Consider the following 109,315-nt stretch of genomic DNA (forward strand, 5'->3'; position numbering starts at 1 on the left):
TTGATTTTGATGATGGCATCCCCTATTGAAAATGCGAAATTTGGTTTCTCCTTACTTGCCCCTCCAGAAGTAAGTTTTCTGCCTATAACTTAGTCAAAAATGGTCCAAATATAGATTGCCATACCTCATTGAGTTTGTTTTCTAATACTTGAGAAAACTGCATTCACAATTCAAAATGCAAAAATGTTGCCATTTCAAGCAAATTTGGATGAAGCTAGACCTATTAAGCTACTACTTCAACGTGGTATGACATTCCATATTTAAACTTGCTAGCTGCACACATTGTTTTTAATTAACTTATCACTTTACAGTACACTTAAATTACTCCATCAAAAGAAAACATTTGAAACTCCAAATTAAAACACACTTGTCTACTAATTACCGTAGAGACCCTTTCTTTTTGGACAAACTATGCCGCTATGGCGCTATGCCTGGCCCTGATGATATTCGTTCTGTCACTGCGTTGACTTTGCATATTCCACATTTGGTCAGTCAACTCAAAAAGTGGTAGAGGTAGGGGTAGGTGCAGGTTCAGCGTCAGTGGCAGTGCGACGAAGTAATGCCACACACCATGGCACACACACGTGCCTGACCGAAAATACAAAACCCCAAATGAAATTACGAGCACGAGCACGAGCAAGAGCATGGGCAAAGAGAGCTTCGGCGTGGATGTGATTATGCAACCACATCACAAGCGTCCAACGATGTTGGCTAGTAGATTCAATTTCGAAATTTTCGAACGAAAATCCACATCCACGCCATATGTACGCCAGGTCATTCAGTGCAGGCGATGATTATAACCATTACCCTTGCCCAGTTGGCTTAATGGGAGGTTATTGATTTGGCCAATGATGCGATACGTGTGTTAATTGGGTCCAGGACTTGGGTCACAGGGCAATATTGGCCTCGTCCTTCATTGAATGTGCTTCCAAAGACGACAAACCACAATCGCATTGAAGTTAATTGAGCCGCCACAGAGAGCTTAAAGGCTTAGAGAAGTAAAGGTGTCTGGTCACATAGGGCTGAGCTGGTCTGCTCCTCAACTACCACCACCAGTCGACCAGACCGACCTTGACCAGATTTCGATTGTGTTTGGGGATTTTATTTAATTTTATTTTCTTTTTTAACGGTGAAGGCAACTGTGGCCAGCAAATGAAGGCGGATTTGCGCAATGCACACACAAACCACACACACGCCCTTTTTGCCCCAAAATTATACAATTGTCGGCGGTGGGGGGCGGACAGACCGTCCGTTTACTTAACGGATTCCAACTGGAACGGGTTTCGAATTGTATATTAATTATGCTGTTTATCTGGCTAAATTTCGAAACGCTGCGTTGAGTATTGGTTTTATTTTTTTGGATTTTTTTTTGGGAGAAGTTTCGCGAGCAGCGCGTACATCTGACCTTCGAACGAGCGAAATTGTCGGCAAACCCAACAGTATTTCTGTTATATGATGTACTTACTTACTTTACTTTACTTCACTTGCCCATTATTTGATCGTCGTCTTTAACCCATGAATTCCGAGTGCGCTTGTCACTTGAAAAATTTCGGTGAAAGTTTTTTAAGCCTACATGAAATCGGCCTACAAGTATTCGGCCAGATGCTCAGCTACCTGAAAGGTGTGGCAATCTCACAGCTCATTGCATAAAGGTTCGAAGAAAAAAAAAAAAGTCAGAAAGAAAGATGTTCAGATGGTAGGGGAAAATGTGTTGAGGCCCAGAATCCCAAATATAACGACACCTGGCGGTAGGAAGGAGAAGCTACGAAGATGCAGCCAAGATCAGAACCAGTAGAACGCAGTCAGTATTTGAATATGATACAAGGGAGTTAGAGATCACTTTCATTGGGAAAAAGTTATATATTTAAAACTAAAAGTATATACAAACTTACCCGATTATGCTGATCAAGAATATATATGTCCCATAGATTCAGTGTGTTGATAACTTCTAAAAAAGACAAAACAAAATTAGTCAAAAGATTAAATTTTCTTAAGTTTATCTTTAGAATAACTTACTAATTGGCCATTAATTTAGTGACTAAACCAATAGTTTATCTATATATATATATATAAATTCCTTTAAATACCTTAAATCTCTAGATTTTAAGTCCCTCGCTCATCTCATTTAAAGCCCAATTTCTGCTCTGGCAAAAGCACTTCCAAGATTTACGACGAATAAAAGCCACAAATTTCCATTCAGCCGAAACCAGAAGCCCTGCAAATCAATAATAGAATAGGCATTATTCTTTCATCTCAATTCAAATTGTTTGTTTAAGTAACAATATTTTGTTGGCCCACAAAAAGGTAAAAGAAATTTAAATGCAAAATAAATATTAAATGAAAGTAATTTTTGGCCAGAGAGCGATTTACACCTGCAAAGCAGAGCCCCTTAAGATAACAAAAGGATTTCAAGTGCAGGGATTTGATAAATGTCTGGTTTAAGATTTTACCAAAATCATTTTTACGCATTTTCAGCTTTGCTTTTGTTCAACAGTGCGTATGAGTGATGTTGATGTAGGGCTAATCTTTTGCTTACCTAAACTTGCAGTTTCCTTTCTTACGCAAAAAGAAAACCCCTTTTCTGAGAAAGTGCCAGACCAGCAATTAAAACCACACTTCATTTCCACATCAGTATCACAAATTAATCAAGCACTGGCTCAGGTCCTTAGGTGTCAACTTGGTGGTCCTCCTTTGGTCTGTCCTGGCCTGGCCAGGTCACTTGGGGTAAAAATGTCTGCAATAGAAATTTAATTAAATTGCCGACCACAGACAGACAGATAGAGACAGTGAGAGCCGTTGTGTGCACCGAGGGACCGAGTGCACATGTCGATTTAATCCGATTAGAAGGAGCAAACACAACAATCTGGGTGGATTCAATTGCTTGGCTTAGCCTGGCCAAAAGGAGCAACTTTCGATTTGAGCCGGTGATTACTTACTTATTTAGCCATCTTGACTGCCAACTGGCTAGCCACTTCATTAGAGGTTAAGCAGCCAAGGATTTTAGATTTTTGTGTCTGCAAAAAGACAAGAGAAAAGGAAATTAATTTCATATATGCAGGTTTCTTAGTTTTGCCTTTAACAATCTTAAAAAGTATTTGTTTTCTCTTTAAAAATTCTCTAAAACTGGAAACTAAAGATATTTCCTTGCACGTTTTCTTTTCAAGTGCAGGGAATGCGTATTTCCATCTTCTATGACGCACATTCCCATTAAAAAAAAAAGCACAAAAACCCTGACCAGATAATGGCGATGGTGACGCCTGATAGACTATTGAGAGCACTGACGATTGCATCTGGCTGTTCCCTATCATCGCAGGTGGGGTAACTCTAACCCGGGGCCAAGAAGGCACCTGACAAAAGTGCACACCCATGTGCTACATGCTACTTGCCGACTCCAAAACAAAAGGTTTCCAAGTTCAAAGCTAAAAATACAACTGGACTGAGCCCCATGACCACGACGAGTGCAATCAGACACTTTGTATGTGCTGGACTCAGCAGTTTTTCCCTTTACTTCCCGCTTGCTAGTCAGTGACTAAGGGCCTATTTTCCAGAAAGTGATTGCAACTGCGTCATCCTAGGGCTTTTCACTACATGACTCATGACTCATTTCAGTTCATTCGTAGAACTGATGGTTACTCTTTTTGAAGGGGGGAGGGACAAGGAACAGCTTGGGGATGTGTCCAATATTCCCCAATTCCCAGTACACCGGCAACCAATAAGGCACGAAAAAGCAAACAACAAGCCAGGTCCAAAAGCTCATTTGCATGGCTGTAAAACCAAATAGGTCAATGGACATGAAAACAAGAGTAACCTTGAATGCCGAAAAATCAGAATATCACAAAACTACAAAACTATCAGAACCCAAAACGTAAACACGAGATATGGTATATATATATATGTAGACATGGGTAACCCGTTCCTCCACCATCATCATCATCATCATCATTGTGAACCACGCGGTTTCTGTTCTGTTTTGGTCTCCTAGCTCTTCTTTTTTTTACAACCCAATACGAGAGGTTTCAATGGAGATCTAGTTCTAAGCAGATCCATTCAAAGAATCTGGCGAAAAAACCCAACGGGCATTTCAGTCATCTTTCTTGCCATTTTGGCGGGCTCGGCAGATGGTCATTCTGGCAGGCTAGAACTACCACCACCTGCCCGCCTGCTCGTAATCCGGAAATCTACGAACGGGCTTTCTCATTCACAGGTGCTTTAAAAATATTAAAAAAAAAAAAAAATAATCAAAATATATATACAAATCTTGTTTACTAATAACGATCGGTTGGGAAACAGGAATGCTGCCGCCGTTGAAATTGGATTGTCATTTGTTTTGGCAAAAAATTAAAATTGAACAAAAAGAAGATAATAAATGAAGAATTCGCATTATATATTCTCGATTCGATTAGACTATATATACAGATACACCCCGTCATTATCCGATCGCTGCCTTTGATGATCTTTCGGGGTGTTATTCGGTTCCATTTACGCAAATCGTTAGGAATCTGCCGGCCTGGCTTACAAATTCTGCGGAATATATAAATTTATGCGCGAGGAGGCTGCTGCGTGTTGTCAGGAGGAGGTGGTGGTGCCAGACCAAAGGTGCTTGAACCCACATAGCCAGGGTTCACAGTTCCAGGCACCACCACCGCCGCCGCCGACATATAGCCACCAAACTACCACCACCACGAGAACCCCACTCCACCCAAAAGTCAGCCCGTTATGGCGCAATAGCCAGAACCACGGCAAGAATGCTAAACAAACCGCTTGAGATTGAGACTGAGATTGGGCATTGACGTGTTGCCAACTCTGGTCACCGCCTCATGCTCATGCTTAAGCTCAAGCTCTAAGCTCAAGCTGTAGCACTAGCTTGTAGATCTATAGAGGTATAGCTCAAAACACAAGCCATAGCAATCCGAACCGATGATGCCTGGTCCGGCTCCGTTTGGAGGTGTCAGCGTCCGCGCTCAAGGCCGTGCGTCTATGGCATGGAGTGGCGCATCGCTTGTCATTATATAATCGGCGGCAGTTCATTTGGTAATTATATTGAGTCTTTTCGGGTCGAAAAGCGCGGGAATGCGCGACGAACCCGTTTGATAATTACGCGAGGCTGGGCGGCAGGGCCAACACCACCCCCAACCACAAAAGTTCATTGCCACCCATTGACACGCGCCCTTAGAATCTCAAATTGTTTGTGATTGAATGGGGCTTTAGTTGAGAGGGAAATATACCTGAAGGTTTGTCTATAGGGGCTGTGTATAGATTCATTAATACTGTCAGTTTGTTTAGGATTCTTTTAGATTTCTTGGGATCCTGTATTAGTATATGACTCATAAATAGGATGATAATCCTTTCATAGAGGAATTTATAGATTTTCCATGACTACATTACAAATTTGTTTATATTCTTTATGTTCTTAACAAATAGTTAATATATAAAAGTTATCCCAGAACACTCCAGTCAGTACTTTCTTCATGACTTTCATCAGAGGATAACTTAACCCTTTCCTTTTCGTAACATAATAATTATATCATCTCCCATCTTAAAGTTTAAAGATCTGCAAACACTATATCTTTGGTTGCTTGTCTTCCCCCCAGAAGAACTACATTTTCATTTGCATTTCAGCCCTGGGTCAATATTTACCAAAAGAGGCTAAAACTACGCCTTCTTAACCCTTAAAAGTAGATAAAGACAGCTAGAACTTTCTCCCATAAGCACCTTCACTTTCTTCACAGGGCCCCCTTGACATTTCTAGAGAAGACAAGGTCCCCATCTACCACATACCTCAAGATCCAAGGCCGTAGTGCTGAGGGCTGTGAACGGACGGCTGCCCCGTGAGTGATGAGTCAGCCTGGCGGGGAATAACAACAGGTTGGATGATGACGTCTAAAGCCCAGTCAAATACGAAATAACCAAGTTAACCCCCCCCGCCCCATCTCCCACAGCCACTGAGAAACTGGCCCTTCTACCGCCTTCTAGCGATCGTAATGTCGCAGTTTTTGTTTACGGTTTTAGCCGGGCCCTTAAAGCCGATCAACAACAACTAGCTAGCAGTTTAATGAACCTCATATTCTGTGCATATTTACGAGCGGACAGCTCTGTTTGGTTCCCTATTTTTGTTTGTTGTTTTTCATATATATATATATTTATATTTCTTTTTATTTATTTTCTGACCGCGAATTAAAGACGACGCAGTGGATCCCACCCCCACCACCAGAAATTTTAGTTGCATAATGCAGCGCAAACAGTTTATTGTATTTTTAAACCCGGCCCAGACGGGTTCAATGAATTGCTGGCATTTTCACACGTCTTCCTAGCTTGTTTAAAAAATATTAACAAAAAAAAAAAAAAAAAAAAAAGGAAACAAATTTAAAACCAGACCTATGGAAAAGTGCCAAGGCAGCAGGAGAGGATTCTGATGATGTTGCATTTATATATTTTTTAATGGTTCTTTCACGCCCGGCATGAATGACTTGACTTACGTAAAACAACAAGTTTGGAGTGTACTACAGTCCCATCCAGACATCGGATTTGTTTTGGCCAACAAATGTGGAAAGGGTGTCCGATTTCGCTTAACTTTTGTCTTGGGTGACAGCTTGGGAAGTGGTAATACAAGATGGGCTTTACTTTTCACTAAACCAAGGGATATGATATAGAATCATATTTTATGAGGTTATTAACTTCAGTTTTACAGTTAGTCATGGTACGTACTAGTAAAATATGACTGCTTTCGCGAAACGACAAACTCCTACTGTACGAATTCCTCTTTTCCCTTATCCTCGCTCATCCGTCAGCGAGATAGATATGTGTATGCATTCGATCTCTAATGCTAATGCATATGAGAAAAAGGGATAACAATAGAAAGTTTACAGTTAGCTTGGGCTATTCTATTCTCTTTTGCTTTACATTGGGCATCGTCCTGCGCTACATGGAGAATAGTGGGTCTTATAGGTATTTGAACGACCTAACACAAAATATATATATTTAAATAGGATTAATTAAATTAATACTTGTTTCCCATATTAACCCCTTAAATGCAAGGATACACCTATAGAGTAATAACCTCTGCATAATAACACCTTATCTGCTGATAATTGGTATTATATAGTACGTGATTTCCAGCGATTGTATAATCGCTGGTGTAGCGCACCTGACCACCACATACCAGCACGAAGCTCTTCACATTTTCGTTTGTTGTTTTTATTTTTTTTGTCCGCTCGCTGAATTGCCGTGAAATTCTCAAGACGTCTCGAGTGTCGGCGTTTTTTTTTTTTTTTTTTTTTTAGAATTCTGCTTTTGCCCAGAGACTTTTGCGAATGGTGGTGAATGGGGGAACTAATGAATGCTCAAGGCCACAAGGATGAGCTGGTTGGCTCAAGGGGGGGAAAAGGGGTAGGTGGAGGGGAGTTGCTATGAGAGTAAGGGGTGGTGAACATTTATAATATGTAGATTTCCGATACCGATCGGACTGATTTATTTTTGTTATTGTCGCCGATTTCATAATATTCCACTCGATTCCCGTTCATGTCCAGATCTTCGTTGTCATGAGGTGCTAAGGTGCTAAGGTGCTGCGACGCTGAGGTGCTCTGCTCTGTTCCCCGCCTTTTATTTCTTGTATTTATTTTGTATTTTTCTCTGTTTAATTCTTTGTTGTTTATGATTTTGGTGCTTTACCAGGAATTCGAGTCGCTTTTCAAGTTCAAGAGCACCACGATGACGAGGTGGCTGCTACTTAGCATATTTCGCATATAGTTACATTTTTTTTTCTTCTGCTTTTCTGGCCATTAGGATGGTCTTTTGCGCAGAACTTTCGGGAAGCAAATTACAAACAAAAAAATGTATTTATAAAAAATTGTTTACACTTGTCATTTCGATGGGCAAATTCCACAGGTCAAGGCCTTCACAACTACTGCGTCTTTTAGTTAGGGTAAAAGCCAACAAGGATGCCGCCTGGCGGCTCTCCCTGGGCAACGCTTTAATGGCTTTCATCTGGCATTTGGAAAACTAAACTGAGCTTGAATGAATTTGGCTAACAAAAGAGCCATTAAAGTGGAAAAAATGTGCATGCACATATGTTGTTTATATTGTTTATGGTTTTTGTTTGTGTTTTATTGTTATTTTTTTTTTGTTTTGCAGGTCGATAAGCTGCTTTCGTTTGGGTAATCATGAATAACCTATTCTGCCAATTAAACATAAACTTCTCTTCTGCAATTTGTGGTTTATTTTTTAGTTTTCATATTTATCGGCGTTTTTGCTTCTTCTCTTTGGCCATTTTCCACGAATTTAATAATTACATTTTCCTTCTTGTTTGTTTTTAAATATCTGTTTTTAATTTAGTGTCTATTTTAATTTATTATTTTTAATGGAAGCGTTGGAAGAGAATATGGAATATAATTTATTATATTTAACGAGAATAATAATGAGAACATTTTGTATAAGAAAAATATTAAATAAATATAATTTAATGGTTATTCTGTCAAAGTTTGTGATTTAAGTTTCTTTATGATGGTATTTAGTTTGTTTTATTTTTTAAAGTTGGTAGATTTATGGTTATCAAAAGTATTTATATAGAAAAAAACACTTTTAATGTTTCCATATGAATACCTATAATGCCTTTACTCTTATTAAGCCAACGAAAAGCCTTCTAAAAATCTAAACAAAAACTCTAAGATCAAGGAAATATTTATCAATCCTCATAAAAATGAAACCTTTTTAATGACCATGTGATTTGTTTTTAATTTAATGATATAACAACTCTTTAAAATAACAAAATTTTCTCTGCCTAATGCAGATGAGTTCTTAAGGAGTCCAAATTCTAAAGTCATTAACCCTCTACTATCCCATATTTATCACTCTTTTATGATTAATCACTATTTTTATAGCAGATATAGTACTTCTGCCCTACACCTATGAAACGCACTGTATATGCAAACAGCGCACATGCCAAAAACAAATGGTAAACAAAATAACTATCAATCGATGATTCTCTGGCCATTGCACGTATTTTTTGGTTGGCCAAATTAAAAGGCGTGCAAAATGCTGTTCATTCAGTCCCAAAAAAAAAAACCTCTTCCCCCTTCACTCCTCTCCAGCCGCGTCCAGTCCATTTGATACCATCCCCATGACAAGCTGCCTCTGTGGTAGTTAATTCCGAGTGTGTTCTGTATTTCAGCTTCTTTTTTTTTATTTTTTGGCGGTGGCAAATTTGTTATTTATTGCGTTTTGTGTTTAAGTATAGAATGGTGCTTTGTTCGGTTTCCCAAGGTCATGCCGCGCATTAAAGCAGCAGCAGCGGCAGCAGCGGCAGAGCATTAGAAACAAATTCTAAATATTGCATCACGAGGAAAGGAGCTGGCTAAGATCGAAGATGGGATACCCTTTAAGGGTTAAAGGGGAGATAATACGAAATCCATGCCAAGGAGCTGATTGAGATCGAACATGGGATACCCTTTAGGGGTTAAAGTTACTTAAATGATTATATATTTTCATATATAGCTTATATGGAGAGTAACTAAGGGAAAGTAAACAGAAAACAAGGCCAAGAAGCTGTCTAGGAAGCGATGAAGAGATATCCTCTAAGAGTTTCAGTAACATGATACTGCAGTCCCGTATCTATACCTTACATAGAGCGAGATTAAGGGAAGCTAACCCAAAATCCAGACCAAGGAGAAGTTTAGGAACCTCCTAACATGATTCTATACTCCCCATACATACCCTATATATACAGTCCTAAAAGAAGATAATACGCATTTGAAATACATTAATGGAACTGCGTTGGCAATCTCTACTTGCGCATTAATTCAATGTTTCCACATATGCGCTGTGTGAAATCGCAAGAAATCATGTTATATATACTATATAAACTATATATATATATAGAGAGAGAATGGGAGATATGACAATGCTGGGTGGCGAAAACACGTTATCAATTCAGTAGAGACTATCGCAATGATCGTCCCACAATTACTCATCTAACAGTTGGTCTCTTCTTTGCATTCATAAACTGGGAATCACCAGGTGATTCCTGGAAGCGAAAAAAAGAATCCAACGGAAGCAGCTATCTTACTTAACCCTCCCTCTACCATAACCAATAACCAGATCTTCACATTCCTTCTTGGAGCCCTGTCTACAGATTTCCTGATTTGATGCATACCATGGCTATGACTCATCCCTGTCGGCATCCTTGAAGGGGCCCTTCGTGACTGTACGCTTAGAGTTGGGATTCTGTTGGGATTCTGTTGCCAAGTTGCCAGATCGGATCGCATCGCGACTAGTATAGTAGTCACTGTTGGCCAAGTCATTAGCCTTTGGGCAGCAGTTCCTGGAAACTTCTGCGCACACTTCCCAGCTCCCAACGCCAATGACCGCGCTCAAGGCCATTTGGAGAGTGAGGGATGTGGTTGGATGGATGGATGGAGGGATGGCTGGCTGGCTGACTGGCTGGAGATATCTGTAAAACAGTTTTCCTGTTCTCGTTTTTCATTTCTCTACTTCGTTGATCCTGAACTGCTGAACTGCTGCTGCTGGACGACAGGTCCTGATCTTTCAGTCATTGACCTTTGCCTTTTTCTGGGTCTCTCAAGTGGTTTGTTTCAATGACATTTCCTAGGCGGTAGTAGTAGTAGTAGAGAATCTGACCTGAGTTATCCTAAACTGCAGCTGGTAGTTTCCAGCTCTCGAGTTCAATGACTACTACAGTGTACCTGCCCTTTGGGTTTAAAAAAAGGGATCTACTGTACAATGGAACTAAGTGATATATGATATATGATATGATTCCCTGACTTCTCCGCTCGTGTTAACCTTGATATTTGCATCTTAACATTTGGCATTTTGCGTTTGCGTTCTGCGGGGATGGCTCGTGCCGTCTTGGGAGTCTAAAATGGAAACCAAATCGTATCGCCTGACAACACAAAGCTAAAACGATTCAAGATCCCACAGAATTCCCAGGTCATCTGTCCTCGGTTTATTCTAATGGCGATTTAACAGAGAAACCAGAGAAAAAAAAAACAGAAAACCAAAATTGAGCAGATGCAAATTAGTTCATTGGCCGCCGCCGATGGAGAGTTTAATATAAATTGTTTCAAGTTGAAAAAAGTAAAACCCGCTGCAATTTGCATAAATATTTTTTGTTAATTGTTTCTGGACCCAACCGGATCATAGCTTTTGGGCTAAGAAATTTAGGGCATCCTACTATAGAAGAGCCTTCACCAGTTCCAGCTAAGAAGAACTGGGTCAAAGGCAGCCAAATTTCTAGGGTTTTCCAAAATCAGCTGACCTTCCTTCAACAGCGACGACAACAACTTCTTGCTTAACTCCATGGAAATGCCATCGTTGGTCTCGCCCTCTCTCTCTCTCTCTGTTTGTCTGTTTTTTGGAAACAAATTCCAATGACAATCCAATTCGATCTCAATCCAATCTCAATCTCAATCACAACATTTTCATATGCATATGAATATTTCGAAATTTCTTGACTGTGCGTATTTTCCGTATTCGAGACGTCAGCCAAACCGAGGGTCGGACCTTGTCCTTAAGCCAAAAGAACCGGCATAACAGATAAATATTAAAAAAACACAAAAACTAAACAATAAAAAAACAAACAAACAAAAGTCAAACTTCTGCAGAATTCATTACAGATGCATCCATTTGAATTTGAATTTTGAATTCGATCGAAAATGAGCTTAGAGTTGTCTTATATCTTTATGTTGATATTTTAATATCCATTCTGAACTTGAAATCAGACTGCAAGCCAGCTTTTGACGTCACAGAGTTTTAAGTCCAGAAACCCGTTGTACAGCCTGTGGGAGTAGGAGATGGAGGAGGAGTAGGTGTATCCCACTCCCAATCTCTCACTCCCAATAATCCCAACTTGAAGACAAAATAAAGGCAATACTATTACTACTACTACGACTACTACTCTCGAGCCCCCAAAGAGACTTTAGATCGAAGATAACTGAAGCTGAAGGCTTCGCTATTGACCCAAAATGCAAATTTTGCATCGGATTTTCGGTCTTTCGATTCCGCTTGGAACGAGCGCTGCAGACCCATCCGCGGATGTGGTCTCCAGTGCAGCAGCTTCCGCTTTGCTATCGTCTCTGGGTTTACTTTTTATAAAGCCGCCTATTACCTATATATATATATATATCTGTTCAAATATGATTTCCATATTGTATGGCAGTAAATCTTAGTTGGGTTTGAATATATATTGGTATATACTATATCTTGCAAATAGCTATAGGTTAGGTGAATGCTTTCACAGATTTGTAATTTGATTTTAAATCAAATTTTGAAGTAAGGTAAGAGATATCTGTGAATATCAGTAAGAATAAGCTAAATATGAGCGATCTATGAGGAAGATCTGATCGAGTTTAGTAAGCCATTTCATTCATATACTCCTATATATAAAACAGAAATCTATCTACTAACTTCAAATTCTAAGCTTAAATATCTACAGATTATGTTAAAAGATGGTCTTAACTTTTAGGCCTTTTTGAAAGATCTAAGTAACTTTTTTATGGTCATTCTATAACTTGGTAACATATATCATAGTAACCATATATATATTATTTATTCTTAACAAACTGTTAGGCTTCCTAAGCCTTTCATGAAGGTATAGATTGATATGCTTTGTATTTAAAGGAGAAATTTGATCACAGAAAAGGTTTGTATTTCAGGAAGTAATGAATATTTAATACGAACCTACCTATATATGCTCTATATATGCCTTATTTTTTGTGATTTTTGGTTTAACTAGGACTCCAAAAACTGAAATGTGAATGAAGACAGTTATTAGAAATCTTAAGAGAAGTTCTTATTAAACTTCTTGACTTCATTTTATCCACCTTAAATACTCATAAATATTTGATTATTTCTAATAAATCCTCTAACTAGTTAATCAATAGAATTCTTCAAGATAAAACCCATTAAGAAACCCCCCAAAAGATATTCCTAAAACCCAACTTAAGAGAAAGAGAGAGTGAGAGTGTTGACGATCTCTTGAGTCCACCAACTCTATCTTTTCACTCAAGCCGCGTTGCTCCAACATGTTGTTGCCCGCCTTTGGTTCGATGTTCGATCACTGCTGTCGGTTCGATCCAACCGAGTGATAGTGGCTAAAGCCAGCCAGCCGACCGACTGAGGCTGCGCTGTTTGAACTGTTTGGCGCTGCTTCGTCTAGAGAGCTGTGTGACCCCCGCCACTCCACCTCCACCTTCTTTTTTCTTCTTCTTCTTATTTCTTATATAGATTCTCCAGCTAGAAGGGGGAGGTGGTAAAGTAGAGAGGGTCGGGAAGGGAAACGGGGGGGAGTATGTTAGCCCGATGAGCGGGCCCTCTGCCGGCGTCGAGCCAAAAGCCAAAAGCCAGAGCGTTGAGACCCCAAAAATGAACAGACGTCGTCGGGCAACGCTGTTGAGCTGTATAGAGCTGAGGTTCAAGCAGCTAAAAAACACAGAAGCTGAACCAAAAGCTGAAGCCAAAAGCTGAAGAGCTCCGCGGGGCCCGCTGAGAAGCCGAATCCGAAGCCGAGACCGAGCGCCGCGCGCTTCGATCGCCGTCGATCATTCGTTTGGCGCTCTGCTCGCTCGCTCACTCGCGCGCTCGAAGCGGGCTCGAGTTGTTATAAAAGTGGCAAGGACATACGGTCGAGCCATTAGTCGAAAACTATAAACGCTCGACGCGAAATCGTCTCCGGGTCTCCGTCACCGACCATCTCCGTCTCCGTAACCAAAAATAAAAATACAAATACAAAATAAAATATAAATTAAATAAAATAAAGAAAAAAAAACATACACACAGTTTTTTTTTCTCCAACGTTACGAGCGAATATTTATTTTTTTCGGTTACTTTTTTTTTGTTATTTTTTTTTTGGAGTCCTATTTAAGACAACCAAAAATTAAGAAAAAATCAAATCAAATCCAAATTGCAATCAACAAAAAAACACAAAAACAAAAACAAACCAAGGAATTGAATTTTTTTCAAGTGCCAGTCAAAAGCGTTTAAAAGCAAAAGTGACCAATGGCCGACAAGCAAAGCAGTAAATAACAGTCCCATCCACGCCGAAGGGATTTGAGCCACAAAAGGGCGAGAGAGAGAGCGAGCGAAAGAGAGAGAGAGAGAGAGCAAGCCATTATCATTTCAAAAAACCAAATTAAAATCCGGACGAGGAGATCCGTTAAGGAAAGAAGGAAGAAGTTAACCATGCTGGCCGACTCGTACCTGATCAAGTTTCTGCTGCGCCAACTGCAGGTGCAGCAGGATGGCGATGCCCAGCATCTGTTGATGGTCTTCCTTGGCCTTTTGGCCATAGTTACCCTCCTACAATGGCTATTAAGAAACTATCGTGAATTACGAAAACTACCGCCTGGTCCTTGGGGCCTACCCGTTATCGGTTATCTCCTGTTCATGGGCAATGAAAAGCACACACGTTTCATGGAACTGGCCAAGCAATATGGTTCCCTATTCTCCACTCGTCTGGGCAGCCAACTGACAGTCGTGATGAGCGACTACAAAATGATACGTGAATGTTTCCGCCGTGAGGAGTTCACCGGACGTCCGGACACTCCCTTCATGCAGACACTCAATGGTTATGGTAAGTTTAAACTTAAGTTATATCACTAAAACTAAACTAAAGGGGGCGGGGAGAAACTGATAAGGCTTACATATTATTAACCACAAATTAGTTTTTACTACTCTGTTTACTACTACGTACGATTAGTACGTGAAACCTGGAAATATTTCCCTTAAAAACCGCTGCGAAAGCGAAAAGTTATCAAGCCATTTGCCGGACCCAAGTCCAGATTGTATATATATATATGTTATATATATATACCTTTATAGTACCTGAGATGTAGTGAGATTGTAAGGAAGGATTGTAATTAAGTTTAAAGTAAAGAAATTCCACTCGAATTTCTTTTCGCTCTTTTTGATTTTCGATTTTATTTTGATTGGCTTTTGCTTGCACTTTACTATATAGTATATATATATATATATATATATATATATTCCATACTGAATGATAAGGCATTGCGGCACTTTTTTGCCCTGCCGCAAAATCACGTTTTTAAAGTTTTTTTTTTCATTTTGTTTTTTGTGCATTTTTTTGCTGGGATTTCTTTTCTGGTATTTCTTTTTGACGAAGTAGGGCAACCTACCTCAATTAAATCTTCAAATTGCGACATAAAAAATTAAAAATAAAGATAAGAGCAAGTTGTAAAAAATACTCACATATATCTAAAGTCACCTTTCCTTTTTTTTTTTTTTTATATAATTTCCAGGCATTATCAACAGCACGGGCAAGTTGTGGAAGGATCAGCGGCGCTTTCTGCACGACAAGCTCCGGCAGTTTGGCATGACCTACATGGGCAACGGCAAGCAGCAGATGCAGAAACGCATTATGGTAAGTTCAGCAATAATCTTGACCAGCAGCAGCAGCATCCTCTTACCTTTGGCATTTTCCAATTTAAAAAAAAAAAACAGACGGAAGTTCATGAGTTCATTGGTCATTTGCATGCCAGCGATGGTCAGCCCGTTGACATGTCTCCGGTCATCTCGGTGGCTGTTAGCAATGTCATCTGCAGCCTAATGATGTCCACACGGTTCAGCATCGATGATCCCAAGTTCCGACGTTTCAATTTCCTTATCGAAGAGGGCATGAGGTTGTTCGGCGAGATCCATACCGTTGACTATATCCCTACGATGCAGTGCTTCCCCAGCATTTCCACGGCCAAGAATAAGATTGCCCAAAATCGTGCCGAGATGCAACGTTTCTACCAGGACGTGATCGATGATCACAAGCGTAGCTTTGATCCCAGCAATATCCGTGATCTGGTTGACTTCTATCTGTGCGAGATTGAGAAGGCCAAGGCCGAGGGCACAGATGCTGAGCTTTTTGATGGCAAGAATCATGGTAAGTTGAGTTTCTTTTTATTCACAAAATCCTTTAAGCTTCAGTCCTTTTGGAACACCACTCTGACCTTCATTTTCTTTTCCATTTTTTCTTCACCTTTTTTCAGAGGAACAACTTGTCCAAGTAATCATCGATCTGTTCTCCGCTGGCATGGAAACCATCAAGACCACCCTGCTGTGGATCAACGTATTCATGCTGCGTAATCCCAAGGAGATGCGTCGCGTCCAGGACGAACTAGATCAGGTTGTGGGACGTCATCGTCTGCCCACCATTGAGGATCTGCAATATCTGCCCATTACCGAGTCCACCATTCTGGAGTCAATGCGTCGTTCCAGCATCGTTCCCTTGGCCACCACACACTCGCCTACAAGGTAAGCATTCATAGAGATTGAGATTAGTTAGTTTCCGAGATGAAAGGAGTGGAGGGGCTGTTGGGGATGTGGAGAGCTAGAGGAGAAGCTATCAGCAGATGGAGTGCTTACGCACTGGACGTTTAGAGATCTACGCAAATGCCGCGAGGTCCGTTCATTCACACCAGATCTCGGCGATTGCCATTCATTGTCGTGGCTTTCCATTCAGCTGGCTCGTGCTCCTCATCCTCCTCCTCCTCCTCCTCATGCAATCCCTCCACCTCCCATCAAGCTCAAACGAGACCTCACCAGTGCGTGGCCCACTTTTGTTTCTGTAACCAGATTAGTGGCAGTGCGCAGTGGGCCCAGCCCCTGCCGTTTGCTGATAATCGTTGATGCACCGATCACCGAACTAATCACAATTTCCCCTTCCTGTCTTCCCCTCTCTCTCTCTCGTTCTTTAGGGATGTGGAACTCAATGGTTATACCATACCAGCTGGCTCACATGTCATCCCGCTGATCAATAGCGTCCACATGGATCCCAATCTATGGGAGAAACCCGAGGAGTTCCGGCCATCGCGATTCATTGATACCGAGGGCAAGGTTCGCAAGCCCGAGTACTTCATCCCCTTCGGTGTGGGCAGACGGATGTGTCTGGGTGATGTGCTGGCGCGAATGGAGCTCTTCCTGTTCTTCGCCTCCTTCATGCACTGCTTCGACATTGCCCTGCCCGAGGGTCAGCCACTGCCCAGTCTTAAGGGCAATGTAGGTGCCACCATCACGCCGGAGTCCTTCAAGGTCTGCCTAAAGCGACGACCACTGGCGCCCACGGCCGCTGATCCTCATCACATGCGCAATGTTGGCGCCAACTGATGTGTGGATCCGAAGAGTTCCGAGCTCCAGAGCACGGTTTTGTTCCTAAACAAATGACAAAAAAAAAAAAAGAAAATCAAACAAAAAAAATTAAGATGAAGTCTAGAAGATGGCGAGAGGCCAACTAGATTCTTGGCCTCTTGCCGAGCTATCCATTTAGCCATAAGTTAGTAGTTATCCGCCCGTGGGAGGAGCAGTTCCTGATCCCTTGGATCGTGGACAAGGAGCAGAGCAGCCAAAAGCTGTGACCAAACCTACACAGAGGACTGCAACCAATTCTATTCTTTCACCCCCAAGAAGCTGTGTTCAACTAATTCTAATAAGCTGTTAGTTCATAAACTTAGTTAGTAGACAATGTTCTATATTCTAATTGCTAATGTTAAATGTTTTTTATTATTATTAATTAATCTTATTTGAATATTATTAGTATTAATTATAGGATATTGCTATGTGTAAAGCCAGCAGGCTGTTTAAGTCTAGTTAGCTAACGTTCTTGTTTATTCATAGTATTAGTGCTAGCTTAATGTCCAAACAACAAAAAACAAAACAAAAAACAAAACAAAACAACAAACAACAAAACAAACTGTGGTTTAGTCTTACAAGCACACATCAAAAAATAGGCAAACGATTCGAAAATAAAGAGAATAAATTGTGAAAAAAATAAAAGAAAAATTGAGTTAAATTATTTAAGATTCTTGCGTTGAAGGTTTCCATTTCCCCAAAGTTGTTAATTTCCCTTCAAATGTCTTGAAAGATATTTTGGAATCTTGGAAGAAAAGTGTGATAAAAACTATCCTAAACTCTTTTTTAGAAAGGCGGTTTAAATCAGCAATAAATCTACAAAATGTTCTAAGAAAGTTATTGCTAAAAAAAACGTTTTAAGTAGCTTAACATTCCTGTTAAGAATATATATAAGTTTCTGTCTCGAAAACTTACATAAAGTGACGAATTTCAAACGAAATTTTCTACGAAAGGTATTGCTAAAAGAAATTATTTAAGTTACTTAACATCTCTTTTAAGAATATATTAATTTCTATCTTGAGTTGAGTTGAGTTCAGTTTTTGAGTTGATTTGCTTATATAAAGTGAGGAATTTCTGAAGTAGTTTTTCATATCAAATGACTTGAAAGATTTAGTCTGAGAAACTTCAAAGAAAGATAAGATGGAAAGTATCCTAAACTCTTTTAAGAAGGCGGATGAAATCATTAATAAATCTACAAAATTGTCTAAAAAAAAGTATTGCTAAAAAACCTTTTTAAGTTCTTTAACATTCCTTTTAAGAATTAGTTTCTGTCTCCGAAAAATTATGTTAAAAAACCTTTTTAAGTTTAACATTCCTTTTGAAAATATATTAGTTTCTGTCTCCAAAACTTACATAAAGTGAGGGAGGAATTTCTCAAGTTGCATTTCATATCAAATGGCTTGAAAGATAGCCATAGTCATAGGTCATAGCTCTGGGAAACTCTCATAAACACTCTTTTAAGAAGGCGGATGAAAAATCATACAATAAATCTACAACATTTTCTAAGAAAGGTATTGCTTGAAAACATTTTAAGTTGTTTAAGATTCCTTTAAAAAATATATTTCTGACTCGAAAATAACGATTTTTAGTCAATTTTCTTACATTAAGTAAGAAAACTTACATTTTTAAAGGACAGCCACTACTAATTTATTAATCAAACCAAGAAAAAACTTAAACTTAAAATCCATACACACTTTTTGACAATCTAAAATAGAAGAAACAAAACATAAAAACAAATTTATTTATTAATAAAAGAAAGTTTCTCTAAAGAAAACATTCCCCAAACTCAAATTTAGAACACCAAAAAAACCTTTAAATAGGTTACCACTCACAAAGGGTTATAAAAATAATATTAATAATATAAAAGTTTAAGATAAAATATAATAAAAATAGAAAAAAAAATGTTGTTAAGAAGTGAAAATAAATCAAACTACTCCTGCACCACCGAACCCTTCGGTTCCCTGCGCTGCTCCACCACCGACAGCTTAGTAAATCGCAACTTATGATAACCCGGAGTCAGGGTAATGCCGCTCTCACCCTCCATGTCCACATCACAGTCCTCTGGCACCTCCAGGTGGAAACGCCTCAAGATACGCCCCGCAAACAGGGTGAGTATCATGCGAGCCATCTCATCGCCCGGGCACATCCGCATGCCCGATGAGAAGGGGAAGAACTGAGGCGGTGCCGAGTACGAACCATCGGGAGCCAAGAAACGTTCCGGGCGGAACTCCTCGGGTTCCGGGAAGGCCTCTGGATCCATGTGGATAGCCCACTGTAGAGAAACAATCATGGAACCTTCCTTGATGTGATAATCACCAATGGTGATGTTCTCCCTGCATCCATGAGGAATTCCCAGCGGGACTACGCTGCGAATACGCATTGTCTCGGAAATACAAGCCCGTAGATAGGCCAGTGGTTCCAGTTCCTCCAAACTGGGTGCAGGACGCAGTGGCAGGAGAAGTTCATGTAGACGACGCTGGCAGCTTTGTTCGCGTGCCAAGTAGAGCAGGAACCATCTCAGGGTAGCCAATGAGGTGTCCACTCCGGCACCAAAGAGATCGGCAAGCAGATGACGCAGTTGGTCATCACAGTAGAGCTGTGAATCCGGATCCCGGCTTATAAGGAAGTGCTCCAGAATGCAACGCGGTTCGTAATTTTCTTCAATTTCCTCCTCGCCTCTCCTCTGAGGAGTCTCCTCCTCCTTTTTCTGTCCAGACTCTTCCTCCTGCTGGACATTTTCCTTATTCGCATTCACCTCTTCTTCTGCCTCCTTCAGCTTCTCCAGTTCCTGCCGTTTTTTCTCCTCTCTCACCTTTTGACGTTCCAGAAATAGCCTTTCCTGCTCCCTCAGCCCCTTTTCACATTCCCTGGTGATGCGGTCATAAATGGCATGAGTCTTGGCCTTGCCCTCCATTAGGAAACGGATGTTGCGCTTATTGCTAGGCAGATGACGCAGCCAGGGCAGAAAGTTCACTACCCCAGAGACACCAATTAGCTTGACGCCCTCTTCCTGCAACTTCTGCAGGTACAGCCAGTCGGGATCATCTCGCTTGTAAGTAACCCCAAAGACCAAATCGTTGATTATATTGCCCAGAGTGTGATGGAGAGCTGGTAGGGGATTAACTTCTGATCCGGAGCTCTTTTTAGCCTCATCCTCGAAAAGCTGCGGGGGATTAAAGAAAGGATTAATACTGATCCTTGATTTTTACTTCTTACAAAGTTTAGCTTATTTTTTCCAGTGTTGGACCCGCCGATTAGTATACGAAAACTTCCAAGAGAAGTCTCCAAAATTAATGCAAAATTTATGCAAAATTCGTTCTTTTTTTTCATAGCTGACCTAAGCGAAAAAAAAAAAGTGGAAGTGAAGTCACTTACCCGCACGCACTCGTTGACTCCCCGGCCGATGCGCTGCTCCAGCTTGGAACGCAGTTTACCCGGTCGCCGGGTCATGCCCAAGTCCTTGAGCCATTCTATAGTCTGACGTCGTGTATATCGCCAGATGTCAATCTGGGCGCAGATGATTCCTGTCCAGAAAGTAAGTTAGTTAAAGGTAAACCAAACCCAAGGACTCAAAAAAAAAACTTACCAAAACCACCCATGATACCATGAGTAAGATATAGGGGAGCCCTTTCTGTCAGCACATCGCGACGAAAGTAATCTCTGACCACCTTGGTATCCGACAGTACCACTGTCCTTACACTGCCCATTTTCAGCTCAAAGATGTTACCATATCGCTTGGCCAGAGCCTGTAGAGATTTGTGCGGAGCACGTGAACTCAAAAATGGCAAATAGCCAAGGAAGGGCACACCCCAAGGTCCCGGCGGTGAGACACCCAATACATTATCATACTGATGCTCGCAAAGATAGAGGATCACCAGGACGAGTATGCCCGGTATTAGCAGACCAATGAAAGTCTGCACCGAGGGCATCCAACCGGTGTACTCAACAGCATCAACGATGGACGACTCCGCCGACATCACTTTCGATTTCCGTTTGCTCTCACTTTTTAATCTTTAACCAGTCGCTGTCTTTGCCCGTTGCCCGTTGCCCGGTTGCCCGTTTGCTGTCTCCTTGGTCTTCTCCTGTTGTTAGAGGTGTTCTTCTTCTTCTTCTTCTTTTTATTCTTCTTCTTCTTGTTCTTCTTCTTCAATACACGGACGTCCCGACGTCCAGTCACCAGCAGAGCTCTGCGATTACTGGAATTTCTTTAGAATTTGAAACGAGTCTCTCGGACAGAAATGCAAACAGGGCAACGGCGAGCTGTCAACGTGTGTCTACGTCAGCAACGGGAACGGAGGAAGAGCGACCGCCGAAGGCCGTCCAGACAATGGTAACACATCGTCAGTATCAATATGCTGCCGCCAGGCTTTCATTCGGTTTTGGTTTTGGGTTTGGGTTTGAGTTTCGGTCTGGGTTTGGGTATCCGAGTCTTGGAAAGAAGGAGAGTGCGAAAGTAAAATTTGAAAATGAAATCATTTACGTTTACGGGATATTTATCATATGCACATTCATTACACCCTCAAACTGCTGGACAAGATCGTATCTGTTAGCTACTATACTATATACCTTTTACGACAACTCGGATATACCTGCTATAACTGCAATGAAAGGGTATCTAGTTGGCCTGCTGGCCCATCCTTGAGTACCTAAAACTTCAACGAAACGGCAATTTCCATTTCTATTTCTGCCACATTTGCACTTTTCCTTAATTTCGTGTCTGCTGAATTGGTTTTCCATTTGGGTTTACCTAAGCCACAGGCAGTCAGCCAGCCAGCAAAAGGAGGTCTATGGATGGGATTTTTCCTACCACACAGAGAGAAATAAACACTATAGAAGATGATATAAACAGATTATAACTCCTATGAACATCAAACAAACGATTGTTTTCTGTGGAGAGAAGACAAGCAAGGAGATTCTTGCTGGGGATTTCCAGCGGTTGCCTGAACCGTCTGAGTCATGTGTCCGTAGTGCCAGCAAAAATTTCTGGAAAGGAATGGCAATGTGGAAAAAGGAAGTGGAAAGGGCTCGCGAGGCTGGACAAACAAGTTCAGGGCCAATGGCATGCGCTAAAATAGATCCGCCGGGCATTGACTTTTTGCATCGAATGCGGCCTGTTGGACAAAGGAGCACAGAGAGAGGAGCACATCAAGATCTACGATCAGTGGGTTTGCCGCTTAAGCTTTAGGCTTTAGCCTTTAACTTGAAATTTACCTGTACATTTTAATGACCCCCGCCAGTGGCTGAGTTCTGGCTGCGTGCAGCGGTCGCCGAACCTTTCCATTGTCCAGACGACACATGGGTCCGGTCCACATATATCCACTCGGTATAACCAACAACCAACAGGGCACAGGCACAGGCAGCGACAATGTTCTTGAGTGGCAGCAGACGGTTCAACAGACGCCAAGATCATTGGCCCTGTCGGGGCAACATCCTATGGCAAAGGGAAAGGACATGAACCCAAAGCCGAGCGGATGCTGCCTGTCAACGCGGCCTGAATTATTTTTAAACCCTTTCGACTTCGTCGTCGTCTTGGCTAAAATGTTGTGTTAAAACGAAGGGAAAAAAACGTAAAGTCTTTAAAGTCTGGAAGATCAGCAAAGGGACTGGGAATGGTTTTTGGTTTTTTTTTTATTTCTTAGGTGATCATCCAGACAAGGTTGGGGTCAGCTAACTTTGGCGCTGATTAAGTTGATTGAAAGAGAAATTAGATTTCTTGAGCTGTTAAGGAACTTAATAAGAGATTAAACTATGCAGAACTTAGTTAGAAACTTCTAAGAAGGATATACCTTTTGCTGATCTGATCTATCGTATGATATCTATAAATTTTCTAGCGACTAACATAGTATCTGAGTTAAAAAGGGTTTACCTTTAGAGGGATAAACTCTTAAAAAAGATTGATTGGCTCCTTCTACTAGCTAACTGCTGGCTGAGTAACCAAAACCAGGGATAATGACAGAACTTAGTTAGGTAGATTTATCTAAAAAGGATATACCTATTGCTGATTTGATCTATTGTATGATATCCTTATCTTTTCTAGTCCCCAACATAGTTTCTAACTTAAGTAAGGTTCACCTTTAGAGGGATAAACTTTCAGAGAAGATCCATCGCCTCTTTCTTTTAGCTTACTGCTAACTTAGTAACCAAAACCAAGGATCATGACAAAACTTATGGTAGTCAGATAGAAGTTTGTAAAAAGGATATACCTCCTCTATAACTTTTCTAATCCCCAACATACTATCTAACTTAAGTAAGGTTTACCTTTAGAGGGATAAACTCTTAGACAAGATCCATCTCCTCTAACTTCTACCTAACTTCTGGGTTAGTAACCCAACCAAGGATCATGACTTCTACGTACCAGAAGCTCTCTCTCTTCCAAGAACTGTCTGCTATGGATCATTAGATGACCACCTCAACCCAGAGATAATAAAGCACAACGCATTTCTACACACACACGCACACACTCATGCTGATATAATGCGTCTAATCAGCGCATTGCGCACGAAATTTTCGGAGTGTGCTGGAACTGGAACTGGAAATCGAAACGAATCGGGGGCACCTCATGGCACCCAGCTCACGTGGCGTATTCGCGTTCTCTTATCAAAAGAAAGAGGGGCACAACACACAGAGGCACCGGGTTTCGTCAAGCGTTTTTATTACAGTTGCAACAGCATATTGATAGTGGGTATGGGTATGGGTATGGGTATGGGTATGGGAATGGGAATGGGAATGGGGATTGGTTACCATCTCTTCCCGCCTTAAGCCCTTTGTCCCTTTCGTATGACCGCACATCCGAACAGTTTACTCTTTGCACATCCCAATGTATGTATTTTTTTCGACGCCACCCACCCGCAACTCTGCTGCTGCTGCTGCTACTGCTGCTGCCGCTTCAGTGCTGGCAAAAAATGTGTCAAGGTAGTTTGCATGCTTTATTTTTTAACCCAATTCCAATGTTTATACACTCATCCAATATATGAGTGTGTGTGTGTGTGTGTGTTTGCTTTTATTGTTGTTGTTGTTGTTGTTGCTGTTGCTGCTGGCTGATTCTATGCGACGAGGCACGCGCCGCGAATGGAATGGTAATTAAAGCTCTCCCAGCTCCAAAATGTGCTGTGTCCAATGGTTTTTTGGCCACATTAATGGAGCATCTAGCATTTAGTGGCAAAGTCCAAGGTTGAGCTTCGCTCTAGAAACCAGAACCATAAGCCAGGCCCCCCTTCGTCTGCTCTTTCATAGAGTTGGTCAGCATTTAGCTTCGAGTATAGCCACCTCAGCAATATAGGCTAGAGAATCATAGAGCCAGTGCATCTGACAGTCGTCGGCAGACATCATATAATAACCATAGCGGAATGCGCCGACGTTTCGGTTAAATCAAGGCGATCCCCGCGCCCGGCTAAGAAAGACACCCGAGTCAAGTCAGCTGTGGTCATTCGATCTATCTCTTTAGAGCGGTTAGCTGGTGCAGGGCATCTCCCAAAGAAACTGCCACTTCAGCAATTAGTGGCTTTGTTTTCTGTGATTTCTCTATGTGTGTGTGTGTGTTTTTGTTTCTACTTTTTGTGGCACTCGAAGTTTGCACTACGGACGTAGTATGTGATTGGCGTACAAAAATCGAATACGAATTTTACAGATACCTTGACATCTTTCATAGGCCAAGCCAGCGTTCGTTTAACCCATCCAATCGATGGCTATCGCTACAGCGACTACGTCGGCAGCCACCACCCAAAGAACGTGCCAGTAGATTCCAGTGACTACATTCTATCGGATCTTAGAACAGCCTCAGTTTGCCACTGCCACTGGCGTTGGCAATAAAATTAAAAGAATTTACATTCGGTCACATTTTCATTTCATTCTCGGTTTCAATGGCCGCAGTTTGCACACTTCTGATTCGGATTCTGATTCTGTTACTGATTCTGATTCTGATTAAGTTTCGAATCCGGACTTAGAACCAGAGGGGGCAGCCAGAACCAGAGCTTGAAGCCGGACCAGATATTAGTCCACCAATTAAAAGCTGACCAGATAAATAATTCCTGCCATAAATAATTATTCATTGAAGGGGGTTTAATGGTTACATTTTAATTACACAAAGAAAAAATGTGTTTTCCTTCTCGGAGATTTTAAGAATTTTAACTATGATGGTCTTGTTTATGATATTTACTTTACTGATTTTTGATATTGTAAGCTTTTTTGGGTTTAAAAACAATGTTAAGTTAAGATTAAAACTGTAATTTGAAGTTGGAATAACTTGAAGTTGCGCTTTTGGGACATTAGCAAGTCTTAGAGTCAGTTTAAGAGTGTTTTTACCCCAAGAGACTAGTGGATTGATATCCGTTTTCTGTACTATATCTAAGATATATATCCTAAGTTTATTAAATCATAATCATTTAGGGCTAATTATCCTTTTTAGGGCTAGTATCTATGTTGATTCTTCATTAACAGAGAGCATATCAATAGTAAATAGTAAGATATTTGTAGGATTTAAGTTTGCACTTTTTCTGTGTTGGCTTAACAAGACTAAAGCTTCATCATTATTTCTTACAAAATACTTAAATATTTTTATTAAATCTTAAAAACAAATGTTTGAGTATAAAGTTAAATAAAGTATCTTAATAAACGATTATGTTCTGAATAAGCAATCTGTTAAAGGTTTCTTAAAGAGCGACTTCCCTGTATGTTGATTTCTAAGAAAGATCTTTTCACTATGAAAGTTGGAACTTTATGACTCTGGACTTGACTATCTACAAAAACTAAGTAAAAAGTATCAACTTTGTTCATTGTAATCTATCTAGACCACCAGCTCTTGCTAAATTAATGATTAAACTTAAACCAAAATGCCCTTCTAAAGACCAAAAACAAGAAGTTCTTCTTTCACCCTTTGTATCTCAAAAGTAAAGAGCATCTAGAATTCGTTTTCATAAAGAAAAACCATCTTCTAGCTATAGCAAAAAATTAGCATATTACTTATGAGAAGCAAAGTTCTGTTCTTGTCTGTCCGATCTGAGCCGATCCAATCGAATCGGATCCAAGCCGATCCAAACCAAGCCAAGCCGCCAAGCCAAGTCGAGCTGCAGCAGTAAGAGTGACTGCAGCAGTTCAATGGCTTTTGAGCCATTTTGAGGTCAATGCACCGGAGCTGGGCTGATGGTGGTGGCAGAGTAGAGTACAACGCCAGCAGTGGGCTGCTGGGGTGGCGGCGGGTGGCCAAAGATCGGACCGATACAGCCCGAAAAAACCTTGCGCATGAACGGATCCATGGACATGGACACAGAGCAAACTCACCCGAGTTGTCCAGTTTCAGCCTGTCTGGCGGGGAAGCTGGCGGATATGTGATAGTATATCTGTATCTGTATCTGTATCTGTATCTGTAAATGTATCTGTATATGTATCTGTATCTGTATCTTTAATTGCATTTATATCTTGAACTGCATTTGTATGTCTGTATGGAAAAATAAAATGGATTTCGAATGTAAAGTGGTTGCCACTAGTTAGTACTGCTGCTGGTTGACAAATTGCCGCCTCAACTTGTTCTGACATTTTTATTCGGCCTGCTGCTGCTGCTGCCAGTGCTACTGCCTAGCTCTATCAATGTGGCAACATTCTAATTAAGCTGCGCGCCACACATTGTTTCGACACCTGCCCGCCCAGCACACAAGCAGTAGCAGCAGCAACAACAACAAACAACAACAACAACAGCAAACGCTTGCACGTGCCACTCACAAACACACAAATACAGATAGCCTGGCGAACCGACGAACGACTTTAATGAAGTCATCGTGGAAAATAGCTGGGGGGGGGTATTCTTTTTGGCCGCGTGCCGGGGAAGCATTGCCGATGATCTTGGCCAGCAGTGACAGAAAGTTGTCCTTCGTGTCTTGAGTTCGTTTTAAAGGTACTTGGCAGGAAGATGGTCATTACTTAAAGGTTTAACTTTAAAAGATCTTAAGTTTATCTTGAAATTACTTTAATGATTAATCAGAAAAAGTTTCAAAAACTATGTTTTTCGATGGGTAATTCAGGCTTTTGAACTTCAAATCATAGAAAAACTTCGAATCCTAACAAATCCCTACAAAATCTTGCCAATTTTAATGATAGAAAACGAATTTCTTTCCCATCTTCAACTTAAACTCAATCCCTTGCCAAATTCATCTTCCCCCAAATAGAGCCAAACCCTCTGTCATCACCCCAAGGAGCCAATCCAAGCCAGAGTCAGACCTATGTATGTAGAGCAGCAACAGTGTTTTATGGTAATTCCAAGGTTCTGCATCGGCGGGGTCAACGAATCGCCGCAGCCACACTGAAGCTGAAACTAAAACTAAAACTAAAACTAAAACTAAAACTCAAAACTAAAGCCAAGTTCCAATTCCAATTTCAAATCCAATACCAAAGCTGCTTAATCGCTCATAACCAGCTAACTAATCCGCTAATCATCGCATATATTAGTGACTGAAACTAAAGAAAGAAAACGTTGTGAATAGCAAACAGAAATCAATATATATATAGATATATATCCAATGAAGACAAAGAAAAATGCTGGCTTGTATTCATTTCGTTTTTAGATTTCGATTTCAATTTCAATTTCCTATTGAAAGCGTTCGTTGATCTCGGCAAAAGCTAACCAGATCTGAGCTTTAAATCGAACTCCGATTTTTTGAGGCATTTTTGATCATTGCTGAGTACAAAAATCAGCCAAGGTTAGAGCTATATATAATCTTTATGGTTGGCTTAGGGCCATAGGGCTACTGCTGCAGCTTCCTTAAGACAGAGAGACCAAGAGATCTGGCTATAAGATCTTAGTCCAACGCCAGTGATTACGCACACTCGAATCGTTCGAATAATAATATGATAATTTCATTTGGGCCTTGGACTAGGCATTGGATAATGCCAAAGCCACAGTGCCAGTGCCAGTTCCAAAGCCAGGATCGATAGCTAGCTAGCTAGCTAGCTTGCTTGATCGATCGATCAGCGATCAGCGATCACTATAGCTCACTTGACAAGCTCAATGAAACGCGGCGATCCATTCTGATTGTGCAACGCTCCATGGACTCTCATAGGCAGTGGATTTATAATCAGAGAGAGGGGGCGCTGCTGGTGTTGGGGCAAGGCAAGATTAACACATCTCATCTTGAACGCTTCCATTTCCATTTTCCATTTGCATGAATTGCGCTCTCTAGCAATTACAATGTCAGGCAATTGGCAATTGGCAATTGGCAATTGGCAATTCAATTACGGCGACAAATCTCAATGTAAATGCGACACTCGCTAACTAGCTAACATGTTAACTTGCTACCCTGTAACGAGGGTGGCTCGAGGCCATGAACTAGGGGGAAGCACCTCACCTGGTGCTGCATTATATAAACTGACAAGCCAAAAACATCCAAACGCCAAACGCCAAACAGAAAGACGGACGCAGCATGCTAATCCTCATCAGCATGCAATTGCGACTTGGACACCCCGCCATTCCATGCGCTGCATGCAAATGCATTTCGGGGCGGCCCAAAACTTGCCACAGGTCTAGCTCTCGAAACGGAACAGTTGAGGTTAGGAAAGTAAAGCTGTGAAAATTCTGAAAATTCTTCTTAAATCTTAAATCTTAAATCTTAAATCTAGAATCTTAAATCTTAAGTCTTAAATCTTAAATCTTAAATCTTAAATCTTAAATCTTAAATCTTAAATCTTAAATCTTAAATCTTAAATCTTAAATCTTAAATCTTAAATCTTAAATCTTAAATCTTAAATCTTAAATCTTAAATCTTAAATCTTAAATCTTAAATCTTAAATCTTAAATCTTAAATCTTAAATCTAAATCTTAAATCTTAAATCTTAAATCCTAAATCTTAAATCTTAAATCTTAAATCTTAAATCTTAAATCTTAAATCTTAAATCTTAAATCTTAAATCTTAAATCTTAAATCTTAAATCTTAAATCTTAAATCTTAAATCTTAAATCTTAAATCTTAAATCTTAAATCTTAAATCTTAAATCTTAAATCTTAAATCTTAAATCTTAAATCTTAAATCTTAAATCTTAAATCTTAAATCTTAAATCTTAAATCTTAAATCTTAAATCTTAAATCTTAAATCTTAAATCTTAAATCTTAAATCTTAAGTCTTAAATCTTAAATCTTAAATCTTAAATCTTAAATCTTAAATCTTAAATCTTAAATCTTAAATCTTAAATCTTAAATCTTAAATCTTAAATCTTAAATCTTAAATCTTAAATCTTAAATCTTAAATCTTAAATCTTAAATCTTAAATCTTAAATCTTAAATCTTAAATCTTAAATCTTAAATCTTAAATCTTAAATCTTAAATCTTAAATCTTAAATCTTAAATCTTAAATCTTAAATCTTAAATCTTAAATCTTAAATCTTAAATCTTAAATCTTAAATCTTAAATCTTAAATCTTAAATCATAAATCTTAAATCTTAAATAAACTTATTAATTCTTAGCTAATGAAAGTCAGCACTATTGCTGTGACCATGACTGTCTGCTTGGCACTACTTTTGGCTTAATGGGAAGCCCCAAAACACTCTAGACACGTGACTTTCCACAGGTGGCGGCAACTGCTAGCAAATGCTGACAATTACTGATGCCAAAAAGCTGACAGTTTAGATGAGAAATGGGTATTAAAGGCAGTTGAGATTGAAAATTTGAATATTAAGTTAAAGAAAAGTTTAAATTAATGATTAACTAATCAGAAGTAAGAAATTCTGATATAAAGACACCATAAAGTTGATAAATTCGAAGTAATTAATAAGTAATTAATCAGAAGTAAGCACCTATCTGATGTAAAGACATTATAAATTTGATAAATACGAGCTTCTTTTACACGTAAAATCTACTAAAGTTCATGAAATTTCTTCAATTCCAAAATTCGAAAACCAAAAATTGTATTAAAAAATCTTAAAATAAACATTCTTAACAAAATTTTATATAATTCTTAGTTTTCTTTAGAAATACTCCTTAGTTTTGATATAAGAAAATTATGTTAAAGATCGCAATTTAAGGTATTAAACCTTAGGAATGCCTAAACTTTCAGCTGCATTCCAAACTGACTTTGTCAAGAATTGAACATTTTCATTAATACTTCTTAAAAACATTGATTAAAATTGCAGTTTTCTTTAAGTAAATCGTAAGATAATAATATTTACAACATTTTAAAGATATTTCATGAACTTAAAATCATACAAATTAATGACTTATCCTCTTACAACTCCAAACATCTAAATCGAAATTAAAGATATTTAACCTAAGCCATGTCTAATCTTTCTGCTGCATTCCAGACTGACTTTGTTAAGTCAACGACTAACCATTCCACCTTATGGTGCTTAAAAATATTAAGTAATTAAGAGTAAAATTGATTAAATTATAGTTTTCGTAAGTAAAATGGTAAGATAATATTATCTTAAGCATGTTTAAGATATTTTCTCAACTTCAAATCCCACAAACTAATAACTTCCCTTCTTACAAACCCCAAATTCTACCAACAAGCCTAGCTAAACCCACAAAGTCTGCCCCTCTAAGGCTAACGAAAACCCATAAAAAAAAAAAGAACGAAAAAATCCGACTCAGTGGGTCACGCACTTAACTCCCCAAGGAAGGTGATAGTCTGATGCGGTAATTGATACATTTGGCAACCAGTTACACCCGCCGGGGGTCTTTTTTTTTTTTGGATCCTGCAACAATGTTGCACACGAAATGAATGCCCCCAGCATTTACGCCTCTGACCCCAACGGACATTGCCGCTGACCTGCGATAAAGATTTTTGTGCCTGGGATTGTGGCAGCCACTCCCGGTTTTCTCCTCGCTGCGTGGCGGCTTTTTTGAGGCCAAATTTAATTGCAACAACTGCAGCAGCAAGCAGCAGCGGCAACAGCAACTGCAGCGGGAACAGGAACCTCAACTGGTGGCTCGTGAAACTCAGAAAATTGGCAGCTGGCCAAGAGAGGAGGCAGTCACAGCAGCCACAGCAGCCGGAGCAGCTTCAATAATAAGTAATTGCCAAATTCTGTACCTCTTCGTGCTGTTTCTCTCATTATGGTTTTATTATTGCTTCATATCCGCAAAAGCGACTACTTTCGCAAGGGTAATTGACATGGATTGGGAGCAGACAGTGGTCCCAAGACCAGAGACTGGAGACTGGAAACTGGAGACCACAGTCCAGAGTCCAAAAGGGATACCCCAGTAGGTATGCTATATAGGTGCCACCATGGGGCATTGACAAATTGGTGAAATGCAATTAGCTTTTGTATTGTAATTACCCCATTAAGGTGGTGGGTTAATTACCGCCAGGACATCATCAGTGGCAAGTTCTTTGAATTCTCCTTTTTCTTCTTCTTCTTCTTCTTCTGGTGGTGCAGCAGCAGCAGTCGCAGCAGCAGCAGCAGCAGCAGCAACAGCAGCAGCAGCAGCTTAGCGACATGGTCAAATGACAAGTTGGTTCAGTGGGTCGTTCAACTGGTTGAGCTGCCGACTGCCGAGCGGCGGCGGCGGCGGCGACTCTGCGGCTGCTTTTTGTCGTTGGTCTGCTGGCGGTCGTTGACCGCTGGCCTACAACCGTAGGCTATTGCTATGGCTATATGGCTATATGGTTATATGGCTATATGGCTTTGCTTTTTGGTATTATGCCAGTTGTTGAGTACCGCAACAGTGGTCTCTCAGCGACACCCACACTCGCACTTGGTATCATTATGAAGAGTAGGTGAAAGAGGAGGCTTGGCCGGGCCAGTCAGCTTGTGCATTCTAATTGCCAAAGCATTGATTTAAACAACAACAACAACAAGAAAAGAGTCAGTCAATTAAGCCAATCTATTTTCCGGTCACTGTGTCATGCAATCCCAATATCCAATACCCATAAGCTAATAGCCCATTCCCCATTACCATTCCCCAAACCAAACACGCACTGCCAAATGGAGCCAAACACTCGCACTCAATGGCGAGATCAATGCACTCCGGCCAAGTGTTGACAGTGAGTCGGTTGCCTAATGCATTGCAAAAAGGTTAGAAACAACAACAAGTGGCTTACCTACATTCCCACTATGCTGTTGCTGTCTGAGTGCGAATTCCATACATAAAAAACAACAACAAAAACAAAAAACCAACACACATAGTATGTGTACAACCACCAAAACATACACCATATCGCACCACTTTGGCAGCAAGACGCCCGCCCCCACTGCTGCAGCGCGCGCGGGAGTTCATTGACTTTTGCGCAAACGCAAACGCACAAGCCTCCAATTCCCCTCGCATGCCACATTGGCCCCCTTCCTCCTCCCAATAAGATCTCCCTCCCCGCCCCTCTTTGAGATCACCCCTCTAAGATCTCCCTACCAATCAATGCAATGCACACTCGCGTAGGCCGTCAACTTGTCCAACAAGTTGGGTAGACGCGACAACACCGTCGCAGCAGCAGCAGCAGCAACAGCAGCAGCGGCAGCTACCAGCTAATGTTGTCGTCATCAGAGCCAGAGATCTCTGGGTATCCGCATCTCACTCTGGCCTCTTGGCCACCAGTTAGATGGCAGGATAACAGCGTCGCCGTCGTAGCCAACGCAGCAGCCGCCGCCGCTGTCGCCACCGCCGCTGCTGCAGTTGCCGCAGCCACCGCGTCGGCCATGCCAATGGCAGCGGCGTCACTGCGTCTCAGCCGCAACGGTCAATGACCGACCGACTAAAAAACAGCATTGCTAGCACCACACACACACACACACACACAGCAACAGCAGCAGCACACACCACAATACAACCAGCACACCACTCACATGCTGTGACTTCCGAGGCGAGTGCGCTTTTTGGCGGGGCCAAAATCCTTGCTTCAATGTCAAGGAAGTCGAAGCGCCGCGAAGGCGACTTCCTTGTGCCGAGGAGTGGGCCACGGGGCAGCGGAGGTAGGATCTCCCCCAATACCCATAACCTCCACTGCGGCAGCGGCGGCTGCTGTTGTTGCTGCTGCTGCTGCTGCTGCTTCTGCTACTCCTCCTTCTGCTGTCGAACTGAGCAGCATTTGAAATGTGCGACTACACGGAAAGAAAAGTGGGGCTTAGTCTTGTTATTTTACCTATTAAACTAACTTTTCTTTGATATGATCAAAGGTAATATAGGTATATAGCCAAGTTATATGATTATAGTATCTAAATAATATTTATTAGTTCAAAAATATAAAGAAAATAAAAGAAAGCAGTGGAAATCGAACTTTGGATCTCATTCTTCCAAGAACAATGTTTCGAGGAAGTTTTAAGGAAGTTTTTAAGGAAGTTTTTAAGGAAGTTTTTAAGTAAACTTCTAAGGAAGTTTTCATCTTTACTAAATAATATTATTCCCCCATTAGGAAAGTATAAAATATGTCAAAGTAAATACATAAATTAGATAAAATATATATCAATATTCCCTAATCAAACACTCTACTAAATGCTATGATTAGCTCACCAAAACATTAACAAAAACTATTTAAATTCCTTATCTATCTACAACTTTTCTTTCCGTGTACCTTTGTCTTCCAACGACGCTGACGTCGTCGTCAACGCTGGCGCTGCTGCTGACGAAGCCGGCAGCAGCGTTGACTTGTAAACAGAAAAGTTCGTAAACCTTTAAAAGTGAAAGTAAAATCGGACGTAGACCTACATATACCAATGCAAAAGGTACGACGGCAACAGCAAACATGTGCCAGTGTGTGTGTATGTGTGTGTGTGAGTGTTCCCAAGAAGCAGCTGCCAAACCAGAAAACATGGCAACACGCTGATACTCCAAGCTGGAGCTTCGGAATGGAGCTGGGAGTTGTTGGGAACTGGGAACTGGCAAGCTGGAAGAGGAAGGGAGACGGGGCCGCTGTTGTGTTGGCAACAGAACGAACGACGTTTCTTTCTCTCTCTCTTTCCTTCACTCTCCAAGAAGCGCTTTAGAATATTTTGCGTTCTCTTTGCTGGGCATGCAAACGAAAGACTTCAATGGCACGAACTTCGGTGGCAAATCGATTTAAGGCAGACCAAAAGAGTTAAGTCTTCTTGTTTGAGGGTTTGTGCTTGAGAAACTTAAAACTTAAATGACATTAACTTAAGGGAAATTTGATAGATATAGCCTAAAAACGAAAGACTTCAATGACACAAACTTGCCAAGAACAACCTACCAATCTAAAGTTAAAGTCTAGTTAATCCCTTCAATCTATACTCTTACAATAACCTGACTCTTTCTATTCAACTTCCCCTATGGCAAACGAAAGACTTCAATGGACACGAACTTGCTTTAGGCTTGGCTATAAAAATCCAAGGAAGTAAGTTGATTTAAGCAAGACTCTAACCCGAGACTTCCTCGTGTGACTGGCCAACCTTGGGCATCCCCTGCGCAAGTGCAGCCAGCAGCACGTGCTCTCAAGCAGCCGGCAGGCAGTCAAAACAAATGCGACGACGACCCCGGCTCGGGTAACTGGAACCCGCAGCAGCCGGCATTGAATGAACTCCTGCGGCGGCGGTGGCGGCGGCTGTATAAAACCGCATCCACATTCACAACTTCCTGTCGATACCGTTACGTATGAGCAGTCGAAAACAACAAAAACAACAACAACAACAGCAGCGGATTGCGCAAGCTAAAAAAAAAAACAAAAACAACCATTACCCACCCCAACAATAATGCGTTGGGATCAAAAGTCAATAAACTTTAAACGGATTTTTTTTAACATTTTTTTGTTTTGGCAACCATTGTTGTTTTTGTTACCTTAACAGTGGTTATTTCGGGCAACTTTCTCGACATCAGGCGCCACCCCCTTCGCCGAAAAACTTTCATCATCGATGCGGCGCAGCATCCCAAAAAAAAAAACCGAAAAAAAACACACAAAAAAACTTAAACTGTACAGTCAATAAACTCAAAAAATTGCGTTGACTTTTCGTGTTACATAATAAGCGGAGCCACCACGACGACGACACAGCTGATCTTGGCTGGCAGAGCTTCATCAGCGCCAAACGAAAAGTTTGTCAACCCCAAAAAGCGATCACAAAAAAAAAAAAACAGCCAAAACAAAACAAATCGAATACAAATCACTCGATTTTGTGGGTGGCATCATCATCAGCGGGTGGATTTTTTCTTGATTTTTAAAATCCCATTCCCATTCCGAAACAAAAACGAAAAGGTCGACGACGTTTCGCTCTCTCTCCCTCTTTCAAGTCACCGGAAGAAGAGCGTGCCAAAAATATCTAAGCGCCGTGCCCGAAATAGAAGCCACACTTGATTTTTGCCCCGTTCGTTGATCCGATACGTTTCGATCCAATCCGTTTTGATCTCCGGATCAGATCGGAGATGAATTCCGGTCCGGTCTGTGCGAGAGTTTACTCAACCAACGAACGAGCAAAACGAAACGAAAGAGAAGCCAATGAACGCGGCCAAAAAGCGGAAGCTTTTGGCTAGAACAGCTGACCGAACAGCTGACCCAAGGAGCTCGTTTATTATTGATTGGAAGTTGGAATGAAGGAAAGAAAGATAGAGAGAGAGAGAGAGAGAGAGAGACAGAGAGAGAAGGGGGGTTAGCAGCTATTTAGTGATAACCGCTCTAGGTTCCTGGTTGCATATTTGGCTTACTGAAAGCGGGGCCAACGGACAGTCAGCGGCGCAGCAATAAACTTCAAAAACTTTGCCGGTCAACGAACCCACCATCTGTATTCAAGCCAAGACAAACCCAGTTCGCTGTCGACTTCGACTTCGACTTCGACTTCGGCGTCAGAGCTGCTGCTGCTGCTGTTGCTGCTGTCTGTCTCTGCCCAAGTTAAAGTCGCTGCTTGTGTCTCCGTCTCTCCGTCGCAGTCGCAGTTAACGTCCAAGTTGGTTTTGCCAATCGAATCGCCATGGCCGAGGCTGCGGGAACTTCTAATCAGCTGCTCGGCTATAGAGCTCTCAGCTGGCAAGCAGCAACAACAATTAGAAAGCCACCTCAAGAGCCATCACCATTACCATCACCATCACCATTCAACGTCATCATCATCCGCCAACTCTCGCTTCTTCACTTTTTAGTGGGTCTCGGGGTTCGAGTTCGGAGTTTCCAGCCATACTACATATATTTACAGATACATTTACAGATACATTTACAGATACAGATACAGATACTTTGAATATGAAAGCATTTTGAATGCCCTCAGCTTTGGGTCATTGGAATTGGAGCATATGGAACATAGGACTGGAATATATCATATATATATATATATATATCAAGAGCTATAGCAGCAGAAGCAGCGACTGCGACTGCGACTGAGACAGCGACAGCTATAGCCTGCTGGTCATTGGCATAGAATCTCCCATCAGCTGGCCGACAAAAACGAAAGCTCTAAAGTTCAAAAACCCCAAAGAGCAGCCAAGATTCTTTTTTGTGGCACAATAAAGGTTGATGGCTGTAGATTTCTGATTGCCGGCCACTCCACTCCACTCCACTCCACTCCTCTCACTTGTGGAGGCATTTCACTTGGCGAGAGCGAGAAAGTTTCGGCCCGATCGGTTTCAGATTCGGAGTTGGAATTGGAATTGAAATTGATATTGGAATCTTAATCAATGACCAAGAAACTAGTACTTGGGGTCTTCAGTTAAGCGGAACTTAGCAAGATGCAGATCTTGGCACTCTCCTGGAGTCCTAGACAGGAAGTACTGTGGACCTTGGGGGGCTGGACAAAGGGGTTATCTCTGCCGGAATTTAGTTTTTTGGGGAACTTTCAAAATTACACACAGCTATGAGCGGGTGAGCGGGTGGTCTACGAGTCACTGACCGCTGTATCAAAAACTGCATAAGTTCTTTTGGATTTGGCACTATTTTATATAGATTTTTAGTATTATTTTTATGTTTTATAAGACTTAAAAGGCTTTTATAACCTCTTAGGGCTCTTAAGCTTTTATAAGCTCTTAAATTTTGGTCTAAACCGAAGACTAGCTGTGGTTTTCTTAGTTAGTACAGGAATTAGTTATACGAAGATTGTATTTCTATGGTTTAAGTCATAATCATAATATTCTTTCTAAATTTAAACTTCTTCCTCTCAATATTTCTACTTAACTTTATGAAAGTTCATGCAGCTCATGTTTACTTCCTCATTTAACATAACCCACTTTCCGATAATATCTTCATTATATGATTCAATTTCTAGCAAACCTTTTTCTATTTATATCTAAAATGCCTTATAAATATTGATAAAGCCACCCGAAACGTGTTTTACAAACTCAAAGCCAAGGGACAGTTTTACAAAGTTTGGGTACAAATGTACTCATAATAATAAGTTTTTTTTTAAGTAATTTTAAAACATATAGCAAAAGGTAGTTGGATTTGGATTATACTCCACATCCATGCTCCATTGCTTCCCTTTGCATATCACTCATACGCACCGCTGGCATAGTGGGACTTGTACTCAGATTCTGGTTGGGATCGGATACGTCAGCTATATATTCTGATTCTCATTGGTTGAATGGCGGTGGTGCAGCAGCAGCAGCTGCAGCAGCAGTCGCAGCAGCTTGCTTGACAAGAACTGCATTTCGCTTTACACCTCAACTGCAGCAGCAACAATGTACACATGGTAAACATACTACACATACTACACATACTACACACGCCATACACACACCATACACACACCATACACACACCATACACACATCATACACACACCATGCACACACCGCTCTATCTGTCCCTGTGTGTGTTTACCTGTTTTAAAAGACACTTTTTTAGTTTATTGAACTTTTGTGCACTTTGAGCACCTCGTCACCTCGCCACCGCTCCGCCCCACATTGTTCCGCCCCGTACCGCCACGCCATGCCACGCCCCGTCAACCAATGACTTCTTGCCGCCACTTCCCGCACCGCTCGATGCGTTGGCGGTACAAATCGAGCGATGAGCGAATAGGCTACACTGCTCCGCTCCAGCTTCTGGTCTGGTCCATTGGATTTGTGGGGGAGGGGGGCGGTTGTGTTGCGGATCAGGGGAGTATGGTATAGGAGCGGGTGGAATGGGGGGGAGCTCTCCACTATTGCGCATGCCTAGCCTCGTTCGCTGATCATTTTCATACCGCGATGGCCTTCAAAAAGATAATTCAAGCGCTTAATTTTTATCCACGCTCTTTGCAAAGTTTGTTCAACTTGCTGCGCTCCATTGGACGGGCTTCTCGGGGCTCTGAAAGCCAACTGGAAAAGGGATGGGTTATAGAATGGGTAAAGGGATGGGGTGAACTCTTGGCTGGCACTTCCTGCGAGGGTATAGGATGCCAATTTTCATCTTAAGATTAAGATTTAGTTAACTTTTGGCAAAGGGAATTTAAAGATCTTAAGTTTAAGGTAAATTTATGTGCATAAAAGTTATAGAAAGACTTAAATTCCTTCAATTAATGATAAGAAATTTTAAAAAATAATTATTACGAGTATAATTTCTGATAAGTAAGGTTAAAAGGCTAATAAAAAAACACAACCCAAAAGCTCCCAAATGCAGAATTCATATAAAACCTTCCCTTTGGCCATTCCAAAGAGCAGCGCCAAAAAAAAAAAAACTTCAAGCGATTATTTAATTTAATTTTAATTGGAGAAAGTGCAAAGCCCCCACAAAATACATAAAGGGAATAAAAATAAAAATCAAAATCAAATCATAAAAGCACACACGCACACGTACACACGCACACGCACACAGAAACTAAATTAAAGTCTGAAAAGGCTGAACAAAAATTAAAAACCCAGCCAAACCCAGCCAAACCAAAGCAAACAAAAAAAAAAAAAAACGACCAACAAAACTGCTTAATCACTTCAAATTACAAACCCATTCGATGACAAATTATGAATGTTGAGCTCTCCAAGCCCTGGCCCAAACTTAAACCTTAAAATCAAAAAAAAAAAGCCAAACCAAACAGCCAAAAAGCAAAGGCAAAGTCCATGACAACGGCAAACAACAGCAAACAATCGTTGAGAGCAACCAGTTTTGATTTAAAAACGAAAATAAATAAAATTAATGACCGCAATGGCAACGAAATGCAAATAAAATACAAAGCCAAAGCCAATCTTAAACTCAAACCCAAAAACCAAAAACCAAAGTCGAACAAAAATTTCTACTTATGCAAAGTAGAAATATTGCCTAAAGAGCCACCGGGGGCGACCCTAAAAGCATGTCACAATCTGTCCAAAATGTTTAACCAAACAACTCGATCATGGTATACCCTATAAACTACACTTTAACTTAGGATAAAACGCCATCTATATGATAAACCGATTAAAACATTAAGAAAAGGGTTTGAAGACCTCTTAGTAGACCTTCCTTTAAGACTTAACCAACTCACTAATCAGTCTTATATACCCTTTCTAAACCCTAAGTAGCAAGCACAGGCGCATTCAAGCGCCAGTTACATTAATTTTCGAATGATTTTTTCATCGATCTGTCTTCATTTTTTTTTGTGGTTTATTTTTTATAATTCATTTGGTAGGCATTTGTATTATGCAAAACACTGGAAAACACTGAATTTTAAATTCAAGCAACTATAATATCATTTTTTTCTTTTTTTTTAGATGCGGCCGTTGATCTGGGCCTCATCTCTATAACTGGGTCTAAAAGGCCCCCAGCTAGAGGGGGGGGGGTATTGGACGACATTGGACAATATGCGACTATCAAAATTAATTTCATGCGCATTGTGCATAAAAGGGCCAAGTCTTAATGATCGTTTGGTTGGTTTTGGATTTTGGCTTTTGGATTGGATCAACTTGGGCTTTACGTAAGGCCCTTGAACGTGCAGCGATCGTTAACTTTACAAAGCGGTGAAATTTTTCCTACTCTCCGTCATCATCGTTGGACGACCTGTGCGTGTGTGTTTCACTTTGTTTTATGTTGAATGTAACGACACTTGAGTTGGTGGTCTGTCTGCCTGTCTGCCTGGTCCGTTGGTCTGTAAAGTCACATAACCACTGGGAGTGACCTGGGATTGGAAATGGTTGCAGCATCATGTACCTACCCTGCCTGCCTACCAATGCCACATTCAAAACGCCGCTGCCCTTTAAAGTTAGGCGATCATATTCAGAGTTAATGCCCTTGCTAAATCAGTTTCGTCATTGGTCAGCTTTTTGTTTGGTTTATGGCATTGCCTGTTCCGGTGTCATCTTACCACAACGCCTTCTTCTTCTTCTTTTCCTTTTGGTCACGTGGAAGAGACATTGTATAAGCCACCTTATCAGGCGGCCAAAAGGCTTAGCTTAACACACAACTCTCAATCTCAATCTCAATCTCAATCTCAATCTCCACACCTCAAATATTTGCCTTCAACATTTTGACCGACTTTTCGGCCATCAAGATATAGATATATGTATATATATATAGAGAGGAATACAGATACAGAGAGGCAGGCACTTACTCCCGATAACAATCGCCGGCAAACATGGTCAGCAAACATGGAATTCCACAAGGGCGCCAGATGCACTCGACTTGCTTGGCCCATTCCCATACCCACTCCCACTGCCACTGCCCCACTGCTACTTCCACTCCCACAAATAATAAATAAATAAATAACGAGATGACACGACGGCTGGAGAAAGTCTCGTGCTCTGCGTAGAGCGATAATCACAGCGATGAGAATGAGAATGGTAATGATGAATGGCGCCCAACTGAGAACCTCACCAAGGGTTCAATAAACTGTGTCTGCCTGCCAGAGTTTGCCAAAAAAAAATATCCAAAAATCCAAAAAAAAAAAAAATATACAAAAATCCAAAAAACTTCAACGTCGACTGCGGCGCCATGTAGGCAACTTGCAACGTTTTTTTTTTTTGTGAAAGCCATGCAAAACCAGGCGAAAAAATCATAAAATAAAAATAAAGGCAGCCCCAAAAAACCAAACCAAACCGAACCGATCCAAAACCAAAGAGCTGGTAAGTGCGTTTGCATTGCACTGGGGGCCCCATATGACATCGTCCCAGTGCGAATGGTACGCCCCTTTCGCCATCAAACTGCCTGCCGCCTGGATCCCACCTCCCCCCCCTCTTGAAAATCCCAGGCACTCGCGCCGCTGCCACTGTCGACGTCCTCAGTTGACGTCCTCTGTCGACGTCTACGCGACTGCGTTCGTTGACTTAACGCACTACTAACTCAGTGCCACAGTCACCGACTTTTGAAATGTGTGTTGTAAACACAGGCAAGAGCCGCAGATACAGATACAGATACATTAACAGAGATACAGATACAGATACAGATACAGAGATACATGGGCACACGTAGAGGTACAGATACAGGTACCCCAGCTACGAGTGTGTGTTCATCATCATTTTTTTTTTTCACCATTATATTTATGCTAATGATCATATTCACGTTATTGCCTTCGTTTTGGCCCCATCTTCCTATACCTCCTTCTTCTCCTCTTTTTGGTTGCCACACCACGCTCTTTGCCACTCCAACTAACTGGCCGATCTAGATTGAAGTCCAGGATCTTTCCTGATCTATAGATTTGCCACTTTCGTTGCCATCAAAGTTAAAGTGCCACATGCGGATGCAGCAGCAGTATGCAAATCGCATACGGAAGAAGTGGCCGCCGCTGCTATGCCAGCTGCCAAATTGTTGGCATGGAAGTGAAAGCATCTCCGAAAGTTGTTAAATATGAATATGTGCAGAGACTTATGACGCGGTGTATCGATGTATTCGATCGAAGCCAAGAAGAAAGCTCATAGCTCTAGCCAGGCAGCTGTTCATCATCATTCTGTTTCCAAATCAGATTCACATACAGATGTCCTGAACGAAGAAAGATATCAAAACGAGATGGTTTTTGGCAGTTCCCGTGAGAGAGAGACTCTTGGCTAATGCCTTCTGAAGGTAGGTCATGATGCTGGGAGAAAAAAAAAAAAAAACAAAAACAATAACAAAAACGCACACACAAGGAAGAGAAATTTCGCAGTTCCCTCCTCTCAATCACGCTCTCTCTCTCTCTCTCTCTGTTTCTCTGTCTCTGGCTCACTCTCTTTTCTGTTGCTGCTGCTGCTACTACTGCTGACTGTTTGTGTTGGCCAAATAAAAGCTGGCAAACAGAAAATGTTCAATTAAATCAAACAGAAATGTCCCCACAGTAAATAGCCACGCCCCCACACCCGCATTAAAGGCGTTATGGCAAACAATTTGCCGCAGTTTTAGTGCAAATTGCTGGGAACTAAAAGCAAACACTGTCTGGATTTTTGCATTTCTCGCTGTGAGAAATTGTGAGAAGAAAGCAGGCAGTTTAGGCCTATACAAATCAGGCCCAAAACTGGCCAAAAAAAGATATATATATATATATATATGAAATGAAGGCCCCAAGAAGACGACAACGGTACATTTTTGGCCAAACAGCCGTAATACAACAGGCAAACAGACAATCGACAACGCAGCTCGACAACTTTTTAATTGCCCTCAAAAATATAAAAAAAAAAAAAAAAAAAAAAAAAACGAGGCACTTTTAGAGGGGGCAGCAGATCGTAGACGGGGTCTTCACGGCGGCGGCGGCAGCGGCAACACCAACAACCAACAACCAACAAGACATCTCTTCAGATAGGCCGTAAAAAATTTCTTTCTGCCTTTTCCATAGCGTTGCGGCTGCAGATTCTGCGCGCAGCAGCAAGCAGCAGTTCTTGTTTAATTTTAATGTTTCTTATTTCTTTTCACACTTTAGAAAGTTTGGTTATATATTTGCTTTTAGGCAGCTCAACAAGTTGCCCGGGGATCTTGGCTCGTCCCAATGAGGCTCTCTCTCTTTTTTTCAGCAAAAACAAAAAAAAACAACAACAGAGCTACTGACCCACCAAGCAAAAAGTGTCCTGAAAGTAAAAGTGAATCCCTAAGAGAAGGGAGAAGGTGATCTCTGCAAGCCAAGGTTTGTTTTCTTATGTTTTCTTTTTTAAGATTTTTAAACAAGGTACGCCATCTATATCTTATGATAGTCCAAAGTAAAGGCAGTGCAAAATGCAATCAAACAGAAACCCTCATCATCCTTCTACTTGGATTTGCACTTCAAAATAACTAAAAATCTTTAAAATATTTTAGTAATTAAAAAAACCCACTTAAACTGCATGCAAATTACTTAAATTTTCTTAATTTTTCAAGTAATTTTCAAAGCATTTCCAAATTTTTATACAAGTAGGTGAAATGTCATTGAACTCGCCACCGAAAAAAAAAACAACTAAAGCTAAAGCTAAAGGCGGAAAAGAGTTGAGAAAATCTGAAGGATTTATTACAGGATATATGTGCTGCTCTCTGCCACGGCCTCTGTCTCTGCCTCAGTTTACGTAGCAGTCTCTGCCGCTGCCGCTGCCGCTGCCGCAGTAACAGTCACAGCCAGCATCGGCAGCAACGTCGTGGCCCCGGTCGAGTTCAATGCACTTGATTTGGCATACATTTGGCATTCGGCTTGTTATCAGACATCAGACGCAACTGGCTGCAGTTGTAGTTGCAGTTGCCAGTTGTTCAGTTTGTTGAGTTGCCCCGTTGGAGCCGCGTCTTATCAACGCAGCGGCACGTTGCCGAATGGCTTGCTTCAATCGCGCGCCAAGTGATAACAGCATTGGATCGAGCCAGCGCGGCGGCTCAAACATGTTTGAGCGAAGTAGTGAGCAATGAAAACGCTCAAACCGCGGGCAGGAAAAGAGAAAATCAATGGTAAAGAGTTAATCGAAGAGAGAGCTGACAAGCTTAGGATCGGTGGCGTATGCGCAATGTGTGTGTGGTACATAAAAGTAACTCAAAGTGGCACAAACCCTGGCCTTAAGCCTCGCTCAGTTAGATAAGCTGCTGTATGGCCACTGCGATCCTGCGATTTCAATGGCAATATTCATTGTATGCGGCATGAGTGTGCCACATATTTGGGTGGGGGAAATTTGGAACAGGCGGATGTGGTGGCTCCTGCAATTTATGCATCATGCAAAGTTCATTAACATTTGATGTTGGCTACGGCATGGACTGAATGGTTAAATCGATACCGGTACGGTACACTCTACTCCAATGTTCTGCTTTCGCTGTGGCTTTAATGACTGATAGCTGCCCCTCGTTGGTGGTGCTGCACCCCTTCTCCTCCCTTGCTCAGAATCATCTCAAATTGCACATATTATAATTTCTCTGGGGAGTAGAAAGTTGGTAATCAATCAATTGCAAGATAACTTTCGCTCTGCTTGCAAATTGCTGCAACTTTTCTAGCAAGTTCGTTGCCTAAGTCTTTCGTCTCGCTTTGGGATCTCTTCGAAAAGTCTGGAGAAAACGATGGTACTCGATGGTGATAAGGGATGTGGAAGAGCTAGAACATTACTTAAGGGTGAAACATCACTTACTTGGCAGTCGAAACTAATATGTCCAAGCACCATTAGATAGAACTTATAGGCTTAATAGTAAGTAGTAATTAAAAATTAGAAATTCTTGAACTGGAAAAGGAGTAGGATTACTGCTTCTGAGAGTAATGGTTTTGGGAATACTACAAATTCAGGAAAATTAACTTATTCTACACTTTTCTTGATCAACTGCAGACATTTTTAGGAAGTTTTGCTAAAAAACCCCTAAAAAATATCAAAGCAGAACCATAATAGGTAAGCTTATTTCGACAACTTAATATTTTAAATATCTGAAGTTAAAATTAAACTTATTCAAGATTCTGAAGTAAAGAAGAACAATGAATGCAAGCAGATTTAGCAAAAGATTCCCCTTACATCTATGGAATGTATGTAGTTAAGCCAATGTAGGCTTATAATTTAATCTAACATTTCTTGTGTGGCAAATAGAGACTAATTCATGGCTACCTTCCATATACACCTTTAACCGAAAAAGTAGAATACAACATAAGAATAAAAACTCTTAAATGAAAGTAGCAAAGTTTGCAAGTTCTCATCTTGTTTTAAAAAATTCAACATCTTGAACCCACAGCGAAGTAAAGTAAAAATTACGACATAGACAGTTGATTGCCAGACACGTTGATTTCCAGCCCTTTAGGCCATGATTTAATAAAAATCAGGGAATTCCCCGAGTAACGGCCAGAGTCTCATTAATCAGGCTCCAATCTGGATGACCGAATATGGCCAACCGATACTTTCGCCCAATGCGTTTTGGGGCCGTTTGGTGGCCAACTAAACAAAAGCGATGCCAATGCGAAACACCACAAAATCCAAATCCAAATCCAATCTACGTAGTCAATTTCACCAATTAAACTAATGTCGAGTTGGCGATAGAAATTTCTTGGAAAAGTCTTACCACCAGTCGTCACCAGTCACTCTGCCAGTCGACCAAATTGTCGCTAACGCAAAATGGGAAGCGATGCGGTCGGAAAAGCATCACGAAAAGCTAGCCAAAAAGGCGGCATCAGCCCAAAAAAATGTGCAAAATGTGCAACGAAACGGGCCCGGCAAATGCCGAAACACACAGAAAAAAAAATACAAACTACAAATTGCAGGCAACAAAATACAAAACACAACACACAGAAACAAGGCAGTCAGCCGTTGGTTTTGTTGTTTTTTTTTCTTTTTTTGCCGGCTTTTAGTCGCGTTTTAGTGGCCTTTTAGTGGCTGCCACTACTGACACACTGACGCTGTTGCATGTTGTTGCTGCACATTTGTGGCCATGAACGTGAAAAATCAGCAAAGTGAAAAATAATTGATTCCGGAAGGAAACTGCCGCAACTGGTTTCAGGTTTGGGTTTGTTTTGGCAACTTGCTGTTGCCGTTGTGGGTTTCATTTTATTTTTTTCTTCATTTTTGTTTGTTGTTTGTGTTTGTTGCACTTTTGTTGGTGCCGTAACAGGGGAAGCTGTGAAGGAAAGCCAAGCCGCTTTTCCGACGAGTGAAATCCAAAACGCTGTACAGCTCTCACACATTTCTGGTCTATTAAACAGCAGATCGCCCCCTATAGGAGGTGTACCCTTTTGTTCCACTTGATTCGAATTGCCATTCAGCCAAACGAGATGACAGTTCTGTGTCAGCAGCAGCGGCCAAAAGGAAGTGGAGAAATCTGATCTCTGGAGAGGAATAGACTTAGACTTAAACTCCAAGCTACAAGCTCCAAGCTCCTAGCCTCTTGATGGCTCCGCAAACAAGGCCCGTTTCTGGGCCAGTGGCGCAGAAAGTGACTGCCGTTGGCCAAAAGTGAAAAAAACATCATCAACAACAACAATAGGCCAAGAACCAAACATCTAGAGCCAGCCAAGCAACCAACCAACCAAACAGGCAACTAGTCAACCATTCAACTATCTAACCACCCACCAAAAGACAGCGTTCTCAGCGCCATGCAGGAAGTCAATTACCGCCTGGAGCCAAAGACTTCGGTCTTTGCATCCATATATCTTTGCATCTGCGGCCCCGCTTGTCGCAAATTCACAATCTCTGCCCGCTAAACTTTCTCAATTTAAAATTGCATTTGAAACGATGCTGATGACGCGACTGTTAGTTTGCTATTTTGCTAGATGCACATAAAGAAATTTTACTATAGATTTCATATCAAAGAGGAAATGCGTTACTCAAAAACCTAACCTGCCATGCACTTTTAATTCTATATTAAAATCTACAATATCAATCTGTAAATCCCTATAATTCTTATAAAGCTGTTATTTTTTTAAATCATTTTTTTAAATAGGAAAAAATATATTTGAAATTCACTTACCTGAATTTCCCAATTTATTCCTCCTTCTTATAGGGATTTGTTGTTCTTCAAAGTCCCATTAAATTTCCTCTTCGAAAATGTCCCACCTGTTTGTATGTAAAAATATCCCTTCCAATTTACATGCGTACATACATATGTGTAAGCTGACGCGCACACATACATTTCCACTTGTTTAACGGAGCACCCTTTGCATTTTCGCACATAAACTAGAAAAGTTAGTGATTAAAGCAACATATACTTAAGAAAATTTAAATTACAAACCTTCGACCACATTTTACGCTTTGTGTTATATACTTTTAATACCTATTGATAGCTAAATCAGTATAAAAAAGCTATATGTAGACGCTCATATATTCAATTGCACGTGCCCAGCGGAGCGCCAGTTGTATTTTTGCATAAAAACATGCAATATTCACCATTAAAACAATATATATTGAAGAATACTCAAAACACAGTTCAGCGATCACATTTTATGTATTATTAGATCTATTTTTAAGAATTTTTAAAACTTTATAAGCTTAAACATTGCTTGCACTTCACTAAATAGTACAACTATTTATGAATGACAAATGGCAACGCTTGAGCGATATTCCCAAGTAGCAAACGGGAAAATGAGTATTTACGGTTAGAAATGCAAATTGTGCCTTTGTTTTGATTCTTCATTCTTTTAGTTATCTCTTCGTTATTGAAGAAGAAGAACTTTAGTTTTGCTTTTAAATTGTAATAGAACTAAAGCTGAAAATCGAAATATGAAATGTGATATTGCATAAATATTTCTCTGTGTGTATCTAGCGATTTCCCTCGAATTTTCCGCAGCCAAGCTGGAAGTCGTTGCCATTTGCCGCCGCCAGCCGTTGACCGAAAAAAGTGTGTCAAGTTTTCGACAAAGATCAAGTACATCGCAGATAGTACGTCAAATGTGTTTTGCTGTCGTTGCCCCTGATGTTGGAGTTGAATGTTGGGGATGTGGAGTCGTCTTGTGCTGGAATCGTCTTGTGCCCAGAGTTTTCTGCATCCGCTGCTACTTTTGCTGATGGCCAGGCATTTCCAGTTGCCATGACCAAAATGTTCTCAAAATCCATTGCAATGCGGCTTAGATTTTGGTGCAATTTCGTAGTGAAAGTGCAGCAGCACCAGCACCAGTCGTTCCACAACTAGTTAGAAAGAAATGTGCGGCACTCCATCGTTGGTAATTGCTTGAGCTGCACAAGAAAGCCGCTGTGGATCTAGATTGTGCCTCAAAGATTGGCCAAAATGACTGGTGGTGGGCCGATTTGGCTTAGCTTGGCTGAATAAATCGCATTCCCGCATCTTGACTTGACGAAATCGTGTTCTGGTGATCTTGTGGGTGCCACGGCGACCCACTTGGAACCAACTGCAATGACCCACTCAACTGACATCCGCAGATAAACCCAAACAAAATCCGGGTCTGGGTCAGAGAAAGGGAGAAGATGCCAAAGATATCAAGCTAGCGTTCACTTTTGCCAACACCGACAGATGCCAACTGTCATTGGCCATCATCAATCGATGGGGTCAAAGAAACTCCTGGCTTTCCACTGCGTTTCTGCCTGGTCTTTCTCTCTTTTATACCTCTCTATATACATATATACAACATATATGTGCGGACGTGAGATCGAGATTGAAATCAAGATCGGCTAAAGATAGGACACAAAATTAAAAAAACAATTCTGGACAGGAAGGTAATGGGGACTGGGAAGTAAGTGTGTGCTATTTTCATATGCGCACACCGTTGCCACTGATAACCCAATATCCCAGTTAAATTTGAAATCAAAAGCCGTAAATGCCGAGGCGGGGGAATTTGAATGCGCCGCCGAAAGAGAGAGCCAATAAGTCCGTTATGTTATGCATAAATCCGAAATCGTGGGCGGCGTGGGCGTCAGTCGCCCTCGGTCCGCCGTCCGCAGTCTCAGTCGTCGGCCGGCGGTACTTACTCGTACTTTCAATTGGAATTGCCCCGCCCCACTGGCCCATTACGCAGTTCCCGATATAAAAGCGTCAACGCGTCTTGGCCGGCGTTTCTTTTACCACAACAATGCCGAGAAGTGCGCTCATCGTTCCCAGTTTTATTTGTCTTTGGCTCGCCCTGGCCCTGGCCTTGGCCCAGGGCGCCACTTTGGAGGCGGGAAAGAAGGTGGAAACGGTGACGGAATCACTAGCCACAAGAAAGGTGCTTCTTCGTGGACGGCCTCCAGTGCCGCCCTCGCCGAGATGGGGCGCCAACATGCAAATGCTGCGCCGGCATAACAGTAGGTATCCAAAATGGATCTTCCATACACTTCACTTTGACTCTTGACCTAAGACTCACCAACTGACATCTGCAGGTCCCGCCTTCAACTTTTGGACAGAGGAGAGCGATACGAATATCTGGGAGCACTGCGGACTCTTCGAAGGCGACATCATGCTGCATCGGGAACTTTTAAGGAATGGATTGCTCAACGAACGTCTCACTTGGCCAGAAGCCTCCGTGCCCTTCTACATAGACCCTCAGGATTTCAGTGAGTATTAACCTTCAGCAAGCAAGAATTATAATCACTCCTAATCCGATCAGCCACCAACCAGACCATGGTGATACTGAAGGCCTTCAAGGAGTACCATGACCGCACTTGCATCCGCTTCCGGCCGTACGAGCAAGGCGACAAGCACTGGCTTCTCATCAAGGGCAACTACTCCGGCTGCTGGTCCAGCGTTGGCAGGCGTTCTGGTGGCCAAGTGCTTAACTTAAACACGCCCAAGTGCGTAACCCACGGGGTGGTAGTTCACGAACTTCTACATGCTCTTGGCTTTTATCATCAACAAAGCGCCACGGAGCGAGATGAGTATGTGAAGATCAACTGGGAGAACATCCTTGATGGGCATGCACATAACTTTAACAAGTACGCCCGTACCCATATCACCAACTTCGGCGTGGAGTATGACTACCAGAGCGTCATGCACTATAGCTCCCGGGCGTTTAGCAAGAACGGCAAGGCAACCATAGAGCCACTGGTGAGTTAACTATCTTTAACATGATAATGGTTTAAGATACAAAATCTGCTTAGTGGAACATTCATATATATTTTTGAGTATTTATACTTATCGTTAGGATTGGAATATTCATTCAATAATAATACTTGGCATTATTGGACATATTGCCTATTATAGGCGAGTTATAATCTAACACTTATTGTAACAAGAATATACTCTAAAAGTTATATATTATCGTGAGACACAAAGTATTCTACTAAACAAATATTGTATATTCAACAATATATATCCATCCAAGATGGCCATGAGCATTACAAAAAATACATAGTTAACTTATGATTAGTTCATCAAATAGTTAAATTCAACAATAATATAATCATTCCTGAAACAAACTAACAAGTAATGATTATTTGATTTGAGTTAATTAATATTTTGATTAAAATCAGTTTCAGGAATTTCTATATTTGTACATGGCCACATGACGTAGAACTAAGCTAGGACTATATATATATATGAGATAGAGCAGATTTTTATCTTATTTTAGTTTAGTTTTTAGCTTTATGGCAGACCATAATAGGATGACTTAAGATTCTTTCATAATTCTCCAAAGGGAAATGAGATTTTTCTGGGAAATGTATTTGTTTTTGATTTTTCCAACTTACCACTCATTCTTCTCCTCTGCTGCCAGGATCCGTACGCCTCGCTAGGCCAGAGACGCGGCCTCTCCGACAAGGATGTGTCCAAGTTAAACGAGATGTATGAACAGGACTGCAGCGAGGATTACCTACTCAATTTCGATCGCTTTGGGAACTACATCGACGAGCTGCTCGACTACTTTCAGGGCAACATTCAGGATCTGCTCGGATAGAGACGCCTGAGCCCAATAAAAGAAAGTGCCGGCTAGGTGACGAAAAAAGTGAAATGGCTAATCTCGTCGAGGGTCTGGGCAGCCTCCCCACGCAGGGCTGGGTAGGAATGGTGCTCCGACAGCTGCTGCAGTGCGAATCGTAGCTCTCCGTTCCAAATGCGCTGCACGCCGCGCAAACTGAAGCGGGCTAGTAAACGCAGTAGCTGGCAGGAACGTTGCCGCAACAAGTGGTGGCGACTCTGCAGGAGCGTTGCGAAGTTAAGTCGTGGATTGAAGACAATCCTCTCCACAAGCTCGGCGTTTTCGGGCAATTCACGAAGCATACAACCCATTAGTGCTAACATGCAGCCAGCCAGACGCACAGAGGCCGAGTCGGAGTCAGAGTGTCTGAAGTCTATGCAAGAATAGGATTGATTAAAAATGGTCAGAGCCAAGAAAAGAAGGCTTACCATGAGTGAGGAAGTTCAGGAATAGATCGTTTGCTGCCAGAATAGCAACTGCATCGCAGAACTGGGTGAGAAACTGTGGCTGCAGGTGTACCAGGTGACAGACCAGTTCGTAAAGACTGCAAGCTGTTTCCAGCTCCTCGACAGTAAGCTCGGGAATGCTTCGCAGCGTCCGGCTAAGCGAGCCAGCCGTAAGTGGCGCGGAGGCAGCAGAGTCCGAGAGCTGCTTGTGCGACAGAAGCAGCTTACAGGCGTACATGAGATTGGGCACCAGCTTAACGTCCACATAAACGTTTCGAATCAACTCCAGATCTCCTATCAGAACAGGATCCACCAGCACAAAGGGCAGCGACAGCAGCTGAGCCACACTCTTCAGCACTCGCGGAATGGCCTTGGAGTTGCGTAGCGGCGCCACTATAATGCTAACCAGGTTGTGCTGCTTCAGTGAGTCCAATTCGCCATCAAGTAGCTCCTGCACCGATCGATTTAGGAAGGCGAGCCACTCATCGTTCTCGATGGGCGGACTTTGGGACTCATCGCAACTGTCCCATCCTGGCAATAGGCAGGGCGGTGTGTTGCTGTTAAGAAAAAAATATATAGTAAGTATTAGGAAATTCAACGGATTCTGTGGCCACTCACTCGCTGCTGAGTTTCTCTTCGTTGGTGGAGTGCATTGAGTGCTTTAACTGCTGAGACTGTGGCTGCGGGGGCTGAGAGCTAGTGTGGGGAATCGGTTGAGTAGCAGGCTTCTTCTCTTGGGTAAGTTTCTCCTGGGTAAGTTTCTCCTGTGCAACCTTCTCCTGGGTAAGTTTCTCCTGTGCTTGATGATCTGTAGTCTTACGGTGAGCATCGGTGTCGACGCTTTGACCTAAACGTACTGAGAAGTTGTCCAGATTCTGGCTAAGCTTCCGTTTCTCGAGATCTTTGCTTCGTGACTGCCGCACGACGGGGACCACTTTCGGCTTGGCCACCACGCCCCGCAAAGAGGCCTGAAAGTCGAAGTTGTCGTTCATGTGATTAAGTATCATGTTGGAGTTGCCGCTGACGAAGCAAGTGTGCGAGTTGACCAGCGGTTGGTGGACCACCGGCATTGCCCGTATACCAGTCAAATCTCTAAAGGAAACGTCTGCAAACGGTACGACCACCCGTTGCATGTTATCCTCTACATCCGTTTCAAGATTCTCTACATCACTGGGAGCAATGGCGTTAATACTGTCACGTGAGGTGCTCAAGTTTTCCTGGGGCGCCTCGCCAAAGTTCAATGCGGCCAAGGCTTCGTCAAGATCACCAGCCTCCTGATTGGATGGCTTGACTGTCTTCACCTTGGCCGCGGGATTTGTGAAGGGCGACTCTTTGGCCGCCTCCGCCTGCAGTTCGGCGATGAAGATACGACCTTCGATGAAGGGGTGGCACAACAACTGAGTCCACGATATTCGCATGCCAGGATCTTTCTCGAGCAGACCCTGCAAAAAGGAACGACATTCGCTGGTCAGTGTGCTTGGCCACTTGACATCTTCGTGCTTGATCATCTTAACGAGATGCAGGATGGAGCTCGCACAGAATGGAGGCTGTCCGGCCATACTCTCGTAGGCAATGCAGCCCAGAGACCACATGTCCGCATGGTGATCGTACGGCTGTTCTGCCAGCAACTCCGGAGCCATGTATAGCGGTGTGCCTTTAATCGAGGTGAGCACGTGGGTGCCCAGGGTCATGTTACGGGCCAAACCGAAGTCGCAAAGCTTGGCGTGCATATTCTTGTCAAGAAGAACGTTCTGCGGCTTGAGATCCCGGTGCAGGATGCGGTTGGAGTGTAGATAGTACAAGGCAGATACCAGATGACCGGTCACCCGACGTGCCGGCTCCTCGCCCATGGCTCCATTATAGGAAAGGTAGCGATGTAAATCCATCAATGCGAACTCGGTGACCACAAAGAGATCTGTTTTCGACTCAAAGGATTCGATCATCTCGATGACGTGCGGATGCTTTAATCGGGCCTGGATGTCGCATTCCCTGCGCAAATTCTTTAGTTCTTTGGTAGCTCTTCCGCGCTGAAGATTTAAATAAAAAGATTCCGGTTTACTTGTTGCTTTTGCCATGATTTTTGCATTAGACCGCCAACCCACTCACCTTGGAGATCACTTTTATGGCCACCACCTTGCTGTCGTCCTTGCGTGTCGCCTTGTACACGCATCCGAAGGATCCCTGTCCTACCAGCGAGCTTACCGCGTAGCGGTTCATGTTTATTTTGAGTTTTATTGGATCAAACTTTAAATTCCTCTGCAGACGGCTGTATATATTTGACAGTAAGACCGTTAATAGCTTGGTCTAAAAATCACTTGCGATTTGCTGTTTAAATACTAAAATGGGTGAGTAAGATTTCACCACTTCCTTTGTTAGATTCTCCAAAAAGTGTGGGGAGTTTTTACATGCATTTTAAAAATACTTGCACATTACTTAAAAGCAAAAAATCAATAAATATCGTTACTACTTTCTTTTCTTGACATAATTGCATTAAAGTTTTTGGATTATAGTACCAACACAACATGACTAATATGGAGGGAAATTAATAAATACAAAAATTCCCCTCTGACCAGAATGTCCAAATGGGTTTTTCGTGAAAAGCAGGCGACGGTCTTACTGAACGGACACGGCCGAAAAACAGCTGATCGGTGTCTGTTTTTTATTGTGCAAAGGGAGCAATAATCGTTGTGAAATAAATAATGATTGCCATTCTGGACACAGCCAACCAGTGAGACGACACCCGCATATCGCAGCACGATGCGTGAGCCCAATCTGTACGTGATCCTTTCACATGCGCTAATCGGTGAGTGCCAATCAACCGGCAGCGGCAAATGACCCTGCCACGCCTCCTTCTGGGCAAATTTAAATTAATTGGAATTCCCCGAATTTCAATTGCCAATCCGAATCCAATTCCCAGGCTCTGGCTTCTTCTTCCTGTACGTGCAGCATGTGCGCGTGATCTTTGAGACTCGCACCAATATCCAGCAACTCAATCAGCTGGAACGGGAGGCACTTCTTCGGCGCGAGGATGCCCTTTACTATGCCTTCTACAAGCGGCTGGCCGACGGTCCTGACTTTTGGCACGGCTATGAGCAGCTGAAAAATGTCACGGACATCGAGTATCCGCATAGTGTCAATGTTCTGCAACGCTTCTATGTGCTGCCGGAGTTGGTCACGGCGTAAGTGGTTTTGAGTAGTCAACCCCCATAGTGTAGTTACTATTAATCTACCTCCTCCCAAACAGGTACTTCTATCACATAGTGCGTTCCGGCTTTAATCCCATGGTACAGCCCATGCAGTTCTATCTGGAATTTGTGTGGCTGATGGGCGGGGTGACACTGCTGGTCCTCTATCTCTATGGGACGCTGCTCAGCGAGAACGTTTTCGGAGGCATATATGGGGTTCTGTCGTACCTAATGTTCCATAGCTTCGTGGCCAAAATCTATGAGCGACCATTGGCGAGGGAGAACTTTGCCTTTCCGTTCATCTTCCTGCAGATGTTTTACCTGTGCATTTGCATCGGCAGGATCATACATCGACAGCGGCACACCTCTCGCTTGTTTATGGTAATTAACCAGTTTTGCGTAACAATAACCAGTTAGTAATTTAACTGTCTTTTAAAGATCTTCGCTATGTCGCTGTTCACCGCCTGCGCTCTGCTTTCCTGGCAGTTCTCCACCTTTATCTTCACCACTCAGATTCTGATCGTGATGACTTCCTGGAACATGAGCACTCTGCCCCAAGGGCTGGCCAACGCCTTTGCGCTAGACTACTCACTGTCGCACCTGCTGGGTCATGCTCTGGCGTTTGTGATGTCACACGGCAACAGTCAGCTGCTCCTCACTTGGCAGTTGAGCGTTTCGCTGTCACTATTTTTGATTACATTGGTGCGACAGCTGCGTCAGGTGCGCAGCCGGCGTCTGGGACACGCTCACGATCCGTTGCAGGGCGACTACTTCTCGCTGAAGTTTATTCTGCTGGCCCAGCTTTTCGCTAGCAGCATGCAAACCAAGTTATTTGAGCTGCTCAATCGGGCAGGAGTGGTCAGTGTGCCGGAGGGAGCTCAAACGCACTACTGCGAACTGTGGGCTCATTGGGCTCTGCAGGTCAATGTGGGTTTTGTGTCTCATCTCTCTGCCTGCAATCCGCTGTATGCGCGCATCGCCTGGTCGGAACTCTGGCAGCTGGTCAAGACGATGATCGTGAAACCGTACTGCATGTACGGCGTGGTCATGTTGGCCATGTTTTTCCGTCGCTGGCGCAAGAGCGGCGCCCCAGCCGCCGCTGTCAGCGAGGAGCAGCGTGAGCGAGCACGGAACTATGTGCTGGAGGACTTCCTCGAAGAGCATCGCGTTTCCATGGGCGACATGTCCAACAAGCAAACTGAGCAGCAATTGCAGAAGTGCTTCCGGCTGCTCGAAAGCTGCGATCACGACTACGAGCGCTACAAACGCGCCCAGGCCCGTCTGCGTAAGGAGCAGCCGCCTACCCGCGATGACTTTATGCAAGACATCCAGCGTTTGCGAGCGCAGATCCATCGCAACATTGACAAGCAGCGAAAGGAGAGGTCGCAGGGAACCAAAGAACCGGCCGGTGACGGGGCTAGCCCACTGACAGAGGAGGAAGATAAGCAAGCAGAATCGAAGGAGGAGGAACAGGAGCCTGTCAGCACCGAAGCCGAAGCCGAACCTGAGTCCACAGCAGATCCCACTGAAACTCTGCCGTCCAAGTCTCCCGACCAGGAGGCAGAAGAGGAGGAGCCTTCGGTCGCTTCCACCGGCTCCAGCTCTACTGGCCAAAAACGCAGGAAGCGAAGCTCCTCCAGACGCAGCTCTGTGGTGCCCACGGCCAACGCACAGATCCTCGACCTGCACTACGTCTACAGCTTTATGCAAATGCTAGTCTTCACCATCATCGGGCTCGCCGTTCGCAAACTCTTCTTCCTCAGCTTTACGCAGGGCTGCGTCATTGCGCCAACTATCTGCTCTAAAGTGTGGTATCATCGCCAGCGCAATATCTTCTGGTCGGTCTCGCTGGCCGTCTTCCTGCTCAGCATGTTCGATCCGGGCATGGTGGTAAGTTGAACTTTGCTCTGCTTTTTTGAGAAACCCTAAAATGATTGTGATTTCCTTTTTCTGTGAAGAACATTCGCGAGGAGTACTTCCCCACGCGCTACAGCCAAAGCGGCGATGACCTGGACAGCATGCTTGAGTGGATCAAGCTGAATACGGAACGGGATGCAGTGTTTGCCGGTCCCGTAGAGATCATTGGCACAGTGCATCTAACCACCAAACGACCCATTGTCAATCATGCGCACTTGGAGATGCGTCAAATGGCGTGAGTAGTCCGGATAAGAGCGAGATAGCTTATCACTTATTCCCCTACGCTATCCCTCTCTCTTTGGCGTTCATGTTGATTAATTTACGAAACCTTCCTCCTTTCCAGGGATCGTACTGAGCACGTGTACTCGGTGTATAGTCGCCAACAGTCGTCGGACATCTATAATCAGTGCGCCCAGCTAAAGATCCAGTACTTGATCATATCGCTCGATGAGTGCACCAACGAAGTGCGGTGAGTAGTAGCCCTTGAGACGGGCACTCTAGATAAATAATATGCAAGGGGAACTGGGTAGCTCTGACCTCCAAGTTTGCAAGTTATTTCCGATCTCTGATCATGAAGTCTTATCTTTTCATATTCTAGAGACGATTGTGATCTGCTGGCGATTTGGGATGACAAGCAGCCGGCGTACCAGAAATATCCACAATTCTGTCACGAGTTGCTACACAAGAACGTGCCGAGCTTCCTAAAAGTATACACGAACGATCATTACGGCATCATTAAGATGTTCTCGCAGAGCGTTCAGATCAACCTCAAGCACAACAAGATGCCCGAGATGTCCATATAGGAGTAGATGACATCGGAGGCGGAATATGGGGATGGGATGATATGGGGAAACGACTGTGTTGTGTTGTGTACGTAGCTATGTGAGCTGTGTGACTAGGGATTAGCGTTTTACGATGTCTTTGTATTATGATTACGTTTAGTATTGCCCACTCCTCGTTCCTCCTATCGCTCCCATTGTTCCCCTCGTTCCACCTGTAGAAGATATACATAGTAGAGATTGCAGATAGAAGGAGGCCTCTTCCGCTAGATAGTAAACTGGATGCATTTAGCAGCTTGACTTGTTTCTGTTCCGCTCCGCGCCGTTGCGTTCAGACCTCGTTTGGATCATTCCCCGCGCCCCTCGCATTCGAATAAGTTAATCTAGCTGTACGGACCGACTCTAAACTCTAAAATACTTTCGTTAAGTTTAAGCTAAGCTTTTTACATTTATGTAGTATATGACGTGTGGTTAGAGAAGTGGCTGGATGTGGATGATATGTTGATATGTACCCGGAATCCACGTTCCCAGACCCAAAAAAAAAGAAAGAATATACAGGCAAAGCGCATTTGCCAGGCAATAAGTGAAATAAAACTATGAAATTTAAATCAGTTGCTTGTGAATTTTCCCTGAATTATAATATATTTTTTTTAGGACTTTCTCTTATTTGGATTTTGAACTGTTTGATATTTTTCTTGTATCTTTTAAATTGTATTTGTTAATGTTGTACATTTTAAATTTGCAACGGTCTCAAGGTTTTGATCTGAAGTTAAAAATGTAAAACTGCCCCGGTTTGTGTCCCGACTTAATAAGTTTAATTCACTATTACATTCCCTCTGCTGTATTATATATAATACTTAAATGCATTAAATAACTAATCCTACACAACAACTAAAAAAAATGATACTTAACTTCAAAAATGCTAATTTTAAAACGATTGGTTACTTCGAAAATGTAAACGATAGGTTTTTCGAAATATTTAACTTCGAAATATTGTCTTTCAGTTGGTTTTGCCATCTGGTCACACTGTTTTAAAAATCTTAATTTTTTTGATAAAATCGAAAGTATTGTCCATTCTTGGCTAATTTCGCGGTCATATTCATCTCCATCATGCTTTACTTGGAGGACTACCTGGAGATGATCGAGCACCTGCCACAGGAGCTTCGCGACCGCTTCACAGAGATGCGTGAGCTAGATCTCGCAGTTCAAAGTAAGTGTGAACAAAAACAATTCATGTTTATGATTGTTTATGTTCCTCATTTATGTGTGTCATCTATGTGGTTATTATGTATGATGTTTAACAATTACATGGTTCATTCCATCCACAGATAACATGGACTCCCTGGATAAGAAAGCTCACCTGTTCTTCAAACAGTGCAAGCGCGACGAACTGCAGCACGAGTCAATGGACACAGAGTTTCACAGCTTGCGCGGCGAGTACTTTAAGGTGATGGAGGACGCCGACGAGAAGGTGGCCATTGCCACTCAAATCCACGAGCTGGTGGAGCGCTACCTGCGCCGTTTGGACAGTGAGCTCTTCAAGTTCAAGTGTGAACTAGAGGCTGACAACAACGGCATTACCGAAATCCTCGAACGCCGTTCATTAGAGCTGGATGGCAACTCAACGGCAGCCACCGCCCTTCTGCTAAGCATGAACCAGAAAGAAAACCGATACTACGGCGCCAGTTCGGCCAACAGTATGGTAAACAGTTCGGCAAGCCACGCTTCTGGAGCTGCCACAGGCCCTTCGTCTGCCATTGCCCTGGTAAGCGGAGCCGCTGGTTCTGGCAGTGCTCTCTCCAATATATCAACGGCTCAGCTAAGCTCCAACCAGCGTCATCGGAAGCTGGAAAAGCGACGTGAAACCATATGCACCGTTCCCGTCCAGGAGAAGCGCGCCAACCTTAATCACTCGCTTCCCGTGGTCGGCGCCGGCTCCACCACAGCTTCAGCGGCTTCCTCCTCATCGTCCACAGCTGCCGCTGCAGCCGCCGGTCTGGCCAGCGTCACATCTGGCCAATCCCAGACTTCCAATCATATAAGCAGTATCGCAGCAACACATCTCACATTGCCCGTGGCCGTAGGCGTTACAGGAGGCAATAGCAACCTGGCCAGCAGCTCTCTAACTACTGGAACGAGCTCACAGGTGCGCCAACTTCCCACGAATCTGGCACATAGCGTTTTGAGCAATTCAGGAGGAACTGTAGCTGCAACGGCGGCGGCTGGAGCATCCACGCCTGTGGTCACAGCCGGTACGGCCCACGGGCATGCCCACAGTGGCCATTCGACCAGCGGAGCCACAGTCACCTACAACCTGCAGCAGCTTGGTGGAGGGGCAGCTGCATCGAGTGCCATTGCAGCGGCAGCAAGTCAGGCAATCATGGCCACGCAGCAAATGCAGCAGGGCCGACGAACGGCCAGTCTCAAGGCTAGTTACGAGGCCATCCATGGAACGGCCGGAACTACGGCAGAGTTCTGGACACAGGCCGGTCAAAGTGGCCTGCAGCAGTCGACGGCCGGAACGGTGACTGTGGCTGCCGGTACAGCACTGGCCACTGGAGGGGCCACTGGAAGTAGCAGTGGCTCACACCACTCACATCATTCCCAGTCGCATCACAGCAACCATGGTCATGGACATGGCCATGGGCACGGACATCACCACAGCAGTAGCAGTCACAGTGGCGGTCACAGTAGCCACCATCAGGAGAAGAAGCAGAAGAAGAAGCTTACGACTACGCTGGCATTGCCTACAGTGCAGGCGACTGCTGGCTCTTCGTCCGGCAACTCGATTGGCTCAGCATCCTCTTCGTTGAGTGTAGAATCGGTGGGCAAGCTATCCACAACGGCGGCCATGGCAGCAGCAGCATCCGCAGGATCTACGACCTATATGTCTGTTGGCGGACAGTCTTTGCTTGCCATGACTACCGGTGGAGGCGGCAACTTAACGGAGAATGCCTCTGAAAGCGTCCCAGCCGGAATGATTGCCATGAACCTGCCAACTGCCACTGTGACGCCCGGTCTGACCATCGGCGAGAACGGACTCGTCGTTGAGCAGACCAACGAGGGCGAATGGTCATATGATCCAAACGAGCCGCGTTACTGCACCTGCAATCAGGTGTCCTACGGCGACATGGTGGCCTGCGACAACGACGCCTGTCCTTACGAATGGTTCCACTATCCTTGCGTTGGAATCACCCAACCGCCGAAGGGCAAGTGGTATTGTCCTAAGTGCACCGCATCCATGCGGCGTCGGGGCAATCGGAAGAACTGAGGCTGACTGCGCCTGCTGGCGCCCCTCTTCCGTGGCGGGGGCGGCGGCGTAGGCACTTGGTCGCGCCGCTAAAGGTGGATATAGACAGCAAGAAATTTAAGCAAAATTATGAATAAAGTTAAAGTTCATTTTTAGCTATGGTTTTTTATACATGGAATTATTATATTTTTAATATTATAGCTACTTCTAACGAATTTCCTAAATTTTTAATTGATAATAAATGCCATAAATTGTATTTCGAAATTCCCGCACTTGGTAAAACATCGGGAAAAATGCAAGTGCATTTCCCAAAACATCGCAACAAGAATTTTAGGCGATAGTGCATTACGAAAAATGACTATAAACCTCTGGTCACGCTAAAAAGAAGAAAAGAAAATTCCCAGCGTCATTTGTGCAGTAAAATTGGTAAACAATAAAACCATATAAACAGTGCGAGGAATAAAGGGAAGGCGACTTTAAAACCACATTTCGACCCAGATTGGTTTGAGAAACGGCCTCAAGATTGGCAAGATACGCAAGAGCAAGAAAATGAGCTATAACGAGAAATCGGAGGCCATCACCAAGGAGGAGTGGCTGCAGCGCCTGGAGCAGTTTCCCTTCAAGCAGGCGGATATGAATCGCCTAATCATGAACTATTTGGTCACAGGTGAGCATTATAGTGGCATCTAGCAACTAGAAATAAGAACTAATCCCAGGAACATCTTGTAATCTCCTTGTTTCCACAGAGGGCTTTAAGGAGGCAGCCGAGAAGTTCCAACACGAAGCGGATTTGGAACCCAGTGTAGAGTTGAGCAGTCTGGACGAGCGTATTCTCATCCGCGAAGCTGTACAGGCGGGCCGGATTGAGGAGGCCACCCAGCTGGTTAACCAGTTGCATCCAGAGCTGCTCGGCAGCGACCGCTATCTTTTTTTTCACCTACAGCAGTTGCAGCTCATCGAGTTGATCCGAGCGGGCAAGGTGGAGGAGGCCCTGGCCTTTGCCCAGAGCAAGCTGTCTGAATCTGGGGAAGAGGCCATGTTCGAGTTGGAGCGAACATTGGCGCTGCTTGCCTTTGAGAAGCCACAGGAAAGTCCTTTCGCCGACCTGTTGGAGCAGTCGTACCGCCAGAAGATCGCCAGCGAGCTCAATTCGGCTATCCTGCGTTGTGAGCACAGCGAGGATTCCACGCCCAAGATGATGTTCCTGCTCAAGCTGATCTTGTGGGCTCAGTCCAAGCTGGACAGCCGTTCAATCAGCTATCCCAAAATGAAGAACCTCGAGACGGCGCATCTGGAGCCCAAGTAGAGGGACAGGGCAGAGCGGCAGATGCACCGAGATCGCCCCCCCTTCGACTTCTTTTGCTAATGCTATTGCTATTATATCTCTTTTTAATAAGTATGTATGTATGTATGCTGGATGTACGCAGTGAATTATTAAATATAAGTAGCCGGAAAAGCCATCCGTTTGTTTTTTCCTTTTTCACCAGCCAAATATAAGATCCATGGCCCTGTCAACTAGCCCGGAACTTTTCTGTGGCATATCCTTTGTTGGCGATATAGTGTTTTCATTGCGGGCCAGCTTGTACGACTGCTGAACCAATGGCAAGACCGAAGAGTTTTTGGTTCCTTGAACCGGTTCGTCCACATTGGCCAGCCCGCTGTTGTTCTCCTTGTCGAGTACCGTGCGATCCGTGCAACGGGTCACTCCCACCATTACATTGCCGGCAAGTATCTTGTGATTGTAGTTAAGGGCCTTGTCGCTCTCGATACGCGAGGAGAAACGCACATGCATCCAATTGCCGTTCTGCGGGGCATGTATAACGTCAACAATGGTACCGCAGAGGGTGAAGTGCTGTAGCACCATGGAACTGGCTCCGGGCGAGAAGCCAAAGATGGTCACCCAAAAGTCGTTGCGGCTAGGGTTGCCCCTTGATGTTTCTGTGGTACCCAAAATTCCTGACGAGGCAGTATCTCCATGCGGCGAGTATAGGTTGCGCATCGAGGCATTGATGGCGTTGGGTGCAAACGAATCGTTGGCCTGATAACTGCTTTGGTAGCTTTGATTCGGCGACTGCATCTGTAGCATGCTGAAATGATTGCGCTGCGGTGTAGCGGGCTGTTCTCGTAGTGAATCAAAGAGTCCCTGGGTAGGCGGTCCGGCCTGATGGTGGATGTGAGCGTGGCTTGGAGTTGTTGTATTGGCGCCAGTCTGTGATATGTTGTGTCCACCTTGTGGTCCTCCTTGAGCACCGAACAAAGAACGATTGTTCAGTGCAGACCGATTGAATTCGTGCGGACTACTAGGTGAGGTAGCTAAGTATTCATATATGTAAATACATATATATAAATATAGTCCCTTAAAGATCCGGATAATGATACAAACTTACCAAAACTAACATTATAACGACCAGGTTTCGGAGATAGCGTGTTCTTGTGTGGCGTCAATCCTTGTGGATCGCCCAGGAGGAAAGGCGGCAAATATTGGCTTTGGTTTGAGCCAGGGCTATTAACCGGACTGCCTAGGGTCATTGGCTCCATTACGAATGCTTAGATTGGTTATAAATCCGGACTTTAAACTATAACTTGAAATTTAATCTGAACGCCACAGCTGTGTTTGTGTTACCAAATGAGACCAGACGTTGGGCGGGCAAGTACCCATAACTTCGCTTTGCTGCTGGGTATTTTTGCAGCCTACTCTGCAAGGTATGTTTCGAGTCTTACGGAACGGTCACTCTAGCGGCCACTTTGAACAACAACAGCACGCGTCGCGTCTCTTCGCCTTTCTCCTTTTTTTTTTATAATAAACTACACTACACTCCTGGCATTTTTTCGTGTCGCGCGTGATAAAATTGGCAATAAATAAAACATAGTGTGCGCGTAGTGTCAATTTGAAAATTTAAACAGAAAGTTAAACACCTTGCCTTACAACAACAACAAATACTAAAAAAGAGAAAGACGAATCCAAAGCCAGGACCTTCACAGTTGAATAAGGATCGTGTGCGAGAGGGACAGAGCGGGACTTGATCAACGGGATACAGGGTGACATGTGGAGTCCGACGCACTGCAGTGTAACGGGTGAGTGGGGGCGAAAAGCAGGGGACACCCGTTTTTGTATTTGTGTTTTTTACGGCGAATAAATCGCATTAAAACTTAAACTCGTTTGTCGTGCGTGTGTTTCTGTGTGTGTGTGTGTGTAATTGTGTTGTGCTTAAGGTTGCACTGTATTGGTGTGTGCTTAAAATATTGTCATGACGGATTTTGTTGCTGATTTTGTTGTAGACATACCTATTCGAAATTTCACTTTCTCCCCCGCGCGAGCTCTCTTTTCAGTCTACCAATAATACCGCTCTCTCTTTGTATTTGTGTTTTCCTGATTTCAGCAAATTGCCTTATTTTTATCAGACTCTTCTGGCTGATAAGATAATTCCCTTGCTTTAACATCACATTCTTAGTCATAGTTAGAAAATTGCTTATGTTTTCTACACCCATGTCTCTTTTTCGATCACTCCCCCTTTACCCCTTTGAATTCTTGCACATACAACCATGGTGGCGCTTGTTTTTGGGGGCCTTCTTGTTTACCTTTGCCCATTGTTTTCGTTGTTTTTGTTTTCTTCGTTTTCTTCAGGGCTGAATGTCAATGAGAACTCGCAAATTCCGATTCCAAAATCGTGACAAAAACACAAAGCGCGCTCATTCTGCTGTTCCCACTATGAACAATTATGAAAACAAATATTACAGACGAACTTTTATAGCGCTCTGTATATAGTTAATTGATGGTATCCACTGTAAATAGGTTTCTATATGTGTATATGTATTGGCTTAAATGTCTAAAATGAGTCACAATTTGTGGCTATAGCTTAAGCTTCATGGAATGTATGTACACAAATCAAGAAGATAAACACACGACTCGAAGCTTAAAAGATATAGATAGATTTAACTTCTTAACTTGATATGTGCTGTGCTATGGCATTCCCCTCCATCCACCACCTTGAACTTGCCCCGCTATCAGCTAGTACGTTCTTTATTTCCACTTTGCTCATTTATTTTGCATATTTGCACAGCGCACAATGTTTTATATTCCAACCAATTGCGATTAAAAAAGCCCAAAGCCGTTGACGTCACGGCGAATGAGCAAACAAATCATCGCCGTGATGGCTCTCCTAAATTCGCCGAGTTTCAACTTGTTTGTATTTTTGTGCACACACACATACTATATATACGTATAGAGATATATATATATTTATATATGTATAATACACCTGTCAATATTTGCCAATTTCTTGATGAGAATAAGATGAGCGCACGCTTTGTAAACAGCTGTTTTCGCTGCTGTTCTCAGTAGGCGGGCTGGGCTGTCTGTTCCCACTCCTTTTGGTAGGAAAAGGCATTCCCATACAGGGAGAATGTATAGGAATTTGATTTTAGAACTTATTGTAAAACAAAGAAAATGATTTTATTTATATTTTTCTAATATTTGGAAAAAACATAAAATTAAGGAACCTTAATCTTAATTTTACATACAATTTTTGACCTGAAGTCAAGCTGCCTTATTTTTCTCTGTGTACATTTTCTATTCCCCTATTAGATCACCCGACAACCACCTATATTTTCACCTTTCCATTAGTAGTTTGTTGTTAGGGGCAGCATTTAGTTTTGGTAAAGTTCCTTATCGACTGTGACTCCACCCTAAAGTTGGCCAATTGCGTGCCTTATTTTTAGCCGTAAATTCTTGGCGGCCACTCATTCACTCACTCACTCACTCGCTTAGTACGGACACACCTGAAAAATACCTGAAAATGAAAATTCCGCAGCGGGAAATTGTGCAATGAGCGGCTGGGCAGCCAAGCAGACCCAAACAAAAACAAACGGCTAATTTTCCTTTTCATTTCCATTTCGGTTTTTGGTTTTTGGTTTTGGCTTTATGTTTTGTTTGCTTTTGCAACGCATTTTAATGCGGTTGCAGTGAAAATCAGAGCGAGCCACCCCGCCCTTTTTATCAATAACGAAAGGTGGCGAGACAGTGAATACTTATTAAAAGGAATATTGGATTTACTTGTAAGATATCTGTAAGACAAGCTAACCACTTAGATTTTCATTTAGGGTAAAAACTTTTGGCTAAAAGATGTCTTGATAGATAGTGATTAGATAGGAAATCTATAGAGAGATATTTAACCTTGTAGAACCAGGATTTCTTCAGACAGACATATTAAAATCTACAGCTTAATCAAATCATCATTGATTATAGCATTATTGACATTAAGAATGATTCCAATTGACTCTATCTAATGCAGTTCCTAGCTTTTTTCCATTGAGTGCGATAAGAGCTAGACGAGGAGGAGGAGAAGGAGAAGGTGGTGCACCTTGATCACGTCACCGGGCAGCAGATGGCGTCTTGAGATTATGCCCACCTCTTCCGCAAAACCTCCTCGTAATGCCACCATCTACCTGGTGGGACCGTTTTAATGCGGCGCTGTCGATGCACTTATGCGAAACAGTTACGTTCCATTGCCCGACCCATTTAGCCAGAATAGAACCAAACAAACCGAACCGAAGCGGATCGGATGGGATGGTATGGTATGGTATGGTATGGCATGGTATGAGATCTGGAAAGAGAGGGAAGAATAGAAAACAGGTATCTGGCATTGGATTGTGAATCTCTAGCCGAAACTCTGATTGTGGTTCTCTTCGCATCGCAGTTCTGCAATTGATTATTTTCCTGTTCCAGTTCCAGTTCTTGGCCACTGGCCACATTCCAACTCCAGAGCTTCCCCCCCCAAAAAAAGAAAAGCCAATCCTCTTCTGAATATTCATGCTTGGGAATCGGGAATCGGGAAAACTCCCTTGCATTTATATATTCAAAACATGCCACGTTAAACAGAAGCCCTCACTGTTTCCCTTTGCTCTTTTCTGGCCAGAAATGCTAATTGCCTTTACATTTGGGAAAAGAAAAACTTTGTTTTCTGTGTTTTCTCAGTTTTCTGAGTTTTCTGTTTTCTGTTTTCCATTTCCATTTGAAAATCGCACGGCTTCGTGGGTTCAATGCTTGCAAGAAAGAAAGAAATTGTTTATGCATAACAATAAAATGATCCGCTGCAAGATGGTGGGATCCCATTGATAGACCGTTTACTTTGATCGCCGCCTTTGCACATTTTCGCATTTTCGCACGATCCGCTTACAACAACAACAACAATAACAACAACAGCTCACTCACTACTCACATTGCTTGTACGATGTTGCAGTTGCAACATTAATTGTTGTTAATGCTTTTCATCAAACGGTATCTGTGCTGTAATGCGAGGCCATAAAGTTGAGGATTGGCCCCCCAAGTTTTGGGGTTACCATATAGCACGTGCTGATCTCTGACTTTGTGACCCCTTGGGGTAATCCTTATAAACCTTTTGGTAGTCTTTCAATTGAGACATCTCACTTGTTTAAGATTAGCCACACAAGATCAGGCCAAAAAATTGAACCCAAAAAGAGTGTCTCTGGAGAAGAAGAATTGAAATGGAAATGGGAACGAGACAGTGGTTGGCAAGTGGCTCATTAGCATGCGTGGTTGGATGCCCATGCCCCAAAGGAGCATTGGCCTCGGGGAGCCAGTAGTGTGTACATGTATATCTGGCATTTGGCCACGCCCCCGCCGCGGCCCCCCTCTGTAAAAAAAAAAGAGTTCGAGACCAGAAAAAAGTGGAACATGAAAGTGCGTGCTGGGAATTTCACGTTTAAATTCTGCGCTAAAAGAAGACGCAGACGAGCTATGGCTCTTTTTTTTTTTTATGAGATTTGCTGCACTGAATCATGGGCCAGGGCTGGCGGGGATTGGGACGTCACCCCTTCAATTACATTACACACACACAGCACAGACACACAAACATAATCATTGCCCGGGTATAATCCGCGTGACTTGTACGATCTCTTTATACCATTTCACCCGTCCAAAAACGAAGTTTCTCTTCTTTGGGAAATGGGGAAATATGTGTGTTTGTGTGTGTGTGTGGAAATGGTCACCTGTGAGTAGCATCAATGCAATACATAGAAAACCAGAAAAGCAGCCGGAAAATCAAACAAACAAGCCAACAGCAAGCACACCGAGAAATGATTTCATTGAAATTAATTAACCCAAAAGTTGACCTCTCCTCTCCTCTACCTCTACCTCTACTCTTCTTCTTCTCTCAACACACACACACAGGCAGATATATACTTATAGAAGTCAGAAAGGTCAACAATATGCGATGGCAGATGTTTATTCTATTGTTTGGTCGTCTCTCTGGGGTCGCATAAAACAAAAACAAAAAAAAAAACAAAATAAAGGTGCAGTCCCCGCTTGTTTGTTTGTCTTTTTCTCCATGGAAGCTTTTAGCTATAATTGACTGTAAACTGAAGGGAAAAATCATGCGGGGATTAAATCATTCTATTGCCAGTTCTAGTTTTGATAGAGAAGGGTTAAATATTTCCAGATCTTATATAGCTGTAACCAAGTATCGACAGAGAAATTTCTCTTTTTTTTGGCATCGAAGCCAACCGTTATTTTCGGCCCGATTATTTGGGCCATGAGCAAAAAAAAAAAAAAAAACCGAACGACAGTTGACTCATGGAGTTGTTGTGAAGCTTGAAAAGGCATGACTAAGCCCAAGCAGACGATCCTTCCTTTAGTTTCTATTATGGTATATTATATAGATAATAGCTGATAGCTTTTGACGATATTAATTGAAAACGCACATTGATTCATCAGCAAAAACGAAAAAAAAAAACTCTCGATTACGGTGCCTTTCGCACGTGATTAAATCGAAATTGAAATGGTAAAAGTGCAAAAGTGTTTGGGGCTTCTGTTTTGGCAGTGATTTTATCGCCATCTCTCTACCAGATCCCAGCACTCGAGAGGAGGGGGGCACTTGGGTTGGTGCTCACATGCTGTGTTGATCCAAAGCCAAACGAAAATCAAATGCGCAACTACAGTGGGTAACAATTCGTATGAATTCTGATAGCATTTTTTGAAGTCATAGAAAGGTTAAAAATTGATTCCTAAAAGTCACTTTTGGTCCACTGTGCTGGCAGCGTCATTAGTTTCGAGAGAGGTGGCCATAAAAGCGGACCAACTTAACGGTTTCGTCCGTTGGTGGATAGCTTTTTGGTTTTTGATTTTGGTTGTGTTTTTGGCGCTGCTTGCCATGTTATTCTCTTACCATTTTGCCATTTAGCATTTGGCATTTCTATTTTTGGGGGGGAGCGCCCTCCCTCTTCCAAGCCAAAGCCATGCATACAGATAGACATCATCGCCATGCCGCCACGTTATGGAGAGCAAAAAAAGAGGGGGATTTGGCAGGGCATAGTCGTTGGAGTCCATCGATCTCTGAGCGGATTTGCATGAACCATCCAATCGCTGCACGAAATTGCCGGGCGGGTTATTGACAGCCATCCATCTTGCCAGCTATTAGCTATTCCTCAGCTATTAACTGAAGAGAAAAACAAAGCCAAGATCATGAAAAGCAGTTGGATTATCTATATATTAGCCCAAAGGCTTTGCTTTGCTCTGTCTTTGTCTTTAGCCTCAATTATAAGCCATGGCAGTAAAAATATCAAGAAAAAAAAAAAAAGAAGTGGAAAAACGAGAAAACACAGCAGAAGAAACAGCAAAAGATCCCAAATTGGCTTACAGGTCCGGGCATGCAGGCCAAATGGAAAGACGGGAAAAACTGTTAATGCGATAATAATTATGAGACGTCCGCCCACCCTGAAAAACAGGGAGGAAAAGCTTGCACTGCACCAACAGAAACCGAAAACGACACCCAAAATGATGCACAAATCTGCAGGCTATTGTTGTTGTTGTTTTTTTCCTTTTTTTTTTACCTTTCGCTTTTCCCGCTTTTCTTATAGTCAATTTTCACCGCCTTTCGTTGACACCGCTTTTCACTTTTTACTTTATTGTTTATGCCCGGTAATTGCTTCTTTTCCCCTACAACTTTTTTCTGTCCGTTTTTCTTTTCTTTTTTTTTCGACATTACGAAACGCTGGAGGGGATTGCGAAAACAGACTTTTGTGCAAGTGCACAATCACATTTGAATAATCGAAATGTGTGGCAACTGCTGCTGTTGTATCCACATGTGAGGTGGTGAACTGATCTGAGCAGTGGAATGACCTCCACCTCAAAAGGGGAAGACCAAAAATAGATGTCTCCGGGTTCTGTTCTGTTTTCCTCTGGCAATGACTTAATTTCGTCTTCATTTACATTTCGATTCCCATTTCCATTCCCATTTCCATTTCCGGCAGCTGTTCAGCCAAAAAGAAACAGCAGTGTGTGAACTGGAATCGGAGCCGGTGACGAGGTCTGTCTTTCCAAGGGAATAAAAAACCACAAAAATACAAACAGCAAACAAAAAATGCGAATCTAAGCCAGCGTGTTTGTCGCGCCCGCCATTCGCTCGAGTGAATCATTTTGCTAAATTTTTGTGGGTTCCGTCCAGCGGTTCCAAAAAGCAAATTTCGAGTTTCACTCGAGCGCCTCGTGACCTCGAGCGCCCGACTAGAGCATCCGGCAGATATGAAAGCCATCAAACACAAGCCAAACCACGCAAAACCGCACAGCCGCCAAGCCGCGATTCGCATCCCAAATCCCCAAATCCCAGCATTGTTTGCAATGCCTTGGGCCGACTCCTCCAGATACATTTATGCATGGCCTTCTCATCATCTCTCCATCAGCGAAATTTGTTTTTTTCTTTTTTCGAGATTGATAATGAGTCAAAAGTAAACTCTTAGTTCCTACGTTCCATTTGTCATACTTATTAAGAGTTAAACTTGTAAATATTTTGCTTAAAATTAATCATTAAAAAACATGGATGATATAGTCCGTAACCTAACAGAGTCTGTTACTCATTTCCTGATGTGGATAGCCAATGTTTTGGGGCTGTGATTCCAACCGCATGACATCGGTTAAAGATTAGAGCAGAGAAAATTCATCGAAGACCAAAATTTCTAATCTCTAATTGGAATTCCTTTACAATTACAGTGCAGCGAGCGCGAGGGCTGCTAACCAAAGGCAAGAATGGCACCAATAACTGCTTCGTCACCATTGCATTGGGCAAGGAGAAGTACCAGACGTCGGTCAAGGACAAGGCTGAGAATAGCGTCAATTGGAATGAAGAATGTGAACTGTAAGTCCTTGGAGTTCCATAAGTGATATATCCAATATAAAATTAATCTCTTTTCCTTTTTAGAAAAATCCCCGATCAAGGCAATCGCGCCGAGCTCACCTTGACCTGCCTGCACAGGAACAATCTGGGCATCGATGAGTTCCTCGGCCAGGCCTCGTTGCCCCTCAACGAGATGGACGTTTACGACCGGCCAAGGGCCAAGTGGTTTAAGCTGGAGAGCAAGCCCGGCAAGGAGAAGAAGAACAAGGAGCGTGGCGAGCTGGAAGTGCGTATCGCTTTTGTGGTCAAGTCCGGCTCGTTGACCGACCTTAGCAAGAAGGATAAGCACAAGTCTTCCATTGGCCAGCTGGCCAGTTCTGTGGGCGGCAGTTTGTTGTCCATTGGCAACGGCGAGAAGCGGCGTAGCATCAAGAAGTTAGCTGGTTCACTTAGCTCCAAGCTGCATATTCGCAGCAAAAAGAAGAACCAGGAGGGAGGAGCCGATGACAGCAGCTCCTTTGGTGGCTCATTTGCCAGCCTGGGTACGCCGAACAGCTCCAATGGCAGGGGTCAGAATGGCGGCAGTGGACGGCGACGTGGCGGTCAACGGGCAGGCGAGGCTGATCCCGGTGTGATCAGTGAAGATGAGGATGAGTTTGTCTTCGACAATCTCTCGCACAAGAGCTCGGGCAGCTCACTCAACATCCAACGTAGTGGCCTGCAGCCGCCGCCAGTCGGAACGCCCAACTTTGCGCCGCGCCATCCATCGCCCCTGCTGAGCAACGGACTGGGCGGCGCTGGAAGCGGCAGCGGGAAAGGTAAGCAAGCGGTTATGCCAGCAACGCTCGATGAGGATGCGCCCATCGATGCGGATATGGAACAGCTTGAGCTCGATTTCAGTGTCCGTGCCCATGCCCGCGCCAACGCCAGCGGAAATGCCAGCACCCTGCCGCCACCCTCGAAGCCGCCGCGCAATCCCTTGTCACAGGCGGACGAGCAGCCGGCTGCTGGAAGTCTGGAACGTGAGAAGCCCAAGGAGAAGCCAGCCGAGTTGGAGAACGAATGGGCTTCCAAGTTATATGGCGGTGGCAAGTATTTGGAAATCGGTAGCAGTGACTCCTTGAAACGTCGCAGCTGGGAGGATCGAGTGCCGCTCCCAGCCAGTGTAGAGGAGCCACCGCCAGTGCCCTCGCCCAGCTCATCGTCTAGCTCTAGCTCGGATAGCGATGATGATGATGATAATGATGAGCACCCACCGTATACAGCTCCACCACCTGTACCCGTCCTTGCTTCTAATCCCGTTCCAGCTGCTGCCGCTGTTGCTGCTGAACCAGTGGTGGCCAGCACATCCTCGCTCTTCTCCCCCGATGTTGAGCACCGCAACTTTGATACCTTTAATGCCAGCTTCGCTAAATTCGAGCAGCGCAACAGCACAGCCATCTTTGCAGATGAACCCGAGTTGGAAGATCTAACCGTGGAGCTAGAGAAGCCGGCACCCACGCCCACAGCACGCCCCAAGCCACAGCCACGTGTCACGTCCGATCTAAGGGCAGATGAGGAAAAGGCCAAGGAAGAGGCTGCGCGGCAACAGCGCGCCGAGGAGGATGCCCGCCTAGAGGCGGAGCTGCGTCTGAATGAGGAACGCCTGCGTGAAGAGGAGGCGGCTATGCAGCGAGAGTTGGAGGAGGAGAAGGAGCGCCAGAAGCAAATGCAGCTGGATGAACAGCAGCGACGCGAGGCCAAGCGCCGGGAAGAAGATCAAAGGCTTCTGAGCTTTGCCAAGCGACCAACTTCCCTTGAGGAGCCAGTCACTGAGAAGCAGGAGCTAAAACATGAAAGGGAGTTTGTTGTGACCAAGCGGGAGCAGGAGCAGGAGGTGGAAACGACAGAGCCCGAACACAACTTCCTAACTCCCGAGCAGTCGCCAAAGGAGTTCCAGACAAATGGCAGCGGCAGCGGAAATGGTGAACGCTGGGAGAAGCGGCTGGGCAAGTTCAAATATGGCAATAAGCGAGGTGAGATGATGAACCCGAGATCCGAACCAAAACCGAAACCGAAACCGAAACCAAATATCCAGGGCAACCAACCACAACCAAACTGAAATTCCTGACCTCTCCAACATAACTGGCGGCGGGCAGGGAGTTCGGCAAAAAAAAAAAAAACAAAAACGCTGGCGGATCGCGAAGGCCACACGAAACCGAACCAAGCTCTAACTTCCAGTCAACGCTGTCATCTGTCGCGTCATTCTTCTCCTTAGCGTTTCCAATGTCCCCCCTCATTGTTTCCTCATTTTTATTCCTTCACATTATACCCATCTGTATATCTGTATATCCTGTATGTTACCTCTTGGCTTGTTTTTTTTTTCTGTTGTTTTCGTTGTGTTTCTTCCATCCGCCAGTGAATTTGCATCCTTGAGCTTGAGCCAACTCAGCTCTTTTCCCCATCCGCTTGCCTTTTTGTTAGTCACCAAACTAATCAATGCCTTTTTCTATCTCAGATAAGTACAATAACGACAATGAGAGCAACTCGCCTAGTCCCAAGTCCACGGAGCGCATCATCATTGGTCACGAGAAGTCGGGATCGCATGCAGAGCGCCGGTCGGAAATATCCGCTCAGCTGGCCAAGAAGTACGAGGGCAAGTCCCGGGAGGTAAGTTTTCCACTGATATTTCTTATCTTTTCAAAATACTTATCTATCTGACATGACTAGGAACTAATGTTAATTGCCAATGGAATGGAGAATGAGGCCTTGCTGCAACGGCAGCGAGTTAAAGAGCTGGAGGACTATCTGGACAACCTGCTGCTGCGTGTGATGGAGACACATCCGAAGATCTTGCAGAATCCATATTCGCGTACCACGTCCGCCAAGAGGTACGCCAACTGGTCATTCTGGTCGCTGTCTAGAACCACGGCCACCCACTAATCAACTGCATGATTCTGACCTGCCGGTAGGATTGTTGATAGCCAATAGAGCCTCCCCCCAATCCTAACATGTGATCAAAATTCGGTGTCGTTCACGCTGGATGGGAAATGATTTTTAATATATTTTATATATATTAACTGTTATCTGTGTTTAGTCCTTAAAATTCGTCTTAAATATGAACAATCCTACTACGATGATCTGTATTGCGCTTCTCTATTAACCAACTCGTGTCTTTTGCCTACAAAATCCTCTCCACCCGCCCCCCATAAATAACTCACCACCCACACATGCCATTAACCTTTCATTGATGTGACCTCTTTTCGTTTTTTGTTCTTGTTTTTGTTTTGCCTTTGTTTTCTTCTTTTTTTTAACCGAATGCATTTTTGTGATTTCTCTTTATTTAGTTATAAAAATTACATCAATATGAATGACTTTCTAAAGTAAGTGCTGCGCATGCTGCAAGTTGCATTTAAGTAGACACTTAACCAACAAATCCCCAACAACAACAACAACAACAACTACTACAACAACATCACCAACAACAACACCACAACCCCCCCAATAAGAACAACCAACTGCAAGACAACGAGTAACAAAGAACGCAAAGGCGCAAGAACTTCGGCTTAAGGAACCATCGAAGGCGGGATCGAAGTAAGAAGAAGAAAAGTACCGATGATGACCCACTGACTTTTCACCCCATCTTCGCTGTCTTTTCGCCCCGCTCGCTTGCTCTGTCTCTGTTTAACAGCTTGCTCTCTATCTCTTTTCCTTTCGCTTGCCTGTTGTGTTGATGTTTTTCTTCCTTTTTAGAGCTTTAAGATTCCCCCACCTGCACCCACTCACCATCCACTCACTAGTACTTCTTTCTTTGGTTAAAAACTAATGTTCTTACTAAATGCCATTCGTTTTGTTTTACAGCGGTTAATAAGCCAAAAAAAACTGGTCATCGTTTAAGCCAACTGGTTCCCTAACAGCTGGAGGAGGAGATCGATGGAGCCGGTGCAGTTATGTTGTGTGAATGAAACGAAACACCAAACCAACCAAACACCACGTTGCCTTTGTCGTGAACAGCGAAATTCAAGTGCTTTCTAAATCGTAAATCCTAAGAAAAAGAGGGAAACGTAAACGTAGGCTTAAGGAGTGCAAAAATTTTAATTGATATTTTACGTAGCATTCGTTCTTCTTTGTCGTTTGCCGACCCCTTCCCTATTAAACCGAACTAAATTAATTGTACTATATATATATATACTACTACTACTACTATGTTATATCTGGCAATAACGCTGGATCATTGATTTGCCTTGATTCGAGTCCCTTTGTCGATTGATTGAAATTATCCAAAAGTATTTTGTTTATTCATTATTTTTTTTTTTTTGTATGTCAAATTTGTATTGTAATATTGAAAAGTTTTTGTAAAGTGCTGCATGGGAAGTGGCCTTAGTGGTTTAAGTCTTAAATTATTTATGTTAATAGCGGCTAAGCAAAATATGGGGGGAATGGGGGGACCTATGACCTATGTATGTCCCCTGCAAAAAAAAAAAAAACAAAAACAAACAAAAAAACACCACACACAGTTGATAAATATGTTGATACTACAATGATTTTACTTATTGATATACACGCAAACGGAATAAAAACATTTTTAACATTAATAACAGAAGAAGAGACTTGTTAATTACCTGTGATTAAGCCTGGTTTACGTTGTGGGTGTACGTAATGTCAGGTTTTAGTACTTCAATTTCGATTTCCCTCCAAAGAACGTAAAGTAAAAGAACAAAACGCCACCTGTGGATGATCTCAGCGATGTTCCTGTAAGCAGAGAAAGCAATGAGCTTTAGTTCATTTTTTCTGAGCAAACTTTACTTAATTTAACTTATTGAATCCACATTGCATTGGTGCTGTGTAAGTAGTTGCCAAAACTATAAATTATAGATTATGCCATAAATATAATTAAAAGAAATAGTAGAGTTTTTGCTACCTTAGAGTGTGCAAAATGCATATTTTACATATTTTACTTTTCTGTTTCCATTGAAATTTACATTGGCGTTACTTTTGACATTGAAAGTAACATTTTACACTACAGTTGACATTTCAGATCGCCGTTGAAGTTAAAATTAAAATTGGCATAGAAAAACATTAAAATTCAATTTTATTGGGAATAATCTCTTCTTAAGATGAAAATATCTTTCCAGCAAGCATCTCTTTTAAAATCTGAGAACAGGAAATAGTCTCTAAAAGCAGTTTAAAGCCCAGTTTAAGATTGGCATTGTCATTATTTATGGCAAAAAGTAAGTTCACGCGTAGGTACATCACGTAAAACATCGTTCACGCGTAGGTACATTGACACTCACGTAAACACTGCATACTTTCAGACAGCATAAAGAGACAGAGAGATAGAGAGAGCTGGATCGTGTATGTGGAATGTGGATCGACAACGTCATTGGAATCCCAAGAGAGCCGCTCCTAACTGTCGGCGTATAGAGGCAACGCCATGGCCGAGCGTCCTCAGTCTCTCACAGCCAGCGAATAGCTGCGCATCGTTGCGATCGGTCGCCAAAAAGAAAATCAAGCCGAGGAAAACGTATTTCCACTTGCCTGAACCATATTTTCCTGGCGTTGCTCGCGACGGCCGAAATACAGAATAAAAGTGCAGTGTATCTATCATCTCTCTCGTCGAATTCTCAGTTTCTGAGATCCGTACTCGATTCTCGTATATATTTTTTTTTCCAATTTCCAATCAATTTTTTTTTTCCTGTTGCGCGTTATTTGGCAGTGCGAAAAAGAAAGAAAGAAGTGCTAATTGTGCAATTGATTGACAAAACGATCGATCTTTAAATATCGTTGGCAGTGCGAGCGAGGATCACTATACTAGATCATTTCGATCCATTGAAAGTGCTCGCGTTTCTAACGAGCAAAACATGAAGTCTGCCGTCGCGAATTGAATGTGGCATAAATCTAAGGAAGGCAGGCAGTCAGCTAAAAAGAGCAGCAGACGCAGATCATCATCGCAGATCATCATCGCAAACAACAAACAAACGAGTGAAGAAGCGAAAAAGTGAGTGATTTATTTAGTATTGCAAAGTCACAGTTAGAGTTACAGTCACAGTTAGAGTCACAGTCAGAGTCAGAATCACAGTTAGGGTCACAGTCACAGTCAGAAGTCAGCAAGAAGCTCAGGTTATTATTTTGATTTATTTTTTATATTTTTAATTATTTTGCAATCTTAACCACGCCGGCAGCTCTGAAGCCCTGAAAGCAATGCCCACTTGCATGAGGAGATCTCTCATCTCCCGATCTACGGATCTTCTGGTTATGCTATATAATGCTATATATGTTATGTTATGCTTTATGGCTTATGGTTATGACTGTCTGTTCTGCTTCTGCTTTATGCTTTATGCTTTATGCTTTATGCTTCAGATTCTGTTTCTGTTTCTGTTTCGGAAGCGGCTGCGGCGGCGGCGGCGGCAATGATGATCTCCGGATTCATGGGGCAAGTTAAAGGGGAGGGGTTAGGCGCGGACACCGAGGCAGACACACCGAAATGGAATGGAATTGAATTAAATCAAATGATAAAAAATATAAATCGAGTGTAGAAACAGAGGCAGCCCTCTGTGCGGTGGCAGAAACAAAAAGACACGGAAAAAAAGAAGCGAAAAATCGGAATTGGATCCGCGCGAAAAAAAAAAAATAAAAAATGCCAGAAAAGTAGAGAGAAAAGCCGAATCTGAATCTGAAGCTAAATCCAAAACCAGAATCAGAATCAGAATCAGAATCAGAGAGAGAGGCAATCATAATCACAGAACCCCCCATACAGGGCGGACAACTGACGAGATGGATGGACAGATTGGCTGTGCCATTGGGGGGCTTACAACTACAACTACTACTCCGACATGTATACAGTTGCAGATACAGATACAGTAAGAGATACAGATACAGTTGCAAAAACAGATACAGATACAGATACAGAAACAGATTCAGATAGGGAATACAGCAACAGCAAACAGGAAGGAGGAGATGCAAAGGGTAAACCGGAGACAACGGCATCCGCACTTGTTGGTCTGCTCCTCGGGCTCTCTCTGCTGGCTCTCAGGCTTTGCCCTTTTACTAATATAAAATAGGGAAAAACAAACTCCCAACAATTCCAAATGTTGCTTACATAACAACATAAACCTAGGGTTATATACAAACAGATGCTACTGTACTTGTTAGGCCTATACCAGAAGATTGATTGCATTTTTCCAGTTTGCCGCTAGAGAAAACTCAAACTTTCCCTCTCTAGAATTCTAGATCTTAACTAGACTTTTTTTGCACTTTAAGTTTTGGGGCCTCACGCCAGATGTCATGTTCTTGTTGTTCCAGTTGCTATTTGTTTCTGGGCAGGAATAACATTCGCCAGGCCCGGCGCACACTTGAGTAAACACCAAAAGTGATTCACTGGCCATTTTCTGTTGATCCTAACCAGAGCACACCTGATGATGGGCGGTTGGCCAAGAACGGGGGACTATCTCCTAACTTTCGAATTTGAAATTCTACTTAAATTTACTACTCAAATGCCAAATGCCGCTTGATCGGGTTGCGTTCCCAGCTAGCAGAATCTGCTGATGATGCTGCTGCTGCTGTTGCTTCTCCTCCTCCTCTTCCAGCTCCTCCATCTCCTCCTCCATCAGCGTTGTTTTTTCATTAAATTCCCTGCTCGTTGCCCCATGAAAAGTGCTTAATGGTTTTGTCGCGTTTTGGAATTTACACAACAGAGAGAAAACAAAAATAAAAGCAAAAAAAAAAAAAAAAAAAAAAAAAAAAAAAAAAACGTTCAACCGCAGATTCAGAATCATAAAATTCGTGAGCGTTCAGCTGACAGTTTAATAAATGCCACTGCCTCTCGCTCTGGCGCATTCATCAGCTTCCATTTGCTGTTGCTGTTGTTGGTTGGATTGCTGAGGCTGCACAAGTGGGCGGGAGAGGTTGAGCATGGCTCTTCAGTTCCTCTTGTCCAGATTCTAGCAAGAATCAGAGTCAGTCGTTGGAATTCTTCATAAAATAAACAAAAATTTGAGACTCGCCAAACGGTAGAAAATCGTTTAACCAGCATTCTTTGGGATGATTCTTAGAGACTTGGAACTTCGAGTTTAATCAGTTTTTGTTAATGATTTGGGTTTTAGTCTTAGAAGAGGTCTAAATCTTTCTTTTTTTTAAGAGAATTCCACTTTTTCTAGCTCAAATTACTTTCTCAGAGCTCTTTGGGCAAATGCTATTGACAAGGCCCTTGTTCTCGTCTCCTATTCCCAGACTTATTTACACTTCACTTCAAATTTCAAATGGAAAATCACTTTTAACTTATATTTACACTATATCTTGTAAGCCAAACCTTCTTTATTTAAGTTTTAGTTGTTGAGAAACCCTTAGGTACCTCAGTAACCTTTCTCCTGTTTGCATATAACCCCCCCTCGACCTGTTTAAATATCATGTTCTAGTGACTTTTCCTAGAGAACCTCTAAACCATAGCAACCCAATCCTAACCAGGCCAAAACTAGAACCCTCTTCTTTGGCAGCGCCAAGATCATGACTTCACTTATTGCTGCCACATCTTAGCACGCTGCATGCTGCATGTTGCAAGCTGATTCCGTTTGATGTGCATTTTATTTTCAGGTCGCAAGTTAAAAATACGCCAATCCCTCTCTCTCTCTTTCTCTGCTGGTGCTTTATATTCTTTGGCAGCAACAACGGCCAGCTGCTGGCAGAGGGGAAAAGGGAAAGGCAAAGGGATGCGTGGAGACCATCATCTCCTCTTCCTCCTCAGGCAGGAGGCTCCTCTTCAGCCATCCTTCCTTTGGACATTTTGGTAATTGCATTGGAAATGCGGGACGGACTTGCCTGGTTGGCCATTCATTTGACCCATTTAGAAAGGCACCTTCTGGCTGCTCCCCACCGCCTTTTCTCCTTCTTCAGTTTCTCCGCCTTCTGGGGCAAGTCGCGCCTCAGCCTCAATTAGTGCAGCATGAGAGACAAGAAAAAAAAAAGAAAAAAGAAAAACGCAACATGATTTAAATTGCTGTCACTGTCAGTTGTCAGACAACGGCGACAACATCAGCAGCAGCAACAGCAGCAGCAGCAGCACCAGCACGAGCTACAAAAAAGAAACAACAGACAGACAGAAGACAGCAAAAGTATCTTCTAGATACATGGCTGCTGACATAATAATCTCCTCGCCCAAGACTACCTACCTACCTACCTACCCCTTTATTCTTCCGCCTCCAGTCTTGGCCAGAAGTCAGCCAGCCAGTCAGCCAGCCAGCCACATGGTCTAAAAATGAGCTGCTCTGGGAAGCCACTACCATTCGCCATCAGCAATTCCGCTGTCACTCAAACTGTCCGAGGACTGGCTGCTTGTCTTTAGCTTGCCGAGATCAGTGATCGCTTTTGGGTGCCGCAGCCATGATCCACATTCGGTTAAGCAATATGAAAAATAGTATATATATATATATATATTCTTGTATATGAACGATATACTCCTCCTTATGAATTCGCACAGAGAAACTATTCCATATGGTTAACAATTCAGAGCACGATCTCTGGCACTATTTATGGCTGGATGGGGATGGGAATGGTTATGGCTATGGCTTTGGCTTTGAAGGCAGACTGTCTCTTAGAATCACGATCACGATCACGATCACGATCAGAGTGGGTTGTGGGTGAAAGCATATCACTTCAAACCGGAACTATATTATATTTATGTTTTGGACAGGTTTTTTTTTTACCAACAACGAAGACATTGCATTGGGAAATAAAATCTAATCAGCCTAGGCAAACGAGCTTTTAATGAGGGGGAGTCTAAAGGAGGTGGAGGGCAGAGGAAGTGGCAATACCTTCTATGGTGTTTCCGATACAAAAATTCATTTGATAGCAGGCTTATAAGTATAGCCTGGAACCACTTGTCTCGCTGCTCATGCTAATGAGCTCTGGCACTGGCCTCATGTTCAAATTGTCAATTGATCGGCAATTCCAATTTTATCCGATCAATACGGCTAACTCAATCCATCCGCTTGAACCTAAACCCGAACCCGAACCGGCACCGACACCGGCACCCGCACCCAGCTATCTTTCTCCTGCTCTTTCTTCTGCTTGTTCCCCCTACTCTATGCTTGCATACCACCCTAACCCCACCCGCTGTTATGGTGACGGTGGCCATAATGGTTGATTTTAATTAAATATTTCTTCTTCCTGTTGTTGTTTCCCTCGTTCGCATTTGGTTTTGCTCTATGGCATGGCCATGGCGTAGGCCCCCCTGTCCCTGTCCCTGCCTCTGCCTCTGTCCCTGTCCCTGCCTCTGTCCCTGTCCCTGTCCCTGTCCCTGTCCCTGTCCCTGTCCCTGTCCCTGTCCCTGTCCCTGTCCCTGTCCCTGTCCCTGTCCCTGTCCCTGTCCCTGTCCCTGTCCCTGTCCCTGTCCCTGTCCCTGTCCCTGTCCCTGTCCCTGTCCCTGTCCCTGTCCCTGCCCCTGTCCCAGTCCCTCTCCCTGCCCCTGTCCCTATCCAATATTCCCCCTTCCTTCCCCTTTACCTTCCATCCATCCGCTTCCCGATTCCCGCTTCCCAGGGCGTGACAAGTGCACGACCCCACCACTCCCCCATCCCTCATGTATATACACCATCCAATCCCATCTAGAGCTGGTGAATGGGTTGTGATTGTGGCAAAGTCAGAGAAAAGGGAAGCCCAGATTTTCCAGGGAAAAACCTCGTAGCGTTGTTTTCTTCATTTCGGGATGAACCTAACCCTAGGTTAGGGATATTACTTCTTTGGTGAAACGGAAGTGGCCAGTGCCAGCTCTCTCTCTCTCTCTCTCTCTCTCTTTTTGGTTCCTTGACTTTCTTGCCTGCCACTTGACTTGGCTGTCGCGTTCGCGGCATAAATAATAATCGCTGTCTATAATAGTTTGTCGTTAATGCGGCAAAGGAATCGAATCGAATCTAAGGAGGAGGAGGAGGAGGAGGAACAGTCCAACTGGCAGCATAAACAAATAGTAGAGGAAGAGGAAGAGGATGAGGATGAGCATTGAACCCAAGCCGAAGCCAAAGCCGAAGCCGGTGCCGCTGTGGAAGGGCAAAGAGTAGATAGCACCCAGCACTCGCCATCATTAAAGTTGATTGCAAACTGTACGCATTTATGATCACCATATAAACCACATCAACGCTATGATCATGATGATGATAATGATCATGATGGTGATAATGATCATGATGATGATCGCCATCATCATGATGATGAGGGAGATGGCGTCGCATTATCAGCATACAGAAACATATTAGCATGCCTATGACCGTTGGCCGTTTATTAGTTTGCCGTTGCGCGAATTATTTTTATGTAGAAGATGGCTTCTGGTCTCCAGCTGGTTCCTAAGTGCCTACAATATCAATAAGCATCAGTAATAGTAGTAGTAATAGTAGTAGTAGTTTTTTTTTTTCCCAAGCAAAGTTTTTCCCATGGGAAAACTGTGCAGCTGCTTCCCATCAAAGTTCGCTCATAAAATAAATTCTCTTTCTTTTTTACTTGCAGATGATGCCGCCAAGACTGCCAGGCAGCAGCCATGGTTTAGCGATGGATAGAAGCAACAACAGTGGCCACCACTTAACGCATACGGCGGCAAACACAACGTTTCACAAGCGCCGACGAAGGCGACAACCAACCAGCCACAGTCACATCAGCCTAAGTCATGGCAGCTATTTGGCCCTGCTCTTGCTATCCACCACCTGCTCTTTGGTGGCCACCAGCACAACCATCACTTCTTCTTCATCCACCACCTCTGACACAGACACAGGCCTTGCGCCAACGGAACCTCCGACGGCCAGTCAAATGGCCATCTCCTCCAGTTCACCTTGCAACCCACAGCATTGGTGGGATTCGCAGCGAGATCGCTGTACTCCTTGCACTCGCTGCCAGGGCGAGATGATACCACTACGTCCCTGTCAGCTGCACACGGACACTATCTGTGGTTCCATCTACGATCTTAAGATCGATTGGGTTGTCCTGGCCAAGACCGAACCTAACTGGAAGGAGGTAAGTCTGGCTATCAAGAGGAAATTTAGCCAGAAATTAAAGTTAACTTCTTTCCCATAGCGCCGAAAGTCCTCGGAGTATGAGCACTTCGATCACAATGCTCCACTGCAGCATCTGACCCATGAGCAACTGCAGCAGCTGCACGAAGAGGCGGCCGCTGCCTGGGCTCTGGACTGGCAGACTGGTGTCCTCTATGTGGCGGTGCTCACCTGCCTGGTCTTCTTCTCGGTGGCAGCCTGCATCCTTATCCATCATATGCGCCAATGGCGCCGCATGGAACGTCGCCTAGATCAGGGTAAGTTAATGGGTTTAGATCTTTGTTAGCCTTAGCTTTAGGCCTAGTTTCCCAGTTTGACAAAGTGATTATTTTTCACACGCTCCCGGGCACATTTCACCTGCTAAAAAGCAGCTCTACAACGATCCCCCTGCCCTTTAGCCAAGGCTAATTTCGAATTCAGAGCTCGTTGCTTGGCCAAGGGCCCCAGCGACAGAGTCCCAAATCCCAGCCAGAAATCTTTGCCTGCTTGGCATGCTCAACGATTGGCTTTGGTAGGGTGGTGGTGGGGGAGGAAGAGGGAAAGGGCATACATATTTATAAGACAACGACGACGGGCCCAGAACACGACACTTTGATGTATGAAGGCCCGCCATTCCAGTCGACGTCCAGTCGAATCTCTTGGCGGCATCGCCGCTGCTATTGTTGCTGTTCCAGCGAAATTGTTGCACGATCAGCTGGCCAGCAAGCCAAGTCAAGTCGATCTGCAACACCAAAGCGTACATATTAACAAGCAACAAGGGAGCCAAGGTAGGACTGGACTTCGCCTGTGCCAAAGTAGAACGATATGTCCAAAAATCTTTTTGGCGCATGCGAGTCGCGATTTGCATGCCAAATGGCGAGGACAATTAGCAGGCAGTGTGGGTCTTTGCCATGTAGAACTTGACCGAAACATGTCCATGGTTTTGAAGGTACAGTTGCTCTTGGCAGTAGAAGGATCAGGGCAAAAAACCTGAAAGTCCAATGGGGAAAAAAGAGTTTCTATCGCACAGACGCTGGCCACATGTTGCCATCACATCCTAGTCTTTCATCCTCGTCTCCGTTGGAGCAACCCCTCCCACACACCCAGAGACCCAAAGATTTATGCCGTGTTTTGATATGGCTTCTTGTTGATCTCACCCGGAGATGTTGTTCTCCATTTAATCATAATTCAGGGCGTGTCGACACAACCACGTCGTCCCACGCTGCGGCGTGTCCAGCGTGGAAAATTTATGGATCTGCAGCTGTTTTGGCCGAATGTGGGTTGGGTGGGGGGCTTAGATTCGTAGTAGGCACTTGCAGTAGCAGCAGCAGGAAATGAATCTCGGAAGGGCAGGTAAAAATCTCAGGTCTACTCTTCCTCTTTCATACCCAACACGAACTACGATGAGTATCTTTCCCCCTTCCGTTCAAGGACAAGCGGATGTTTGTTGAAACATTTCCGCGGGCATGTGGAGAAATTCCAAAATCATGTCACACAAGCCATGGGGAAAAACATGTTTTCCATGACACAAACATAGAGGCACATACACACACACACACACACACGCACACCCATATACACACACAGCAGGCAGGAAACGAAGAAAATGCCTAGGGAAAAGTATGCATGTTTTCGGTGCAACAGAATTCGGTCGGTGATCATCGACAGATTTAAAATAAAGTGACAAGCGGAGGAAAAAAAAGGGGCAGAACGGGGCAGGGCAGGGCAGGGCAGGGCTGCACTTGAACCGGAGTTTCTCCCGCTAATGGTAATGTCGGCTCCCCCGTCCCCTCCCCCTTCCCAGCTTCCGCCTGCAGAAGGGATCTCTATAAATATATATATAAATACAGTTTAGAGTTTCCCCCCCTTTGGCCAAATGATTGAACGGCTACCAGCTGCTGTGTCTTACAAGCGGGAAACTGGGAAGGTGCAACTGCAACACTTTCCGTTCAAGCGCATCATTGACAATTGGGCATCCGCATCCTCCTCATCCGCTTTGGAAAAAGAAGGGAAGTCTTGGCACGCGCTTGCTGGAGAAGAAGGAGAAGGAATCTCACTCGTACCAGGCACAGGCGATAAATATTCGCGCAAGGCAACTGCCACAGAGAGCGTTGTTGTAGTGGCAGAGAAAAGAAAATGTTGCACATGTTTTGGTGGATGCCTTTCTGGATTTTGCTCTTGCATTTCCTTCTTTCTACATGTTTTTCGCACCACTGCAGCAGCAGCAGCAAGCAGCCCATTTCCATAAATAGAACGGAAGATCGCTGGTACATCTTACATTTTGAGAAAGAAAGAAAGGGCCTGGGAAATGGCTTTTTGCCATTTTTACCCATTCATCGATTTTTTTTTTTTTTTTTGGCCCAGTTTAGCGAGTCCAGCTGTGTCGATTCATAAAAACTTTCGCCTTGTTTATGGACTTTGTGTAGAGAGTTCATCATTATTTGCTTCCTGGACTTTGATTTTCCACGCTGCCCTCCGTTTATGTTCACTAATCTTTTCCGTGGAAAAGCAGCAGCAGCCGAAGTAGCAGCATCGTTAGCCGTGCCCCAAACAAAAACGCACCTCATTTGGCTGCCTCACATATGTATGACTCTATGTATGTGTGGCTAGAAAATAGGAGAAGAAAAAAAACAACCGAAAATCCAATTGAACTGCGCAAATTTGAAAATTGTTTTGGCCTCGCTTGGCTTTTCCGTTTTCCTTTTCCATTTTCCATTGCCGTTGTTTTCTTTTCTATTTTCCAAGAGATTTTATTGTTCGCGCTGCCGCTGGCCGATTTGTTTATAATAAAAGGCGTTGAACGATGGACCCAAAGGAAAAAAACAAGACGCACATCATCCACGGCCAGGCGGGCGGGCGCTACTCTTTTTCTTTTTCACTTGGGCAATGGGAACTTAATTTTCCATTTTCGTTTTTCCCCTACATCTACCTCTTTCCCGCCCGCCAAATGGCAGTTTATAAATAAATGATAAATTATCTACTGCTGGCCTCGTTCACTGGCCGATCGCCCGCCCGCCCACTGACTTTTCCACTGGCTAGCTGGCTAGCTGACTGCCTGCCTGGCTGTTGGAAAATCGCCTCTTGTTTACAATTTGCAATCCGGTTATGGCCATTGATTTCCTGTGTGGCACCTAATAAACATTTTAATTTAAGCATCGATCGAAGGCCCTCCTGTCCCGGGGGGTCAGCAAGAAAAAAACAGATCGGAAAAAGGGGTTTTCCACATGCAAATCTTTCACTCACTCACTTCTCTGTCTTTATCTACTTTGCCATTGCAGATGTGGAGGAGCTGTCAACCAAGCTGATGGCCAAGCTGGCGGAGGTTCAGAGCCTGGACGGTGGCACCTTCTTCATTGGCAATGCGGATGCCTTGCGTGGCCTGCCCTCCGCGGCAACGGCGACGCATGCATCAGCAGCAGCTGCAGCAGCGACACAGTCGGGTATCTTCCAGCCGCAACACGTGCTGCTGCCTGGTAAGTGTTGTCCTAGTTGGATAGATTCTGGCATCTCCTTTTGCTAGCTTCCCGACCGAGGTCAGCCACTTGAGTAGCTTGGCAGGAGGCGTTGCATGGCCATGAACTCTCAGCGGGAAAAGGCTAGCCTTAGGGGAACAAGAAGAGTAACTAATGGTTGGGTTTTTAAGGGATTTGCATAGCAGTCAGGGGATATAGCACATTGGATATATTATATAGCTATATATCTGTATATTCAGGGATGTAAAAGAAAGATTTTCTAGGTAAATTTCAAAAGAAGAAAAGTAATAGCTTTCAAATTTAACGATTAAAAGGCTTCTTAAACACGATTTGAGATGATCTTGTGAGGTTATACATTTGTATATATAGCATTCCATGATCTCTGATTTGAGATCTCTGATCTGTGATCTGTGATTTCTGATCTTTCTGAACTGTGATCTCTGATTTCTGACTTCTGATCTCTGATTTCTAATCTCTGATCTGTGATCTCTGATTTCTGATCTCTGATTTTTGATCTCTTAAGTGCGATCACTGATCTCTAATCTCTGATTCCTGATCCCCGATCTCTGATCTCTGATCTCTGATCTCTTATCTCTGATCTCTAAACTGCGATCACTGATCACTGATCTCTAATCTCTGATTCCTGATCCCCGATCTCTGAACTCTAATTTTTGATCTCTGATCTCTGCTCTCTGATCTCTGATCTCTGATCTCTGATCTCTGATCTCTGATCTCTGATCTCTGACTTGTAATTTCTGATTTCTGATTTCTGATTTCTGATCTCTGATCTCTGATCCCTGATCCCCAATCTCTGATCCCTTAACCAATCTAGTTACCACCATAAAGCTTCAGTTTCCTGACCCCAAAAACTTTCCTGGGGGTCTGCAAAACCCCAAAAAAAAAACAGAAAAACCGAAATGCAAATGAAAACGATATCGAAGAGGGTGACTGGAATTTAAATGATGGCTTGGCTGGCTGTCACTCGATTTCGACAGCCTGTGGTATCAACGCCTGTGGCCTGCCCAACTCATCCAATCTTGATCTTCTCATCTTCTTGCAGAGAAACGTGGCAACAAGCACCAAGAGCGACGGATCCTGAAGGCCCTGCAGCCCGGCAATGTCTACATTGAGGAGAGCAACGCGGGCCTGGGCATGGGTCTGGGGGGCATGCGGGGCTGCGCTGGTCCCAAGGGATGAACAAACACGCTAACAAGGCAAGGGGGACATACTTAAGGAGTGGCTAAGGAGTAAGCATGATCCGGAAAAGGAAGAGGAACCCCCCCTAGAACCGGATAGAGATGAACTTTTGTACAAACAGCCGCTTAAAGAGGGGGGACGAGAGAAAAGGGAAAACCGAAACTATTATTATTTTTTATATTATTAATCTTATTCTAATTATAACGAATATTTTTTTTTTTTGTCCTAATATTTAATGAAAATCGTTATGTTGACTTGTTTGTAATGCGGTGGACGTTCCCCGTTGTGTGGGGGAGGAGAAGGAGGAGGAGTCGTCGAAGTCCGAGCGATGCGGCAGAATGTTTTGTACATAGAAATGAGGCAGATGTGGCAGCCACCCACAAATATATATATATAAATATGATTAAAACGATTATGATTAACAAATTTCTACTTAATGTAAATATTAGGGCGATCGAGATCGACAAAACCCATGCGAAGCAAACGTAACGAGATAACGTAACGCAACGTAACGTAACGTAACACGAAACCAAGCAATATCGGCAACATATCAGCTACTATATATACCGCATATTGTTAATATCACCCTTAACTGATGATATATGGTTACCATATACCTATATCCTGATTACCCATTTCACCACCCCACCCCCCTTATATGTAACCAAGTTAAAAATATCAAAAATTAAAAAAAAAAAAACACACAAAAACGAAAGCATTTTCCGGCTAGCTGCTAACCGAGCTTAATCGAATTAACTGTAATTGTAACGATAATGATAAAGATATTACAGATATAACTACTTATTATAATGCTAATTAACGGATAACTATATAGTTAGGAAGAAATGTCTATGTCCTAAGTGCTATCAGTGTGCAAACAGCAATAAAAAGTTCTATGATTATACGAAATGCGATGCGTTTTAACTTTTACTTTTGATGGCTAAAAAGGGTTAAATTATATATAGATTAAGGTGTATATATATTATATTTTAAAGAAGTTTGATTGGTATGACTAAAGCTGATTGGATTTTAGGAAAGTAAAGGAGGTTAGCTGGGGAAAATCTTAGGATTTATGAACTAGAAATGGTCTCTTAATGAACTTTCAAGGTTAAATTCAGTTTTCAAAAACCAAAAAAGATTCAAAAGCAGTTTACAGATTGAAGAGGCCTAGATTTCCGATCTTAAGAAAGGAGGTTAGCTGGGGAATATCTTAGGATTTATGAACTAAAAATGTTCTCTTATCAAACTTTCAAGGTTAAGTTGAGTTTCAAAAGCAACAAAAAGAGATCCAAAAGTTTACAGATTGAAGAGGCTTGGTTTTTCGATCGCTTCTTGAGTAAACAGTTTTCCGATCTTAAGAAAGTAAAGGAGGTTAGCTGGTGAACATATTAGGATTTATGAACTAGAAACGATCTCTTATCAAACTTTCAAGTTAGTTGGGAAAAATCTTAGGATTTATGATCTAAAAATGTTCTCTTATCAAACTTTCAAGGTTAAGTTCAGTTTCAAAAGCAAAAAGAGATCCAAAAGCAGTTTACAGATTGAAGAGGCCTAGTTTTTCGATTGTCCCTTGAGTATATAGGTTTCCGATTTTAAGAAAGTAAAGGAGGTTAGCTGGATAAGAGCTGATGAGTTATGAACTGAAAATGATCTCTTACCAACCTTTCAAGGTTAAGTTCAGTTTTCAAAAACCAAAAACAACCCAAAAGCAGTTTACATATTAAAGAGCCCTAGTTTTTCGATCTTCTCTTGAATATATAGATAATATATATATATTCCCAATGATCTACCCAGCAAGTTCTTCACTGGCCCCAGCGTGTCTACAACAATCTCAGCATCGTCATAATGGATCTGTCGCCTTGGAGCCATCTACATCTCAGTATACAACGCAACACATGTAGGTTTATGCATAATTGCATGTCTATAGATGCCACAGATATATATATCAGAGAACGTCAAGGGTGTCTTTTTTCGGCACCCGAATCACACTCATACATTTCGAGTGTGTGTCGCACTCATGAACAACAAGAAAAGAGCACACACCCTGAGTGCACAGATCGCTTTGTGCGTTTAGGGTGTTTGCGTTTTTGACACCCGCTCAATTCTAGGCACATGAGTCTAATGCACAGACACCCTAAACACTCATAGCAAATGAAGCGAGTGTCTGAGACACCCATGATTTTTGGGAAAGTGAGTCGGGTGTCTTGAAAGTGAGTCGAGTGTCTCGAGATGAGTCGAGTGTCTCGAGATGAGTCGTGTGTCTTGAAATGATCTGTGTGTTTCGGGTGTCTTCAGCTGTATTGCATGAGCAGGTCATTGAGGGTTGGCCGAATAATTTTACATGAAAGGAAGGAAGGAAATCCCAATAATGGCCCTTAAAAAAGGCCAAATATTTTAGGATTTTCCATGTCAAGCCATCTACCTGTTATTCGCAGTGCAATTGACTTATGATCTGTATTCTCATACGAATCTGCAAAAAACGGGAATACATTTGCAGGTAGATTGGTTTGATAACAACACGGAAAATCCTAAAATATTGATGCAATGTACGTTTTTTTTTTTGGGTTTTTTAAGACTTTGTCATTAAATATTTGTAATGATTATAAACTCTTATTTTTTAATATTAGTTACTGAAGACGGCAATAATTTGTATTATTAGAAATATACTTTTCTAATATTAAATTATTGGGATTTCCTTCCTTCCTTTCATGTAAAATTATTCGGCCAACCCTCAATGACCTGCTCATGCAATACAGCTGAAGACACCCGAAACACACAGATCATTTCAAGACACACGACTCATCTCGAGACACTCGACTCATCTCGAGACACTCGACTCACTTTCAAGACACCCGACTCACTTTCCCAAAAATCATGGGTGTCTCAGACACTCGCTTCATTTGCTATGAGTGTTTAGGGTGTCTGTGCATTAGACTCATGTGCCTAAAATTGAGCGGGTGTCAAAAACGCAAACACTCATAACGCACAATCCGATTTGTGCACATTCAAAATGTGCTGTGCAAGACACTCACCCTTATTTTAGGGTGCCGATCACACTCTGAGTCCCGAAAAGGCACATATGATTCGAGTGCACTCATTGTATGGGTGTACCCTTGCCGTTCTCTGATATATATATAAATATATATCTGAGTAGGGAGGAGGAGTGGCAAATGGGAACGGCAAACGCTGAATGCTTGCCCAGGAAACGTCTTTCAGTGGAAATGAAAATGAAAATGGAAATAGGCAAAGCGGGCCTTCGCCTCTTGCCTCTTGCCTCATCCCCTTTATATTCTCTAGCATTTGGGTGCACTTTGTATTTGGCATTTGCATTTTTACAGAATTGTCTCCAAGTTAACATTGAAAATGGTCAGCGACAACAACAACAACAACAACAACAATGAGGAATGCCTTTGCATTTATTAATGTTGCTCGTTGTGCAGTTACACAATCCTAAACGATGTCTGGCTATAGTCGTACATATTATTATTGCTAATAATATTTTGTAAAATGAATTTTTGTATAGATGGCGACGGGCCGACTGCAAAACGCGCAGAAAATTTCCAATGGAAAGCTAAAGTGGATACCCCTTATACCCAACCCAACCAACCAACCATCCATCCATCCTATCCCATCCCGTATTGACCATTCCGCGCACGGAACACGAGAGTTTCTGATGGAAGATTGCCCGCCCGCCTAGCCATGGGCCTGATGGCCTGGCCAGCAGAAATTAATTAGCCGCGACGTGGCATAAATTAGCAGCCAGCCAGCCCAGGCAAAGCAAAAGAGTTCAGAGTCTAGTTTTTTTTTTTTTTTTTTTTTTTTTTTTGCTACGGAAAGAGAAATGCTAGCCCAGGGCTAGGGTCTAGTAGGTGGTATCCGCTTACATCTGCAACAGCTAGATGGCGCCTTTAGTTCCGATTTCACTTAGTAAGCTTCCCCCTGCTACCGGATCTTCCAGAACCAGCTGCCGCGGCACATGCCAAACTCATTTTGTAAAAATATTTTTAACATTCAGAAGAGGAGGTGGGCGAGATGCATTGTCGCAGCTGCTCGAGAGATGCACTTGAGTTGGATGAGTCGTAAAAAGCAACAAAAAGCGGAAGGAAGTGGGCATTAGATACTAGATCCCATAAAGTCATTCGATGTTTGGAAATTAATAGCCCATGGGGCCTACTCCAACCCCTGTGGCTGTTTTTGGGAGGGAGGAACGTGATTGCCAATTGCTCAATGAATCAAAAATAGCGCCACGAGTGCGGCACTTGAATGGAGAATGTTGAATATTGAATGGTTTAACGCTGAAGGGGATTAAGCTATTGAGCGATCGGGTGACCAGAGACTTCGAAGCACGGAACAGGGCAAGCTTTGGAATGCGCACGTCTCTGGGTTTTTGGAACTCAGCACTCAGCACTCAGCACTCGCCACTTGGCACTTGGCCATCGGGCAATGGCAATGGCAACCTGTCCAAATGCGGTCAACATGGCATTTGATACGCTTTGCCGGCCCATTTGGACTTCGATTTCGATTTGGATTTCATTTTGGCCATAGTGCTGCGGGGTGATTGTGCGATTTTTGGCCCGTTTCCGTTGGCCGAGAAACGAGCCAATCCACAGCGACGGAAATGCAAAATGGAAAAAATTGCAAAACGTTCGGGAAATAGCCGGGCAGGGGGCAAAGAAAGCATGCTGATGGGAAAAACAAACAAGCATATGCGGGAAAACCTAAGCGGAAAGTCAACAGGAAATGAGTTTTTTTTTTTTTTTTTTTTACGTTGGTTAATTTGCTGAATGGAAAATCCAGCCAAGATCTGCGCAACCAAAGCTGAGGAGGGGTCTGGAAATGGAGTATCTGTATCTGAGGAACTTTAAAAAGCATTCTAGCTATGGATTCTTCCTGGTTTGTGTATTGACTAAGCGAGTCCTGGCAATATTTGACCAACAGATGACGCCAGGTGTACTGGAATTGAGATGCTGTGGCAGCTTCCTCTCCCTCCCCCTCCAACCACTCTATTTTTTTTTCGAAAATAAGTTGTTTAAACAAAGGCATCCCCTGTCATGACCCGAATCACAGTAAGCCACTTTCCCGAGAGAGGCCTACCTGTGGTCCTCTGTTCTCCTCTATCCGCCTGCCTCCTGCCCGCATCCTTTTTGTATCCTTTGTGTAATTGCACGTTGCGGCACGCGAAATTAAACAGAAAGATAGCTCAAGTGGGTTTGCAGGAGGGGGGAGATGCGGATTGGGATGAGCAGATAATGAAGCTGGTTGGAGTAGCAAGGAGACGGAGACGGAGACCCATAGCTCGAGGGGCTGGCTAAATGGCGAAAGAATGACAAACGCCCAGAAGGAGCAAAACTTTGCGTTCACAGCAGAAAAGTTAGCGCTGGGCGGGGTAGGGGGGAGTGGCTTGGGAGTGTCATATCTCTGGCGACGTCTATTGTTCCCAAAAGTGTTTTTATTTAGCTTGGCCAGCTCAAGGAGGCAAGGAGACCTCACCAACACCAACACCATCATCATCATCATCAACAGCATCTCCTCCAAAGCAGGGAAAGTTAAACTCTCATCTCCCTCTCCCATCTCGAGGAGTCCTTGGCATTTGCACAGACTTTACGTTTGTTTTATTATCTTTTATTATTGCCTTTGCTGCTTTTGTCTAATTTGGCCGTTGTCTTTTTCCTGGCTTCCACAGCTCTTGTCGTTGCTGCCCCTCCTTTTGCTCTATATAGTACTCACCCTCCGCCTCCTGGGGTGCTAAATTGGCCGTTAAGATGCTAAAGATGCGGATTTCGGTGATTTACCAACTTCGTGGCCCCTCGTCTTCCGTTTTCGCCTTTGTTTGCTGTCCTGCCGTGCCACTTGGCTCTATTGTTTTAACCAACTTTTCAGTGATTAAGGTGGGTAAATAGGTAAATATTTTTTTAAATTTTAAGTTTAGGTTTTGAAAATTGTACTTAGTTTTCGAGGGCAGCTAAGGTTAAGGGTTTGATTATCGTTTAGAGGTTGTATCTTTGGGCAATGAAGACTGTTAACTTTTTAATGCTGCTATTGCCTAACTCTTAGAACTTAGCTCAAGGGCAAACTTTATGATTTGATAAACAATAACTATCGAAAAATATAATTTTTGTTACATTTTTAAGTAAACTTTCTTAAGCAAAAATCACTTTTTTATGAGTTAATCAATAAATGGCAAAGAAAATACAAGAAAGTGTTTTTAATTTGTGAATTTCATGGAACATATTTACTAAGAATACGTTTTAAGATAAGGTCAATGCATATGAAACTGCGTTTTACTTCATCTGCCGACCTTTAAAATTTTTACCATGGCTTTGAGGCATCTTCTGACGCTGCTCTGATCAACATTCAATTGTTCTGCTAATTGTTATTGGGTTTGGCCAACGTTCTGATCAAGCAATGCCTGTAATTCAGTGTCCTGAAACATTTTTTTTTTGGTGGTCTTCCACGCTCTTGGCTCAGGCTAGTAGTACCACTATAAGATGCGCTGGCATCTAATCGTTTTGTGGGCGTTAGAGTGGGCGTGGCATAATAAACTTGCGCTTCTTGACCTTAAGAATCTTCATGGTTAATCTTAAGTTTGTATCTCTTATAGTTCCTGAGATCTCAGCGTTCATACGGACAGACAGACAGACAGACGGACATGGCTCATTCGTCTTCGCTATTCACCCTGATCAAGAATATATATACTTTATAGGGTTGGAAACGCTTCCCTCTACCTGTTACATACTTTTCAACGAATCTAATATACCCTTTTACTCTAAGAGTAACGGGTATAAAAATTGCTTTGCCTTTGAGCTGCGTTTTCAGATGCCAAAAGATGCTAAGCAAAAATTGTTATCAAAAGCTTATCGATCACTATTATTACCGATAATTAACAATAAAGTAGAAACGCAGTTTCATATGCATAGACTGTTGATTACTTTACCCTAAAAAAGAGTTTAAAAACACCTTTAAACGTAGTCTTCTTCTCTTCTTAAGAAGAAAATCTAAAAATCTTTCTAAAACTTCACTTTAATCTTAATCTAATCATTCTTATTATATCTTTGGCTCCTTTTTCCTGCATAATCTTCCCCCTCTCCAGAGACTCTCCCTGTTGTCCTGCCTCAAAAAGTCTTCGCCAACCATTAAAGTCTCCCCTTTTCAGCCTTTTGTTGCCATTTTCCATTCTCCATTTTCCATTTGCCTTTTGTTTTATTTGCCTTTGTTTCGGCCACCTTTTTTGGCCAAGAAGTTGTGGCGGAAATCGCGCTAATTTCATCGCCTGCCACGCCTCTAATTTGTAGAGCATGCAAACGCCTCTAAGTTTTGGCTGGCCACATAACGGTAGTTTGCGGCAGACCGAGGACAGATGGGATCGGATTGATTGCGGCGAGACGCGGAAGTGGATGTGGATTACGGATTGCGAATTGCGTTGAATGTTTAGTGTTTTGGGGTTAAGTGCTTGTGGGTTGATGTGTCCAAATGGTCAGGTGTCCTGTGTGCTCCTCCTTCTCCTCCTCTTTCTCCCTATCCTAGCCCATAGGCTTCATTAGCTGCGTTTTTCTGCGGGCTGCCACCTCCTACCCTTTTAGAAGGCGGTTGCGGATGCGAATGCCATGTGACGGTGTTGATTTTCACACAACGCAGCGTGAAATTAGAAATCAACAACATGTCCTGTCACAGCCAACGGGTTAAGTAGTGGGGAGGGAGGGTGTCAGGGTAGGGTCAGGTCGGGTCAGGTGTCGCTATTTGGCAAATCAGTTTTGTCTGCCCCAAAACAGCGTTGCAGTTTCACTGCTCCTGCATTTTGCGGTTTTCCATTGGACGTCTGCCGCTGACAGACCAAATTAAAATGTCCCCGGCTGCAGGGAGCTCTCCCGCGAGGATGCAGGCTGACTGGCTGGCAGCTAGGATGAGGGGCAGCCTGTCTGCGTGTCACTTAATGACCAATTTGCCCAGGATCCCAGAAAGGGGGGGGGAGGGGTTATCCAGCATAGCCAACCCACAGCTGTCGCATTTTGTATTCCGCGTTTGACTTTCGCTGTGATAAATCTTCAAGTCAACGAAAAAATTGGCAGGCCAAAAGCAGTAACAGCAACAACAACAACAACAACATGGCCAACAAGCATATACAAGAGAAATCTTAAAATTCCTGTTCCCTGATAAGAACAAGTGACAAGAACAACGGGAGGAGGCACAACACACACCCACAATCGCTAAGAGAATTACAACATGTCGCAGTTTGTTTCAAATTTGAATAAATTTCAAATTCGTTGGAAAAGACTCCCTCTGCCTCTTCTCTCTCCCCTCAAAAAAAAACTCAACTGCTGGAAAAGTTTGCGCTTGGCTACAATTAACTTTTAAGTATGCCATTTCACAGATACCGCAGATATCGCCACAGATATATATAAAGCTATATGCAAAGTTCGGGGGATGCAGCCCCTGATGCCATGGAGCGGGGTTGAAGTTGCCAGCAGCAGTTGAGAAATAATTTCTAGCAATTTATCATGTCACAGCGAGCACAACAATAGGTAGCAAGTCAAAACGAAAGAACAACGAATGGAAAATACTCTTTGAGATGGGTTTTGGGTTTTAAGAAAGTTTGTACTGGGATTGGATTCTATGTAAGATTTTGCTGTTAAGTGGGTTTAAGTCTGGACTAAAATGGAAAGAAATTGCTAAAAAAAAAAAAATAATATTTATGATTATAAGCCTTTGGTAGAGCTTCCTAAAAATAACTTAAAAATATATTAAAAAATTATACGATTTAAAAACTTAATTTTTTCTTAATTTTAAGTTAAGTTAACTAAAGTTCTTTGTATAAATATTATAAGAAAGATTGTACTGGGATGTTGGGTGAAATTTTAGTCTTAAAAGGGTTTAAGTCTCTGCTAAAAAGGAAAGAAATTTGTAAGAAAAATATTTATGATTAAAAACCTTTAAAAACTTCTTAAAAATAACTTAAAAATATATAAAAAAGTATAAAATTTAAATACTTAATTTCTTTTCTTATTTGCTTATTAAGTTCAAGGATTTCCTTTCTATAAATATTATAAAAAAAAATAATACCAAACTTCATGCCTTTACCAACATACCCTTTCTAACCTCATAGCCAAAACCCAAAGTGCGTGTGATTTCCGTTTCCGCTCCTCTCTGTGGCAGCCATAACGAATTTTTGCATAAATGCCAAAGCGAACTGAGGTGGGGAGGAGGTATGAAGGACTTTGGACAAAGACAGCTTGATATCGCTGGCCATTTATCTAGCTTAATGAAATTTGCGAGAAATCAAATCGCTTGCTCTTTCTTTCTTGGCCGCTATTAGCCACAAGCTGGCAAACCGATGAGCCCAGCGTCACGTGGCATGCCTCATCTACATCTACATCATCATCATCCCCATTGAAAACCACGCGGGCAATTAAATTGACGAGCTCTTGACGGATTTCTTTCCACGTTACTAAAGACCAACCTGGGAATTGGTCTTTTGTTACCTCTCAAAGCTTTGTCTATGAAGTTTTCGTGTTCCAAAGTCCTAGGGTCAAATCTTATGAGTAGGCTTTGATTTTGGCCATTTTCCGATCGAAGTAGTCGCTGAAATTAACTTCCTTTCACCTGGCTAGCCAGCCCATTTCGGAAAGTCAGTTCGTCATAAGTAGAGCTAATGTTAAGATCGGAAAACTCAAAATTTAAAAAAAAATCGAAAACAAAGTATTGTGTACGCGGTTTTCATTCGTTTTTCTTTTTACGCAATCAGGTAAGTGAATCTTTACTATACGGTGTAGGCATTGCCATATCGTGTAATTTGCCCCGCGTATCTTTCGGCTTGCACTTCTGATTAGTAAGACCAAGGCTACTTTTCGATAGACATTTGCTAGTTTCCGGTTGAAAGTTCGACTAAACTTGTAAATCGGTTAAGAAATCGAAAGAATAAGATGGGATATCTATTAGCTTCCCTTTTCGGAACAATCTGGTGGGTGCACCTTGTATCTTGCTTCGCTTATCCTTTGGTCTCTTCTGACGACTAAAGCCAAGGCAGTCTTCTAGTTTAGTCCAATTTTCGATCAAAGCTCCCTTTCTGAGATACTACGTTAATTATTTTACCTAAAACTCTGAAGGGATAATCATTAGCTAACTCTTTTTGGACCAAATCCGGTGCGTGCCAGATTGCCAATGCCAATGCCTAACCTTGCCCCGCGAATCCTTCGGTCTTCCCTTCTGACGACTAAGAAGGTGAAGGTGGTCTTCCGGTTGATAGTTCGACTAATTATGAGATAGTTAGTAAATTTGTAAAGAAATCTCAAGACTATGATGTGATATCTATTAGCTTCTCTTTTCGGAAGAATCCTGTGAGTGCCGCAAAGCAATGCCATACCATATCACCTTGCCCCGCGTATCCTTGGGTCTTCACTTCTGATCACTAAAGACAATGCAGTCTTCCTGTTCTTAGACAACTTTCGATCAAAGTTTGCTCTTTTCCGGTTAACAGTTCGACTAAATTTGAGATACTTCGTAAATCCGTTAACTAAAACCTAAAGAGATATTCATTAGCTACTCTTTTTTGGACCAAATCCAGTGAGTGCCGCAATGCCAATACCATATCACCTTGCCCCTCGACTCCTTTTCATCCGCGCGTAACCAAAAACTAAACATTTGCATTAGGCGTCGTGCCGCAGAAACCACTAAACGCAGGGCAACCATGGCAGGCAGGGTGAGGCAGAGGCAGCCATCCAGCCCACGTAATGCAAACAGTTTAAATGACATCTAGCTGGGATTCCGGGATTCTGGTATTCCGGGTTTTTCCCGCCTGTCGGGTTAAATAAATTTTGTGGCAAATCGCAAAATCGCCAAAAGGGCAACAAGCCCTGCTGGGCCGATGCCGCAATTGCCAATCGACGCCACAAATCGCGTTTTAAGCCCTGCGTGCGATTAGTTTAATTGCCAAAAGCACAGGCAGTGTGGTAGTGGCAGGATGTTTGGTGCAACAGGACAATGCAACATTTGCATAGCGGTTGCGGTGGTGTGGTCGGTCGGTCCACTCGTCTACGTTCTCATCCTGATACTCATCCTTGCCCTTGCAATTCCTCGCTTAATGCGAAAATAAGGATTAACCAATGAAATTTATAAATGCCACAGCGGCGCTCGGTGGTGCCTCTCTGCTGCAAATTGAGTGCATAAATTGGCTGAAGGAAGGGTTTGGGGGAGAAGTAGCAGGAGCAGTAGCAGTGGCAGTAACAGGACAGAGGCAATCTATTTTGGATTAAATCAAATCGAAATAAACGATTTTTAATGGCCCCGGCTCTGGCTAGCGTTGTCCGTTGTCCTGGCGGTGTGTGTCTGCCACGCAGTGTGGCACAGTGGCAAAAACGAGGTCATTAATTATTTCTTCAAAAGGCAAAAGATAAGCCCAACCAGGCGGTTGAATTTCCCCTCACCCTATATATATCTACCTCTGTTCCTGATCTCGACCCCTGGCCATGACCGGGACCCCTTTGCAAGGGCTTTTTCAGTTTCGCATCCTTTTTGGCGTTTTGTGTCATTAGCTTAAAACCGTAACCAGAAAGGACGCAGGACAATGGTCAACTGGGGTACACTCGCATTATCCTCAACGGTGGCCGCATGTGGCACCAAAAGATTAATTAATCTTTAAGGACTGACTCATTGTGTGTGTGTTGCCTGTTTGCTGTTGCCTGTTTTTCCTAAACCCACTCCACTTTCACTCATTAGGACAGTTGGACAGGACACATTTGCATGTGCAACGAGGCAAAATGAATTTATAGCCTGGCCAAAACGAGCTGGGATTTGTGGCAGCGCTCGCCTTTCTCTCTCTCCCTGCTCCCTTTGCTAAGCCCTGACATTTGTCACCAAACACACTTTCTTCTCCGCCTTCTTGGGCATTTATTTTGATTAGCCATCGACATTCATTTCTATTTGCTGCTTTCTTATCGTAATCCCTCGCATCATCATCATCATCTTGCCAGGATGACCAGCTAGCTAAAAGTTGGCTTACCCATGAAAAGCTATTCGTAGCTTATTTTGTGGCACACATCCCAAGGATGCCGCACACTCGCATAGTTTCTATCTGCCACGGGAATTTCGTTTGTCAAAGTTTTACGTATAAAATATTTACAGCTGATTATTTGGCCAGGTTAATGCCTTCTTGCCACTTGGTTAGGAAGAGGGGAATGGGGGGGATGATGATGGGGTATGGGACTACTGGCATTAAGTGGAGCGCAAAAGTTATCCTTTGATGCACATTCCCGTCTCTAATTTATTAGCTGGCACACGTGAATTATTGCTGCGTCTGAGAGTTGAAAACTCTTCGACTTTGACTGGCATCTGGGAATTGTTGTGGCTCCCCTAGCTCGGGGGGAGGGTTTAGGAGGTGGGATTCCTTGGCATTTGGAATATTTTACTATAGGTTTTGGTTAGGGGGGGATATCTTTTGCTAACTAATAGTTCTGGGGAAATATAATTATTTTTTGGTTAAGTTGACAAAGAAAGATTTTAAAGGAGAATTTTATAAGGAAAGTATCAGATTTAAAGGCTTTCAAAGGTTAAATTTGAAGAGGCACTTTGTTTATATGTCTAGTGGTAAATCTAGAGGATATAGTAAGTTTGTTAATAGGCCTTAAGAAGCATTTACACAGTCCTGCCAACCTTTTCCTTCCACCTTAACGTTATCTTCCACCTTAACGTTATCTTCCACCTTAACGTTATCTTTCTCCTTGACGTAATCTTTCTTGACGTAATCTTTCTTAATATAATCTTTCTTCTTGACGTAACCTTCGCTTCTTAACGTAACTTTTCGTCTTTAACGTAACATTTTTTCTCAACGTAAAGTTTTTTCTTAGTCTTCTTAACGTAACCTTTCTTCTTGACGTTATCTTTCTTCGTGACGTACTCTTTCTTAACATAATCTTTCTTCTTGACGTAATCTTTCTTCTTGACGTACTCTTTCTTCTTGACGTACTCTTTCTTCTTGACGTACTCTTTCTTCTTGATGTAACCTTTCCTTTTAACGTAACCTTTCGTCTTTAATGAACGTTTTTTCTTTTTCCTTAAAGTTTTCTTTTTTCTTAACGTAACCTTTCTTTTAAACGTAATCTTTCTTCCTAATGCAAACCTTCCTCCCTAACGAAACTTTCCTCCTTATCCTCTCTCCTTAATATAACCTCTCTCCCTAAACTTAACCTTACTTTCCGACTTAGTTAAAGGTTTCTCTTAGTCATTAGCACACCTACTTTACTTAGTCGAAAGACCTTACAATAGGTTCCCTAAAAACACATACAAAACCAGCTCCTAACCATAAGTTACGTTCCTTCGGTTAATGGTTAGAACCGGCTTAGTAACTGGCGCTTTTAATGGCCCAAGTTTACTAAAACGGAAACTAGACGCAGTGGCCAGAGCCAATGCTGCCACACGTGGAAGCCCAAAAAGGAGTTGAGGGCTGTTAAAATGATTAATGACGTGTGTGTGGCATGCACGTTAACGCCCTTCGCGAAAGGAGCAAAGTTACCGGGACAGATGTTGTCATAAATAAAAAGAAGCTGAAAAGAAGATGAAGATGATGCCCACACGGTGGGGGGAAGGGGGGGTGTACAAGCATAAAGATGAGATGGGTGGGTGGGTTGGTTGGGTGGCTTACTTAGGTAGAGAGAGAGAGTGGGTGGTGGTGGCAACATGTAAATAAACATGCGAGGGAGTTATTTATGCATGTGTGGGCGAGTCTGTTTTGGGCCACATTAATGTCAAATCAGCCGCATAAATTGCGTAAAACGCTCAATTTATTTAACGAAGCATGCTGTGCCAAAAAAAGGGGGCGTAGGCGTGGCCCGTGACAAGTGTATTTGCCAGTTAATAAATGTCGCAATCACTGGGGACCATTCCGCGAAAATCCACCTTACAAGGAGGAGCAAGGAGTAGAGGGGAGTATGGTGGAGTAGGTGGAGTAGGTGGAGTAGCTGGGAGTACTAGCTGATTGTATAGTTAAGTGAGGACTTCAACGCCTGGCGCATCCTTTCGCTGTAGAGACCTACACCCCCCCCTCACTCCCATTGCCTCAAGTGGCAATTGTTCAATTCAAAAATTGCCATCAATCGATTTGGCTTATTGTGGCAGGATTCGTGGTGCTATGCTGCTGCTCCAAAAGGAATAGTGACAAAGGCAATCAAAACAGCGTAGATTCAGATATGGCCTGGCCAAAGGGCTCATAAAAATTTTAAATCGTTTTGGTTTGGAAAAATGGTCAGCCAAGTCGACATCATGGGGGGGGGTTACCCTGTAATGTAAGTTGATAAGGTTGATTGATATCAGGCAAAGTGCCGACATTCTTTCTGAGACGAAACCGCAAGTTTAGAAAGTAATTTCTTTTCGAAATCCGTAACTTTCTTCTTTCTTCTTTGCTACAAAGATCAGTTATGAAGAAGAAACTCTTCTCTAAGATAAAAATTTAGCAAAAACGCTTCCCTTACATCCTTCTTCCAGGGTATTCTCATGCCGCATACTCCCTAAAACTTCCTTAGATCTGCTTGTTTCGCGTTTTGTTTCGTTTTCGTTTTGCAATTGCATGGAGAACGTAGATGGCTCATGGAGTACCAAGTACAGAGGACGTGCCGGGCTCTGTCTTCGCATGTGTGTATGTGTCTGTGTCTGTGTGGGTCTCTCTGTCTGTGTGTAGGTGTCAAGGGTGCTGTTGTTGTTGTCCTGGCACCCCGCCCCCGTCCCGCACCCTGCTAACCAGGGATTGCATATTTTGCTGCCTCACGAACATGAGCGCTCGTTAAACGGATGAGTTAAAAGTCAAAAGCCCTAAAGGATTTTATTTGAATTGCGGTCTGGGCCGCGCCGTTCGACGTCTCTCCTCAGGGAAAGCGTCCCCTCCCCCCTTTCTCTGGTAGCTCGTCTTGCCACCCCCTTCTATGCCATCTCTTCTTGCCCCCAACTCCCTTCCTTTCAGCCCTTTGTGTGTGGCATGTTTTATTTAAAGTTTATCTTCGCCATCCTTTCGCCATCCTTGCTTCGTGCCACGTTTTCCTTGCCTCACGCTAATTTCGCGCCAAGGCAGTATGAAAATAAAAAACCGAAAAACAAAATGCGGAAAATAAAATGTTGGAAGAATATTTTTGGCGCAAGATGATGGGAGAACAAAAGGGTTACGTCCTGGACGTCGGCACGTCGCCGTTGCAAAGCCGTGTTGAAAAATATTTGAAATAATTGCAAAAATGTTTTCACAGCAGCAGCAGCAGCGGCAGCAGCGCAGGAGGACCAACACACAGAATAGATCCTTCCAGTGGGTGTGGAGTTTTCTTTTTTTTTTTTTTTGTTTTGGCAGGAGAAAAGGAGTGCGTATCAAAGTTGCGAGGGGGGGCGGGGGAGGAGGGGGCTCGTCTTGGTTAAGAATCCCCCGGACACACTTGTCCATGCCAGGCACGTTCATATAACTCAGAAGGAACAGGACCTGATCAATGTATTCCTCCTCGTCTCTAGAGTAAGCGTGTCCTTATTTAAATCTTTCACATATATGGTATCCCTTTCATGAATCCTTTTCCCATATGAGATCCAGGAGTTCCTGAACTTTTATAGCCTTTACACAGCATGACGGATCTGGCGGGGGCGGCCAGCGAAGAGCTAGGACCGCCTCCGGACACCTCAGCAGCAGATGTATTAAGCCCACCCGATGTAGTAGCCACTGCCATTGGCGTTATCCACACTGAACTACCACTTCTCGACCAGAGTCTAGCAGATCCTGATCCAGGTCATGGTTGCAATGAGGAAACACAAGCGGTACCAGTATCAGAATCCCTAGCAGAGCCTCGAGAACAACTTCCGGTCGAATTTGGATTTCATTTCCTAACCGAATCTCGTGTAGAATTCCTCTCCGAATCTGGACTACAGTTTCTAACCGAATCTCGACTAGAACCTTCCCTTGAATATCCACTAGAACCATCAGTTGAATCTCACCTGGAACTTCCCTCCGATTTCCTAGACCTAACCGGACTAGAGTTCCTAACCGAATCTCGACTGGGTTTCCTATCCGAATCTGGATTGCAATTTCTAGCCGAATCTCAACTGGAATCACCATTGGAATATCTACCAGAATCGATAATGCCACCTCTACTAAGACCATCTGTACATGAATCTATATCGGAGCCACCAGTCGAATCTCTGATAAGATCCCCAGTGGAGTTCCTGCAAGAACCAGCTGTAAGATATCCATCAGTAGCGCCAGTGATATTTCTACAGGAACTACCTGTGAGATCTCCTCCAGAACTACCTGTGAGATCTCCACCAGAACTACCTGTGAGATCTCCTCCAGAACTACCTGTGAGATCTCCTCCAGAACTACCTGTGAGATCTCATCCAGAACTTCAGGTGGCATTTCTAACAGGACCGCCAGTGATATCTCTACCAGATCCTTCAGTGGTACCTCTACCAGAACTACCTGTTGAATCTCCGCCAGAACCACCGGTGATATTTCTACCAGATCCACCAGTGGAATCTCTATCGGAACCACCAGTGAAATCTTCACCAGAACCACCAGTAGTATCTCTTCCAGATCCTCCAGTGATATTTCTAACAGAATTTCTAGTGGAATCTCTAACGGCACTACCAGTGAAATCTCTAACGGGACCACCAGTGGAATCTCTTCCAGAATCACCTGCCATCTTGCTACCTGAAGAATATGTGAAATTTCCACCAGAACAGCTTGAGAAATCTTCACCAGTACCAGCAGTGGCTCTTCTAGCAGAATCACCAGTGGTAACTCTACCGGAAACACCTGTGGAACCTCTACTAGCACCACCAGCTGTGGAATCTCTTCTAGCACCACCAGTAGTATCACTACCAGAACCACCAGTTGAGTCCTTACCAGAGCAATCAGTGGAATCTCTTCAAGAAGCACTAACAGAATCGCTACTTATATCTCCAGAGGAATCCCCAGCGGGATCTGTGCTGCATCCATCAGAGGAGTCTCTACCAGTGCCGTCGTTGAAAACTCTATTGGAACCACTAGCGGAATCTCTTCAAGATTCACTTATACTTATACCTCCAGTGGAGCCCCTACTCATTCCTCCAGATGAGTTCATACTCATACCTCCAGTGGAATCTCTACCTCTACTTCCGGTGGAAACCCTACCTCTACTTCCGGTGGAAACCCTACCTCTGCTTCCGATGGAAACCATACCTCTACTTCCGGTGGAATCCATACTTATACCTCCAGTGGAGTCGGCAGTAATAACACCACTGGTATATGGACTGCAATTACCAGGACCCGAACCTCCTGTGGAATCTGGACCCGAACATTCTGTGGAATCTGGACCCGAACCTCTTGTGGAATCTGGACCCGAACCTCATGTGGAATCTGGACCCGAACCTCCTGTGGAATCTGGACCCGAACCTCCTGTGGAATCCGAATCCGAACCTCTTGTGGAATCTGGACCCGAACCTCCTGTGGAATACGAACCCGAATCTCTGCCAAGATCACCAGATGAATCTTTAATAAAATCACAACCGGAATCTCTACTGGAACATCCAGAGCCATCACCATTGGAAACTCTACTGAAACCACTAGAGGAGTCTTTTTCAAAACCCCCAATAGAATCTCGGCTAGAACTTCCAGTAGAATCTCGGCCAGAACTTGCAGTAGAATCTCAGGCAGAGCCTCCACCAGAATCTCAGCTAGAACTTGCAGTAGAATCTCAGCTGGAACCTCCAGTAGAACCTCAGCCAGATCCTCTGCAAAAATCTCAGCCAGAACCTCAGCAAAAATCTCAGCCTGAACCTCCAGTAAAATCTCGGTCTGAGCCACCAGTCAAATCTCTATGGGAACCATTCGTGAAATCTTCACCAGAACCACCAGTAGTATCTCTTCTAGATCCTCCAGTGATATTTCTACCAGAATTTCCCGTGGTATCTCTAACGGAACCACCAATGGAACCTCTACCACATCCACCATTGGAAACCCTACCGATACCACCAATGGAACCTCTGCCAAATCCATCATTGGAATCCCCTCCAAGACCAACAGCAGAATCTTTACCAAAACCACCAGGACCTCGTCTAGAATCATCCCCCTCCGAACCTGGTCTGGTATGCCTAAACGAATCTGGACTACAATTTCTAACCCAATCTCCACCAAAACCTTCAGTTGGAGCTCGATTAGAGCCACCAGCGGTATCTCGACTAGAATTCCTAACCCAATCCCGGCCAGAGCCACCAGCGGTATCCCGACTAGAACCACCAGCGGTATCCCAACTAGAACCACCAGCGATGTCACGACTGGACTTCCTAACTCAATCTCAAATCGAATTTCTAACCTACTCTGGTTTAGAATTTCTAGCCGATTCTCCATCAGAATCAATAGCGGAATCTCGACTAGAACTAACAGCGGAATTTGTATTGGAATCAATGATGGAGTCAATGATAGAATCCCTACCAGAACCTTCACTAGAATCTCTACAAGAAACTGAAGAGAATTTTCTAACAGAACTTGCAGTGGGTTCTCTAGCAGAACCTCCAACAGAATCCCCAATGGAATCTCTACTAGAACCACTAGCGGAATCTCTACCAGAACACCTGGCGGAATCTTTACTAGTGCCGCTCTCAGCCGAGTTTCAACCTACACCTCCCGCAGAAACCCCAACAGAAACTCCACAAAGTCAAGTCCGCAAGGAGTCACCGCAGAGCATCTTAGACATCTCGATCCGGGCTCAGATGTCCCCAGACGCCCCCGTCTTCTATCCCATGAGAACATCCTTAGCTCATCTTTTTGCCAACGAACCCGATTTTCAGAATGTCACACGGATATCACCGCCTAGGAACTCGTTTGAGTTTGGCCTGGAGAACGGGACAGGTCCATATATCGGACCCGGAAGTGATATACCAAGGAGCTATGAATTTGTGGATCCCACAAGCGGTGAACGTAACTGCAATAGCTTTGGTTTGGGCATGGACTATGATCGTCGTCGGTGCGAAACTTCTAATCAGGAAGCGGCTGAATCTGAACCCACACTTTCCTGGACAGCCAACTTATACGGAAATTCGGATCGCAGACAGGAAGGAGGTGTTAGTACCAATGCGGAATATTATTCTGAGACTACAACAGAGACGCCGGGTGAGCCATCAATGGCCACTAGGAATAGCAATACTCGGAATAGTGAATTTGTCATTGAACCATCGGAAGCTCCAATTTCTCCGGAATTTCCATCCTACGAGTCCTTTGCTGGGCAACTCGATGATGTTGGAGTACCGCGGGATGAGTTTATGGCCACGTTACGTAACCTATTGATACGAGCCAATGACTTGATGGCGCCCCTGCTTCGGGGTCCCTTCCAGCACATGTCACCCATTCAAATGGCCGAGTATACTAGCGCCATTCTGGAGACGCCACCATTACATCCAAGTCTCTTTATGACGCCGGTAAGATACTAGAAGAGAACCTAGTCATGTTTCCATGACATCCTAAGCTCCCCCACCCCCTTTAGAATGAACCTCGTCCATGGACTGATGTGACTGGGTTTAACCTACCCTACGACATCCATCCGCATAGTCTTACGCCCGAGCATATAGCTCGCATTCAGGTAAGTCTGATGATGATTATCCTAACTACTGATCTCCAATGCAACCCCCTTCAGTCCATGCCCAAGGTAACGGACGCTTCCACCCAGACGGATTACCGCTGCATGTGCATGGTGCTCGGCCAACCCCCACCTGTACAGCCGAACATTCTACCAGGATCATCTACAAGTGGACCGCGTATGCCGACGCCTATTGGACAAAGGGTTCCGCAGCCGTATCCTCCACCACCTCCCCCACCTGGGCCTGGATTCTCTGCGACCGGAAGACCACCACCGCCCACCCAGACTATTCGCTTCTGGGGCAGGCCAATGGGTAAGTGAGATCTTGGTTAGATATTATTCTAGGCTCCTCTTTGACATCTTCCATTCTTCTCCAGCAATTCCGATGCACCCGCGTCCGTTTCCTCATCCGCCGCCGGATATGCGAATGCCTCCACCTCATACACCATATCCAAATCCACCGCCGCCTCACCCGCAGCAGGGTATGCAGCCGTCGAATATGCCACAGGGTATCGGATTGCAGCAGGGCATGACGCAGGGAATGCCTCAGCCGCAGGGAATGCCTCAGCCGCAGGGAATGCCTCAGTCGCAGCATCATCCACAGACGCTGCATTCTCAACAGACGCTTCTACATCCTCAACAGGCAGTGCATCTTCCACAGACGTCGCAGCATCCTCAACAGCAATCGAATCCTCATCAGCCGCCGCATCCTCATCAGCCGCCGCATCTTCAACAGCCGCCGCATCTTCAACAGCCGCCGCATCTTCAACAGCCCCCGCATCCTCATCAGCCGCAGCATCCTTTACAGCTGCCGCATCCGCAACAGCTACTGCATCCTCATCAGGCTCAGCATCCTCAACACCTCCTGCATTCCCAACAGCCGCAGCATCCTCAGCCACCTCCACCGCCGCATCCCCTACAGTCGCAGCATCCTCTACAGTTGTCACCACATCCTCTACAGCAATCTCAGATACCAAAGAGTCCTCAAAAGCCGCTGCACATGTTGGGTGGTTCTCTGCGCTTTCCGAAGGCTAGTATCAACCGTGGTCATCGTTCGCCGAGTGCCAGCAGTCCACGTGACCAGCCGAATCAGTGTCGCTTTGGACCCATCGGCAGTGGACGACCCAGCCAAGTGAACGAGGTGAGCTACGCTAACTACAATCTCCGTGGAGTCCCTTTTTACTTAAGGACCACTAATGGACAGCATACTCCTCAACAGCTTGACCAGCTGGACATGCAGATGAGACTGAATTTGGAACGTCCGAATGAAGGGCAGAACCCCAATAGCCAGAGAGTATCGGATTCATCGCGTACGGAGTCGTCGGAGAACTCCAGTTTCCAATCCCAAATCCAGGGAGCCGTGGGCAGTGAGGAGAGCAGTTATCTGGATGAGGAGGAGGAGTTCGAAGAGGGAGACTTCGAAGGTATTGAGGAGAACGATGACGACGATGATGAAAATGAAGATGATGTGGAGGATGAGTATGTAGAGCAGGGACCGGGTGGCATGGAACCAAACGAAGAGGGGCAGCAGCAGCAGCAGCTAAACCAACTTCCCGATCAGGACTCCAGGGGTCATATCATGGGGAAGGAGGAGTTTTTAAGTTACATCATGTCATTGCCAAATCACGGCCAGCAAGGTGCCATCAACATGGAGCTCGGCTTGCAACAAACGCCGCGCGATAATGTACCTTGCGCCCAGGTGACGCCGCATGTTATGCCCACCTTCATCCCAGGCTATCGAGATCAGCCATCCGTGGTGATGTCTACTATGGCGCCCAACCCACGGATGCCTTCAATGACGACAATGCCAGCGATGCCACCAGGGCCTCAAATGCCACCAGCGCCTCCAATGACGCCAATGCCTGGAAACAGCTTTCCCCATAACAGAGTCTCAAATGGCGTGCAAATCGGAGATGGTCAGTTTAAGGATTTTTCGGCGCCTAAGGAACAGTTTAATCCAGCCACTACAGCTCCTCCAATGTATGCACCCCAACAGCGACCAAGAACCGATTATAATCCAACCATTCTGAGCCAGGAGCCGGGACCCAGTGGTTTGTGCAGGCGACCAACGGGTCCACCACCTCAGATCTACCAAATCAGGCAGGATCGACCCATTGCTACTATGATGATGCAGAATGTCAACGGTAATTTGAGTCATCTGAATGGTCCTGTCCTTGGTAATGGTCAAATCCATGGTGGTGGTCCCAGCTCTAGCCGGGTTAATAGTCCCAGTCGTGGTCCAAATCGTAGTCGTGGTCCAAGTGGTAGTCGTGGTCTAAGTGGCAGTCGTAATGCAAGTCCCAGCTGTCCTCCAAATGGCCATGGAATCTATGGACAAATGATGAATCAACCTCCACACGGGATCTCTTTTAATGGTTCTCCTGCTGGACCAAATATGATGCCACCAAATCTCCGCGGTGGTCCAATGAACCATATGAATCACATGGCCAGATCTGGTTTACTGCCAATGCATTTCCGTAGTCCAACTCGTATGCCGTCTCCGAACATGCCACAGGCTATGCAGCCAGATATTCAGCAGGGTGTACAGCTGGGTATGCCAATGGGCATGCAGCATCCAAATATGCCACAGCCTAATATGCCGTTGAATATAGGAATGCAACAGGGTATACCACAGGGAATGGCACAGGGAATGGCACAGGGAATGGCACAGGGAATGGCACAGGGAATGCCACAAGGTATGCAGCAGGGTATACCACCGCCTAACATGCCACAGGATATGTCTCGTATTGGTATGCCGCAGGGTATGCCACAGGCTATGCCACAGAGTATGCCACAGAGTATGCCTCAAGGTATAC

At 43.5% G+C, this 109,315-nt stretch overlaps 10 protein-coding genes and 1 long non-coding RNA gene across 15 annotated transcripts; 7 read left to right on the forward strand and 4 right to left on the reverse strand.

Moving 5' to 3' along the window:
- Positions 1–2,093: 2,093 nt before the first annotated feature.
- Positions 2,094–3,014, reverse strand: LOC108109925. The gene is made up of 3 exons (XR_001772540.1): positions 2,937–3,014; positions 2,537–2,734; positions 2,094–2,215 (listed from the first exon to the last, which is right to left on the reverse strand). It is a non-coding gene; the product is annotated as an uncharacterized LOC108109925 (long non-coding RNA).
- A 10,879-nt stretch (positions 3,015–13,893) lies between these two features.
- On the forward strand, positions 13,894–17,782 carry LOC108109954 (cytochrome P450 18a1). Its single transcript, XM_017218768.2, has 5 exons — positions 13,894–14,581; positions 15,267–15,388; positions 15,469–15,898; positions 16,005–16,269; positions 16,713–17,782. The coding sequence occupies exons 1-5, from the start codon at positions 14,191–14,193 to the stop codon at positions 17,119–17,121; spliced, it is 1,617 nt and encodes a 538-aa protein (XP_017074257.1). The 5' UTR covers positions 13,894–14,190; the 3' UTR covers positions 17,122–17,782.
- Positions 17,783–18,869: 1,087 nt separating this feature from the next.
- Positions 18,870–48,524, reverse strand: LOC108109953 (cytochrome P450 306a1). The gene is made up of 5 exons (XM_017218766.2): positions 46,967–48,524; positions 46,706–46,911; positions 20,729–21,571; positions 20,518–20,666; positions 18,870–20,305 (listed from the first exon to the last, which is right to left on the reverse strand). The coding sequence occupies exons 3-5, from the start codon at positions 21,117–21,119 to the stop codon at positions 19,073–19,075; spliced, it is 1,773 nt and encodes a 590-aa protein (XP_017074255.1). The 5' UTR covers positions 21,120–21,571; positions 46,706–46,911; positions 46,967–48,524; the 3' UTR covers positions 18,870–19,072.
- A 103-nt stretch (positions 48,525–48,627) lies between these two features.
- On the forward strand, positions 48,628–50,606 carry LOC108109955 (zinc metalloproteinase nas-14). Its single transcript, XM_017218769.2, has 4 exons — positions 48,628–48,972; positions 49,048–49,221; positions 49,275–49,711; positions 50,379–50,606. Exons 1-4 carry the CDS (start codon positions 48,759–48,761, stop codon positions 50,556–50,558), a joined length of 1,005 nt encoding a protein of 334 aa, XP_017074258.1. The 5' UTR covers positions 48,628–48,758; the 3' UTR covers positions 50,559–50,606.
- On the reverse strand, positions 50,591–53,342 carry LOC108109952 (serine/threonine-protein kinase fused). The gene is made up of 4 exons (XM_017218765.2): positions 53,132–53,342; positions 51,644–53,052; positions 51,008–51,582; positions 50,591–50,952 (listed from the first exon to the last, which is right to left on the reverse strand). The coding sequence occupies exons 1-4, from the start codon at positions 53,240–53,242 to the stop codon at positions 50,591–50,593; spliced, it is 2,457 nt and encodes an 818-aa protein (XP_017074254.1). The 5' UTR covers positions 53,243–53,342.
- A 294-nt stretch (positions 53,343–53,636) lies between these two features.
- LOC108109951 (C-mannosyltransferase dpy-19 homolog) lies at positions 53,637–57,514 on the forward strand. Its single transcript, XM_017218764.2, has 7 exons — positions 53,637–53,828; positions 53,943–54,204; positions 54,270–54,591; positions 54,649–56,100; positions 56,169–56,362; positions 56,471–56,596; positions 56,726–57,514. The coding sequence occupies exons 1-7, from the start codon at positions 53,783–53,785 to the stop codon at positions 56,928–56,930; spliced, it is 2,607 nt and encodes an 868-aa protein (XP_017074253.1). The 5' UTR covers positions 53,637–53,782; the 3' UTR covers positions 56,931–57,514.
- Positions 57,515–57,920: 406 nt separating this feature from the next.
- Positions 57,921–60,409, forward strand: LOC108109961 (inhibitor of growth protein 3). The gene is made up of 2 exons (XM_017218776.2): positions 57,921–58,116; positions 58,235–60,409. The coding sequence occupies exons 1-2, from the start codon at positions 58,017–58,019 to the stop codon at positions 60,175–60,177; spliced, it is 2,043 nt and encodes a 680-aa protein (XP_017074265.1). The 5' UTR covers positions 57,921–58,016; the 3' UTR covers positions 60,178–60,409.
- A 104-nt stretch (positions 60,410–60,513) lies between these two features.
- On the forward strand, positions 60,514–61,616 carry LOC108109963 (glucose-induced degradation protein 8-B homolog). Its single transcript, XM_017218779.2, has 2 exons — positions 60,514–60,823; positions 60,903–61,616. The coding sequence occupies exons 1-2, from the start codon at positions 60,706–60,708 to the stop codon at positions 61,460–61,462; spliced, it is 678 nt and encodes a 225-aa protein (XP_017074268.1). The 5' UTR covers positions 60,514–60,705; the 3' UTR covers positions 61,463–61,616.
- LOC108109962 (nucleoporin Nup35) lies at positions 61,528–62,798 on the reverse strand. The gene is made up of 2 exons (XM_017218778.2): positions 62,544–62,798; positions 61,528–62,469 (listed from the first exon to the last, which is right to left on the reverse strand). Exons 1-2 carry the CDS (start codon positions 62,692–62,694, stop codon positions 61,637–61,639), a joined length of 984 nt encoding a protein of 327 aa, XP_017074267.1. The 5' UTR covers positions 62,695–62,798; the 3' UTR covers positions 61,528–61,636.
- A 72-nt stretch (positions 62,799–62,870) lies between these two features.
- Positions 62,871–74,857, forward strand: LOC108109960 (mediator of RNA polymerase II transcription subunit 12). Of its 5 annotated transcripts, none has more exons than XR_001772544.2 (7): positions 62,871–63,231; positions 70,160–70,304; positions 70,368–72,298; positions 72,781–72,932; positions 72,993–73,230; positions 73,610–73,856; positions 74,124–74,857. XR_001772544.2 is itself a non-coding variant. In XM_017218775.2 (6 exons), exons 1-6 carry the CDS (start codon positions 63,201–63,203, stop codon positions 74,128–74,130), a joined length of 2,427 nt encoding a protein of 808 aa, XP_017074264.1. In that variant the 5' UTR covers positions 62,871–63,200; the 3' UTR covers positions 74,131–74,857. The 5 variants fall into 5 exon arrangements, 1 of the variants encoding a protein (XP_017074264.1); XR_001772545.2 differs by having other exon boundaries at positions 72,993–73,153; XR_001772546.2 differs by having other exon boundaries at positions 62,872–63,231; positions 70,368–71,101.
- Positions 74,858–75,707: 850 nt separating this feature from the next.
- On the forward strand, positions 75,708–87,849 carry LOC108109994 (tumor necrosis factor receptor superfamily member wengen). The gene is made up of 5 exons (XM_017218830.2): positions 75,708–76,260; positions 81,753–82,253; positions 82,314–82,548; positions 85,549–85,743; positions 86,804–87,849. The coding sequence occupies exons 2-5, from the start codon at positions 81,753–81,755 to the stop codon at positions 86,938–86,940; spliced, it is 1,068 nt and encodes a 355-aa protein (XP_017074319.1). The 5' UTR covers positions 75,708–76,260; the 3' UTR covers positions 86,941–87,849.
- The last annotated feature ends 21,466 nt before the right edge of the window (positions 87,850–109,315 follow it).

This window comes from Drosophila eugracilis, unplaced genomic scaffold (genome assembly GCF_018153835.1).
Source record: "Drosophila eugracilis isolate 14026-0451.02 unplaced genomic scaffold, ASM1815383v1 contig_394, whole genome shotgun sequence".
NCBI classification, from domain to species: domain Eukaryota; kingdom Metazoa; phylum Arthropoda; class Insecta; order Diptera; family Drosophilidae; genus Drosophila; species Drosophila eugracilis.

Excerpts from the sequence above, each read along its gene's own strand:
- LOC108109954 (XM_017218768.2), top strand. The coding sequence starts at position 14,191 with ATGCTGGCCGACTCGTACCTGATCAAGTTTCTGCTGCGCCAACTGCAG. Across the intron at positions 15,389-15,468 it reads AGATGCAGAAACGCATTATG|ACGGAAGTTCATGAGTTCAT; the intron begins GTAAGTTCAGCA and ends AAAAAAAAACAG. Across the intron at positions 15,899-16,004 it reads TTTTGATGGCAAGAATCATG|AGGAACAACTTGTCCAAGTA; the intron begins GTAAGTTGAGTT and ends ACCTTTTTTCAG.
- LOC108109953 (XM_017218766.2), bottom strand. The coding sequence starts at position 21,119 with ATGTCGGCGGAGTCGTCCATCGTTGATGCTGTTGAGTACACCGGTTGG. Across the intron at positions 20,667-20,728 it reads TGGTATCATGGGTGGTTTTG|GAATCATCTGCGCCCAGATT; the intron begins GTAAGTTTTTTT and ends CTTTCTGGACAG. Across the intron at positions 20,306-20,517 it reads GAGTCAACGAGTGCGTGCGG|CTTTTCGAGGATGAGGCTAA; the intron begins GTAAGTGACTTC and ends AATCCCCCGCAG.
- LOC108109955 (XM_017218769.2), top strand. The coding sequence starts at position 48,759 with ATGCCGAGAAGTGCGCTCATCGTTCCCAGTTTTATTTGTCTTTGGCTC. Across the intron at positions 49,222-49,274 it reads CATAGACCCTCAGGATTTCA|CCACCAACCAGACCATGGTG; the intron begins GTGAGTATTAAC and ends TAATCCGATCAG. Across the intron at positions 49,712-50,378 it reads AGGCAACCATAGAGCCACTG|GATCCGTACGCCTCGCTAGG; the intron begins GTGAGTTAACTA and ends CTCTGCTGCCAG.
- LOC108109952 (XM_017218765.2), bottom strand. The coding sequence starts at position 53,242 with ATGAACCGCTACGCGGTAAGCTCGCTGGTAGGACAGGGATCCTTCGGA. Across the intron at positions 53,053-53,131 it reads CCATAAAAGTGATCTCCAAG|CGCGGAAGAGCTACCAAAGA; the intron begins GTGAGTGGGTTG and ends TTAAATCTTCAG. Across the intron at positions 50,953-51,007 it reads CCTGAACTTCCTCACTCATG|ACTTCAGACACTCTGACTCC; the intron begins GTAAGCCTTCTT and ends ATTCTTGCATAG.
- LOC108109951 (XM_017218764.2), top strand. The coding sequence starts at position 53,783 with ATGCGTGAGCCCAATCTGTACGTGATCCTTTCACATGCGCTAATCG. Across the intron at positions 53,829-53,942 it reads CCTTTCACATGCGCTAATCG|GCTCTGGCTTCTTCTTCCTG; the intron begins GTGAGTGCCAAT and ends TCCAATTCCCAG. Across the intron at positions 54,205-54,269 it reads CTGCCGGAGTTGGTCACGGC|GTACTTCTATCACATAGTGC; the intron begins GTAAGTGGTTTT and ends CCTCCCAAACAG.
- LOC108109961 (XM_017218776.2), top strand. The coding sequence starts at position 58,017 with ATGCTTTACTTGGAGGACTACCTGGAGATGATCGAGCACCTGCCACAG. Across the intron at positions 58,117-58,234 it reads GCTAGATCTCGCAGTTCAAA|ATAACATGGACTCCCTGGAT; the intron begins GTAAGTGTGAAC and ends TTCCATCCACAG.
- LOC108109963 (XM_017218779.2), top strand. The coding sequence starts at position 60,706 with ATGAGCTATAACGAGAAATCGGAGGCCATCACCAAGGAGGAGTGGCTG. Across the intron at positions 60,824-60,902 it reads CATGAACTATTTGGTCACAG|AGGGCTTTAAGGAGGCAGCC; the intron begins GTGAGCATTATA and ends TTGTTTCCACAG.
- LOC108109962 (XM_017218778.2), bottom strand. The coding sequence starts at position 62,694 with ATGGAGCCAATGACCCTAGGCAGTCCGGTTAATAGCCCTGGCTCAAAC. Across the intron at positions 62,470-62,543 it reads TCGTTATAATGTTAGTTTTG|CTACCTCACCTAGTAGTCCG; the intron begins GTAAGTTTGTAT and ends ATGAATACTTAG.
- LOC108109960 (XM_017218775.2), top strand. The coding sequence starts at position 63,201 with ATGTGGAGTCCGACGCACTGCAGTGTAACGG. Across the intron at positions 70,305-70,367 it reads TGGAATGAAGAATGTGAACT|AAAAATCCCCGATCAAGGCA; the intron begins GTAAGTCCTTGG and ends TTTCCTTTTTAG. Across the intron at positions 72,933-72,992 it reads ACGAGGGCAAGTCCCGGGAG|GAACTAATGTTAATTGCCAA; the intron begins GTAAGTTTTCCA and ends TGACATGACTAG.
- LOC108109994 (XM_017218830.2), top strand. The coding sequence starts at position 81,753 with ATGATGCCGCCAAGACTGCCAGGCAGCAGCCATGGTTTAGCGATGGAT. Across the intron at positions 82,254-82,313 it reads CCGAACCTAACTGGAAGGAG|CGCCGAAAGTCCTCGGAGTA; the intron begins GTAAGTCTGGCT and ends TCTTTCCCATAG. Across the intron at positions 82,549-85,548 it reads GGAACGTCGCCTAGATCAGG|ATGTGGAGGAGCTGTCAACC; the intron begins GTAAGTTAATGG and ends TTGCCATTGCAG.